At 41.4% G+C, this 144,179-nt stretch overlaps 1 protein-coding gene across 1 annotated transcript; it reads left to right on the top strand.

The window, feature by feature from the left end:
• The first annotated feature begins 47,301 nt into the window (after positions 1-47,301).
• On the top strand, positions 47,302-116,820 carry LOC124595186 (protein takeout). Its single transcript, XM_047133803.1, has 6 exons — positions 47,302-47,504; positions 65,083-65,175; positions 69,558-69,705; positions 89,667-89,800; positions 107,737-107,886; positions 116,016-116,820. The coding sequence occupies exons 1-6, from the start codon at positions 47,396-47,398 to the stop codon at positions 116,165-116,167; spliced, it is 786 nt and encodes a 261-aa protein (XP_046989759.1). The 5' UTR covers positions 47,302-47,395; the 3' UTR covers positions 116,168-116,820.
• The last annotated feature ends 27,359 nt before the right edge of the window (positions 116,821-144,179 follow it).

Genomic DNA, 144,179 nt, shown 5'->3' with positions numbered 1-144,179 from the left:
TTTTCGGCGGCGACCGGAAAATTTTTTTATGACATCCATATACTCGTATATGATAAAAACAGATGTACTTCTGTATGTATGTTCTACATCTCCTCCTAAACCACTGGATCGATTTCAACCAAACTTAGTAGACATATCACCTATTGTTCGGAAATAATCGCTGTAGGCTAAATAACACCTATAAAAGGGGTGGGAATGAAAAAGGCGTGTAGCTCATGACGCGCGAATACCCCGACTTTATTCATCCAGTACTTCAGAAAGAGAGTACCTGGTTACTTGCAACGACATTACACATAATTTCAAATTTTACGGAACTTTTTCTCGCTGCTAAACCCACAAAATAATGGAAGAAAAAAGTTTTTTGCTTACTAGATTTTTGCTGTTCATGCAGTAAAACTCCCTTTCCAGGCATCATATTTTGATTTATTACTTCTTTACTACTTACTGTATTCGCTTAACATTTTGCAGACAGTATTCATACATATCATAGAATATACCAGTAAAATTATGTCGTTGTACGACTCACACTTCTGGAGACATGGCGTCATAAATGTTGAGTTGGGAGAAAACGAAACTACTGGACAAAATACGCTGCAAGCGAAATATGTCTACAAATATATGCGAAATACACTCATTCTCATAAATTAAGGATAACGGTGATATATGGTGGAACAACGCTCTGGTGGTCGGTTTGTGGGTTTAAATCACCTCGGGATACGACCACGCGGTGCGTTAGACCTGAAGTCGTCGCACGGTGACGCTGGCAGCAGTCCACATACGCAGAGGTGTATTGGTGGATGTCAGAGTATGGTGCAGCGAGTAAGTTTGCAGACGTTTTCAGACGTGCTAATAGTGATTGTGTGTTGAAAATGCCTCAAAGAACACATATTGATGACGTTATGAGGGGTAGAATACTAGGGCGACAGGAGGCTGGTCAAGCACAGCAGGTCGTAGCACGGGACCTACGTGTGCCACAAAGTGCGATCTCAAGTTTATGGCAACGATTCCAGCAGACAGGAAACGTGACCAGGCGATACAGTACGGTACGTCCACAGTGTAGAACAGCACAAGAAGACCGATATCTAACCATCAGTGCCCACAGACGGCCACGGAGTGCTGCAGGTAGCCTTGCTCGGCATCTTACCGCAGGCACTGAAACAATTCTCTCCAGACGCACAGTATACAGACGACTGAACAGACATGATTTATTCGCCCAGACATCTGCAAGTTGCATTCCACTGACCCCTGGTCACAGGAGAGCCCGTAAAGCCTGGTGTCAAGAACACAGTACATGGTCATTGGAACATTGGTCCCAGGTTATGTTCAGGGACGAGTCCAGGTCAGTCTGAACAGTGATTCTCGCTGGGTTTTCATCTGGCGTGAACCAGGAACAAGATACCAGCCCCTTAATGTCCTTGAAAGGGATCTGTATGGAGGTCATGGTTTGATGGTTTGAGGTGGGATTATGACTGGTGCACGTACACCCCCACATGTCGTTGACAGAGGAACTGTAACGGGGCAGGTGTATCGAGACGTCGTTTTGAACCAGTATTTCCGCCTTTTCAGGGGTGCAGTGGGTCTCACCTTCCTCCTAATGGATGGGAATGCACGGCTCCACCGAGCTGCCATCGTGGAGGAATACCTTGAAACGGAAGATATCAGGCGAGTGGAGTGGCCTGCCTGTTCTCTCCAGACCTAAACCCTATCGAGCATGTCTGGGATGCTCTCGGTCGACGTATCGCTGCACGTCTTCAAACTCCTAGGACACTTCAGGAGCTCCGACAGGCACTGGTGCAAGAATGGGAGACTATACCCCAGCAGCTGCTCGACCACCTGATCCAGAGTATGCCAACCCATTGTGGGGCCTGTGTACGTGTGCATGGTATTCATATCCCATATTGATGTTGGGGTACATGTGTAGGAAACAGTGTAGTTTTGTAGCACATGTGTTTCGGGATGGTTTTCTCCACTTGTCACCAATACCGTGGACTTTCAGATCTGTTTCGTGTGTATTCCCTATTTGCCAATGCTATTAGCGCCAGTTTTGTGTAGTGTTTGTCCTTAGGATAATTTAAGTTAAGTAGTGTGTACGCTTAGGGACTGATGACCTTAGCAGTTAAGTCCCATAAGATTTCACACACATTTGAACATTTTTTTGCATACTTTAGCAAAGCCGTGAGTAAAAAGCACCTCCTCAACCTCTGAATCGATTTCAACTCATCGTGATACAAATGGTACTTACCATCTGGAAAGACTGTAGAGGTTAGAAACACCAACCTGCTATTAGACGGGGGGGGGGGGGGGGGGGGGGGGGGGGGGGAGTGATAATTTGGAGGCTGAAAATGGCTCTGAGCACTATGGGACTTAACATCTGTGGTCATCAGTCCCCTAGAAGTTAGAACTACTTAAACCTAACTAACCTAAGGACATCACACACATCCATGCCCGAGGTAGGATTCGAACCTGCGACCGTAGCAGTCGCACGGTTCCGCACTGAGCGCCTAGAACCGCGAGACCACCGCGGACGGCAATTAGGAGGTTGAAAAAGAGGTTAGGAGGTGATGGACAGAGAGGGTTAAGGAGGATATAGACAGGGTGAGAGGAGGTGAGTAGAGAGAAGGAGAAGCGGAGATGGACAGAGGAAGGGAAGAAGACAAGATGGACGGAGAAAAGTAGGAAGGGAGGATGGACAGGGAGCGTGAGAAGGAGGAGGTGGATCGAGATAGGGGCGATGAAGAATTTGACAGACATGGCCAGGAGGAGATTCACTTAGAAGGTGTGAGGTGTAGATTTACCTACAGGAAGCAAGGAGATGTAGTTAGAGGGGAAGGGCAGATGGACAGAGAGGGGCGGAAGAGCAGACGGACAGATACAGTGGGAAAGAGCAGATTTACAGAAAGAGGGGCAGGAAGAGATGGACTAACAGAAGATTGGAATAAATACATACACGGGAAATGCTGGGCACTCAGCTGGTGGTTACATAAAATTAGGGCTCTCGGCTATCACTACTAGTGGATGGTGGTTAGACCTATGGGACACTATGTATCCAAAGCTGCGCTGTCGTTAGTTTTTCTCGATCTATTTCGCCACAGAAGAATAGAGCACAAAATGCTTTTACCTCATCAACTGACAAGCTACATCTCTGAAGTTGTGCTGGCACTAAGCTCTAGTCGGTTCATTCTGTCACTATTTTCTGGAAGTACAGAATTCAAAACAACAGACAAGTTACATTCTGGAATCTATGCTGCCATTCCTTGATTAATGTTGTGAGTGGGCTGTAAGGAATAATGGAGTGTTGCTTTCTAAGACATGAATGAAACTTTAATTCTGAAGTGAACTGATCGGTGTACTTTTGACAGGTCAAAGCTGAACTGAGAACTATTGCGACTTTACCTTTCACGGGCAGAGCCATACTCAAATTACTCATTCACTTATGTCTAAAAGGCTGACTTTCCCAGAAATGTAAGTGTAGAAAATCACGCAAGATTTTTATGTGGAGTTTGTAAAAGATTAAATAAGGGATCTGGGGTATCGGAGCCTTGACTCGATTACGAGATGCGCTCAGAAGACACATTTGGTGACAGTGGTCCTTTTTCAGTCAGTGAACCTTGAAAATTAGAATCGATTCAACGTACAGGCTAGCATTCATACTCAGGGACAAGGTAGTTGCAGATGGGGAACTGGTTTCGTTGGCCAAAGAGAGAGGAAAAGGCTGTCGTAGCCTTGTCAAGGAAACATCCAGGCTTTCATCTTATGTTGTATAGAGAATTCTGAAAATCCGTATGAGTATGACTGCAGAATTGTGAACTCTGCTGCTACCGGGTACACCTCTAGCTAATGTTAAACAACACGAAACACACGGTTTTTTTTTCATATGAATCATGGTACCTTCTATTTCGGAATGCTGGTCTAGTTTGCAGATGACATGAAGTGAAGGATGAAACTGATACTTTGTAGTTATAGGATATATCTCTTCCTATACAAGTCATTTCTTGCCGCTCTACGTGGAAGATGTTACCCGTGCCACTTCCTACATCTTGAATTTCTTATAACGGTAAGAATAATGTCCCTGATTTTAGTTCTGTTAGTCTGTTAATAACCCAGGGTAATTCACTTAACGATTCAATATGAACCCAACAAACCTCTTCTTCGAATACTACAAACGCGCAACCATTTATTGAGAATAATTTAAATTTATCTTAGTCTGCAAAGCTACGTGTGTACAAAGATGTGTGGAGTTGCCGAAAAGATACAACAAGGCGTCCCGCCGGTGTTCTTCCTTAATCACAGTGAGCTGGTGTCATAGAATGGTTGAAGCGGTACTGGAAGTGCGCTTCATTTAAATTCTTGCAAGCAGTTTTGTATGATAATAAAATGGTAGCATAATGCCAAGCTAGAAAGCAGTACTCATTACAGCGTGGGCAGTAGAATGAGAAAATGTCTGCAAACAGTGTTTCATTTTATCTCTTTTGCCGCACTGCCTTCATTCCGTCCTCCCCTTCCTGGTAAGTGTAGAAAATCGAAAATGTGTTTGCAGACATCTGGAACATGACAAACCAAAGATGTGCATGGGGTGGTGGTCTACAAAGTTAGGGCAGAAAGAAAGGTTGAGCAAAGAAGGCTAGCAGAGGCGCCGGGCAGTATCGACAGTCTAGAGGGATGTAGGGGGTTAGCCAATAAGGGCTACTCTCTCTCAGTTTTGGTCGCTCGGATGGCCTTGTACGTCACTTTGTCGACGGGAGCTGGTGTGTGCAGTCGTTGTTGTTTTGGTAACACAACACTATAGCAAAATGAGCTATGTCATCGTCGATCAGGGTAGAAACGTTATTATTAAAGTGAAAATTGACACGGAAATATTAAAAGATGGTGCAACTTTCATAATTGTGATCGTTTATCTTGTTAGGACTTAATGTGCTGCAGGCTCTCAGTATGACGTCTTTGTGTATGGGTGAAATTAAGCTGAATGTTCAATGGGTAAAACCGGGAGTAAAGTGTTTCATTCTGATGCATGGTTATATAAGGTTTTTATCAAAATTAACAATAGTTTCTTTGTGTAGTAGTTTACATGTTTTGGGAGCGAACAACGGCTTTTTATGCTTGTGATTTATGATGTGGAATTTCTAATTTAGTTATCGGCTTCAGACGTGTATTAAGCGTGTGGAAACTTTATGAACGTAGCGATTCAGGGTAAATTTTCATATTTTTGCAGTTTTCTTTGTACTGTGGTGTTGCTCAACACATCGCAGGGCGTAGTTGAAATGAGTATGGAACTTCAGTATTATCTGAGATAAAGTTGAATTAACCGCACTATTAGTGTATAGCTGAAATTTTATTTCGATTTAAAGGCAGTTCTCATTGTGGAGCGAGGACTTGTACATTTCTAACCAAGTACGGTAGACACGGCTCACTGCTCATTAAAATTCTTGTTGATTATTGTGTAATGTGTATCAGCAAATGGATGCGTAATGAAAGTGAAGTTTTTAGATACATTTTCTTTGTGATAGGTTTTGACATCACGTGGGTAGACATATGTGTTCCGACTGACGTAGCGGGGAGAATAAAAGCTTAGGTCTTGCCAGAATAAGTCGGAATAGAAATCATATTTAGCCCAAAGTGATAAACTTTGATTCATTCTGATTTTCCTTCATAAATTATGGTTTGGTTTAGTGTTTGCATTTGTAGTCACATAGATTTAGGTTATTCAAAGTGTGTGGTAGCTTATTTCACCGCTACCGAATGGTTATAAGCGTTATGAGAGAAATACAAATGCTGAGTGTATTCGATTATTTTTAGACTTAAATTGGGATTTACTTATGAGTTACAAATGTGATGGTTTGTGTTACATGATGGATTTAAATAATTAACATAAATTAACTTCGATAATTTTTTTTAAGAAATTGTAAAGCTGTATACTATGACACGCTACAGTGCAAGCATCTGGTAGTCTCATTTGTTTGGTCTCTCACTTGTAGTGTTTAAGCGATAGTGCATAATGAAAAGTGTGCTCTTCATGAAAGCGCTTGACGAAAGACGACAGAAATTCTATTATTTTGTTGCCATTCTTATCAACTGCATCCCAACAGCGTGGGACAAGTAAATTTAATTTTGTAGTTTAAGAAATCAATAATAGTTCCTACTGGCAATTAACAAGCTGTTTTATGTTGGATATTTGTGCAAAAATTTAATCAAAACGACCTTCGCGAGTGTGAGAAAAATACGTTTTGTCAATAAAAGTGTGAAATCTTTGGATTCACAATAACAGTTTTTACAACTGAGAAACCTCCAACCTCCCACGTCCAACAGCAAAAGTAAGGTAAGAGTAATAGAATAGTTAAAAATTACTAAAAAAGAAGGAAAATGATCTCAGACAGGAATGAGATCACGGAAGGAAATTTAGTTAAATATCCGGCATAACGCAAAACTCCCCCCCCCCCCCCATCCCCTCACCCCTTTGGTCTGATTGTCGTGGTGTGCAAGTGTCATAGGGAGCGGTATCTGTTGAGCAACTGTTTGTTTTGTGTGTACAGAAGTTAATACAATGAGTCTGAGTTAACTCATAGGGCCATATGAAGTTACTTTACATTGCCATAGGACCACTATTGTAATTTACCAAGACAACATATCATATAAATGTCTCTGATGCCCATAGAATAAACATTAATTAAAAGAATAGCGAGTAACCGGTGGCAGACCGGCTTTAGGAACAACAGAATACAGAAAGAAAGCTTTAATGCCGACTACAATAAGCGGGTGGTGAGTTTGCATAGTTAGCAAACCTCGGCTCCCTATGTCGAATGTTACGCTGAATCATCATTACTAGGTAGTGGTAACTTACTACCTACTTGCACACGAAGTAGGGTTGTCCGGGAGTAACAGCCTGCCAAACATTCCTACATTAAAACTTCACGTTATTGTAGATTGTCGCAATTCGAATGAGAAGAACCGAGCCCTACAACGAGCAGAGTCCTAAAGGTAACACATTACAGATCTAGTTATTTACACATAATCTTGCATTCAAATGGGAATTAGAAAGGAGCACGAGACACAATCTCCGGTTGTAAGGATATTGAAACAATTTCGAACAGCAGACTTTCCGTAAGAGATCAGTATATTTCACCATTAAGGCGTCGGCCACTTAGATTTCTCATTACAATATCGTGCTACAGTACTGAACGTAAAAGAACTGGTACGTCACTCAACATCCTGACAGATTACAACTGTTTTCCGAACGGAGACATGAAGTTCCAACATTTGCCTCTGCGAGGAACGGTCTTACGAACTGATATATCCGTGTACTAGCTAAATCAAAGAATTAATGTACTCTTCGTTAGCCCTGATCTTGAGACGACAAAAGTCATGGGATAGCGATATGCGTGTATATATATATGATGATGATGATGATGATGATGTTTCGATTGTGGGGCGCTGAACCGCGCGGTTATCAGCGCCCGTACAAATTCCCAACCTTTTCTCAGACCAATCTTGCCACTTGCATGAATGATGATGAAATGATGAGGACAACAGAAACACCCAGTCATCTCGATGGAGGGAAAAATCCCCGACGCCGCCGGGAATCGAACCCGGGACCCCGTGTTCGGGAAACGAGAACGCAACCCCGAGACCACGAGCTGCGGACTCATGTATATATATATGGGGGTAATATCGCGTACACAAGATATAGAAAGGTTGTGCATTGGCACAGCTCTCATTTGTACTCAGATGATCCATGTAAAAGGCATGACAGGAATTAATAGAGTTTCAACGCGGAATGGTAGCTGCAGTTAGAGGCATGGAACATACCATTTCAGAAACCGTTTGGGAATCCAATATTCAGATATCCTCAGCGTCAACAGAGTGCCGAGAATACTAAATTTTAGGACAACGCAGTGACCGACGGCATTCACTTAACTCTCGGAGCAGCGGCGTCTACGTAGAGTTGTTAGTGGCAACAGATAAGCAACAGTACGTGAAACAACCACATAAATCAATGTGGGACGTTGTGGGGCGGCGGATGTATTTGTAAAAACAATTAATCTAATTTAATTAATTGCATTGCTGTATATATGCTTGCGTGTTGAATCAGTTTCTAGCTTTTAGAATGTTGTTATTGCTGTCTTTTGCCGTTCTCAACACTGGCTCTCTATTTACTCCGTGACCCCCAGAAAGTGATTTAATAAAACTTGGAGCCAGTAAATAGATATCCTAGTGCCCACTTTACCTGAGAATGTTCTTATAGCTGCAGCTTATAGCTCTGAGGAATTAGGAGATTGTCCGGGATTTCTAATCAAAAACGGTTTTCCAAAATAGTTGAGTATATTCTGAAATTCACTAATAAAAACCACAAGTATCCCTACAACCTAACTAACAGAACAGTTCAGAGTCTAATGCGCTGATGCAACTATAAATGTCCGAATCAAATGTTAAAAAGAATGCTCGCCAAAATTTGATGAAAATATTTCATCAAACGCCACGCTAAATATTTGGTAGAATGACTGTCCTGCGACGGCACGTGAAAATACGACAATACGCAAACTGAAGCTAGTTAATGAATATCATTCCAGAATTAACACTTCACATGAAATGTTCTCATGGTTCCGCGTATCTCTAGTAACTTAATACGGCACCCGAGGCTGTTTGTAGCAGATACACTGATGCGACGCGACTACCGACACAGATGGCGTGTCATTCAGCGTCTGGAGAGAACTGGGGCCTTCCTTCATCGCGCAGTGTTCTTATATATAAAGCCGCGGTGCGGACGGCTGAGGGAACGCCTGATTAAATCCGCTCTCCCGACTAGCCGCTGGGCTAGTAACGCACCACTTCAAGTTACATAATAATTTATAGCTTCTTTGGCTGATGGCCGAAGAAGCTCTTAATTTAAACGTGCATTCAGCACGCAGGTAAGTATTGATAATAAAATTTTGACGTGGCTAAGTTAAATACTTTGGGCGAGAGAATTAATCTAATTACACAGCGCGCAGCAGATGAGCTCTGAACTGTCCCTTTTGAGATCCGCTATCGCTATAATTTTATAGGTATTAAAAAGAAACTTTACACATCTTCATAATCATAGCGGACCTCCAACCTATTTAAATCTAAACATCCTAGCCTTATTTATTAACCTACTTAATCTATCTTGCTTCCTTCAGTTTTGAGATGAAAATCAGAAAATCATTAATTTCCACTAAAGTCTTAATTTGTGAAATCCAAAGTACTGTTTTTATTAAATCATAATGAAAGATGAATCTAAATATAAATTTTGAAGTCTCTAGCTCTTTTCTGTTGCGCCAGTGATTTTTTCAGAAAAACGTCCAAATCTCGGAAACGGCTAAAGTTATCGAACTGATATTTAACATACATTAATTTAGTATTACTTCTGACATGCAACAAAAGTTTTAAGTCATTTTCTTGATTTTTAAGGTATTGCGCAACATTTATGACGTCAGAGCTAGTTACAGCAGACTGGCTGGCACACAATGGAAACTGATGTGAATTTACTACAGCGTGATTAGGCTGCTTCCCTACATCACCCTCTACTTAAATTTTTTGTTTATGAATGTTAATGAATGAAAAAAAAATTTAATTACAAAAAGGGAAGCAAGAGTACAGTTTAACTCCCTATGAAAAATCAAAATTGAAATATAAACCTGTAGAAACATTAAAGAAAACTGATTACCTACATTAATTATTTAAATTGTGGGCATTTTCACTGCCTTTCAAACAATGTCATTACTCAAAATTTTAAGCAAAGTCAATGAAATATTTTGGCATACATATTGCCTTAGACAAACAAACACATACAAATTGGAAAATTATAAAATCTTAGATCCATTAAATACATTTTTACATACACAAATTCAAAGAAAATAACATGATACATAAACAGATGATTATCTCTTAGCAGTCTTTTCTAAACCTGAAAGAAAAGTTCACAAATAATTTTTACACATGTGGTGGTAGCCGCTTTGGGTGGCGTCCTACACTTCCATTCACAAGGGTAGAGAAGGGGAAGTTGCTATGGTGTGCGTCCTTCACATTATCTCTAAATTACATGGGGGAAAGGGGAGGGGTCACTGTGAGTTGTGTCCAAGTCGCTCCACGCTTTCGCGCAGCTACCAGGCTGCCATTATCTGGTTTGTCCTGTAGAACAAACAAAAAGAGTGCCTCAGACTCTGTTCACTTAATATCTAAGGGTGGGTCACAATGAAATGGGGATATATACATTTTATCCTTCAATATTTTGCTGGAACAAAGTTAACAGAACCTTTCTCAATTTTACTCTTACTGTTACTTAACTGTCATAAAATCGGTCAACAATTGGCTCAAAACGCCGTTAGTCACGTACTGGAGAAAATTTATGCTCCTAAGGCATACAATCATAAATCATATTTAATCTGAATTTCTTATTTCTGGGCCGGAACACTGAACCAATGCTCGGTACATTCCTGATACATTTGTATTTTAAGCACTTAACTGACTCATCTTTGATTACCTTATTCTTAGAGATAGTATGAGTATGATTAGTGGTTGTTTTCTCAGCTTCTTTGCACATGTGAGTAACTTTTGGTAACAGTACAATTGTGAGTGTTCAAAACACACTACGTTTAGTTGACTACAAAATCCACTTATTGGTCCTCTGCTGTTGCCAGTTCCACATCTGCAATTAGGTACTTACTTACTTTGAAGTGTATTTATGCGGAGCTAAAATAATGTTTTACGTCTGTCATTATGTACTTACTTACTTTGCTAGTGTATGAACTTAGGTAATACTCACTCCATTTAAATTTAAAGCATAGGAAAGCACATTTATTTCATATTCATAGTGTATTGCAGCTGATTAGTTTGCTTACGTGGCAATCCATTTCCACTCGATCGGATGCTGAAACCTCAGGTAGTCTCTCTCGGACCTACCAATAAACTGCATCAAGTAATTATGGACGAGCGTAATGCTAAATTCCTTAAACCTATAGGACACCATGAGCTGCTCTGTCTCATCTAACATAAGGGTACCTATGGTCGCATTCACGCCTCCAACTCATAACCTCAGTACGTGTAGGTGTATCCTGTCACACACTACACTAAAATAATGGCCAGCTCCAACCTTATAAATACTTCAGGGACGTGTCCTTCACGTCTCAACCACAAACACTGCTCAATTCTATTACACTGCCTTTCCTTGCTATACCAGGTGAGTTTAATCTCACAACTTATCTGCATATTTTTCATAACACTAAGCAATCTCTTTCTTACTATTTATTAGTTAGCTCTAATGCATACACTAGGTTTCACTACCACTTCAGATCTTGCTTGTACATGAATTCATATATCGTTTTAAATTACTGTTGGTGGACCATTTCCAATACAACAACACTTTGTACTTACTATATTACCAGGGTACTATACATAATTGTTACTCAAATACATTTTATATCTTCATTACGTCATACTTCTCTACTGTTTGTCACTATTAGGTTTGTCACATTAGGTATTTTTCTTCACTAATCGGTAGATAGAATGGTTACATAACTCAAGGCTTGATAGTTATAACGGAAAATTTTCATGTCTGGAAAGAAGAGGTCGAAATTTTTGTGGATAGGAAAGATGAAGAATGAGCGAGACCTGAAAGGGAAAGAAGATCTCACACAGCTGGGACTGCACAGCTGCCACACTGTGTAGAGGATACAGAACAACCTCCTCCCTACAGCATTCATTAGCTTAATGCTGTAAAGAAGAGTTAGAAAATTTTAGGTGGATAGGAAAGATGAAGAGTGAGTGAGACCTGAAAAGGAAAGAAGATCTCACACAGCTGGGACTGCACAGCTGCCACACTGTGTAGAGGTTACAGAACAACCTCCTCCCTACAGCATTCATTGGTTTATTATTGGTTTGATAACCATACCGGAAAATTTAATGTATGAAAGAAGAGGTCGAAATTTTTTGTGGATAGGAAAGATGAAGAATGAGTGAGACCTGAAATGGAAAGATCTCACACAGCTGGGACTGCACAGCTGCCACACTGTGTAGAGGTTACAGAATAACCTCCTCCCTACAGCATTCATTGGTTTATTATTGGTTTGATAACCATACCGGAAAATTTAATGTATGAAAGAAGAGGTCGAAATTTTTTGTGGATAGGAAAGATGAAGAATGAGTGAGACCTGAAATGGAAAGAAGATCTCACACAGCTGGGACTGCACAGCTGCCACACTGTGTAGAGGTTACAGAACAACCTCCTCCCTACAGCATTCATTCATAACCTTTGACCACGCCACGTCGATCTGAAAATACTTTATGATGCCTTTTTAGAACCTGCCTCAGTTCTTCCTTTTGATTGTCTGAAATCTTATCGATTTCCTGCAATTTACCTTCTATTTTGTCTAAAATAATTGCTTCTTCTTCTTCTTCTGTGTTCAGCTTACTGTTACTAAGATTAACACCTTCGTCCCAATACCTCCTATTTTTCAGAACTCGTATAGGCAGCTCCCAAGTTTCATTATCAGTTACTACATGTTTATCACTAAAAGGGATTGTAATTACTCCGGTTATTGGCAAGACCATTTTTAACTGGCTTCCATCAAAGTGAACAACACTCTGATATTTTGACAAGAAATCTATGCCAATTAAAACCTCAATACTGAGATTGTTTACAATTAAACATGGATGATCAATTAAATTACCATTAATGTTAAAGGGCAGCAAAGCTTCTTGCTTTACCGTTTTTGACACCTTGCCAGTAGCACCAATTATTCTTAGTCCTGATACCCTCATTACTGTAAGCTTGTCCTTACCAGGTAATGCGTCAAAGAAGGACTGAGATATTGCACTCACCTCACTTCCACTGTCTAAGAGACAACGTACATTGATACCCAACATATTCACTATTATTATAGGGTGGCTTATTCTAGGTTGTACAGGTGGTTCCTCAAATTCATCTAATAGTTCCTTTTGGATTTGTCTCCAACTAAAGTGATCAACATCTGTCTTCGTTACATTTAGGTCACAGTGTGTAGGGGTTTCCTGAATTACATTTTCAGCTGCCTTTTCCAGTCGGTCTATTAATTTTAAATCGAAACACCGCACGACTTCATTACATTTAGTTTGCTGAACATGACCCAAATTACTGTAGTCTGAGCGATTCTGCGCCTCCAGACCGGGCATAACATTAGTTACAGCTAAACCACTTTTACCATTATCGTCGGTTTCCTTCTCAAGTGACAACTGGTCACAGCTACTGGGTTCATCGACCCCCAACAGGCTACCCTCTACATTCTCACTTATCTGCTGTCCTAAATCTATTAGTACATTATCAACATCCTGCACAGGCACTTTAGATAAGAGCACATCATCCTCATCGTAAATATAAGCATGAATTTCTTCTGCTTCTTCACCTGACAAGTCAGTATTTTGTAGCTCGTCCCTATCGTTACACAGCTGCGCCTTCTCTTTCTCTTCCCACTTAGAAAGCGTCTCTAACACGGTATCTATCAAATACTGTGAGTGATCTAATATTTCTGTTGTATCCTTAGATGCTACCGACACTTCATCCACTTGTTCAGTTTGAGTATTCTGATCTGTCTTACCAATTCCCTTAACTACTGGCTTAGGAAAAGTAACCGCCTGGTGAGCGCCAGTGTCCTCATAGACGGGAACTAGTTTTCCTGCCTCGGCCTACTACTGTTTCCTATATTTTCATTATAGTTGACTGGCACAGCATTACTTTCCGTACTGTTGTTTACATGCATATTTCTGTTTGGAACAAAGTTATTATCCCTTGGACGCCATTGTTGGTTCTGATAATTATTTCCCCAATTCCTACCTCTCTTAGGATGGCGAACACCTACTGTTCTGATGTTTACATTGTCATTTTGCTCGTTCCTAAAGTTACTATTATTATTATTGGCATTACGGTTATTACGTGCTTGCTCCTCATTGGCAGCAACACGTTCTACACGTTCCAAATACTCAATGAAACGATCCAGATTGTCTCTAGGGGCTGATATAATTCTAGTTTGCCAATACCATGGCAGTTTGGCTTCAAGACCTAGTATAATCATTTCTGGTTTTAGCTTTTCCGCCAAATGTGACAAACGTGAAATCCATGACCTAGCAAACTCTTTAATTGATTCCTTGCCTGCATTGAAGCGTTTCCCACTCCAAAATTCTCTCAACACTTCATTTTGCTTATTGCTAGACCAATACTCATTAATAAAAGCTGTTTTAAATTCCGCTAATGTTTTACACTTTAACATAACATCAGCTGACCAACGCATGGCGTCACCTGCTAAATGGCTTCTAATAAACGAGATTTTCTCTCGTTCAGACCAATTTGGTGGAATCACATCTTCAAAATCGTTCCAGAAATCTAGCGGGTGGATATTTTTATCTGGATCAAACCGCAAGAACTGCCGACACCCGATAAAAGCGGCATTTGCAGCAGCTACAACTTGTTGTATACTACCATTACCAGAAGTTACTGAAGCTACTTTACTCTCAATGTTAGCAATGTTAGTGCTGATATTTTCTACTTTCATTTCAACATTATCTACTCTTTGTACAATATGAGTAGTGCCAGTTTTGATGGCTTCTACTTCTGCTTGACATATGTTGACTTTAATATTAACATCTTTAAATCTATCTGAGCACAATTCAGATTCCGCCTCGATCTTTTCTGTTAACTTGTGCTCCAGCTTCGCATCTTCCATTTGGAAGTCTTTGCGAACCTCAGCAACTTCGGATTTAACTGTTTTATACATTTCAGAAAACTGTTGAGCAACCTTTTTCTTAATATCTTCATGATTGTAATCAATTTTATAATTCAAACTGTCTAGATCCTCTTTCAACTTATTGCAACCAGCCTTAAAGGTATCGTCCATTACCTCCAATCGTTTATTAAAATTTGTTTGGCTGGCCACAATTTCAGACTTTAATTCAGCATTCATTCTAGCATTACTGGCTGACATTTCAGCATTACTGCTTTTGACCTCAGTTATTTCAGACTTTAATTCAGCATTGCTGGCAGCTATTGTTTGTAATATAACATTTAAATCAACAGCCCCAGCATCTTTGGGTTGCTCACGAGCTGGCTTTTTATCACACTCAGGTGACAAAAAACTAGCTCCAATACCAGAATCATCAAAACTAAATGAAACTTCTGATTGATTAGTCATATCTAACTTCTCCTTCTTAAACTCTACCATCTCTGATGACTGTTTCATTTTTAATTCATCAGAGAAACTATCATCCACTAAATTTACAATTTATAATTTCTGCTTTACTACAGGGGTTTCTATTATTGAATCATTGCCCCTTCGCACACTACTGTCAGGAGACAATACTTCATATTTCACTTTAACGTTACCACTTTCATGCATATTTACACTCGAACCGTTGTCTGGATTTACAGTTCCCTCAACAGACATAGGTTCTGATATAAGTTTAACTTCAGTTTCTTTTGGCGGTTCCATCGCCGACAGTCTTTTAGTGCAGGTTAGTAAAATTTTTAATAGCTTTTCACTTAACTTAGTTCCTTCTGCACGACGTATGGCGTTGCCGGCTCGGCGTACCAGGATTCCTGATGCGACGTGGCACGTTGAACTGCAGACGGCTCTCCGACGGCTGTTGTGTGTTTGCGTGGCCCGCAATTGCAGGCGCTGCGCCGGCTGTTCCAGCGGACGACTGCGGTGCGGCGAGACTGGCTTCTCGCGATGCCGGCAGCACCACTAGACTCAGTGCCAGCTCCGTCAATCCAGATGTGTTGTTAATCCAATTGCGTCGTCCACATTCACACGTAACACATTCACTGTTCTATACACAGTTGCGTGTCGCATTTCACTCGCGAATCCGATTAGTTAAAATCACTTTCACTTAATTGATTTCCCGCCCGATGCACCATATGTGGGGCGGCGGATGTATTTGTAAAAACAATTAATCTAATTTAATTAATTGCATTGCTGTATATATGCTTGCGTGTTGAATCAGTTTCTAGCTTTTAGAATGTTGTTATTGCTGTCTTTTGCCGTTCTCAACACTGACTCTCTATTTACTCCATGACCCCCAGAAAGTGATTTAATAAAACTTGGAGCCAGTAAATAGATATCCTAGTGCCCACTTTACCTGAGAATGTTCTTATAGCTGCAGCTTATAGCTCTGAGGAATTAGGAGATTGTCCGGGATTTCTAATCAAAAACGGTTTTCCAAAATAGTTGAGTATATTCTGAAATTCACTAATAAAAACCACAAGTATCCCTACAACCTAACTAACAGAACAGTTCAGAGTCTAATGCGCTGATGCAACTATAAATGTCCGAATCAAATGTTAAAAAGAATGCTCGCCAAAATTTGATGAAAATATTTCATCAAACGCCACGCTAAATATTTGGTAGAATGACTGTCCCGCGACGGCACGTAAAAATACGACAATACGCAAACTGAAGCTAGTTAATGAAAATCATTCCAGAATTAACACTTCACATGAAATGTTCTCATGGTTCCGCGTATCTCTAGTAACTTAATACGGCACCCGAGGCTGTTTGTAGCAGATACACTGATGCGACGCGACTACCGACACAGATGGCGTGTCATTCAGCGTCTGGAGAGAACTGGGGCCTTCCTTCATCGCGCAGTGTTCTTATATATAAAGCCGCGGTGCGGACGGCTGAGGGAACGCCTAATTAAATCCGCTCTCCCGACTAGCCGCTGGGCTAGTAACGCACCACTTCAAGTTACATAATAATTTATAGCTTCTTTGGCTGATGGCCGAAGAAGCTCTTAATTTAAACGTGCATTCAGCACGCAGGTAAGTATTGATAATAAAATTTTGACGTGGCTAAGTTAAATACTTTGGGCGAGAGAATTAATCTAATTACACAGCACGCAGCAGATGAGCTCTGAACTGTCCCTTTTGAGATCCGCTATCGCTATAATTTTATAGGTATTAAAAAGAAACTTTACACATCTTCATAATCATAGCGGACCTCCAACCTATTTAAATCTAAACATCCTAGCCTTATTTATTAACCTACTTAATCTATCTTGCTTCCTTCAGTTTTGAGATGAAAATCAGAAAATCATTAATTTCCACTAAAGTCTTAATTTGTGAAATCCAAAGTACTGTTTTTATTAAATCATAATGAAAGATGAATCTAAATATAAATTTTGAAGTCTCTAGCTCTTTTCTGTTGCGCCAGTGATTTTTTCAGAAAAACGTCCAAATCTCGGAAACGGCTAAAGTTATCGAACTGACATTTAACATACATTAATTTAGTATTACTTCTGACATGCAACAAAAGTTTTAAGTCATTTGCTTGATTTTTAAGGTATTGCGCAACATTTATGACGTCAGAGCTAGTTACAGCAGACTGGCTGGCACACAATGGAAACTGATGTGAATTTACTACAGCGTGATTAGGCTGCTTCCCTACAACGTATAACGAACGGTTCTGGGAAATCTGGTATTAATGGGCTTTGGCAGCAGACGAGCGAATCGAGTACCTTTGTTAAGCGCGACATCGACTTCAGCGCCTCCCCTGCGCTCGTGACCATATCTGCTGGATCTTAGACGACTGGAATAATATGGCTTGCTCAAATGAGTCCCGACTTCAATTGGTAGGAGGTTGTGGCAGGATTCAACTATGGTACAGACCCTACGAAGCCATTGATCCAGATGATTAACAAAGGACTGTGCAAGTTGGTGGCGGCTCCATAGCGGTGTGGACTGTGTCTACATGGACTGACCGAATCACTGGCTGTAAATGGTTATGTTCGGCTACTTGAAAACCGTTTGCAGCCATTGATGGACCTAATGTTCCCAGACAACGATGGCATTTTTATGGATGACAATGTGCCATGTCACTGGGCCACAGTTGTTCGCGATTGGTTTGAAGAACATTCTGGACAATTCGAGCGAATGATCTGACCAACCAGATCACCTAACATGAATCCCATCGAACATTCACGGGACATAATCGAGAGGTCAGTTCGTGCAAAAAATTTTGCAAATTTAGCTTGGAGTGCTTACAGTAAAATCTAATGCCAAGGTATACAAAAGGTATGCAAAAATTAAAGTAAAAAGCAACAGCTAATGCTATAAAGAAACGTGGAATTATATGGATAAAAACAGAAACCAGGAAAGGCTACAAGAACCAGGACGTAGTAAATGAAGAGTTATACTTACTGCACTTAAAGATGACTGAAGCATTATCTCCTGTACAGTTTGACAGTCTATGTACATATTTTGATATTAGAGTGGACAACAAGAAAAAAAAATGGTCCAAATGGCTCTGAGCACTATGGGACTCAACTGCTGTGGTCATCAGTCCCGTAGAACTTAGAACTACTTAAACCTAACCAACCTAAGGACATCACACACATCCATGCCCGAGGCAGGATTCGAACCTGCGACCGTAGCGGTCGCGGTTCCAGACTGTAGCGCCTAGATCCGCACGGCCGGACAACAAGAGCAAAAATGTAATTGAAAAGCTGAATTCTTTGACAACCTTGTTAATCTTACCGATATTTCTCTTACAGTTGAAGAGATATCTCTTCCATTACCCCCAGGGGGCTCACAGTTCTTATGTAAGGGCTTGGCTACCACAGAGCTCCAGCCTCTGCAGCATTATTTTCCTTCTGTAATTATACTTCCACTATCCCTTTCACATCTGTCTCTCCATCGGATGGTTCTCTTGGTGCAGACCCTGTTCGGACCTGGTTTATGATTGGGATTCGAATTTCCACTTATGGTGTTCTTAAAATGAACCCATTGTTGGGTTTGACCTGCCACCAATTTTCAAAATTCTCGAGAAGTATGGACCGTGCAGGGAAGGTCGCCCAATGTGGTATATGCTCCACCTTTGTACCTGTCCATCTTTGCACTCTTTGCTTTAATAAGGTAATATACCAAAAACCCAGCATAGTAGCCATCCCATTGGAGGGACGGGGCTCATAACATAAAGCGCCAATCACAAGGGCGCATGAAGGCAGCACTGTGGCCATTATGAGTGCCAACTCTCATATAAATAAAACCGAAAAATTTTGCTCTGTAAATGGGATTAACGAAGTGACTAGAGATCCTAGGAAAAACTTTGAGGACAAAGTTAAAGATACAGTTATGCCATATAACTCCATCTTTGCGTCCCTAGATGTGGTGAATATGTATACTAACGTGCCTGTACGCGAGACATCAGAGCTATAAAGAACATCTTTATAATACAATAAACTAGCTATAGGAAAAATGGTAGACTTAATGGAGCTTTTATTACTAATATTCTCCTATAACTATTATAACGTTTTCAACTTCCGCTGTAAGATATACCACTATCGTGGAGGGGTAGCCATGGGAAATTCTCTTGCCGGCATTATGGCTGATATTTTCCTTAATTATCTAGAAAACCAATTTTTCACTAACAACCCTTCAGTAGCCAGCGAAGTTCTCTACTATTATGCTATGTGGATGATTTTGTTAGTTAAGCAATTTAATGGCATAACGAAAAGAATGAGAGCTATTCACCGAGAAACCATCAACTATCTCGGCATTACGATATCAAGACTTGCGGTTAACACCGTTTTGGAGTGTATTAAAAACCAACTCGAGTAGATGTTACTGACCCTGGAAGAAAAAAATAGCTATTTTCGATCCACTGTTAACTTATTAAAACTGTCACTAAGGAAGCATGAGAGGAATAAAGAAGTCGCTATTATAAAGCAAGTGATAGTCAGCAACAGTTATCCAGTCCCAACAGTAACTAAGTTAAAGACAACAACGACATAAAGTCAACGGCAGCACGCCGGCAGGTCCAAAAGATTATGCAAGTAAAACATGCATGGAGTTTAAAATTAAGTTTCAGAGAACACGCTTCAATTCCCAGTGTTAAAACAGTGTTTGGTAAGCATCTTCTAAAATCTATGCATGCTGTTGGATATATATATATATATATATATATATATATATATATATATATATATATATATATATATATATATATATCGAAGTGCTGCACAATGAATCTAAAGGATACCTCCTGACAATTTTGGAAGAAACTGAGATTTTTACACACCTTTTGCGAGAGCCTGGCAACACATCAAATTAGGAGAATGACTTTATGAACAATGCATTTCTAAGAAAGTCTGAAAGTTTCTTCCCGTCTAAAATGTAGCACAAAAACGTCTTCAGCCGTCAAAATTTCCAGCCGTCTACCTCAGTGCAGCGCCCACACACCGTCCTAACAGCAGGCCGGCGTGCATACTGTCTCCCGCACATAGGGTACTGCAAAACTGCGCGCCATGCATTACCAAGCGATAGAAAATGCAGTTAACCGTAACTATCACGCGCTGTTCTCTGTACCCTTAGTTGGCGCCCGTAGTTCCTCATTTATAATATATTCTTTTATACTTTTACGGTTTTATACTTTCAATGTTTTTAAAACTTCGTAATATTTAATGACACTTCATGCAGTTCTAGGTCCCAAACATAACCCCACTTCATTAATTTTACGATCTTTGTGTTTTTCCTCTGTATACCTCTATTGTTCTAGGTATATACTTCAAATATTTTAAAGAAATTTTTATATACATTCTTTTCTATATATTTTCAGATTAAAACCTTAGGTTTTTATACTTTCAAAGAGTCGCACTTTGAATATCTTAAGATAGCTAGTTCAGTTTCTAGTATTTATAGTCTACTATTTTATCTCCTTTCAAAGCTTTTCGCATCTATTGTGATATTTTAACAAGTTGCCTTCTTTGCGCGCTCTAAGACCTCTCTCCCCATTTTTGTTGTTTTCTGTTTTTGCAAAATAATATAGTTCTGCGCTGTTACTTTTTAACGAGAATTTTACATAATTTCACGTTCTATAATTTCTGCACGATCCCTCCTGTTAAACTCACTAGCTCCTTCCTTTTTCCTTTCCCCTTCCGTAGTCAACTTCCCCTCCTCCTTCACCTCCACATTCTCCAAACTATAGCTATTAAAAACATGGACCGCATCTGCAATACACAATACTCTGATGTATGGTACCTAGTAGCTTTTCCAATTAATGTAAAATATTATTTTAGATCTGAGGATCATCCTCAGTGAACAGAATACATAATCAAATTACAAATGTACAACTCAGAGGGAACAATAGACAATTGATTATCTAAAAGTTGGAGTAACTTTACAGTTTTAGGCCACAGGTAGGTCATTAGAGTAATTCAATATCCACAAGCATTTTTAAATATTTGTCCAAATATACTTTCGATGACAGATTGTATAGCCATGGGTTGTTACCGTAAATTTAAATAAATTACGCCAGTATTTCTTTGTTCACTTTAAAAAGCTTAAATGTATCAATCGCTTGAACTTAGCAGATGTCTGCTGTACTCATACAGAAGCCAAACGGGAACAGTTCGAACAACAGAATCACAAACTTTCAAACCGGTAATACGCGCCCTCACTCACTCAGATGTATTGTTAATACTGAGAATATGTTATTCGGCCTCAGTACTGATCAGTATTTCTTGTACTGACAATACGACAGCACACAGTCGCAGACGAGCATTGTATTTACGTACTGGCAATAAAACTGAACGAGTGAAGGGCCATCAACTCGCTGTTTCTCTCTCCCACGAATTTCTTTCGCGGGCCGGCTTGAAACCAAGCGCGGGCGGGATCCGGCCAGCGGGCTGCCCAATCTATAAGATAGCACTTTTAAAATTACGCACTTGGTAACACTTCAGTCATGAGGCCGGAAAGTAATGTCATCTGAAAGAGTTCGAAGTTTTTGCATTTTTATTCTTTATTTGGATCCTTATGTGTACAACGTGCAATTATTTGTGACACTTCATTTTTGCAATTGAGAAAGTAATGAAAATTAGATTGAAATATAAACAATACACTTAAGTTTGCAGACGGCGTGACGTAGAGAACAGATATAGCAGTTATGTACAGCAAAACCATGACGCAGACAAGAGATCAAACCGAGTTATTAGTCTTATACAGAAGCGATTTCAGTTACGCAGATGTTTCACTCTAATCCAATATTTCATATCTGAAAACACTCACACAGTTACAAAATTAGCTGCAATTATGTTCGAGGTCGAATTTAAAGTAGACTGTGTTTTAATAAAATTTTCTCGGACTTCCAGCCGCGTCAGCTGGTTAAAATCCCACGAGCTTTCGACCGAGCTCTCCTCAGTCATTGTCAAGTAGGAAGAATGACTGCTGTGTCACCGTGGCCGCGTCTTTATATAGCCGCACTGCTGGCTGTGACATCATTAGTGCTCTCTTCCTCGCCACATATGGTAATGTTTTCACCCCGCGTCCGTCGCGCCCGATTTAACCACGAGATGGCTGCGCTGAGCTCCAAACCGCCGCCCTTGTTGATAGTGTTTTCAGAGGTTTTTATTTCAGTAGCTCCTTTTATGACGCTATCCCAAAATCCCTTCGTCCTCATAACGACAGATGTTTCGTCGAATAGAATTCGGTGTCTTTTCAAAAATGGTTCAAATGGCTCTGAACACTATGGGACTTAACATCTGTGGTCATCAGCCCCCTAGAACTTAGAACTACTTAAACCTTACTAACCTAAGGACATCACACACATCCATGCCCGAGGCAGGACTCGAACCTGCGACCGTAGCGGTCGCGCGGTTCCAGACTGAAGCGCCTAGAACCGCACGGCCACAACGGCCGGCGTCCATTTTCTAAGGCGTGTTCTGCCACGGCTGATTTTTCTGGATAGCGTAGGCGCAAGCACCTTTCGTGTTCCGTCCGGAATTGCTCCATAGCGCGTACTGTTTGGCCGACGTAGTAACAGCCACACTGACATGGTATCTTGTACACTCCACGCGTTCTAAGCCCTAGATTGTCCTTCACAGGCCTCATCAGCTGTCCAATTTTTACTGTGGGCCTGAACACCGATGAAACGTTATATCTCTTCAGGAGCCGACTAATCCTTCCCGACACTGTACCACAGAAAGGCATAAACACAAGTTTCTTGCTTTCTTCTTCGGTGGTGTTTTGTTCTCTGTTGGTGTGTTTCTTGCGTGTCAGACCAGGTATAGCCTGTGACACTTCTCCGTGGCTGTACCCGTTTTCCCGGAAGACTTTTCGGAGGTGGCTCAGCTCTAGTGGCAGTCTTTCAGTATCTGAGACGACTTTAGCACGATGGGCGAGGGTATTCAGAACGCCACTTTTTTGTGCCGGATGGTGGTGGCTGAGAGCGTGCAGATACCGATACGTGTGTGTGTCGGTTTCCTGTAGACACTGTGGCTGAGGTGCCTATTGGTTTTCCGTCGAACGAGGACGTCAAGGAAGGGCAATGCACCATCTGTCTCAACTTCCATCGTAAACCTGATATGGCCTTGAATGCTGTTCAGGTCTTCTAAGAATTCTCCCAGACTGTATTTTCTTAATCACTTCACTGAACGGACTTCAGTCGAACAAGATAGTCTAAATTAATATTTTTGCCAGTTGTAATCATTTATAGACACTAACGTGACTTTAAGAGCAAATCACGTCTTTGGAAAAAGATTTAATTGTTACATCGATTTCTGGAAACTCACTCTTAGCATCAGAAGTTAACTTTCTGAGTAGGATGCTAAAAATAAGTCACTACACACTTGACGTGGTGGACAGCGACGTTTGCTTTCTTTTTGCAATGATTTTCTAACACATTTTACTAAGGACAGTCGAGAGAGAGAGAGCGGAGACTCATAACGCCTTCGCATTTTCACTTTTACAATCAATAGTCTTAGTGCCGGACAGCGGTACACAGTGGCGTCGTGAGTGTCCTCAGCATGGACTAATTGCTTCAAACCCGTACCATCGCAATAATACTGCGTCAAGGTGAGGTTAAACGACAATGAATACTGTCACTTCATCTATCTCTGCACCAATGTAACAAATTACAAAATAGTCCGTCATATGAGAACGCTACGTCAGAGTAAGTTGCATACGATGTCACACAAGGGCCCACGCGCTTCATTCATTTTTGTCATAGACAATGAGATAAACACTACACAAAACAGTAGATGGGCTCGTCAAAATTATTCCTTCGGTACACTCATATGTAAACTTGTTATCAGCTTTACCACATTATAAATAATGCCAAATGTTCGTGACTGAGGGAAACCTTCAGACTGATCTAATTTACAACGTTTCGGTAGCTGTTTGTCGTAAGAACTAGTTTTCTTTTTAAGGAAATCAGAAGAAACAATGAAGCTCTTAACATATGATTAGAGACGTGCAGTTACTCTGCCGGCATATATATGTAGGTCTCGTATACGGAAGAAGCATGCAGATGCCTTGTGTTCTTCCATAGCTTAAATGCTGCTTCGCATTCACAGTGAGTCCGCACTTATCGCTTGCGCTACCATACACGCTGACGTAGCGTGGCACCACAGCCGAAAACGTGGTGTGAGGGTCACAGTTCAATAAGAGAGGGCGGTTCTCGTATTGTGGCCTTAGAAACTGATTACAAGGGTCATCAGCAGGGCTCATACGGTCGAGACAACACGATCAGCACCTAAATCCTTCCATTTCAAGGGCGTCAACGAATAAGGAGTGTGCTGGATGTACTTCGTTCTTGCTTTCCTAATCTTAGTGTTCCCTCTTGGTTCTTGTACATATTGCATATCACTCGTCTTTCGCTATAGCTCACTCCTATTTTTCTCAGAATTCCGAAAATCTTGCTCAATTTTGCATCTTTACAGGTCGAAATATCCTTCACTGTTGCTTCCATTGTCAAGTGCAACTTAACGTCATATAACAGCTTCTCAGTTTTCTTTTTCGTTCTCCTGTGTATCGCTCTTGTCTGCAGCTTGGATGCATGAGCTGTTAAGCTGATATTGCAACAGTTCTCGCACTAACCTGCCATTGCTACCTTCGAAATTGTGTGGACAATATTTTCCGAAAGTCTGACGGTACATCACCAGTCTCTTTGATCCTATACTTGAATAGGCATTTGGTTGCCACTTGCCCCAATGATCTTAGAAATCCGATGGAATGTTATCTATCCCTCCTGCCTTATTTGAGTCTTCCAGAGCTCTTTTAAATTCTAATAGTGGATTTCATATCTCTTCAATATTGACTCAAATTTCCTCATTTATCACGTTATCAGGCAATTCCTGAACCTAATAGTGGCTCTGAATGTTCTCTTTCCGCCTATCCGCTATCTCTAACAGTGGGTTTGCCATTGTATTCTTAACTTTGCCGTCCTTGCTTCTAATCTTACCGAAGGTTGATTTCGTCTGAATCAGTCCTATCTTTTTCGATTTGTTCACATTCTTTCTGGAGCCGTTTCGCCTTGGCTTTCCTGAACTTCCTATTTATTTCAATCCAGAATGATTTATACTGCTTTACTCCAGGTTTTTCCCTAAACATTTTTTAAAATCTTCAAATGTGTGTGAATTCCTAAGGGACCAAACTGCTGAAGTCATCGCTCCCTAGACTTACGCACTACTTAAAGTAAGCTAACTTATGCTAAGAACAGCGCACACATCCATGCCCGAGGGAGGACTCGAACCTCCGGCGGGAGAGGCTTCGCAGTCCGTGACATGCCGCCTCTAACCGCACGGCCACTCCACGAGGCCATTTTTGTACTTCCTGCTTTCGCCGATCAGTTGAAGTATTACAATTACATTGGTAGTGGTAACCTACTTGCGCTTCTAGGGTCACTCCATTTCATGTTGTGAAAGTCTTCACATTACTCCTGCAAACCCTAAAACAGTTACACACACACACACACACACACACACACACATCAGGATACATATCGCTGTCCCAACTTCTAATGAACACAATTCTAGTTCCCTGGTTTTAACCAAGGTCATTGGGGACTAAAAGCCTGTAAAATGGCTAAATTTTGGAACTTCACATCACCCCACATCGTCGAAATTTGTCTGAGGAAAAGCAGTAACATCAGGCAATGTACTCAGCAGAACAAGATTTTAAAATAAACACTTGGTACTTTAGCATTCCATTCTTCACCTACTGTCTGAAAATATTTTTTTAAAAACTTTATCGGCGGCCGAAGTGGCCGTGCGGTTATTGGCGCTGCAGTCTGGAACCGCAAGACCGCTACGGTCGCAGGTTCGAATCCTGCCTCGGGCATGGATGTTTGTGATGTCCTTAGGTTAGTTACGTTTAACTAGTTCTAAGTTCTAGGGGACTAATGACCTCAGCAGTTGAGTCCGATAGTGCTCAGAGCCATTTGAACCATTTTTTAAAAACTTTATCACACATTTCACAGTAAATATCTTTATTTTTCTTAAACCTAAACGCATCCCTCATTTTGCGGCACAGTGTAATGGAGAATAAAGTGCATGCTGTAGGGGTAAATCGAGGAACTCGCTTCTTGGAAGACATTGTACGGGATGGACGCTTCCTTCAACAACATCCCAGTTGTTAAGAGCACATGGCGATGTTTAGTTAGCAGGCTTTAAGAGATACACTCCCCCTTCTTTTCAGGATCAAGTCGCTTTATTCATGAGAGTCATATTCACACTGATGTGAATATGATATGACGCAGATGGTATGCTTCGAATTTGTGTCATTTCAGGATTGAGTGCGTTTAATCTTGTGTAGTTCTAAGAACCGTTAATATCGAACTCATAAAAACAGCATGCAAATGTTTGCCGTAGCACAAGCCGGAACGACACCTGCAAGCAGCTGAACAGCACCGAACTCACCGAGTAGCGACTTTACTGACGAGCTTAGGACGGGAGTTGATGAAGAAAAAAAGCGATGATGGATGGTCAAACCTTGCCTACACATTGAGAAGGCCCAACTTCTAAGCACACAGGAATGGTGGCGCTGCCTGTAACACTGCACTGTCAACCACAGTGTACTGCCACGTGGCACGTAAGCCAACCGGTTAGCCAGTCTTGTAAAAGAGCACAGCACACTTGTTACTTTAGGGTTCTGTGGATGGTGTATACCAGGAGAAACAGATGTCGACAGGGAAGAGATAGGGGATCCAGTAATAGGATCAGAATAAAAGCGCTTTGGACGACTATAGGTCAAATAAGGTAGTAGGGATAGATAACACCAAACCGGAATTTCTAAAATTGTTGCGCAAAGTAGCTACAAAACGACTATTCACATGTGTGTTGAATCAATGAGACTGTCGACGCACCATTAGACTTTCGGAGCAACGTCATCGGCACAATTCCGAAGATTGCAAGACTCAATAAGTGCAGCAATTGTCGCACAATCAGATTAAGAGCTCAAGCATACGTGTTGCTGACTAGAACAATATACAGAAGAATGCAAAAGAAAGCTGAAGATCTGTCAGATGACGATCAGGCTTTAGAAGAGGTAAAGGCACGAGAGAGGCAGTACTGATAATGGAACGAAGACTGAAGAAGAATCATAAGATTTGTTGACCTGGAAGAAGCGTTCGAGAATGTAGTCATACGGGCCGCCATTTTGTCCATTTAAAAAAAGGAAAAAAATAAGCACGGCGTCGAATGTACTTCATTGTGTGGAGGATGTAGTTCACGCTAGAGGTGATGTGTGATGTTTTAGAGTGATTTTTGTACCATGACCTGGGCACACTTATTCAGTTTACATTTAACACAAGTCAAAATATTTATTGTAAGATTCTCGGTAATACATTTTCATGATATGTTTTCTATGTAGACTCATCTTCCATGACAACAATTACGTTGACAGGGCTGAACACATAAGTTCCTGGTTTGATGAAACGTCAAGCCCCTATCGCACATTGAGTGGCCCGCTAAATCACACGTTTTGATTATGTTAGGAAACGCACGAAATTAGTCAACTTTCTCGAGATCTGTTAGCTCCATAGGCTCTAGACACCAGTGAGTGACTCCATCTGGATAATGCTTACCTGAAAAAAGTTAACGTTAAGGGCGTTCTTGCACGGGAGTAGCTTGATGTAGCCATTGCGATTAGGCTATGATCTGCAGAGTGTCGTCCGGTGGTCGTGGTCGTGGTCCTGGTCCTGGCAGGCTCTTTGCCCCCATCATCTGTGACGGTATCTACTTCTCACTGTGACAGCTTTTTAATTTGCATCACGACGCCGAATGCCTCTTGCTCCAGTCTTCCCACCAAGGAAAAACACTTACTGTAGCAGTATCGGAAATCGAGCCCAAGCCGTACACATGGCAGGCAGACACACTGACCGCTTTGCCACGGAGGTGGACAAAGTTCAAATGGCTCAAATGGCTCTGATCACTATGGGACTTAACATCTGAGGTCATCAGTCCCCTAGAACTTAGAACTACTTAAATCTAACTAACCTAAGGACATCACACACAGCCATGCCCGAGGCAGGATTCGAACTTGCGACCGTAGCGGTCGCGCGGTTCCAGACTGAGGCGCCTAGAACCGCTCGGCCACACGGGCCGGCGGTGGACCAAGTGAACAGATTTTTTTCCTCCTGAATCAAATTAAACAAGCACCTTCATATCAGGTCCTTAACATGGAAAATATAAACACTGCTGACCAAAACATTGAGGTCACTCCTTACAGCGAGGCTAAAGGCAGTCTGGCTGCGCTTTGGGCCAGTGATACGCTAATGACGTTACGCGGGGTGCCCCAGAAACGTTCCGAGCAACTTCCTAGGGTTGTAGAGGGTGTCTTTAGGAACAAATCGAGGATAGGAACCCATGTCTGGAAACTTCATCCAACGACTCTACAGAGCGTCGAAGTTATAGGCGCTGGCGAATGTTACGAGGCCACCCCTTCGGCAGCGAACGTGGACAGTGGAAGGATCGTCTCGCGATGTTGTCACTCAGTAATCGCGGGCTTCCATGTGCGGTTTACATTGATGAGCCAAAACATTGTGACCACCTGCTTAACACCTTGTTTGTCCGTCTTTGCAACGAAATACATCACACATTCCGTGTATCAAGGGTCCGACAATTAATTAGTCGGTTTGTGGAGGTAGGTGACATTCGATGCCTCGATGCCGACACACAGGTCATGTAATTCACGTAAACAACGGGCCACTGAGTTGCATACGCGGTGATGATGCCCGATAGCAACAAAAATGGATTCCATAGGATTTACATCAGGCGAATACGGTCGCCGAGACATCATAAAGCTCCTCACACCACTGTAGCACGGTTCTGGCTCAGAGACACATATAATTACACTGCTGAAACATGATATCGCTGTCGAGGAAGACATCAAGCATAAAGGTAAGCAGGTAGTTCACAGCTGTCAGTGTGTCTTCGATTACTACGACAGGTCCTAAGCAAGCGCAGGAGAATATCTCCCGCAGCATAATATTGCTCCCACGAGCCTGCGGCCGTGGCACGTGCACGTTTCGAGCCGCTGTTCACCTCGATAATGTCATTTGTGGAGACGACCATCGACCTAGCGCAGCGACAGTGTGATTCACCAGAGGAGGCGACACGTTTCCATTGATAGACGGTCGAATACCGATGGTCCCGTGCCCACAGCGGTCGCAATGGACGGCGTCGTTGGGTCAGTATGTGAACGCGAATGGTTGGTCTGCTGCGGCGCTCCATGTTCAATAATGTACGAACAGTGTGTTATGAAACAATTGTGCGTGCACCAGCATTGCGTGCTTTTTCGGCAGATGTGCCACGGAATACCATATACTGTACTTTACAAAGCAGATAATCCTCCGAGCTCCACGTTCTGTGATTAGTCGTGGACATCTAACGATTTAGCGCCTAGTCGTAGTTTCACTGTCTTTCTACCACTTTCCGTAGATGCTCACGACAGTATCACGTCAACATTCGACCAGCTTCACCATTTTTGAGATACTCATTCACGGGTTCCGAGTAATAATAATCTACACTTTTTTGAATTGGCTAATCTCAATGAATTTCCCTACTTGTAATTCATATCTTCGCTAGGCTGACCCCCGTCCGCTTACATAGTTTTGTTGCCGTGTCACGAGACCACAACGCCACCATGCGATGTCCAACGTCGCGGTGGGCAGCGGTCATAATGTTTTGGCTTATCGATGTATTTTTCTCCCGTATAACGAAAAATGTTGAAGACTTGAGAGGAACCAAGGGAAAAATAAACTGTGGATGGGAACCTGTACCTGAAATCATCATCCACCAAGGCAACAGAGCATCACATTCATAGGAATCAAGGCCTTTCTGCACAGCAGCTATCTCCATCTTCTACACTGTCAATCGTGGCAATCAATCGCGATCTCTGCGTGACAAACAACATCGTGTCCCGTCTTCATTCACAAATTGTGATTTTCAGCACCTATACATTTCAAACGCAGAGCATTTGTCTGTAGGTGCTTGATCAGTCTACACCGTTTTTCTAATTTAGGTTACCAATGGTCTTCTTAAAAGTACATAGATACATTACAGGGTATCACATTGTGACTATAATTTTTACAAATCTGAACCCGACCGAGAAATTATTTGCTGTTTCCAGTAGTGGTTACGTATTTTTAAACACGGTATAAGTAAACAGGTATCAGGTGTGGTCTTATCTTATTGAATTGTTGCAACAACTAAATATTTGATTCTTCAGCAAAATGATAAACTTCTGAAATTGCTTATAATGCTGTGGCTGTTAAACTTTGTTCATTTAACATATTTTCAGAAAAATTTCTGATTATCCAATAGATCAAGTTTCCTACCATTGTATTCAGTGTGGAGTAGCGTTACCTTGTTGTGGATGCCAGTTAGCGTGTGTCTATTAAGATACATATGGTTACTTACAGAGGATCTACCAAAACGGTTGAGCCCGACAGCATCAATGCGGTCTTTTTAACGTGTATGGAATGTTCTTCCTGTTTGCTCATGTAGAACGCAGGGCAACTGTTACATTGTAATTTTCATATTCCACTTTGTTCTGTTATTGGGCTGTTTATGTTAACTGTGTGAGGCTATACGTATTCAACTTTGTTGCTTGTGGAAAAAGATATTTTTATAGTGGAATTTCTGAATGAGCAATTTTTTCGTAATGCTGCGGCTGAGTGACGAATGTTAGAGAATATTTGTGTTGTATCAGTTACTTTTGTTTTAGTGCTTCTGTTACTGATGATGACTTGTATTTTGTTGGATATTTTGTCAATTGATGTTACTGAGTACCCATTATTCACTGCACTTGGTTCGATTGTATCTAATTCTTGTATTAGTCCTTTGAGTTTTAAAGGTAATGTCTTTACCCTGCTCAGTGTTGGCTAAAATGCAACATACTTGTGTCTGTTTGGATGGTGTGACGATCTCTGTATTGTGTACTGTGATATCATTGTATATATATGATGATCGGTTATCTGAACTGATATTGAGTAAAGGTGATTTCTACTCATTTCTGTTCCTTAAAGATGCTTCCTTCATATAGTTAGAACTGTGGGGCACCACGTATACAACACAAAAAGAAAAATTTTTCTTGTGCGAACTCTTTCAACAAAATAACCACATAATTGTTTTGTTACGCTAGACCTGTGGTGACAAATACTTTAGAAAAAAAGTTTACGTGATCGAAGAACATTTAATGCCGAAAGGCATACAACAATTTGCTTGCCACAAGTTAGCCATGAAATCTGGAAAAACAACCAGAAATACCACATCACTCCTCATGATAATGCCAGCTGTCACATGGCACAACAAACAATTGATTTCTGACGGAGAAGATGGAATTAAAGTCTCCTTGTCCATAGTCACCAGTTTTATTGTGCAATGAGTTGTTTTTGTTCCCATCTAACACAAAATATTTGGGGACAGTGAGTTTCGTAACTCAAGATGTTGTTTTTGAAGCAGCAGTATCAGAGTGTAATAATTGTTTAGGATTGGTTCAAACGCATGTAGGGAATGTATGAATTTTATTGGCAAGTACTTTGAGAAACAATAAAACGATTTCATTTTTTAAGCTTTGAAACGCACCCTCGTACTTATTTCTAATATGACTTTTAGCAATTAAAACATCTTAAGCCCTTCCCCCGTGGGAGGTTCGAGTCTTCTGTCGGGAATGGGTGTGTGTGTCGTCCTTAGCGTAAGTTGGTTTAAGTGAGATTAAATAGTGTGTAAGCTTAGGGACCGATGACCTCAGCAGTTTGGTCCCGTGAGTTCTTACCACAAATTTCCAAATTTCCATCTTAAGCCCCTGCAGGAGCCTGGCGACGTCTTTATTTTACAGTTTCTTTGATATTTCAGCTACCAGAGAAATATCGAATCAACTGGGGTCGGTCGTTTAAAATTTCCATCAGTATGGCAGTTTTCCCATTGCTTCTGTCAGCAGCAGACAACTCGTACACCCTGATGTTCCATTCCCGCGCAGTTCTTCCAATAACGGATAGTGCGTGGTCATAGCAGACGTTAGTTGACCTTCTGAAGTGTGTAAGAAAAATGAGTAGAGTTTAGTATGTCAGTATCGTCATTAACTAGAAAATAGAGTGCAGGACCAGGACTCGAAGTAGGAAAGTCGGAAGCTCTGCTGCTCTGTGAAGTTTGAAGTGTAGGTGAGACGTACTGGTGGAGAGGGGGACGGAGGGGGGGGGGGGGGAGGCGAGTGAGTGCGGAGAGAGTACATTGCAGAAGAAAGCAAATTGTACTGTGTTCATGTCCCGGACCGGCCAACAGTTTTAATCTGTCAGGAAGTTTCGAATCAGTGGACACACTACAGCAGAGTGAAAATTCATTCTCGAATCTGAAAATACGCACGTGGCAAAGTGATGTACACTACTGCCCATTAAAATTGGTACACCAAGAAAAAATGCAGATGATAAACGGGTATTCATTGGACAAATATATTATATTAGAACTGACATGTGATTACATTTTCACACAATTTGGGTGCATAAATCCTGAGAAATCAGTACCCAGAACAACCACCTCTGGCCGTAACAACGGCCTTGATACGCCTGGGCATTGAGTCAAACAGAGATTCGATGGCGTGTACGGTACAGCTGCCCATGTAGCTTCCACACGATACCACAGTTCATCAAGAGTAGGGACTGGCGTACTTTGACGAGCCAGATGCTCGGCACCATTGACCAGACGTTTTCAATTGGTAGAGATGTGGAGAATGTGCTGGCCAGGGCAGCAGTCGAACATTTTCTGTATCCAGAAAGGTCCGTACAGGACCTGCAACATGCGGTCGTGCATTCTCTTGCTGAAATGTAGGGTTTCGCAAGAATCGAATGAAGGGTAGAGTAATGGGTCCTAACACATCTGAAATGTAGCGCCCACTGTTCAAAGTGCCGTCAATGCGAACAAGGGGTGACCGAGACTTGCAACCAATGGCACCCCATACCATGACGCCGGGTGATACGCCAGTATGGCGATGACGAATACACGCTTCCAATGTGTGTTCATCGCGATGTCGCTAAACACGGATGTGACCATCATGATGCTGTAAACAGGACCTGTATTCATCCGAAAAAATGACGTTTTGTCATTCGTGCACCCAGGTTCGTCGCTGAGTACACCATCGCAGGCGCTCCTTTCTGTGATGCAGCGTCAAAGGTAACCGCAGCCATGGTCTCCGAGCTGATAGTCCATGCTGCTCCAAACGTCGTCGAACTGTTCGTGCAGATGGTTGTAGTCTTGTAAACGTCCCCACCTGTTGACTCAGCGATCGAGACGTGGCTGCACGATCCGTTACAGCCATGCGGATAAGATGCCTGTCATCTCAACTGCTAGTGATACGAGGCCGTTGGGATCCAGCACAGCGCTCCGTATTACCCTCCTGAAACCACCGATTCCATATTCTGTTAACAGTCATTGGATCTCGACCAACGCGAGCCGCAATGTCGCGATACGATAAACCGCAATCGCGATAGCCTACAATCCGACCTTTATCAAAGTCGGAAACGTGATGGTACACATTTCTCCTTCTTACACGAGGCATCGCAACAATGTTTCACCAGGCAACGCCGGTCAACTGCTGTTTGTGTATGAGAAATCGGTTGGAAACTTTCCTCATGTCAGCACGTTGTAGGTGTCACCATCGGGGCCAACCTTGTGTGAATGCATTTACATATCTAGCGAAGGAGGTTTGGGACGCAATATCCTAACTAAGCAGAAGTAGTTGCAGAAGGAAGCACAATATTGTATTGGATAAAGAATGAGAAGGAAACAAGTCGCAACCTTCACAAACGAAGCGCTTTGTTATAATTTTTCGATGTTTGGCTTCGCATATGTGAGTCTTTTATTTTTGTTTTTGGTAGGTTTGTAAGTATTCATTATTCGGCTAATTCATATTTTAGTAGCTGCTGTTAGGCATATTACTTTAATGATGCGAGTGCTGAACACGGTATGAAGCTTTTATTTTTGTGGATACTAATCAGCGCCGTCGCGGCAGGGGAATAATTAATTCGTTCACATGTGAAGCTAAGGCCTTGACAATTAAAGTAATTCTGGATTAAATGTATTGTAGGATAGACCTATCGAAGCGTTCAGAACACAGAAAGTTAACTTGTTAACTTTGTGTAGGTATTGTGCCAAGGGTGACACGATGTTTGTTTTGGTAGAGAGACTGGCACGATTCTGGTTACTGAGTCGCTTAGCAAAGAGGGAATTTACGTTGCGGCTGTGGCTCAGGAATTCGCTTTGGGCGGTGCGGAGATGTATCGAATGCGGCTGGGAGCGCCGAATGGTGTCAGCAGTTGAGGCAGCCCACTGTCCTACGGGTCGGTAGACAAAAAAATGGTTCAAATGGCTCTGAGCAGTATGGGACCTAACAGCTGAGGTCATCAGTCCCCTAGAACTTACAACGACTTAAAGCTAACTAACCTAAGGACATCACACACATCCATGCCCGACGCAGTATTCGAACCTGCGGCCGTAGCGGTCGGGCGGTTCCAGACTGAAGCGCCTAGAACCGCTCGGCCACCCAGGCCGGCGTCGGGAGACACATTTGGCATTTGGGAACTTGTGGCTCGCTGCGTTTATGTTCTCAGGTCTGGCTGTTTATTCTGGCATGTGGGACAGAGAAGGGATCCGCCATTAAAAGTTAAAGAGCCTCCATATTAGTCTCTTCATGATGTTTCAATTAAATTTCACATGTCCTTTAGCACCTTATACTTTCCGTACATTCATTATACAAGCCTGGAGAAAGAATCGGCAGCTGAGTATGCTCCAGTCAGTCACAGCCGCGCGGAGTGCCCACTAGTTTGAGGCGTTTTGTCACGGAGTGCGCGGCTACTCCCGCCGGAGGTTCGAGTCCTCCCTCTGGCAAGGGCGTGCGTGTTGTTAGTTTAAGTAGTGTGTGTGAAATCTTATGGGACTTAACTGCTAAGGTCATCAGTCCCTAAGCTTACACACTACTTAACCTAAATTATCCTAAGGACAAACACACACACACCCATACCCGAGGGAGGACTCGAGCCTCCGCCGGGACCAGCCGCACAGTCCACGACTGCAGCGCCACAGACCGTTCGGCTAATCCCGCGCAGCAGTTTCAGTAGTGTGTAAGTCTAAGGACCGATACCCTGAGCAGTTTGGTCCCTCAGGAACTCATACACATCTGAACATTTTCAGTCACAACCGTAAACATTCGCTGAATTCATATTTATTCAATGTCCACTTTATATCCATGTACTGATTACTTATGTATCTGTGCTTCCTGTACCTTCGCCACAACTACAGTATATTTATATCGTACCGTTATCCTTACTTCCCATTCCTACCATCTTAGAAAGACAGAGTGAGTTAATGCGTACGTATGTGGAGTTTTCATAATGTCTGGTGGCGGGTAATCTTCTTGTCTGCTACTGTGGCAGCTTAGCAAACTTTGACGTAAACTTAGTGGCAAAGAGGCTTCGTTCACGTCTGGTCGAAGTGCTATTGTACTTACGTCGACAAGGTGCGGTAAGAGTGTTCTCTCCAGTTACCAGTGTGTGGACCCTGATTTGCTCACGATGATTGTCACTCGGTCCTGGGAATTTAGTGAGTGAGGTTACTACTAGGAACTGATCTGTAGTAGCTGAATATGGTAGCCGTATTTGTGGAAGTTTGACTATAGCTGTAGTCTTAACCGATTTCTCTCGCAGCCTCAGGCATTAATAGCCATACCGAGTATTTTATCCGGTTTAGCTTTTGTAATAGTTTAGGTTCACGTATAGTGGATTTGTTCGTATGGTTTGAGGATCATGCCCGATTACAGTTAGGTTTCGTGTTTATCAGTGTGAATGTGTGTGTGTATGCATTTCTTGTATTGCTTTGTTCTTCCGTACGTTAATTCTCACCTGTGTTCGGCACTTCCTATGGTATACTGTTTGTGCCTTTGTTCATTGGATTGCAAGTGTTCGGTAAAGGCCTCGAGAGCCTACAGCTCTCGGTGTCAGCTTTAGCTTGCAGCGGTCCTTTCGCAAATTAACCGACGTTCCGGTATTTTGTATTTTCCTTGGTGTGGCTTTCTGTGGCTCGGGCCACGTGGCTCTGTTCTATTCAGTGTTAGATTCATCCGCGTTCCTGTAACTAACCGTATCTCTATTGTCGACACGACACGAATTGACTTCTAAAATTGTGAAGTTCTGTGAAATTTAGTTTACTGTCATTAAGCTGCATTTTTAAAAATGTTCTACCGAGCGTGGTGTTTATACAGTTGTTAGTGTCGTTAAAATCTTAGGAGAGGGACGTACTTTTCTTGGGAACTTTCTTTTTACGGTTGTTCATCCCGTTAATCTTGTCTCTGTTTATTTGAGCTCATCTTTAAAGATGTTTGTTACGATGTTCTATCGAGCGATCTGAAGTGATTTATTATTTTACCAAGTTGTGATTTAAGAAATGTGCATAATTTGTTACTGGTAATTCAACTCACTCAACCGACCCCATTGTTTCATGCTACTGCCTACTACCAGTTTTCCGTGATTTCCCTAAATCGCTCCAGGCAAATGAGGGGATGGTTTCCCCATCCTTCCCTAATCCGATGGGACCGATAACCTCGCTGTTTGGTCCCCTCCTCAAATCAACCAACCAGCCTAGTACCGCCATAGCACTGCCATCACTACAGTGTAGCGTAGTGGCAGTAAGCTTGCAGACTGAAGCTACCGACCACGAGAATGCCGGTGGCGACCCTACAATTTAAGTGATTTAGGGAAGAAACAGAAGTCCGTAATGTAGATGGTCGGACAGGATTCGAATCTCTAACGCTCTGGAATAAAAGTCCACTGGCTTAAGCACTCCGCCAGCTCACTTGTCACAGCCGTCGAGCTTTTGCGGTGCCTCCCACTGTTATCAACAGCATAGGAGCATAAATATAGCGCCATAAAAGAAAATAATTTTAAACAACATCATATTTTTCCTAAGCTACAGGTATTTGGGAGTCGTTGAAAATGTTAACAGTAGAAATCATCACGAGTTCTCATTACAGTATTATATGATCAAAGCTTCGTGCCGATTTCTACAACGTCTTACAAAACCCAGAGTGCTCAATGTGACGGGCATAGTTTCTTCGTCCTTGGCATTATTAGTTTATTTGTAGGCAGCTTCTTTTCTGGGATTTACTAATGTCTTACACGATTTTATACCTTATATAGAACAAAAATACCGTGTCTATACGCACAAGAGCAGCTTAAACAAGCAATGTAAACCCTCTCACCATTTCCTTACTTACTGAAATAAAAAGATACCTTTTCTCTGTTCTTATGAAAAAAAAACACTGCCCTCTCTTCGAAACAATACACAAAAAGTAAATCAAAATCTGAGATGCTTTTTCAAGTCGAAATCATGTTTTTATAAGGTTTAAAGTTCAAATTATAGATTAGCGTCGTCACTAAACATCGTCTCGTATTACCACCTGCAGTTTACGGATGGAGGATCTCTGGTGACTTCTTAAGGGTAAAAAAGACGAATGTTTCATGGTGTGAATCAACAGTAGCAAGGACAACACTAATCCAAGTGGCCGCAGCAAGATTCGAATCTTGCTGAAAATTAATAATTTATGATACACAATAAGCGCGGCACGTTCATTAGATCAAGTTTCCTGTAGGAACGACGAGGCCATACAGAACATTCGAAACGCCGAAGACCCCTTGAAACGTAAGTTTTCATTAGCAAATAGTAACCGGCATAGCTGAAAACTAGCTTTCGCGATTTTATGAGAAAAGCGATAAGAGACATTTCAAGACTCTCAATGTCAGTAATAGGGTAGTCGATGATACGGTTCGTTTTCTTTTTTGAAAACGTTAGTCTTTTTCGTCAATTGAAAGAAAAAGAGACTAAACACCAATTGCATATACGGTGAAACAAGAGTAAACTCCCTATCCTGGAGGTTTATGTAATCCATCGCCTCCATTCAGTACACCCTCCTTGTCAAGCTGAGTTAGCACTCCATGTCTAATAACCTCTCTTGCTAATTCAGTAAGGCATACGACACAAACCGCGGATCAGCCGTGCCGCCGCCTCGGCGCCTGCGACCTACTGCGCGAGTTATGCAGCGGCTGACAGCCGCCGCCGCTGGCCCTGTAACCCAGTTCTGCGTGCCTACGCACCAGCTTTCCCACTTGCCATTGCCTATTGTTGAAGCGTTTGAAACTGCGCCGTCGGTTCTAGCAGAGATGTCGCACCCCGCCAAGAAAAGTGATACAAGTCGAAAAATACGGGTGAGGTGCGCCAATGTGCACGAAAAATGTAACGGGAAGTTGTTTATTTACTTAACCTGCTGTGATTACGGCATCCAACCCTCTCTTACGACTGATCATGGTTTCGCACATGCTCGTACAGTACCTTTTTTACATCATAGTTACCTAAGAAATAACAATTTTAATATGACAAAGAGAATAAAAAAAGTGTCTTCAATGACAATATGAATAAATAACACTGACGGTGAACTGATAGTTAATACTGGCAGTAATTCTATTACTGCTGCTGCTGCCACTAACGACGATAATAACGACGATGATAGTAATAATGATAATGACAACAATAAAAAATAATAATAATAATAGTGGCAAATATAAAAAGCATTTATAGCTTACAAAATAGACCGCTTATTATGATTTCTCCGTCTTAAACTTAACTCAGTTAATGAAAGAGAATTTTACACCAGGCGCATTTCACTTCGATTTAAAAAGCATTTTCGTCATTCTGCAAGTATGGACACATATGTTCGTATATTTTTGGTTGTTTGAGATTAAAAACAGTATTTTGTTTGTAATGTTGATTTTCAGTTTACTTACTGTGTTTCTGCCTGTTGTTCACATATTCCATAAACCACTGCTTCTTCCATCTTTGTTAGCTGAGGTTGACGTTGAAAGTAACGTCGTTACACATATACGCTTGGCAGTTTTTGTCATTTTGCACCCTCTTTTAAGCTGCATTGGTGATATTTACAATTCAAATCACTTTTCGAATAGCACTGAAAGTTACGTGTTCTCTGTCAGCACAGTACTACAGTGTTGATTTTTGATCATTTGTTTTACGTGTAGGTTGTGAACGTTGCCAATTCGTGAAACTATTTTTTTTATTTTTTTAAATGGCTTCAAATGGCTCTGAGCACTATGGGACTTAACATCTGAGGTCATCAGTCCCCTAGAACCTAGAACTACTTAAATCTAACTAACCTAAGGACGTCACACACACCCATGCCCGAGGCAGGATTCGAACCTGCGACCATAGCGGTCGCGCGGTTCCAGACTGATGCGCCTAGAACCACTCGGCCACACCGGCCGGCCTTAATATATAATTTGTGTGTGTGTGTGTGTGTATTTTTGTCAGCTATCGCAAAAAAAAACTCTCTCTCTCTCTCTCTCTCTCTCTCTCTCTCTCTCTCTCTCTCTCTCGCTCTCCCCTACCCACATCCTCATCCCCACCTACATACATAAAGTCACACACACACACACACATACATACACACACACAGAGCTTAAAATAACCGAAAACACACAGCCATATGTATCCAGACCTGCAGAATGGCCACAGAAGATGCTTCGTAAATCAGAGCGAAATGCGTCTGGTGTAAAATTCTCTTTAACTTGTTGCAGTTAGCTTAAGCCGAGGAACCATAATAATTGATTTTAACACCTGCTGTGGTAGATGGTCATGAAAACAAAAATAATAGTACAAAATAGGCGTTTTCAGATACAGCGAGTGCTGGAGAAAGGAAATTTAAAGAGACTGCATCCGCAAAGAATAGTAGGAAATGAGGAATATCTGGTTCCAAAGAATGATGCAAATGGGCAACGAGAGTGGACAGGGACAATGGTAATCATTATAGTTGTCTTTGTAGATATTAACTCTCTTCGGAAGCTGGATATGTTATTCAGTTCTCTAATATAGTGCGGCTTCCTGGTACTGAGAAGGTCTCGGAGAAAATGGCTGAACGATGGAGTAGGACAGATGTTCAGAGAAGAACATTAAAATGAAGGATAGACATGGGGGCGGTGTACGTTGATAATACAGTAGAGAAGACAAACGATATGGAAATCTGTGCGCTTGTCTGCACACAGCCAGGGAAGCTGTGCATATGATGTTCAAATATGATCAAAGTATCGTACGCCACAGAGACAACGAAAACAGGGTTCATAACCAGTTCCAGGAGTCGTGACCTTTCCTGCGACGAACCTTGCGGATAACGCCATTGTAGTTAATAACTGGAAGTATTTGTGCAATTTTGGAGACGATAGACAAAGTACCGTTTCTATCTGCTCCTCTCTCCCTCAGCCCCCCCACCCCCCACCACCTCTCTCTCTCTCTCTCTCTCTCTCTCTCTCCCTCTCTAATCAATACTTCGGTTTTAGGGAACATACCCTCGTATTTGACGAGTTCATTGGACGATAATCTGTAATAATTTTTGAGTGAAGTAGTGACTACTGAGAAACTGATTGATCGACATGCGACAGAAAACTGTCCTTGGGTACGAGCTTTTTACATAGGGTGTTCAATAAGTAATACAACACATTTTTTCTGATATCAGGTTGGTTTTATTCAGTACCACTGTACTGATCGGCGCTAGAGCCAATGTCGTGCTGCATCCGTAACCTCCCCATCATCCACATACTGCTTCCGGCCAAGTGCATCTTTCATTGGACTAAAGAGATCGAAGTCGTAAAGTATGAGATCCACGCTGCAGGGTGTATGAGAAAGAACAGTATAATGAAGTTTAGTGAGCTCCTCTCGGGTGCGCATGCTTGCGTGAGGCTTTGAGTTGTTATGGAGAAGACGTGCGTTTGAATTTTTGTGGCGAAGAGTACGCTAAAGCCTCTTCTTCAATTTCCTGAAGGTAGTACAATACACTTCAAAGTTGACCGTTGCACCATCAGGGAGGATGTCGAACAGAATAACTCCTTCAGTCTACCAGAACACTACTGCCATGATTTTGCTGGCTGAGCGTGCGGCTTCGAACTTTTTCTGCTGAGGACAGGTGAATTGTTGTTTTATTTCCGTTTATATGTGATGGACTCACGCTTCATCGCCTGTGACGATGTTCGACAAAATTGTCACGATCAGTCTCGTAACGTGCAACAAATTCCTCTCAGATGGTCCTTCGTTGCTCTCTACGCTCTTCTGTTAGGCGTCGAGGAATCCAGCGGGTACAGACTTTTGAGTACCCCTGCTGGGGGGTGACTTTGTCAGCACTACGAACAGAGACGTCCAGTCGAGTAGTGACGTGTTTGCTTGTAATCCGTCAATCGCCTCGAATGAGAGTATCCGCACATTCCAACATTACAGGAATCTCACCGTTGTGCGGCAGGCCGACACGCGGAAGAGCGGACAGATTTGGCCTGACCTTCTTGTGATGATCACAGACGCCTCGCCCAACGACTCACTGTACTTTTCTTCACTGCCAGGTCTCCGTAGGCGTTCTGCCTATGAGTATCTGCGGCGCTCCGATTCCCCGCCGAAAGAAACTCAGTGACAGCTGTCTGCTTGGAACGAATCTCTGTTACAGACGCCATTTTGAAGACTACGTATAGCGCCGCCACGCATGGGAACTTCATGAAACAACAGGGGCTGAAGCGGGAATATTCCACGATTTCCCACAACAAATTCCGCATTTTTCACCCGGAACTGGGAGAGAAAATATTTTGTGTTGCATTACTGATTCCGTCTGATTCTGATCACGTCCTGAGTAAATGAAAGAAGTCTAAGTGCGTTAATATAATGACACATATGTCAAGCTGGCACCTTAAACTCGGTGGCTCCCTTGGCGTTATTAGAGAGGAGTGGGGTATAAGCTGACATTGATTTGAAATTCCCTTCATTTCATTGCTACCATCACCCACAACACCACGTAACAAAGCGCAATCACACAGTTACACATCTCTCACAATATCCATAGATCGGAGAAAGGCAGTAGAAAAAAAGTTCCATTCACTACAATGTTATTCTTTTTATACTGCACCGTCACCAACCTAAGTACTGAGTACAAGGATGCAGTCATTACAATCTCTAAAGAAGACATTATCATCAACAATAGATTTCCGTTATCATGACACAAACTGTTCAAATTAATTCATATTGACACATGGTCTTATGACGTCTCTACAATATGGGAATTAATAGGAACTCAAAAGCGTCCACAAACACCTGACTCGTAATTACTGTAATAATAAAGATGCAAAAAAATATCACCCTCATCAGGCATTCACTATCCATTGCTCGATAAACGTTTCCTCTAAACTTTTCCACATATCTTTAGTTGCACATATTTATCTGGCTCCCATATGTTTTCTAATGTCATCCCTAAGGTCGATGTCACACTTTTTTCTTACATCTTGAAACTCAGCAAGGAGGTTCTTTGGGCAATTTACCATTCATTTGCCTGGTTACATACCCCCTCCGCATGCACTTCATTTTCATTACGGCCATGATTACGACTTCCATCCCAGGCTTTCCCTCATTTATTTCTTTTTTTCCAGTTCTTACCTAATAATTCCAAACTTGCAACCTTCCTTTCTTTGTTAAACAATTCTCTATTTTTTTTCTTAATTCCCGCATTAAAAGTCTATGCCTCAATGTACAAGTCAAAGCTAGTAGCACACTCTGATTTCAACATTACTTTTCAAAATCATAGGTAGCTTTTTCCTGCAAACGCCCTTGTTTCACCAAAGCCATTCTCTTTATCTCTTTTGCCTATTTATTCAATCGTCTTCAGCTCCCTTACTACAAAAAAACTCATAAATTAGCTCGAAAAATACATCCTTAAGTAGTTCTATTTTTCCATTTGCTTCTAGAAATTTATTTTAGTTTGTAATGCTTGTTCTTCCCTATTGACTTTCATCTGTACTAGAGAAAAACTAGAGAAAAGAAGTATAATTTTTTAGCAATATGCAGGATGATCACGTATGTTCCATTAACACGTATTTTAAGATGTGTATCATCTCGTAGTTCCTGAATTTCAAAGTTCGTACAACAAGCCCTTTTCAAATTTATTTCCCATCGAAGGTTACAATTGTTTCGCATCTCCTTCAGCATACCCATGAAGGACATAATATTTGAATTCCCCGTAGAGCAAACTAATTCGATTTTGAATGCTACTGCAATACTTCTATTAAAATTTTTCCATTAACAACATAATTTTCATCATACAATTATGACCATCATTCATCAAAGAAAAGAATCCTTGCGGCTCCATGGACGAGCAACACGGCGAATTGGTAGTCAGGGAAAACCTGTGTTGTGGCATACTTTCTTCTGGACGTTAATTCTTGCGATTTTCATCTCTTGGAAATCGTGAAAGTGGAGGGTCATGCAACGAGAGGTCCTGTTGGACAGTTGTTTCACCGACGAATTGGCCAGAAAAATCTCCCATCTATACTGTAGGCTTTAGAAGGGTACTGAGAACGCAACAGCACTTGCAACAAGTCTACAGTGCATCCTTTTAGCCTCGTTACGTTACACTGCATAGAATTTCGCAATGCTGTCTGCCAATCTTACACCCTTTTTAATACGAGAACTTCGTTCTTGGTTCTCTTGGCTCTTGAACATATGGTGTATTACCCGTCTCTCCCTACAGCTTACCTCTATATATATATATATATATATCCATTTTCTGTATGTTGTTCTTGCCAGCAACTTGGACGTATGAGCCGTTAAGTTGATTGTACAATAATTCTCGCAATTTTCGGCTCTTGCAATCTTCGGAATTGTGAGGATGACGTTTTTCTGAAAGTCAGATGGTACATCGCCAGACTCATACATTCTTCACGCCAACGTGAATAGTCGTTTTGTTCCCACTTCCCCAATGATTTTAGAAATTCTGGGGAATGTTTACTATCCCATCTGTCTTATTTGATGTTAAGTCTTTGTGAGAGCTCTTTTAAATTCTGATTTCAACACTCCCGTTTCTTCTCCTGTCACTTCATTAGGTAAGCCCTCGCCCTAAGGGTGGCCCTCCTTGTACTCTTTCCACCTATACGTTCTCTGCATTTAACAGTGGAATTCCTATTGCACTTTTAATGATACCATCCCTGTTCTTAGTTCCAGCGAAGGCTGTTTTCACTTTCGTATATGCTGAGTCAGTCATTTTGTTTTCCATTTCTTCACATTTTTCATGGAGCCATTTCGCTTAAGCTTACCTTCACCCTCTATTTAATTCATTCCTAGGTGACTTGTATTTTCGTATTTGTACTTCCTTCCCTCATCGATCAACTGAAGTATTTCTTCCGTTACCCGTGGTCTTTTTTGCTGTAACCTTTTTTGTACCGCTGGTTTTCTTTCCAACTTCAGTGACTGCCTCTTTTAGAGGTGCCCATTGCTCCTCAACTGAACTGCATACTAAGCGTCAAAGATCTCGTCATTCCTTAGTACTTCCGTATCCTATTTCTTTGGGCATTGAGTCTTCTCTCTTGTCTCTTAAATTTCAGCCTGAATTCTTCATCAATAGTAAATAGTTATCTGCGTGTATATCCCGTATCTGATTTCGGAATCTCTGTCTGACCATAATGTAATCTAACTGAAATATTCCCGAATCTACCGACCTTCTCCAGATATACCTCCTCCTCTTGTGATTCTTGAACAAAGTACTCGCTGTTACTAGCTGAAATTTATTGCAGAATTCCATTAGTTTTTGCTCTCTCATCCCTAGTACCAATCCCATATTCTCCGGCAACCGCTTCTCCTACTCCTTCCTGTACAACCGCGTTCCAATCCCCCATGACTAATAGAGTTTCATCCCCTTTACGTATTGAATTACCCGTTCAGTATCCTCATATACTTTCTTGATCTCTTCATCTTCTGCTTGCCACGTCGGCGTGTATACCTGAAATATCATTATCACCGTTGATTTGCTGTTGGTTCTGATGAGAATAATCTTATCACTGAACTGCTCACAGTAACATACTCTCCGCCCCGGCTTCCTATTTATTCTATTCCCGTTATACCATTTTTCTGCCGCTGTTGATATTACTCTGTACTCAACTGTGATCTTATCGTCTTTCCATTTTTATATCTACATTGAGCCTTAGCATTTCCCGTCTCAGATTTTGTAGCTTCCCTAATCCGTTCAAACTTCCGACATCCCACACCCCAACTTGTAGAACGTTATCATTTCGTTGGTTATTCAATCTTTCTCTCATGGTTACCTCCCTGTTGGAAGCCCCGTCCCGGAGATCCGGATGGGGGAGTTGTACGGAATCTTCTGCCAATGGAGACGTCATCACGACACTTCTCAGTTACGGCCATATTTCCTGTGGAAACACGTTACGTGTCTTTGATGCAGTTGTTTCCATTGGCTTGAACATCCAAGATCACTGCTGAGCAGTTTCCCACCCCAAGGGCAAGAGAGTACCCTTAATTCTGTCCGCGCCTCCGCCTCTTTGACAAGGCCATTGGCTGAATGAGGGGTGACTTCTTATGCCGGAAGTCTTCGTCTGCCACTGCTGCTGATTTTTATTCAGAATTTAAGCAAAGGCGGGGTTTGAACCGGAGACCGAATCAATCAAAGACACTGTCCCCCTTTCTTTGTCTAATTTTGTTCGCTATTATTGTTCGTTGCATTTGTTCGAGGCGGACGTCCCATGACACTCGTTGAAGTTTAGTGTTGATCCATTCATTCAGTAACCCTCTGACCGAACACGCAGAGCGCGCATCCCCTAGATCACCGGTGCACCATCCTCGGTATACGGTTTGTATAATACAGAGCCAACTGGTTGCAACAAGATTCAACTTGACCTGATTTCGACACCGGCTACGGGTGTCTTTATCAGAAATAACCGAAAACAAATACACGTATTAACAGCTGAAAACAGGTTTACTAGCAAATGCTCTCATTATATAAGATAACTTCCTAAGTCATATTAAAATCATATTTAAAACGATATAAAAATTACAGGTATCGGAACTGACGTAAGAATGGTACTTGTCAGTAAAAACCGTAGCTACGTAAAGTAGCACACTGTACCCCGCTAAGGGCTGTACGAGGAAACAGGCAGAGGCGTACATTATGCTACGTCACGTAGCTGCAATTTTTACTGACAAGTACCATTGTTACGTCAGCTCCAATATCTATAATTTTTATATGGTTTCAAATATGATTTTGGAAAGTTATTTTATATGACAAGAGCATTTTTCTCGTAAACCTGTTTTCAGTTGTCACTACATGTAATTGTTTTTGGTTTTTTCTGGTGAAGACACCCGTACTCGATGCCGAAGCCACGCCAAGTTAAATCTCGTAGCAAGCTGTTGGCTGTATTATACAAATGATACTTTTGTACGGTTGCTGTCGCACAGCCACGTTTAAAATTGTGGTATCCTCGGTTTTCTTTTTCATCCTACGGGAATATTAAAGACTTAACGTGTTTGCACAGGAAGAAGTGCAAGGTGCTTAAGATATCCCTTACAGCTTACTCAGGCCAAGCTCCGGCCAAATTTCAAAACAATACTGGTACTTCTTTAATCAGCCAAATGGCTTTCAGTTGGTCGCCACATTGCTACTGGAAGGGTTCCCGATACTTCGACAAAATACATGGCGTAGGATTAGAAATTAGCCACAGTTCTCACTGTGATAGTCTGTATTAAATCCAGCGTATACCAGAAACTTAATCGCATTGTCGCATTATGTAACACGGTCGCTACCGGCGTACGACGGAATGGACGTCTTATGCTAAGCAGAAGATCGCCCTGCCTGCGTGCAAAGAGAGTCACAGACTGGACACGTGTTGTCTAGCTGTACTGCCAGCCAATGAAGCCATTCGCGGCGCAGAGCACATAGCGAGCATCCTGTAATGGTCCACTGCGCGAGCACGTGGTCGCCGTGACGACAATGCGTAACCGGCATTCTCCGGACCAACCCTACGCCGGCGCCGCAGCGACGGGGGTAGCGCACGGGCACCCTGCCCTTCCACAGAGGGCCTGGGCCAATCAGCGGGCCGAGCGCTGCTGCTCATCCAATGGGAAGCGGCCCAGGGCGAGACGCGCGAGTGTGGACGCGGCGGCGCCCCCGTTCGCCTTTTTAAGGCTGCGGCAGGAAGAGCGGTGACCGGTTCCGTGGCCGTGGCCGTCAGAGAGGCCAGCAGTCCGTCGCTGGAGGCAGAAGCAGAAGCAGGTCACCACGGACGCCGACATGGACGCCGCCAGCAGCAGCCGCCGACAGCCGCGGGCCGCCGCATTCCTGCTGCTCACCGCCTGCTTCTTTGGCTCCTCTTGGGCGGCGCAGCGCCAATACAGAATTCGTGAGTACCGCCTAACAATCTGCACTCTGGGACTTAGTAGCCGTTGAGAATAACCGTTCCTAATCTTGCACACAAGTGCGTAACTCATGTCTATACTGTTCCGTGTGGTGAGCTGTAGAAGTTGATTGAAATTTTTCCGTGCTGAGATATTGAGCGATTTGTTTCACTCGGTAAAAACTTTTTAAAGCCAAGCTCGCATAAATATTTCTTCATTTACAACTACCAGTTTCGGCAGACTTTACTGTCACTTCAGGTCCTCAAAAATTTTGATTATAAAATGTGTTCATTTTGAGCTGGGACCTCAGGCCACTAAAATGACAACTTGGCATGAGTCGAACTCAGATTGAGCACATTTTATAACAAAAATTTTTGAAGACCCGAAGAGTACAGAAAATTCGGTCGAAACCACTTGTTGTAAATAAATACATATTTATGCGAGCTTGGCTGTGTCAAGCTTTTACCTGTAGGAGTTGGCTTATTGCTGTCATCCATTTAATGCTGTCTGCCGGAGTCCATTAGTAAAACTATTACAAGAGTCGACCCTTCAATTGGCATGGAAAATGAGTAATCTACCATCACGCCCCATCTTCTTCTTCACGTTATTACTACGACGTGGTGTGTAATAAGATACCTGGTGACGAATCATGTAGGAAGGGAAGGTCGCTTACGGGACGTTGCTATCGCGTCGCAAGAGTAGTGTAGTTTATCAAGGATGAAACGGAATCGAACTTAATCTTCTGTTGAAGAAAGTTGGCTGAAATGGCTCTGAGAACTATGGAACTTAACATCTATGGTCATCAGTCCCCTAACTAACCTAAGGACATCACACAACACCCAGTCATCACGAGGCAGATAAAGTTGAAGAAAGTGTCTGAGCTTTTGCCAAAAGTAGTAATGTGTGAAAATTAAGAAAATTAAATCAGTGTTCTAGATCGTGTGTTTGGGCGTTTCTACGTCTTATGTGCGTACAGTGGCTCCCAAATGAGCCACGTGATCTTATATCTCATTAAACGTCGTCCTGTTCCAGGTAATGTCCAAAATTACATGTGTGGAGTAATCATCTGAAAACAATCTAAGAGTGCTGATCAGATTATCACGTATATCGTTTATGTAGATCAGGAACAGCAGAGGGTCTGTAACACTTGCAGGCCGTTGTGGCCGAGTGGTTGTAAACGCTTCAATCTGGAACCGCGCGACCGCTACGGTCGCAGGTTTGAATCCTGCCTCGGGCATGGATGTGTGTGATGTCCTTAGGTTAGTTAGGTTTAATTAGTTCTAAGTTCTAGGGGACTGATGACCTCAGATGTTAAGTCCCATAGTGCTCAGCGTCATTTTTTGTGAGGTAATATGTAAACAGCCTTGCTGTTTTTACGCGTACTGATGATCAGAAATACATAATTTGTATCGTCTATTAAAGTAGAGCCCGATATTTAGTTGGAAATAGACGTGATGTGCAGAAGTGGTGGAAACTTCTAGGAATTTTCTACATTTGGAACAGAAGAAAGCGTTTGACTCAATGTATACAATAGAGGAATTATTGATGGATCTTTTCAGAAATCTTGTTCCTTGCTTTATACCCAGTCTGTTGTGATATCTGCAGGAAAGACTAGTACATCATAACAGTTAATTTGGACTGTGCTTATATCTCAGATTCATTTTCATTTCCTTCTCTTGGCTAAAAGTTTATTGTATTTTAAAGACAATCACTGTCGTAAGAATTACAACAAATGTGTCAATGTAATGAAAATATCTACTGTCCTCCTCTCTCATCTGTTTTATTTCTGACACTAACGGTAAGAATGTGTGGATAAATATTTGTTTTCATGAAGGTGAGACTATCACTGAAGGACTCACCATACCTAGTTGAGCAAACAGTAACATCTTTGTAACATAACATAGCTAAAATTGCGAATACTTCGTTGTTCATGATGCTGAATGAACGTCACTTGCCGTAAACTGAAAAATCTGATAAGTCTTTGCTGTATTTCTTATGTGAAACATCATCAGATGTACAGAGGGATAGAACACCAATAAAAGTTTGAGAGTAATAGTCGCGATGTCTGTTTTTTCATCACAGTTTAATAATTATCATATTACCTTTCTGTGACGTTTTCAGATTTCCCCTGGAGCAATTTATTGCGGTATCTCACAATACATACGACCGAGTCCACGTATTCTCCCCAGGGACAGTGATCAATCGTCATGTCCGTAAGGATCAGTCTGACAGGTCTGGGATGTGCGCCTGACGTGGGGTGACAGTTTCACTTGCTACTCTTTAGTGTGCTAAGAAGGGTCAGGATTGGCTGACAAGTCGCGGAAGAGTTAAAAGAGTGTCCTTATGAGTTGAGATTGCGATGGCCTTTTGATTTTATGTCACTAGAGTGCAGTTTGGAGAATAGTGACACTGAGCAACCTGCTCCACTCAGTAGTTCTGTTCGACGGAGTAACGGTGCAGGCGGGGACCACGAATGCAGCGGCATGCACCGGTCGTAGCGGACACGTCACCGTGAGCGTGCAAGAATCTGTCTGCCGGCCTTTTCTTATGAGCTGAAGCAGTGTTCCTTCCTACTGATTACTGCTTCAGTACTGTTATTCCGAAATATAGCACGAAAAAGTACTATATACAAATCGTATTCAGCATCTCATGAGGATTCAACTGATGAGGGTGTTAGCGGGGGCATAATAAACAAAACTGATCCCTTTTCCCCGAGGTCTAAGACGAAATTCACTAGTTCATGTAGTTTTCTTTTTCTGATTCTCGTCTCCAAGGAGTAGAACATGTTGGCGGCCTTTTATAGAGCCAATTACCAGGTCTGCAGGTAGTGGGGAAGATAGCTTCCCAATTGGAAATAAGTGGTAGGGACTACTAATTCCAGCATATTACTTACAACCAATAGAAAACTTCCATAAAAATTGGTCGCAACCTCGGATTGCAATTAGTTGAGATATGTTTTGGGGTAAATGTTGTCCGGGGAAAATGTTGTCCATCGTTCAAGACCAAATAAGTGTGTGTGTTTGTGTTTCGCCGTGTAATCTCAATCAAGCTTTAACAACAAATATAGTCAGTTTCTTTTACGGTGATAATTATTATATAATGTAGAAGTTGTAAACAACGGGTAATTACAAACGACGTATTGCAGTAAGTGGGATCTTAAGTAGGTCGCTCTACTCCAAGGTGGCGAATGAGATGTTTTCTGATGGTCGGGCACTATTGTGCACTTTTGTACTCAGGTGAACTAAACTAATTATTCTTAGACAGACTGGACTGCATAAATAGATACCATCTGCAGTTATAGCTTGCATTGACTAAGATGTGTTACATACCTACATTCCTAGCATTTGTAAATGTGTCACCTCCAGTTGCCTGATATTTCTCATAGCTGTCATTTTTTCTAAAGGGGACATTTGAATTATCTTTTCAACATCTCTTGTTGAGGATACGGTAGGCATTTAAGCTTCTTGAGGTGCATATCTGCATCTACATACATAATCAGCAAGCGACAGTACTATGCGTGGTGGATTGTACCTTGCACCACTGCTAGTTTCCTGTTCCACTCGCATATACAGAGAGTAAAAAACGACTATCTATATGCTTCGAAATGAACACTAATTTCTCTTATCTTAGTAGTTCTTACGCGAAATATACTTTGGTGGCAGTAGAATCGTTCTGCAGTCAGCTTCAAAAATAAAGTCACTTTCCCTCCAATGATTCACATTTGAGTTCCCTAAGACTTCCTATAATACTTGCGTGTTGTTGAAACCTACCGGTAACAAATCAAGCAGCCCTCTTCTAAACCGCTTCAATGTCTTCCTACAATATGCCCCAGTGGGGATCCCAAACTCAGGAACAGAACTCAAGAATGGGTCGTACTGGTGTCCTACATGCAGTCTCCTTTACAGATGAACCACACTTACCTAAAATTCTACCAATAAACTGAATTCAACCATTCGCCTTACCTTCTACATTTCCTACATGCTCTACCCATTTCATATTGTTTTGCAATGCTACGCGTAGATATGTAATCGACGTGTGTAAGGCAGCACACTACTAATACTGTGTTCGAACACTAAGGGTCTGTTTTACCTACACGTCTGCTTTAACGTACATTTTTCTACAATTAGATCTAGCTGCCATTTATGACACCAACTAGAAATTTTGTATGATTCGTCTTGTACTGTTCTACAGTCACTCAACTACGAGACCCTTCCATACACTATAGCATCATCAGCAAACAGCTATAGATTTCTGCTCGCCTTGTCCACAAGATCATTTATGTATACAGAAAATAACAGGGGTCCTATCATAGTTCCCTGGAACACTCTTCACGATATCCTTGTCTCTAGCGAACATTCGCCGTCTAGGAAAACGCACTAGGTTCTGTTACTTAAAAAGTCGTCGAGCCTCTCACATGAGTGGGAACCTATTGCGTATGCTCGTACTTTCGTTAAATCTGCAATGAGGCAGCGTGTCCACTACTTTTCGGAAGCCCATGATTCGTGAACACAAGCTTATCCGTCCCAGAGAAATTTTCCCAAGAATACTACTGGTTAACACATCATGTACAGCTCAGTATAGAAACCCAGGACACCCAGCGCCATTTAACAATTCTAGGAACGTAAGAAATCCTTGTATAACAGAAGAGATACTGAATTTAATTAATGAAAGGAGAAAATATAAAAATGCAGTAAATGAAGCAAGCGACAATGAATACAAACGTCTCAAAAATGTGATCGACTGTAAGTGCAACATTGCTAAGCATGGATGGCTAGAGGAAATGTAAGGATATAGAGGCATGTATCATTAGGGGCAAGATAGATATCACCTAAAGTAAAATTAAAGAGATCTTTGTATAAAAGAGAACCGCCTGTAAGAAAATCAAGAGCGCAAGTGAAAAACCACTAATAAGCAAAAAAGGGAAAGCTGAAAAGTGGAAAGAGTATATAGAGTATTTATGCAAGGGAGATGTGCTTGAGGGCAGTATTCCAGAAATGGGACACAGATGAAGATGAACTGGGAGATACGATATTGCGTGAAGGACTTGACAGAGCACTGAAAGACTTCAGTCGAGCCGGCCGGGGTGGTCGAGCGGTTCTAGGCGCTACAGTCTGGAAGGGCGCGACCGCTACGGTCGCAGGTTCGAATCCTGCCTTGCGCATGGATGTATGTGATGTCCTTAGGTTGGTTAGGTTTAAGTAGTTCTAAGTTCTAAGGGACTGATGACCTCCAAAGTTAAATCCCATAGTGCTCAGAACCATTTTGAGTCTAAGTCGAAAAAAGACCCCAGGAGTAGGCAACTGCTGAGAGCCTTGGAGAAACCAGCTATGACAAAACTATGCCATCTGGCGTGTAAGACGTATGAGACAGGCGAAGTACCCTCAGACGTCAAGAAGAATATAATAATTCCAATCCCAAAGAAAGCAGGTGTTAACAGGTGTGAAAATTACCGAACTATCAGCTTTCTAAGTCACGAGTGCAAAATACTAACACGAATTCTTTACAGATGAATGAAAAAACTGGTAGAAGCCGATCTCGGGGAAATCCAAACACGCGAGGCAAGCAGCAAATGACCTGGAAGAGCAGTTGAACGGAATACACAGTGAACAAAACCAAAACGAGGATAATGGAATGTAATCGAATTAAACCGGGTGACGCTGAAAGAATTATATAGGAAATGAGACACTTCAAGTAGTAGATGAGTTTTGCTATTTGGGGAACAAAATAACTGATGATGGTCGAAAGAGAGGATATAAAATGTAGACTGGCTATGGCAAGGGAAGCGTTTTTGAAGAAGAGAAATTTGTTAACATCGAGTATAGACTTAAGTGTCAGGAAGTCTTTTCTGGAAGTATTTGTATGGAGTGTAGCCATGTGTGGAAGTGAAACATGGACGATAACTAGTTTAGACTGGATGAGAACAAAGCTTTCGAAATATGGTGCTACAGAAGAATGCTGAAGATTAGATGGGTATATCACTTAACTAATGAGTGGTACTAAATAGAATTGGGGAGAAGAGGAATTTGTGGCACGAGTAGAAGAAGGGATCGGTTGGTAGGACATGTTCTCAGGCATCAAGGGATCACCAATTTAGTATTGGAGAGCAGCGTTGAGGGTAAAAATGGTAGAGGGAGATCAAGAGATGAATACCCTAATCAGATTCAGAAGGACGTAGGTTGCAGTAGTTACTCGGAGATGAAGAGGCTTTCACTGGATAGAGTAGCGTGGAGAGCTGCATCAAACCAGTCTCTGGACTAGAGACCATAACAACAACAAGAACGTATCAAAGAAAAGTGAAAGGATTATCTTCCTGGAGCCATGCCTAAGAGAGGAACTTAATTACGCAGAGTCTCCTGCTGGCTATGCACTTGTTGGGAACCATACTGCGGAGTGGACGGGCTGCCGCAGCTGTCGTCGTGCTCGCGGCAGCGCGTCGTCCTGTTCGTTGACCCGCGCGGCTGCGCGGCTCTGGAAGCGGGTCACGGCCAGTGAGGGGCACCGCTAGCGCCCACGTGCGGCCAGCCGCTTCCGGCCTCCGCCTGCCTGCTGCTAATGTCTCACTTCCCAGCGACCGACGGCCTGGTGGCCTTGCTGTAAGGCGCATGTCTGGGAACCGAGACGTCGAGGGATCAAACCCCGGCTCAACCACAGCAAATTTCTCTCTACCTTCAATCGAGCCTTCACCTCTCAACCATCTGAGAAGACGTCACCGACGAGATGTCTTTCTGATTCCATTGCAGGACCCCTTTCCCTGGTGGGAATAATGGGGCCGCCGAGTTGGTGCCCAGATGAAAAACTTGCTACCGGCTAATGAAAAATGGTTCAAATGGCTCTGAGCACTATGGACTTAACATATGAGGTCATCAGTCCCCTAGAACCTAGAACTACTTAAACCTAACTAAACTAAGGACATCACACATATCCATGTCCGAGGCAGGATTCGAACCTGCGACCGTAGCGGTCACGCGGCGCCAAACTGAAGCGTCTAGAGCCGCTCGGCCACTCCGGCCTGCTCCGGCTAATGAGCCATACACAGTTGCTACGGTGATTAACTCGTAAGGTAGTTTCTAATTTCCTACATCCGGACTGAATATTATCGTTATGAAGACCAGGTTCCAATTCCCGCTTCAAGCGGGTCGTTACCATGTGTGTCCAACATACATGAAAGAATGGTTCAGCTGAGCATATATTTGATCAGGATGTATTAAAACAGGTAGGAAGGAAGAAAAACTGTTTAACGCCCAGTCGATGACGAGGGAGCAAATTCGACTGTGTCCTTTACGAGGTAACCACGCAAGGATTTGAAGGTAGTGGTGTAATACATTTACATACCTTTGTGTAAAACACAAAAATCTGTCCAGAAATTGAAAAACTTTTTAACTCTGTTTCGTCTTTCCCCAGCCTTTATTTAGGCCACCAGCAAACCGTACTAGCTTACTGCATAACTAAACACAGATTTATGATACTTACTGAATTTTAAAAATTGTACTTGTCTCGTGTTACACAAACACCTTTCATTTTTTTAATACAATGACGACAAATACTCTAGTAACTGAAGAAACACGAAGTATTAGTTCATTACAAGTTACTGAACACGATAAAAAGTCTGAGAGTAAAAAAAAATCGACAAAATAACAAAAGGGACTAGTGTCGAAGGTTAATAAGTTCATTGGGTTTCTACTTCTGATGAACTGTATGTAGTACCTTTAACAGATTAGTCATCGACCACCATCTTATAAGATTCGATATGCAGGTCTGAGACATATTTCTTGGCAAACTTCATGATGGCTTCATATTTCTCATATTTAACTGCCAGAGGAACTTCACGCAGTTTTTTCTCAGGAAAAACCAACATATTTGAACGACGAAATCCTGACAGATAATAGAAGAAGAATTAGAGGATCTTTTGAATGGAGTGAACAGTCTAATGAGTATATAATATGAACTCAGAGTAGATCGAAGGAAGACCAAAGTAATGAGAAGTGGCAGAAATGAGAACAGCGAGAAACTTAAAATTAGAATTATGGACAACGAGGTTGGTTGGCTAGCTGGTTGATTTGGGGGGGAAAACAGCAGGACCATCGGTCCCATCCGATTAGGGATGGATGGGAAAGGAAGTCGGCTGTGCCCTTTCAATTGAACAATCCCGGCATTTGCTTGAAGCGATGTAGGGAAGTCACGGAAAACCTAAATCAGGTTGGCCGGGTGTTATTTTGAACACTCTTCCTCCCGAATGAGAGTCAAGTGTGCTAACTACCGGCCCACTTCGCTCGGTAGATGAAATTATAGAGTCGGCTACCTAGGAAGCTAAATATCCATGATGGACCGAGCAAGGAGGATATAAAAAGCAGACTATCACTGGAAAAAGAGGGCATTCCTGGATAAGTGAAGTTTACTAATATCAAACACAGGACTTGAGGAAGAAACTTCAAGGAATGTTCGTTTGGATAACAGATTTGTATGCTATTGATATGTGGACTATGGAACAAGTGGAACAGAAGAGAATCGAAGTATTTGAGACGTGGTACTACAGAGGAATGTTGAAAATTAGATGTAATGATAAGGTAAGCAATGAGGAGTTTCTCGGCAGAATGTATCGAAAATACTGACAGGGACGGGATGATAGAAAACTGTAGAGGAAAACAAAGATCGCAATACATCCAGTCTATATTTTATATCCTCTCTAATACGACCATCATCAGTATTTTGCTCCCCAAACAGCAAAACTTATCTACTACTTTAAGTGTCTCATTTCCTAATCTAATTCCCTCAGCATCACCTGATTTAATTCGACTACATTCCATTAGCCTCGTTTTGCTTTTTCTGATGTTCATCTTATATCCTTTTTTCAGGACACTGTCCATTCCGTTCAACTGCTCTTCCAGGTCCTCTGCTGTCTCCGACAGAATTACAATGTCATCGACAAACCTCAAAGATTTTATTTCTTCTCCATGGATTTTAATTCCTACTCCAAATTTTTCTTTTGTTTCCTTTACTGCTTACTCAATTTACAGACTGAGTAACATCTGGGATGGGCTACAACCCTGTCTCACTCCCTTCCCAACCAATGCTTCCCTTTCATGCCCCTCGACTCTTATAACTGCCATCTGGTTTTTGTACAAATTGTAAATAGCCTTTGCTCTCCGTATTTGATCCCTGTCACCTCCAGAATTTGAAAGGGAGTACTCCAATCAACATTTTCAAAAGTCTTCTCTAAGTCTATAAAAATGCTAGAAGCGTAGGCTTGTCTTTCCTTAATATATCTTCTAAGATAAGTCGTAGGGTCAGTATTGCCTCACGTGTTCCAACGTTTCTACGGAATCCAAACTGAAACCTCCCCGAGGTCGGCTTGTACCAGTTTCTGCATTCGTGTGTAAAGAATTCGAGTTAGTATTTTGCAGCCCTGACTTATTAAATTGATAGTTCGGTAATTTTCGCATCTGTGAACACCTGCTTTCTTTGGGATTGGAATGATTGTATTCTTCTTGAAGTCTGAGGGTATTTCGCCTGTCTCATACATCTTGTTCACCAGATGGTAGAGTTTTGTCAGGACTGGCTTTCCCAAGGCCGTCAGTAGTTCTAATGGAATGTTGTCTACTCCTGGGGCCTTGCTTCGACTCAGGTCTTTCAGTGCTCTGTCAAACTCTTCACGCAGTATCATATCTCACATTTCATCTTCTTCTACATCCTCTTCCATTTCCATAATATTGTCCTCAAGTACATCGCCCTTGTATAGACTCTCTAGATACTCCTTCCACCTTTCCGCTTTCCCTTCTCTGCTTATAACTGGTTCTCCATCTGAGCTCTTGGTATTCATCCAGGTGTTTCTCTTTTCTCCAAAGGCCTCTTAAATATTCCTGTAGGCAGTATCTATCTTACCCCTAGTGATATATGCCTCAACATCCGCCGGCCGCGGTGGTCTAGCGGTTCTCGGCGCTCAGTCCGGAACCGCGCGACTGCTGCGGTCGCAGGTTCGAATTCTGCCTCGGGCATGGATGTGTGTGATGTCCTTAGGTTAGTTAGGTTTAAGTAGTTCTAAGTTCTAGGGGACTGATGACCACAGCTGTTAAGTCCCATAGTGCTCAGAGCCATTTGAACCATTTTTGAGCCTCAACATCCTTACTTTTGTCGTCTAGCCATCCATGTTTAGACATTTTGCACCTCCTGTCGATCTCATTTTTGAGGCGTTTGTACTCCTTTTTGCCTACTTCATTTATTGCATTTTTATATTTTCTCCTTTCACCAATTAAGTTCAATATCTCTCTAGTTACCCAAGGATTTCTACTAGCCCTCGTCTTTCCACCTACTTGATCCTCTGCTGCCTTTACAATTTCATCTTTCAAAGATACCCATTCTTCTTCTACTGAATTTCTTTCCCCCGTTCTTGTCAACCGTTCCCTAACGCTCTCTCGGAAACTCTCTACAACCACTGGTTCTTTCAGTTTATCCAGATCCCATCTACTTACATTCCCACCTTTTCGCAGTTTCTTCAGTTTTAATCTACTGTTCATGACCAATAGAGTGTGGTCACAGTCCTCATCTGCCCGTGGTAATGTCTTACCAGTTAAAACCTGGTTCCTAAATCTCTGTCTTACGATTATATAATCTGACACCTTCCAGTGTCTCTAGGTCTCTTAAACGCATATAAACTTGTTTCATGATTTTTAAATCAAGTTTTAGCCATGATTAAGTTATGCTCTGTGCAAAATTCTACCAGACGGCTTCTACTTTCATTCCTCAGCCCCATTCCATATTCGCCTATAACTTTTCGTTCTCTTCCTTTTCCTATTATCGAATTCGAGTCACCCATGGCTATTTAATTTTCGTATCCCTTCACTATCTGAATAATTTCTTTTATCTCATCATACATTTCATCAATCTCTTCGTCATCTGCATCTAATTGGTTTATAAACTCATACCACTGTGGTGCGCATGGTCTTCGTGTCTCTCTTAGCTACAATACAGCATACACTATTCTGTTCGTAGTACCTTACCTGCGCTCCTATTCTTTTATTCATTATTAAACCTACTCCTGCATTGCCCCTATTTTATTTCGTATTTATAACCCTATATTCACCTGACCAGAAGCAGGCCGAAGTGGCCGTGCGGTTAAAGGCGCTGCAGTCTGGAACCGCAAGGCCGCTACGGTCGCAGGTTCGAATCCTGCCTCGGGCATGGATGTTTGTGATGTCCTTAGGTTAGTTAGGTTTAACTAGTTCTAAGTTCTAGGGGACTAATGACCTCAGCAGTTGAGTCCCACAGTGCTCAGAGCCATTTGAACCAGCCACCTGACCAGAAGTCTTGTTCCTCCTGCAACCGAACTTCACTAATTCCCACTATACCTCACTTTAACGTATCCATTTCGATTTTTAAATTTTCTTACCTACCTACCCGATTAAGGGATCTGACATTCCACCCTCCAGTCCGTAGAACCAGTTTTGTTTCTCCTGATAACGACATCTTCCTGAGGTGGGACCCGCTTGGAGATTCAAATGGGGGACTATTTTACCTCCGGAATATTTTACTCAAGATGGCATCATCATCATTTAACCATACAGTAAAGCTGCATGCCCTCGGGAAAAATTACGGCTGTAGCTTCCGCTTGCTTTCAGCCGCTCGCATTACCAGCACAGCAAGGCCGTTATGGTTAATGCTACGAGTCCAGACCAGTCAATCATGCAGACTGTTGCCCCTGCAACTACTGAAAAGGCTGCTGCCCATCTTCAGGAACCACACATTTGTCCGGCCTCTCAAGAGATACCGCTCCGCTGTGGTTGCACCTATGTTACGGGTATCTGTATCGGTGAGGCACGCAAGCCTCACCACCAGCGGCTGGTCAACTGCCCAAAGACCTTACAAGTAGAAGTCGGCGGAGCCTTGTACGTCAAAGGAATGTTCAAATGTGTGTGAATTTCTAAGGGACCAAACTGCTAAGGTCATCGGTCCCTAGTCTTACACACTATTAAACTAACTTAAACTAACTTATTCTAAGGACAACACACACACACTACATAAATATTACACGGTAGAAAAGAAGATTTCGAGCATCCCCTACTTTATGAAATTTGCCAAAATGTAGATATTATGCAGTTATATTTTACGTCATTCCGACGAGTATAGTATTTTTAATTTCTAAGGTACTTTAGTTGTTTTATAATGAATGTGTCTTAAGTAGGGCTAAGTCTTTCCCTACTTTATATTGTAACAGTGGATATGACAGTGTTCTTGTTCTACATGTTAACAAGTGTACCAGTCTTCAGCTTGGAAACGTACATCTTCACTATACCCACACTACCAATAATGCTGTTTTGCCCATGTTTCTTGTTATATACACAAATTTTCAACTCTTGGTAAGAGATTACTTAGTAGTAGCCTTTGTTAATTTATGAGTTACTAGCAAATTTTATCACAAGTACATCCAGTGTCTTAACGAGGTGCTTAATGCGTATTTATTGTGAGTGTCTTATCGGAGGAAATTTATGTGATATGATGTCTGGTTTGTAGGGTGCTCAACTGTGGTGTCATCAGCGCCCGCACAAAGTCCCAATTTTAACACAGTCCAGTTTTTTACACAGTCCAGTCTAGCCACTGACATGAATGATGATGAGGAGAAGGAGGAGGAGGACACCACAAACACCCAGTCCCTGGGCGGAGAATGTCCCCAAACAGGTCTGGAATTGTACCCAGGACCCTGTGAACCAGAGGCAGCAACCCTAGCCGCTAGACCACGAACTGCGGACGGAAGAAATTTACGGTTTGCGGATACCAGAGGTTGAGAATCCAGCATTAATTGTTTATATGTTGTGCGTAAGCATGGTGAACAGTTAAATGTTTCAGGCGGTAGCTCAGTGCGACATGTCAAATTTAGGTGAGTAGTTATCTTGGCACGTTCACAGACTGCAACACGTGTATCAAATTAGTGAGGACGGCTGGTGTTAAGGTACGCAGAATCGAAAATACACTGAAGCGCCGAAGAAACAGATATAAGCATGCGTATTCAAATACAGAGATATGTAAACATGCAAAATACGGCGCTGCGGTTGGCAACGCCTATATAAGACTTCAAGTGTCTGGCGCTGTAGTTAGATCGGTTACTGCTGCTACAATGGCAGGTTATCAAGATCTAAGGTAGTTTGAGCGTGGTATTCTAGTCGGCGCACGAGCGATGGAACACAGCATCTCCGAGGTAGCGATGAAGTGGGGATTTTCCAGTAGCTCCATTTCACGAATATGTCGTGAATATCAGGAATCCGGTTAAACATCAAATTTCCGACATAACTGCAGCCGGAAAGCGGATTTCAAAGCTGGGCCATCAACAAGTGTCAGCGTGCGAACCACTCAACGAAACATAATCGATATGGGCTTTCGGAGCCGAAGGCCCACTCGTGTACCCTTGATGACTGCACGACACAAAGCTTTACGCCTCGCCTGGGCTCGTCAGCACCGACATTGGACTGTTGGTGACTGGAAACGTGTTGTCTGGTTGGATGAGTTTCGTTTCAAGTGGTATCGAGCGGATGGACGTGTATGGATCTGTAAATTACCTCATGAATCCATTGTCGGTGCATGTCAGCAGAGGACTGCTCAAACTGGTGGAGGCTCTGTAATGGTGTAGGGAGTGTGCAGTTGAAGTGATATGGGACCCCTGATACGTCTAGATACGATTCTGACAGGTGACACGTACGTAAGCATCCTGTCTGATCACATGCATCCATTCATGTCCATTGTCATTTCCGACAGACTTGGGCAATTTCAGCAGGACAGTGCGACACTCCACACGTCCAGATTGTTACAGAATGACTCTTCTGAGTTTTAACACCTCCTCTGGCCACCAAACTCCCCAGATATGAACGTTCTCCAGCATATCTAGGTTGCCTTGCAACGTGCTGTTGAGAAGACACCTTCATCCCCTCGTGCTCTTACGGATTTATGGACAGCCCTGCAGTGTTTATGGTGACAATTCCCTCCAGCATTACTTCAGACATAAGTCGAGTCCATCGCACGTAGTATTATGGCACTTCTGAGTGCTCGTGGGGGCCCTACGCAATGTTAAGCAGGTGTACCAGTTACTTTGACTTTTCGGTGTATTAACGTAAGATAAGGAGAGATACAGACAACATCACACGAGGCATGAACTCCATTTGTAGACCTGCTTATGCACACGCATGAAATAACATTTAAATAAGCTAGCTCTGGAGGAACTCGTTGCGACCACTGAATACGCCAGAAATTTCCATCAACCTGGGACAAAATACACAGCACAAGGAACTAGGTCAGGGCTGGTGCAAAATGTGCCATTTACGCTGAGCCTAGTTATAACCATCGTCTGTGTCTTCACAAAATATGATCTGAGTCCACATGCGTAGCATAATAAATTTTCTTGATGACTGGAAAATTTATTTTCGCTAATGGTAACGTTTTGATTCTCGCACTTATTAAATTTTGTGACAAACATAAATAAAGAATGTACAGATCTTGCTTCATTTTGAAACACCCAGATAACACACGAGTTCATTGGTGGTCCTCCTGTCGCTATCCTTTGGACCCGTAACGGTTCCATACGCTTACAGCTAGAAGTCTTCGGCGGTTCGTTTTTGATTGATTATTTCCATGTTCCAAATGCACCACAACCTTCATATAGTACTGTGCTTGATGACTGTATCTACCCTATACTATCTCAGAAAGAACACTGATAACACCCTATCGATTCATCTAATGACATAACATGAGCTAATCAAGCAATATTTTGTAACAACTTTTCAGGGAACAGTCAATTTTTCGCAACTGTGGACAGCCGGTTTACGTGACTGGAAAGCAAATTTCATCGTCTATTTCGTTGTGAAAGGATAGTTCATCGGCTGCTCACGTTCTGTTGTTATTATTTCCTTTCAAAATCAGACGAAAACCGGTGAAACGCACAGTACACTACAAGGTATTAGGAGTCAACAACATGTCCATGAATGCTGACGCTGAAAGCAGAAGCTATTACAGCCCAAACGTTAGCTTATGCGCCGCCGACGTTTATGTGTGTCACTGATAACCGAGAAGCGTCGTTGCAGTGTGACAGAGCGGAATGGGGCTTGGTTCAGGCTAAAATTTCAAATCACCTAAGAATTGTCATATTTTGGAAATTCCTCGGTTTCCCTGTTTCACCGCATGTCACAACCAAAAAAAAAAAATGGTTCAAATGGCTCTGAGCACTATGGGACTTAACAGCTATGGTCATCAGTCCCCTAGAACTTAGAACTACTTAAACCTAACTAACCTAAGGACATCACACAACACCCAGTCATCACGAGGCAGAGAAAATCCCTGACCCCGCCGGGAATCGAACCCGCGAACACTGATATCATAACCGATATTCATCCTTTGAAATGGCCAAGACCAGTCTTTTGATCCCATCTCAGTAAATCAGAGCTTGTACTTAGTCTCTAATGACAAGGTCGGCGATGGAATGTTAAGCCCTATGCAGCCTTCCACTGTATTTCCTTAATCCTTTTTTAAGGCTACAGTGGGTACTGGAAAAATCATCAATGGTGCACGAACAATAGGACCAAGTTGTGTAGCATGAATGCAGTTTCATTACCAGAAAATTTTTGAGTTATATTTTGTTGTTTCCCAAGGACAATTATTAATTCCAGTTATGGAAGCCAACTTGTAGTTTAATGTCTGTGGCAATACCCCAACTAGTGTAGTTTAACGATAATCTGTGGGATTACTGATCTCAGTATTCTTGGGGGTTTGACATTTGGAAACCCATTTGATATTCTTATTCCCATTCTCTTAGCCGTGAAGAAATTCCATTCTGAAGGGAAACGTTGAATGTCATCTCTCTCCCGCAGTATCCCGTCCGCCACATACACTACTGGCCATTAAAATTATTGCGCCAAGAAGAAATGCAGATGATAAACGGGTATTCATTGGACAAATATATTATACTAGGACTGACATGTGATTACATTTTCACGCAATTTGGGTGCATAGATCCTGAGAAATCAGTACCCAGAACAACCACCACTGGCCGTAATAACGGCCTTGATACGCCTGGCGTAGAGTCAAGCAGAGCTTGGTTGCAGCTTCAACACGATACCACAGTTCATCAAGAGTAGTGACTGGAGTATTGAGACGAGCCAGTTGCTCGGCCACCATTGACCAGACGTTTTCAATTGGTTATAGATCTGGAGAATGTGGTGACCAGGGCAGCAGTCGAACATTTTCTCTATCCAGAAAGACCCGTACAGGACCTGCAACATGCGGTCGTGCATTATTCTGCTGAAATGTAGGGTATCGCGGGGATCGAATGAAGGGTAGAGCCACGTGTCGTAACACATCTGAAATGTAACGTCCACTGTTCAAAGTGCCGTCATCGCGAACAAGAGGTGACAAAGACGTGTAACCAATGGCACCCCATACCATCACGCCGGGTGATACGCCAGTATGGCGATGACGAATACACGCTTCCAATGTGCGTTCACCGCGATGTCAAGAAACACGGAAGCGACCATCATGATGCTGTTAACAGAACCTGGATTCATCCGAAAATATGACGTTTTGCCATTCGTGCACCCAGGTTCGTCGTTGAGTACACCATCGCAGGCGCTCCTGTCTGTGAATCGGCGTCAAGGTTAACCGCAGCCATGGTCTCAGAGCTGATAGCCCATGCTGCTGCAAACGTCGTCGAACTGTTCGTGCAGATGGTTGTTGTCTTGCAAACGTCCCCATCTGTTGACTCAGGGATCGAGACGTGGCTGCACGATCCGTTACAGACATGCGGATAAGATGCCTGTCATCTCCAATGCTATTGATACGAGGCCGTTGGGATCCAGCACGGCGTTCCATATTACCCTCCTGAATCCACCGATTCCATATTCTGCTAACAGTCATTGGATCTCGACCAACGCGAGCAGCAATGTCACGATATGATAAACCGCAATCGCGATAGGCTACAATCCGACCTTTATCAAAGTCGGAAACGTGATGGTACGCATTTCTCCTCCTTACACGAGGCATCACAACAACGTTTCACCAGGCAACGCCGGTCAACCGCTGTTTGTGTATGAGAAATCGGTTGGAAACTTTCGTCATGTCAGCACGTTGTAGGTGTCGCCACCGGCGCCCACATTGTGTGAATGCTTTGAAAAGCTAATCATTTGCATATCTCAGCATCGCCTTCCTTTCGGTTAAATTTCGCGTCTGTAGCACGCCATCTTCGTGGTGTAGAAATTTTAATAGGCAGTAGTGTACGTGGGGCATCATCGTTGTCTTATAATGAGACAAGACTAATTTTTGCCCCATTTTGCTTTCTCGCCCGCACGAATATTATAAGCAAAGATCTTAGTAAGGATTTCCAATGATATTTTGGCCTTAGTTTCTCATAGTGTCAATTTATAACAATTAGCTTATATGGATTCCTAATTTAAAAGAAATCGTCGGTTTCTGCAATACAGAAATATGATCGCCTTACACCATAATGCTGTACGTTTTGCACTTGACATAGATGATTAATTTGAAAATATTTGTTCAGTTAAAAACCAAAAAGAAATTTTACAACAAGTCTATATATTCTGCATCTTCTCTTTGCAGCTTACTTTCTTGAACAATGCAGCAAGAGCGACCCAGAAGTGAACAAGTGTCTCACCAGGTCTGCCAACTTTCTTGCTGCCAACTTTCGAAAAGGTGAGTCGTATGACACTGAAATATGTGTGCGATTTCTATGGTTCTGTCTATTTCTCAGTCTAGGGAAATGTCACAGCCTTAACAGACGAAACGCTTTGCCTTAATCAGACAGTCACAGAGGCTAGTAAGAAATTAATTGCTACTCATTGTATTCAGTATCTCTTTGTATGTATCCAAATTACAGGAATGACAGCACTTACTGTCTTATAGCTACTGTGTTTTTCTTCTTTAGAATAATCCCCCCGCAAGTACGTACATTATAAATCATGTCTTACAAATATAAGTAGGGCGTACTTGTGAAAACTTTCACGAATCATCTTCCAGTTTGTTGGAATGACGGTAGAAAGAGGTGAAATTATAGATACGTTAAGGTAAACTTCTCTATTAATTTTATGTAGAAGAAACTTCCCTATCCAGTAGCTTCAGGATTTTTTTGGAATTTAAAGAAATAAAAATATCTGATGTCACTGTAGATCTACGAGGGCTATTCGGAAAGTAAGTTACTGTCGGTCGCAAAATCGAAATCACTGTGAAAATCCGCACAGATGTGTTGAGTAGTGTCTCTAGTACTCCCTTCGATCACGTCACGTCGCTCTTTTCAACTATGGGCCCACAGTTAGCATTTAAATGTGCCTAGGAAACATAACTGTCACGCGTTCCCTTCTTCAAGACAATTCTCAGCCGATTTGTTCATGGACAATGAAGCTCCCACAGCTTGTGTTTCATCACCCACAACACAGCCCGTAATTGGCTTCCTCTGAGATTCATCTCTGCTAAGATGAACAGCAGATAATAATACTCTCTGTTTCATTTTGAGAACTTTGTATTGGTAGAGCATCATTACAATAGTAGCTGTTCAACATTTCTATCCTCGGATTTTTACAGGACGTGCATATATTGATAAAGGTCTCTCAGATTCCTGAAATTTCGCTGAAACTTTCGAAAGCTGATGAAATACAGCGCATGATCCATTCCACTGTCTCCAGTTGTTTGGAAACCTAATTCTTCGCGCGACTTGAATGAAAGCAGTCGACTGGTGAAGAATTTAGCTATCTAAATGCTCTCCTTTCGTCAAATGTTGCACCCAGATGGTGTCTACTCCTGTAACCTATTCGGAAATCCTCAAGAAACAGAGGTAACTCACATCGTTGGAAAGGCAGGTATATTCCGTCATTCTGTTTGGAAGGGAAACTTAATAACCAATTAAAAACACACTATGTGATCAAAAGTATCCGTACTCAGCCAATAACATACGTTTTTCGTATTAGGTGCATTGTGCTGCCACCTACTGCCAGATGCTCCATACCAGTGACCTCAGTAGTCATTAGACATCGTGAGAAAGCAGAACTCACGAACTTTGAACGTGGTCAGGTGACTGGGTGTAATTTGTGTCATACGTCTGCACACGAGACTTCCACATTCCTAAACATCCCTGGATCCACTGTTTCCGATGTAATAGTGAAGTGGAAACGTGAAGGGACACGTACAGCACAAAAGCGTACAGGCAGACCTCGTCTGTTGACTGACAGAGACCGCCAACAGTTGAAGAAGGTCGTAATAGGCAGACATCTATCCAGACCATGACACAGGAATTCCAAACTGCATCAGGATCCACTGCAAGTACTATGACTGTTAGGCGGGGGGTGAGAAGACTTTGATCTCATGATCGAGCGGCTGATCATGCCAATAAATGTCAAACGACGCCTCACTTGGTGTAATGAGCGTAAACACGGACGATTCAGCAGTGGAAAAACGTTCTGTGGAGTGACGAATCACGGTGCACAATGTGGCGATCCGATGGCAGGGTGTGGGCATGGCGAATGCTCGTTGAACATCTGCCAGCGTGTGGAGTGCCAACAGTAAAAGTCGGAGGCGGTGGTGTGAGAGTGTGGACGTGTTTTTCACGGAGGGCGCTTGCACCCCTTGTGTTTTGCTTGGCACTATCACGGCACAGGCCTACATTGATGTTTTAAGCACCTTCCCACTGTTGAAGATCAATTCGGAGATGGCGATTGCATCTTTCAACACGATCGAGCAACTGTTCATAATGCACGACCTGTGACGGAGTGGTTACACGACAATAACATCCCTGTAATGAACTGGCCTGCACAGAGTCCTGACCTGAATCCTATAGAACACCTTCGCCAGACCTCACCCACAGCCGGCTGCTGGTGGCCGAGCGGTTCTGGCGCTACAGTCTGGAACCGCGCGACCGCTACGGTCGCAGGTTCGAATCCTGCCTCGGGCATGGATGTGTGTGTTGTCCTTAGGTTAGTTAGGTTTAAGTAGTTCTAAGTTCTAGGGGACTTATGACCTCAGCAGTTGTCCCGTAGTGCTCAGAGCCATTTGAACCATTTGAACCTCACCGACCGACATCGATACCTCTCCTCATGGAAGTACTCCGTGAAGAAAAGGGCTGCCATTCCCCAAGAAACCTTCCAGCACCTGATTGAACGTATGCCTGCGAGAGTGGAATCTGTCATCAAGGCTAAGGTGGGCCATCACCATATTGAATCCCAGCATTACCAATGGAGGGCGCCACGAACTTGTAAGTCAGAATCAGGAGTGTGGATACTTTCTATCACATAGTGTGCTGTGTTGGCAGAAGAGCCAATACCGTGTTACTAGAGGAGGCCAAAATGCACGCGTCTTAGCTCACGCAGGCTAGCGTGAGGAGGGAAGAACTATACTGACGTGAGGTCTGGAACAAGACAAGGAATTAGAATTCAGAAAGCGGACGTAATTAGTTTGATACTTAACTTTAATCCATTAATGATGAACGCCGTTCTTGACGGTACAAGATTCACAATATTATCTGTTCAGATTATAGTAACTGAATATGGCGCCTTGCTAGGTCGCAGCAAATGACGTAGCTGAAGGCTATGCTAAACTGTCGTCTCGGCAAATGAGAGCGTATGTAGACAGTGAACCATTGCTAGCAAAGTCGGCTGTACAACTGGAGCAAGTGCTAGGGAGTCTCTCTAGACTAGACCTGCCGTGTGGCGGCGCTCGGTCTGCAATCACTGACAGTGGCGACACGCGGGTCCGACGTATACTAACGGACCGCGGCCGATTTAAAGGCTACCACCTAGCAAGTGTGGTGCCTGGCGGTGACACCACATAGTGTATGCCCATAGTCCTTGCCCAAACCGTGACACCAAACTGTGACTGCCAAAAGGCTTGTTTGTTTTAGTGAGTGCCGTAATGCAGTAGTTGTAACTAGTGCAATGTCTTATCCTGATGAAGTCAGATTCATTTTGTTCTCCACAGCGCTCGTAGCGTAATCAGATATCAAGACTACCAGAATCTTGTCAGGTCTATTCGAACTTCCGCCAACGCAGGTAGAAACCTATCCGTGCGAATAATAATGACAATAATAATAGCCAAAAAAGTACAGCCTAATTCGCAGCACGACGAAGACTGAGGTGGACCCTGATCGAATCCGCCGTAGAGATTGAAGACCGTTGCTCGGCTGCACCAATCAGCCCAGCGTAGTTTTTAGGCAGTTTTCCAAGACTGTTTGGGAAAATATTTCGTTGATCCCCAATCTCCGTCTCATAACCACGAAGCCCATAACCAAAATGCGATGACACACCACAAAGTTTATACGATTCACAGACAGGTGGCGCACAAGACTTCGTTCCCAGCGGTGAAAGGAAGGGCATCCGGCCACCAACTTAAAATGAAGTAAATTCACCAAACCATGAAAACAGTGGACTCCGTAAGGGCGGGATAAACGCTAGAAAAGGGGGAACCTGTGAGGTTTTCACGTGTAAGTGTACCTGTCTTCCACGTGCTTCTAACTTTATTATATTAAGTTATTCACTTTGACATTACTCCTAAAGTTTCAAAAATTAGTTTCTTTCGTAGACGGCGCAACTATTTTATTATAAAATACACATGCATACAGGTTGTAACAGGCATAAGTGGAGACATTGCTATTGGTACCTGCGGGCGGTGCGCTGAACAACATGACACCAGTATTTACGTCATTTTCAGACTGATAATTGTTAACATTACAACTGGTGTGTTTTTAGGTTGGTTAGTACCTCCAAGTACATGAGCAAGAGCAAGCCATTAATCCTTATTTTCTCCTAGGCGGTAGGTTGAAGTGTGGACACGTGGACGCAAAACGGTTAGTCTGTACTCACAGGAGTTGTCCACGAAGTGGTGCAGAAAACATCAGGGCGTAATGTTTGTGGGAAGACTGCTCGACGCAGGAAAAAACAGCCAAAACACTGATATTTGTACGTATTGATGTATCACATGTAAAAATATTTGCATTTATACCTGTCACACCCTGTATGTATATTCACATCCCTGAAAGTACGCAGTTGCTGTTTGTTGATGTCAGAGACGAAATATTCATGCTCACTGTGAAGGTATTCCTGAGCTGGGAATCACGGAGGTGGAACCGATCGAGATCGACGAGATATCGATAGCTCTGGGAAGCGGGCCCGACGGCTACCGTGCCAGCTTCCGGGACATCGAGGCCTACGGGGTCAGCAACCTAACCGTCATCGGCGTGAGGTGAGTGCGAGGCACGCTGTTATGTTCTCATCGTCTGCAGCCGTGCTGTATGGAATACACTGTTGTACGCCTCAGATGAGAACAACACTAAAAATCAAATATAATTTTAATTCTTATCAGGACTGTTGAATTTCACGAGATTCATAGCCTAGTTTCAAGATTTCGACTCTGTAAACTGTTCACCATTTCCTGAGCTACTGCTGTTAATTTAATTAGATACATAAACAAAATTTAGAAGCTATAGTAGAACTATAGTGTACGGTATTAGGAAAGATTTCAGAAAATAATGTACATTGCCTCAGTGCGCGTAAGATGAGCTGTGTACGTAACACACATGCTAAAATGAAAAATACTTCTGTCAAAAACCAAATTTCATTAGAGAAAAACACTACAAAGCAAATAACATTCAATGGATATGTCATGAGGTCAGGTAGCAATAAAGTTCTGGAGAGAAAATGGTGGCTAGACGAGATTAAAAGCGTCTTGAAAAGAAAGTCCTCACCAACGCATTATGCTATAAGGCACATCGTTCATCGTGTACTCTATGAATTATAAAGGATTCACGTTCCCGTCATCTGTTACTAACTTGACGACAGTGCAGACGATAAGAAATGTTTCCTAAACGGGAAAACAGTTTCGCGTTAATTTAACTGTAGATTGGAAATCACTGTGTTATCAGCAAAATCAACTTTCATTTTTGGTTAAAGATTAAAGGGAAGAAAATTTAGGTAAGGCAGAAGAAGTCTCCTGGTTCATATACCAGTGAAGAGTGTCGGTTATTGAATCGAAATATCAAGCATGATTGTTTCGCAATTGAACTTCCCTGAGGTTTATGCTTAAAAACACACACAGAAACAAACAAACACACACACACACACACACACACACACACATACATACATACACACTCGATACTTAGCGACTAGCACCGAATAGAGACTCCATTTCCGAACATCGCTCTTAAGTCTAGTTTTTTGAGTCGTCAGTCTTGTGACTGGTTTGATGCAGTCCGCAATGTATTTCTGTCCGGCGCTAACCTCTTCATCTCAGAGTAGGACTTGCACCCTGCATTCTCCATTATTTGTTGGATCTATTCCATCTCTATCTCCCTCTACAGTTTTCACCCTCTACAGCTCCCTAAAGAGTCATAAAAGTTATTATCTGATGTCTTTTACTATCTGATGTGTTACACATGTCTTTCCATCCTGTCCCTTCTTCTTGTCAGTGTTTTCCTCATACTTTCTTCACGGATCCTGTAGAGCACCTCCCCATTCCTTACTTCACCAGTTCATTTCATTTACAGCATTCTTCGGTAGTACCAGATGTCAAAATTTTCCGTTCTCTTCTGCTCCGGTTTTCCCACAGCCCCGTGATTCACTACAATATAATGCTGTGTTTCAAACGTACGTTGTGCGCAATTTCTTCCTCAAATTAATGTGTATGTTTGATAATAGTAGAACTTCTTGGCCAGGAATGCCTTCTTTGCCAATGCTTTTTATGTCCTCCTTCTTTCGACCACCATGGGTTATTTTGCTTCCAAAGTAGAAGAATTCCCAAATTTCGTCCATTTCGTGATCACAAATTATGATGTTGAGTTTCTCATTATTCTCGTTTCTGCTACGTTTCGTTACCTTTGTCTTTTCTTGTTTACGATCAATCCTTATTCTATAATCTTTAGACAATTCAGTTCATCCAACATGTCCTGTAGTTCTTCTTCACGATTACAGAGGACTGCAATGTCATCAGCGAATCCTATCATTAACGTCTTTCCACCTTGGATCTTAATCCCACTCTTGAACTTATCTTTTATCCCGTCATTGGTTCTTCGATGTACAGATTGAACATTAGAGGCGAAAAACTGCATCATTGCCTTATACCTCTTTTAATCTGAATATTTCATTCTTGGTCTTCCAATCTTCCGTTTTTGTTCTTGTACATATTGTATATTACGCTTTTCCCTATAGCTTACTGCTATTTTCCTCAGATTTTCGAACATCTTGCACCGTTTTACATTGTCGAACGCTTTCTCCTGCTCGACAATTCCTATGAGCGCGTCTTTTCTTCAACATTCCTTCCATTATCAGGCACAGCGTCAGAAATACCTCACTGGTTCGTAAAGCAAAACTGATGGTCATCTAACAGATCTTCATTTTCCATTCTGCTCTATGTTATTCTTGTCAGCAAGTTACCAGCAAGTTAGCTGCATCAGCTGTTTCGCTGATTGTGCTGTAGTTCTCGTACTTATCAGCTCTTGATGTCTTAGGAGCTATGTAGATGATGTTTCTCCGAAAGTCTGATGGTATGTCAGCAGTCTCATACATTCTACACACCAGCTCTACATACTAACTTGAAAAGTCGTTTGACAGCCGCTTCCCCCACTGATTTTAGAAATTTCGAAGGAATGTTAGTTATCCTTTCTACTTTATTTAATCGTAAGTCTACCAAAGCTCTTCGACATTCTGATTATAATACTGGATCCCCTGCCTCTTCCATATCGATTCCAGTTTGTTCTTTAACCACGTCATCAGACAATTTTTCCCCTCAGAGAGACCTTCGGAGTATTCTTTCCAGCTATCCACTCTCTCATCTGTGGAGTTCCCATTGCACGCTTAGTGTGGCTACTCTTGGTTTGCATTTCACCGAAGGTTATTTTGGCTTTTATGTGTGCTGGCTCCGTCCTTCTGACGAACTTTTCTTTCGAATTTTCACATCTTTCCTTTAGCCATTTCATGTTGACTTCCCTACACTTCGTTTTTATTTACTTCCTAAGTGATTTATATTGCTGTATTCCTGTCGATGAAAGATATTGAGATCTTTCATCGATAAACTGAAGTACTTTTTCTGTAACCCAAAGTTTCTTCGCAGTTAAAGTTCTAATGTCTATGTTTGTCTTTTCAACATCAGTTATTGCTCTTTTTAGGGATTTCCGCTTCTCTTTAACTGAATTGCCAACTGTGGTATACATCGCAGCATTTACATCTTTAACTACCTTCCTAAGTGTTTCAGTATCCCACTTTCTTCGACACTGATTCTTTCGGATGATTTTCTTGAACTACGCTCTACTCATCATCATTACTAAATTGTGACGTTATTTACGCCTTAAAAAGCAATATCTGATTTTAGAATTTCTGACAGTGATGTAATCGAGCTGGAATCTTCCCCTGTCTCCGAGCCTTTTCTACGTACCTCCTCTTGTGATTCTTGACTGCCATCGGAAATTTTTTGCAGAACTCAGTCTAGTAGAGCGGGGAGCACTCTGCCTCATGAGGCGAACTGAGTAGCTACTCGAACGAGCAGTAGCGGCTCCAAGGTCTCGAAATCTGACAACAGTAGGGAGAGCTGTCAGCTAACCCCATGCCCCTCCAAATCGCCTCCAAATGACATTATACCAGAGAATCAAAAGGCGGGCGGCCGGTATTGCGTGATCCTTTTGGCCTAATCGTGGGAGAACTATTTTTTACTACTATACAGAATGGATCTCCTAAGAGCCATGTCTAATATTCCGGAAGGTGATATATTTACGTGAAGCAAAAAGTGTTAGAACAGGCACATCTTTTATAGTGAACGGTTTCTCAAATGAGTGCTATTAAATGTTAATTGTCGTTAGGGAATGTTTTTGTGTTATTTATTTTTATATAATACTTAATGATTCTCATTTGACAGGTTAAAAATTAACAACAGTTCATAATGAATTTCAAACATTTCCAATGAGTTTTCGAAAAATACATCACTGCTTGAATGAACTTTTTAGTGTAAGGAGAACGTGTTCAGTTGTTTGAACATGTTCCTACGTGAAGACATCATTGTGCCTGTGGAATCTAGTAATTCATCTCGTACATCTATCTTTCTTCTGCAGACACCAGTAACCCATCTCCTTTTCTTCAAGGAATCGAACTCCCGCGTCTAGAACAACTTCAGACATCTAATAACATTAAAACGAGATACTGCGTTATAAAAAATTGGTGTTAAGCATGTAAGCGAGAAGAAAATATAGAAAAGGTTTTCAATTATGTTTAAGGTTTGTTGTAAGTCGCTATGTCATAAAATCATATCAACCGCTGGATGAGTATTTGCTCTCCATTTTAAGCAATAGCTAGTATTTCACGCATCACAATGTTTATGACGTCATACCTTCTGAACTACATGTCTTACAATTACATAGTTTTCTACATACGTTCAGTTGTACACCTGGACACAGGTATTTGTTGCGAATAGAATTTGTAGTAAAGAAGTAAAAAATTAAAACGTCGTGCCCGATGCTTAAGTTTCACTGTATGAAGAGCAAAAATATGAGAAGCGATAAACGTTATCCCTTTCATCATTTTGTGGCTGGTGACAACGAGAAAAAATGTTTCTTAAAGGTTTGAAATTATTTGTAAAGAACTGTTGGAATTCACTAGGTGCTCTCATTCCCAAATATTGTCTGGGTAAGTTGTGCACAGCTATTTAACTGTCTCAAGAGAAATACACAGTTTGTAACTGTAATAGTTTTCTTAATGTGTAAAGTATCTCACATAAGATCATACCCACCCGTGGGTAGATGATGACAGCACTTTGAAATCGGTCAGTAACTGTAGAACTACGTGAAGTATTGATGATCACATTTTTGTTTCCTGGAAACTGCCCCTGCAACTGGGACTGTGCATCGGGTTAACCATTCAGTAAAATAAATCTGCCTCCACATATACGAAGATTGTTTTGGTTAGATTATCGACTTCAGTCCACCGAATAGGAAAAGCGCAGTTGACATGACGCCAAACACATACCAGGAAACCACCATGCAGTGATTTGTACCTCACTGTCCATTCGGAACAAAGTATATGTTTAGATCAAATAACAATTTATGTCCCTTCTGGGACCTTCCGTTTAAGGAGCACGCTTGCAGCAGGCGAGAGAACTTCGTAAACGAGGCCTTAGGCGCAGCAAATTAGCTTGACGGTGGAAGGCACATGATTTGATCAACGTCACATGGTCAAATGGCAAAAAAAGTAAAATGTTGATGATTTAAATCTAGATGCGCAAGAAAACTCTATTGGATTGGGCACTCACGACACTGTGGAGTTTTGTTGCATAACATTATGAATGGCCTTCTGCAATGATAGGACTATCGAAGAAGACAGTGATGCACATTCATAGAGTAACTTATGAAACACTCATTCATTTGAAACACACAAATTAATATTATTCCCTGAAGAGATACAGAATATACAACACGTTGTATCAAAAATGGTACCGATGTATAGAATTTTCTTCTCTACAGAACTTACCTGAATTATCGTACAATAATGTAGCCATTGATGTAGTGGCATTACCGTTCTCCCGCAATCCCATGGAATAGGTACATCACATATCGAATGAATCTTTGTAAGACATAGCCGGCCAATGTGGACGAGCGGTTCTAGGCGCTTCAGTCTCGAACCGCGCGACCGCCACGGTCGCGGGTTCGAATCCTGCTTCGGGCATGGGTGTGTGTGATGTCCTTAGGTTAGTTAGGTTTAAGTAGTTCTAAGTTCTAGGGGACTGATGACCTCAGATGTTAGTCCCATAGTGCTCAGAGCCATTTGAACCATTTTTTTTTTTTTTTTTTTTTTTGTAAGACATAGGTTTACGTGTGCACTGGCGTATTTTACTTTATCATTTAAAATACTGATCGGTGTCTAAGATATCCTGGATATTCAAAAATAGTTCAAATGGCTCTAAGCACTATGGGTCTTAACATTGGAGGTCATCAGTCCCCTAGACATAGAACTACTTAAACCTAACTAACATAAGGACATCACACTCGTCCATTCCCGAGACAGGATTCGAACCTGCGACCGTAGCAGCAGCACGGTTCCGGACTGAAGCGCCTAGAACCGCTCGACCATAACGGCCGCCTACCCTGGATATCTAAGAAAGTGTTGCAAGACACTAATTCCGAAAACTGAAAAGATTAAAAGTTATTTTTTCACATATTCACACTAACATTCCCCACACAGGCGAACACTATCCACACACTGGACGAAGAACGACATGAGTGATGTAAGATTTCTTAAGGTGCATCTACTCTGTCATCCTCGTAATAGATGGTGGTCGGCCGTTAGCTGTCTCCTCCGGCTATTAACACGAGAGTAAGCAGAACTGTAACTTTCCGTATTTTGTTACTCGGAAACGAAGAAATACACGGCAATTTTTCCACTAGGCCAAAGTCCCCTTGGTATTCAACGTAAGTTATGGTTCACCACTGATTCATAAACGGCAAACACAGCGGATTTGTCATTGTGTAGAATTATAAACCATTTTCATTTCTCTCTGGCCCATAAGGAAATAGGAATCGTTGTCTGTGCGCATTTCGTATACTATCAGCCAAACCGCCTGAGAATATCAGAAGCTTATAGAGGGTAATGTTTTCATTTTGTTGGTGACCCCGGTCCATTTCATACAACACTGTAACTGTAAAACTGCGTGTAAAGTAAATCATTATGCATCTGCTGTCTTCTTGTCTGAAAACCAGTTCAACATTCAGGCGCAAGTAACTGATAGAACGAATCGCTGAAAATTGAAGAGAAATGGTGAAGTTTTGTTTCATTCAGTTTTCATTGTTTTTCTACCTATTTTTAGAAGAACCCTCTTTCCTGTTTGTTATCCTGTTTGATTAATGTATTTATTTACAGGAAAAAGTAAGTTTAAGAAACACTACACTTTACAGACAAATTCTACCACTCTGATGTTCTAAACTGTATACCAGCCACAGAAAGCAACGTTAGATTTCCGGCAGTTGCATCATATTTCCTGTGGTTAGAAATATCTGGAACGGGACGCTCACATCCTAGAGAGACCATCCAATGAAAAGTTTGACTAACTAAACAAACTGTACTGATCTTCAGTAAGTACTTCCCAATAGTTCTTTGGTCGCTTCAGTACTGTAAATAATTTTTCCATATCTCGGTCAATGTAAATGTTTTCTGTTATTCAAAATTTTCAGCTTTTACTTGATATATCGTTTTATTCGGCTTCACTGGCCTTTTGGATATTTACCAAAAACAAAAGGATTCATTAGGATTTGAATGTGTTATTCACTTGAAACATCTGCAGCATAAAACTGTCTCACATGTAAGTGCATGTTTCATTACCGAGTTCTTTCTACTTCAAGTATCGAAAAACTCCGCTTCCTTGACGTTTGTGTAAATCTTTGAAAGGATTCTTTTTTAATAATTATTTTTGTTTTGACAGTAAATTGAATACTACAGCAGATGGGATATTCTGAATAGCAAAATTCTCACTACCCACGCTTTTATTTTCCGCTGTTGTAATCAGAGTTTTGACTTCCATACAACTGTCAGACATATTCCCGTATCCATGCAGGGCATTATAGTCTTCACAGTTGCGTATAAAATTTCTTCTTCATTTTTTCTGCACATGTAACTGAAGGTCTTATCCATAATCGTATACAAACAAATGAGCATCATACTTGGCAATGTTCTAGAAAGAACTCAACCAATAATTGACAGGAAAGAATTTTACGTTAACAGAACACTTCTTAACCTTAAAACTCTTAGGATAATGGAAAATAGTACGTCACATCATTTCATAACATGTTATGGCGTCTGTCTGCGCATGTGTGACGTAGTCAAAACGTAAATAACGGTGGAAACAATGTTGACTTCGGTATATTTGAATGGTCGTTAATATTTGTTAATATTATTACTTGAAGGCTTTCCATTTTTTTACCAATTTCTAACAGGCATTGATAATGCTTCTAGATGAGTGCCTTCGCGAGCTTACGCGTCAGGGAATGTATTCGGATCAGTTTTCGGTTTGCTGAAAAGTGATGAGGTGATCCCTTAGGAAGTCACAGGACGTCTCCTTTATTTTGAAACACTTCAGCTAACATCTTCAGTAGTAGCAGGGATGCAAAACGTCTTGACGCAATCATCCTGTCACCGCTTGTAGTGGCTATTATACCTGCGATAAGGAAGTACTAACGCTCTCGCGTTGCCACCTATTACGTTAAGAGATGGCAGGCGTTTCCAAATCCCTCACAAGATACCTTGCTTCAATTACAGATTCTCAAAAATTAAGCAGATCATGAGATTATTCTCTTATAAAATCCAAAATAAAAAGAATTTCTCTTGCAAATATTTCTTATCAGTGAGCTTTGACCATAATAAAATTTGCATCGTAAAACCGCCCTTTTCTTAGATACTAACATACTGTTAGGTACTGTGTTACACGATCCAAAATTAGGGATATCATAGCAGGTGACTGCATGTCTGTTCTAAATGTTTTATATCTTCTGACGATTCACAATTAAGTTTGCAAACAGTCTAAATTCCATATGAAACATGTGGCAATTTTTAGCCTTAGTTAGTTCGAACTAATGAATTAGATGTCTCAGACAATGGTGGATTGAAATTCTGTCACTGTAGAATTACTCGTAAACTCTGAGGCAAGCCACTGGACGGGCAGGAAGAAATTTCATGACAACAAAACCGTGAATTATACTCAGTCGTCTCTTGGCCCCCGAAAATTTTTCCGAGGACAGATATCGTGACATCTACTACGTAGTTTCTCACTTGGCAGAGCTACTCTTGTTGTAATAACCACTTTTACTTCTAGGATTCACAAGTATTTTGTGAACCACATAGTAGAAATAGTGTACAGATCTGACAAAAACTCTAAAGTTGAATTTCAGTTAAATTCATATACATTATTATAGCTTACAGAAGGTGACAGAAAAGCCTCCTCCTGCGACAGAGCGTTATAAAATGGTTCAACTTCCATGTAATTGTAAAAATGAAGCAGACGTAAAGGTAATTCGCAACAATATCCACCGATTGCTAAACTGTTCGTTTTACCTCTTTTCGTTCATTTCAATATTAATAACTATTTACCAAATATGCGTGTAATTTATTAAAAAATCTATTTCAGATTCAGGATAAACTACGTCATTAATTGAAATCAGTATTCTACTTCATAGAAATCGTATTTTAAAACTTTTTCCAAAACAGCTGCCTTGGTTATCATTTAATGAAAGTAAATGTTTAATTAATCCGTAAACTATTAGGAGGACTACAACCCATTACTAAATTTCAACAAACACTAAATTTACTTAAAATCATAATCACAGATAATTCGTGTAAGTGTTAAGCAACCAATAGTGAAAAACTTCTTTTGAACTGAGGTACTGAAGTTTACAGCACAGGGACAACACAAATAGAGATTTTTGTTCAACTAAGGCAATAAAATAAAGAAACATTAATATACTGCAGAAAGCAGAGCAACTCCTCAAACCGGGCAGCCTGACACACACACACACACACACACACACACACACACACAAAAGCTTCTACTGCCTTAAAAAAGAGTGTCTAACGACGTCGCCACTAAATCTATTATCTATATTGCTTTCACAGTACAAGAATCATGTTTGATATGACTCAAATGTAAATATTAACCGGGACTGTGACTAACGACTGGGTGTTAAACGACACGGTTTCTATGTTGGTCACAAATTTATTACAACACTGCGTGCTTGAATGGTCACATCATCATCATCATCTGATTCAACATCAAATTACTATATTATTGTAATAAAGAATGAGACAAACAGAAATGTTTTGCTGAACCGAGCACAGGGACAAATGGCTCGTGTGTCACCTTGCGCTAGGAAATTTTACGATGAAGAAGGTGGATACTGCTGTTGCTCCTCTCAGTGCAGGTTGTAACAAGCCATGTGACACCATACACAGTCATAAACAAGTGCTTCCATCAACAGTACATTTGGACTTGCTCCTCACTTAGGTTGCACCCGTAGAACTTCGTTTTCACACTTCACTAATGGCAAAAAGATTACGATCTCCGTAATTTTCCACTGCTTGTTTGGTCTTGCTCGCTGAAGTTGTACTGGACGTAATAAACAGTGACTAAAGCAGAAAATGGTTTGAATGACTAATGGTAATGTGCTTTATAACTGCGGGTTTATGGATCTAATCTTGTAGCTCTCTTGTCGGACTGTGTGTTTTCACATCCGCTAACAGTCCACTCTGGTTGCGAAAGAGATCTCCTTCAACATAACGATACTCGATGCATGGCATTCTCCAAGAACTCTTGAGTAACAGCCCTCTGACGTATTATATCAGTTGTAACACCGGAGGTCCCTTCTCCGGGCATTTTCCACAACAATCTTTCGTACGAAGGAAGCTTCTTTGAGTAATACTACCAACAAGGTTGATAATAGTGTGAACTCGTTCTCTACAGAAGAGTTCGAAAAGCCTATCAAAGTGTGAGGCTCACGCAACAAAACTTTTCATTAAAGCACTCCTTAGTGACATCGCCCTTGTTGAAATCATCAAGCATGTGTCGCTAATTTTAGGAAAAATCTCAAGTCCTTTGGGATCGGAGTTTGGTGGAAAGTAAATATAAGTGAATAGGAATTAAATGAAAAGCGTTTATATAACTTGCCATTGTACATCAATCAAAGCTTAATTTCTTTCCATGCCTGTAAATTGTGATGGGGAGGAGTTTCAAGTACGAAATAAATTTCGAATCAGATTGTTGAAATGACGAAGAGTGCACTCAACATATCATCATCATAAACTAAAGGCTATGCCTTGTCGATTTAGCCACGCCCCTCTCTGCATTGTCTAGGTCAATTAAAAAGTTTAGTGAATTTTGATAACGCAGGCGTTAGTAGTCATTGAGACATCTATCTAGTTTTGAAACTACCGTTAAGAATTGAAATGAAAAGGAAACGACCGGAAGTTGAGTGTCACGTCCGACCTGCACAGATATACATCCGGTGAGCACAAGTGCATATGGAAACAAACATTCTAAGTACTGCAAACTTCACGAAAATAAATAGCGGTAGGACCCGCTTGTCTGAATTATTTCGTGTACTGTTGTGGACAGTTTGAAATTGCTAGACACGTCATCAAACGACACTGACACACGTTCTAAAACATGGGTCTTTCACTCTTGCTATGAATGTTATTCAGTCAATGATGCTTCCAGAGTTCTTAGTTTTCTTTCGAAATGTTATTTTGTTACTTACATGTTTCTATAAACCTTCTGAGTGTACAGTCACCCTATGGCATATTATTTTCACAGTAACTACCATTCATTTGTCCAAAAAATCTTAATCTGTTTCTCAGTCAAATACAGAGTGGATCAAACAGATTCACCTGATTTTGTTACAGTACATCTATTTTATACTAATAATAAAACTGTAAAACCATCGTATATGTCTGTCAGTTTCAACACGCAATGCCTCCAAAACAACTAGACGGAGTTCCTTGGGGTTTTCATAGTAACTTGAGTGTAGCTTGAGGAAGCATGTAGGCTGCATTTTATCAAAATCTGGAAAGGAGAGAAAAAATATACCGTAATTTAAAATATTACCTAAATAGTCTGCTCGCCTTAGGAGTTCGGATGATTTATCACCACAGTGCAGCACACCAAAGAAACAGATGCGCTGTTAGTTTAGTAGTACACCAAATAACCAATAGATGGCGCTGTTAGTTTTTCAACTCTGTGAGAGATGTATTTTTGGAACATTACATCAATAACACAATTAAGCTTCGCAATCTTATTGATGCGAAAACAAACTAACAGGGAATTTACCTGGCTAGGACATACAGGTTTACTTATTTCGGTTTGTTCTTTAAATTTCAACGATATTGCTTTGCTTCTTGCGATAGGCTTTATTTATATTCTTCGCTATGAAAAACGAACTTATTAAGTTTGATGTGACTTCTGAAAATCTCCCGGTGTATTCCTTCTTCTAATAATTTTCGGCTGTGCACCCGGATCCCATCTACAGTCTGCCACGATATTTCGGCCCAGAGACGTCTGACCAACTCCAAGTGAGTACACAACTACTGAAGAGCCCAGCTAAACTCGCGGTATTTATGTCGAATCTCGTGCACGCAAAATGTGTTGGCGTCCATCGACACATGCTTCAGGTGACGACATGACCGGGACAGCAGAGTTCTGTGTGCTGCCCTCGGTGATGGAAGTCAGAGATGATTTATTCATTGAGTATCAATTGACCCCGTCGATCCCGCTGTGACTGGATAATTTTAATTATAAATCCGTTGTCATGACGATACGAACTGTCTAGGAGCATTGTCCAGAACACGTAAGATACACCCGTCTTCGGCAACCGTTAAGATCAGCAGTAGCAGAAATATCTTTCCATGGGACACTCAGTGGAATACAATAGGGAAAAAAATTAGCTTCTGTTTCTGGTTTTTGGTATTCGGTAAGCAAAGAATCTGTGGAAATACGTCTAGCTGATAATCTTATAAATATGACAACTGCTTTCAACTATATAAAAAGTGGAATCTTATAATCCAATTTATCCAGTCACAGAGGACTCGACGGTGTCATTCGATACTCAATGATTAGATCATCTCTCACTTCCAACACTGAGGGCGGCACACACAACTCTGCTGTCCCGGTCATGTCATCACCTGAAGCATGTGTCGATGGACGCCAACACATTTTCCGTGCACGAGATTCGACATAAATACCGTGAGTTTAGCTTGGCTCTTCAGTAGTTATCTACTCACCCGAAGATGGTCGGACGTCTCTGGACTGAAATATCGTGGAAGAATGTCGAATGAATTCGGCTGTACACTCGAAGACTGTTGAAAAATTATAAGGTTTGCTCTGTAACTTGGATGTGTATTCACTACATTTTGATTTCGTTACATCTATGAATAAATATGCCTAAGAAATGTTCGCGTCTTTCTGAATACATCAAATTCTCTAAAAGACCGAGGACAATGTTGCGTCCAATAAAAGTCTTGATTTGAGACTTACTGCAGCTCAGGAAAGCGAGATGTGATGTAACTCTGACGGAGAGCGTCATGTACTATCTCTTTCCTCAGAAACCTTCACTCAAAGAGGCTTAAAGCTATTCCTCTCCAACGTAACATCATAAAGCGGATTCGAAATTATCACGTATTTTTTCATAAATTTGCAATGTGCCCTGCATCAGACGCATGAGAAACATCCAGACGAGAGTCAAACTGTTTCCACACTTTTCGGACCACATCTGCAATTGTTGATTCTGCGTCGTCGCAGTTGCTTCTGGAGCTGCTGGAACGCAGGGGAAGTGTTTCCCAAAATCCCTCCCCCTCCCCAAAAAAAAAGGTATCCATGAGGTTAGGCGGCCTAGGAGGACAAAGGTGCAGTGCAAGATGGGTACGACTCTTAACGCCGAGCTATCGTTAAGGATAGTCCGTTGAAAAATGAAATTTTCCACATGTTCTCGCAGCAGTGGGAAAAGTCAGAGCTTACACACAACCAGTTACGGGATTCCTGTAGCTGAGCGAACGAGTCAGCTAGCTGCAGCATGGAGGGCCATAGTGGAAATTTCCATCTGGAGCCAAGGTCAAATGTGAGCGTCAAAGCGTAATTTAAAATTTGCACCATGTTCTGTCTCTGTTCATGTAGGAAATATAGTCTTACATAATCAGATGAATCCATTCGAAGCACACGATATGCTTCCCATTATTAGTGTATTCTTTGTGTTTAGGTTACTATTGATACAAAAAGAGAAATATTTCCATTTCCACATGAGTTTAATTTTGTTCAAGTAACGTACAACCATTTACTTCATTTACCATTTTTTATTAAAAATAAACATAACATGCATTTTATTTACTTGGAGCTATGTGTTACAAACGCCCGCTGTTTTTTGATAACCAGTTATTAAGCCTTATTCCTTAGATGTTTATAAAGGACGCACACAAAGATTTTTGGGCCCTTAATATTGCTCCTGATATGGCCCTTTACCTATACTGCAGTCGAGTTTTACTCTATTTTCAGCACCCATAAGAATTTAGCTACTTTCAGCACTGCAATATTTTTGTCGTTACTTATTGTTTGCATGTGGGCGTAACATTTAAACCCCAATTCTAGGTTAGTTAAGGTCAATCGGTGGCTGCCGAAATTATTTGATTAATATAAATTACCTGTTATTATTGTGTCATCTTCTGGATGTGAATAGGAACTCCAGTTGCTTGTGTTGCTGTCGCCGATGCACGTCTGGAAGATTATGGAATGTTCTATCCGTCGGGAAAACCTCAAGAATCACTTTCGAATCGGTGACCAATCGGTCTCTGAATTTTTATATTGCAGTAATGCATGACTAAAACTTTTCGAAAAGATCTTCATCTGCTGTATTAACTGGCGAACAGTAAACACGATACATTTTTCTTCATTAACTTGCAGAAGTAATAACGTGAACTGGAAAGTAAAACAAAAAATATCTGGCCAACGCACTTGGCCATGAAATTGGTTTCACCAGTGAGGAACTGAGGAATGTGAAATTGGAATTATTTAAATATCTACGGTCTTCATCAGTTATGGCACCATATTTACACGTTTAATGAAAATTATGCCAAGTTGAGTTAAGAGATCTGGTACTCAAAAATGATTATTTTGCAGGCCTACCAGAGCCGTAGTATAGGAATATAATCTCTGTTGGAAAATATTGAACGAAGCTTAGTAAACGAATAGAATCTCAGAGTAGACGAGTTTTTGCGCTAAAAATCGTTTCCACCTACAGGAAGCGGACTGTACTGCTTACATTGTTCTTCTTCTTGGGTTAAGCGCTCCAGGGACCGCATTCCAAGTTCAGTTCTTAGTTCTTTTGTGATCTTTCTTTCATTGTTTCACTATGTTTCTTTTATCTCTCTTCAGACCACTTTGGCCCAGTTTTCTTTTCCGTCCTGCCTATGAATCTTTCTTCCTGCAAAATCTTTTGCAAATACTACTTCTTCTCTTGTGTAATTCCATTCCAAATCTTTCCTAACGTTTCCTGTCCATGTATTTGATAATTTATTTTCCCTAAAATATTTGAAGGTTTGTATGGTGAGTTTGTTGTCATGCCTTCTGTAAATATGTCCAAAAAAGTAGTAATCTCCGTTTCCTTATTGTTTCTGATAAGATTTCTATGTTCTGGTGATGCTGATATTGAACAAGCGTTTCAGGAGATCGAGCAGCTAAGACCATTAATTTCTTATATAAGAACATAGGCTTCCGCGGCCGGTGTCATAGTAATTAAAATTCTTCTGGGTGTTATGCCGCGTCATTGCTAAAAACTAACAACAATAATAAACTAAAACCGAATTTTCGGACGAATTGCAACGGCCTTCCTCAGGGCACGACTGGTTTTGCATGGGCATAGGTGCTTCTATGCGGGAAACCTCCTAAAAATCACATCCACACTGAAACACTGGTGACGGTCACCAGCGACGGTCATCGACAGAGATACATTCGTTTGAACTGGAGCATTCACACTGGGACACATCACTGCCACACCGAGCCACTGTGACGCAGCAGTGACTCACCCTCGCCACATGTGACGGACAAGGTCACTACGTTTACAGCAGTCACCACCACACATGCATTGGTTTGAACTGGAGTGTTCACACTGGAACACTGATCACAGACACAGCGCTGCCATTTTACTAACTAACACCTGCCGTATCGGATACCAGTGACCCGAGAGTGTTCACCACAGTCACCGGAGACCACCACTAGCGACCGCCACCTGTGTCCCAGTGTGAAACGGGCCTTAACTCGATCCAGAGCCGGTATACTCCCTGTCCCGGAAGCGGTCGCCTGAATACGTGTTTGCATGTTCTAATAAACTTCATCGTGATTTCTTAATTCCCAAAAAAACTGCAATTTTCTGAGCACCTGATGTTACCGGTACAGACCTTCTATTATCACATATCGAGTTTATGATTTAATACTAGACATAGTTGTATTGTTATAATTATTTGTTCTGATACATTTGGTCGATGTTTTCTACGAGTACATTTCCGACCCTCGCCTCGCTTCGCCGTGTCCGGCAGTGTGTCGGCAGTTCACGTGTGGCGCACGTGACGACCACGCGGGCACCGCCGCAGTCAGCTGAGCGGACAAGTGTGCCGCGGCTGCAGACGAGGCGAGGCGAGGTCATGGCAGGGGCCCGCGGCCGCCACGTCACGCTTTCACAGCTCGCTCACCCACCCACCCACCCGTCAGGCCGCGCCGCTCCGTTCCACCTGCTGAATTTCTCCTCGCGTTTGCCCCTTATAGCAGCCCAAGCTCTCCCAACACTTTTCCCAGAAGGACCCTCTTCGCCGGTTTTCAGACACTGGTGGAACCGCACATTGCTCTGAGTTTTCCCTGCACAGAGTAGGTCACTGGTCAGAGAAATTTCTCTCCCTGTAAACACCACGTGCTCTTCCATTGCGGCCGATTAAGACGGTTTCACATCACTACATGGTTAAGCGATTGCTTACGTCATTATACAGGGTGTGGCACGTAAAACCGGCCGGAAAGTCAACACATGAACATAAAATGAAATGTAATGTAATATATTGAACGAGATTACTCAGCACTGAGAGTGTCCTCCAACCATTTCAGCACACATGTGAGCACGCTTGAGATTCAATTACCCGTTTCAGATCTTGTGTTGTGATGCTATTGATGACATCCTGGATCCTATTCTTGAGTTCTTGAACTGTGAGTGGTTCTCTTCCCTTTAGCAATCCCCACAAGTGAAAGTCACAAGTGGACAAGTCCGGTGACCGAGGAGGCCACAAGTCTTTGCTGATTGTCCTCTCTGGCGTAAACATCTCATGCACACGGGACAGTGATGTAACTGATGTATGGCATGTTGCACTGTCCTGCTGAAAGCAACAAACTTGACGTTTCTCTTCTGTCTAATTTGAATAAATCACCAACAAGGTTGTCAAATACACGCCACTGTTCACTATCGTCTCACAGAATATGGGCCCCACAGCGCGTGTGGCGGAAATGGCACACCAAACACAAGCCTTCTCGTCATGCAAGGGTGCCTGGTGTATAGCGTTTCGATTTTCTGTCGACCAGTACCGGTTGTTTTGGGAATTTATGTAGCCAGACAGGTGGAACCACGCCTCGCCCCCATGATGAGGCTTAGTGCGTTCAAGACACCACTGGCAGCATTTCTCAACAGCCATGAACAGAAATGCACATTCTTCAGCAGGTCTGGCTCCTTCAGTTCTTCTACAACACTTATCCGGTACGGTTTTACGTTCTGTCCGCTTGACAGACGTCTGTAATTTCTCTCATTCGCATCAACCTGTTGACTCAGTCTCCTGGTTGACTTACGAGGACTTCTTGTCATTATCTCCTGCACCTTCTTCTTTAATTCAGGTGTGCAGACAGGTGGTAGACTGTTCCTGCGAGTATTTTGAGCCGATCCGCCGTTTTTATAACCAATTCCTGTATAGTCCATTTGCTGGCACAGAACGCCCTTGAAATTTCTCCTGAAACAAATTCTTTGTTTTCACTAAAGATCTAGTGCGAATTAACGCTTCAATGGCAACACGCTCCGGGGACGAATCCGCTACTATCACACTCTCACACTAACCCGGCTTCACACAACGAGGTCTCTCCTCAACTAGTTTCGACAAGTTTCACTGGCTGCGACTGCAGCTGCCTAACACAACAACGAAGTTCCGCGCAGTGTAAGTGCAGCAGAGGAAATGGTTAGTCCTTGCGCGACTGTTGGGCGTCATTTCTCGTTTTCCATTATTATCGACGCGCACTCACTGGAACGTTACCGCTGCGTACAACGGGCCAGTTTTACATGCCACATCCTGTATATCTTTACACTCCAAACCGCGAAGCACAAAGTAGGCATAAACCATAGGATGGAACTCATATTCTGGTAAAAGCGAATGATGAAGTGTGTCGCCTTTTTATATGGAGACTTATGAGGTCTGGTCGAGCTGTCACACATAATATCAGCGCTAATGTGTGTCAAATGCAACGTCCACCCAAATTCTGCTCTCATAGCAGGAATGTTCTCTGTGGGTGGTCCTGTCTAGTCTAAAAATTAGTTGGGAAATGTACATCTATGTATATGAAAAAATATAAACCCTTTCCAAACCGTTTTGTAACATTTAAGATGTGTGTGTGTCTGTGTCTGTGTGTGTGTGTGCGTGCGCGTGTGGATGTGTTGACGGGTGGGGTGGGGGTGAGGGGAGGATGATACGCCAACCCTCTTCCTCTAAATCTGTATCTAACTTTGAGGAAGGCGAGTTTTGCAAAGAGATCAGAGATGATTGGCTACGATTATGCTAACACAGGAATATACTTTTCATACATATACTGTATACTGAACTTGTAGTCTTACATTAGGCTTTCCCAAGTAGCCAAGTAGTCTAACATGTACACACAGCACAGTGGTGCGCTGATTAAAACCCTGCACTGGATGTTGAACAAGCTCAGTTCAGCGTCACATCAGACTACCCTGATGTTCTTTTTTTTAATCACATCTTGGGAGGGAATGCCGGAATGATCTTGAAAAACGCCATGGCTGCTACTCCTCAACTCCATACCCCCAAGCCCCCTTCCACTGCCCCCACACAACAACACATCAATCATCTTTTGACTAAGACAGACATGCTATAATGATAAACTACCACCGTCCTCCATTCCTTGTAGCATCTGGTGGTACAGGCGAGAAAGCATGCTACCATATCATAAATGATAGACGACTGGGAAGCTCCTAAAATCCTTTGTCACTGAATAATTTACTAAAGAGTATACGTCACATAAAGTGGCCTGACTAATGACATGACTGAAAAAGAAACAGGGGTCGACGGGAAATAGATAGGGGGGGGGGGGGGATGGGGTCTAGTATTAAAATTAGAATTTGAAAGAGCTTTGGTAGGCTTAAGATCAAATAAGGCGGAAGGGATAGATAAAAGTCCATCAGAATTTCTAAATTCATTGAGTAAGGTGGCCACAAAGCGACTATTCACGTTAGTGTATAGAAGATATGAGACTGGCGAAATACTTCATTCACACAATCCTGAAGATAATAAGGGGCTACAAGCATGAGAAATGTCGCAAGTCAGTTTAACAGCTCATGCATCCAAGTTGCTGACAACAATAACACATAGAGGAGAATAACACATTTTTTACAGAGCTGTTTTGTTACCAGCATGAATGGATACCAGTCTACCAGTTGAACATTGCCTCTATAGTTAGAAAGCGTTGCACTGAAACATAAAACGTGTTTCGCAGAATGTTGCAAAGATTGAGTTAATACTATGAATTTTGTTACTGTCTTAGTTAAATACTGTGTCGAATCGTGAGAAAGTAGTTTTATTGAGGGTCCCAGTAATAACTGAAGTGCTGTCGTCTGCAACGATAATTTGTACGCCACCATTATCATCCAGCGAGACATATGTAATGGTGTCATTGAGGAACTCATTACGAGATTGAACTGTGCCTTTGGTGTAGCATCGTGATAACTGACGGTGTGCCTCTAGTATTTAAAACTGTATTTCGAGAGCAGAGCGGATGAACGGTAATAAAGAGTTTGTCGAGGCCGCACGCGCAAGGAAAAATTAAATGAAATGATCCTGTGGTATTGATGGCCGGGAGGCCACATCCCAGGAAGTTCGGCAGCCGAGTTGCAAGTCTTACGAGTATTTCAAACGACTTGCGTGTCGGTTATGATGGACTAATGGTGAGGAGAACACAACACCCATTCCACGAGGGGAGAAAACCTCCAGTCCAACAACTGCGCCAGACCCTTGTTGCCTTATATGGACATTGCCGGCCGCAGCGCCGAATTTTGCCTATATCTCTGTATTTGAATATCCATCTCTATACCAGTTTCTTTGGCCCTTCGGTGTAGTTAACACCTTCAGTTACTAGCTGTAGAAGTGCGCGCACTGATTGCAGCCTATGTACGTAGCATTGAAAGGTGAGGGACTGATATACAAAATATATTTTGTGCAGCGGTTATTCATCAAGGGAAGTACTGCCCTCCAGCATAGCTTTTAAAATGTAATGCTACGTTAGGGGTGTGGGCAACACGGTTGAACATTCTAATAAGATAGCACCATTCCCCGCTATAAGCGCGCTCAGATTGCGAGGTGAGGTACTGAGTGGCTGACTGTGTGTTGTGCCGGCAGGTCCGACGTGGACTCGCTGCAGTTCCAGCTGAGCTTCGTGGTGCCGCGCATCTCGGCGCGGGCGCGCTACCGCAGCTCCGGCGTGCTCATCATGGTGCAGGCCTCGGGCGGCGGCGACTACTGGGGAGAGTACGGTAAGGCGCACCTGCCAGCTCTACGTCACGCTAGTGTTCCGTGGCCACACAAACAGTAGTCCCTGCGTGATGGAAACAAGTGAAGCTTGTACGTGTCGTACAGCAGCAATATTCTGAAATGGCTTGACATTATGAAACACAACTGTATTACGGTGTCAATATTAATTATTATGTAACATAAAACATTACCCTCAAGAGTTTCTATCAAGCTAAAAATCGCTTTAATTGAATGCCTGACTTCTTGTGTATACTACTATAATGCTTTTTCGCTTGTTAAACGAACCTCTTAACGAAATATGCCACTTGTCGCTGGAGCTTCAGTTTACGTTTTATTGATCCTTCCTAATTAACACTCGAGACCGACGAGCAATAATCAGGCTCAAACTCCACCATATTAGTTATAAGATATTTAACACTCTCGCATAGGCAGTTGAATACATGTCTAGCTCTGCTCTAGACTTAATTCTATACTACCCTTAAGCCGTTGCAGCCTCTGTCAAGACTGTTTTTGAAAACAGTATTCAGGCTTAGAGCTATGTCATGTAAACAGACACCAGACACTTTCGTAACGACAAAGGGCATAAACGAATCAGGTTTCTAAACATCAAGTTTTTTTTTTTTCAAAGCATCTGTAAAAGATTTTCTGGGAGTCGTGTGTGTGCGTGTGTGTGTGTGTGTGTGTGTGTGTGTGTGTGTGTGTGTTCCACAGCTCCTCCTAGAACACTGGACTGACTACAACCGAACTTGATACACGAATCCCTCACTGTCAGGCAACAATCGCTGTTGAGGTAAGAACGAACTACCGTAGTACAGGAGATATGACGTCATAGAGGCAGAATAACACATATTCAAACACTACACAAAGTGCATATGTGCATATTTACACTTGACAACGAGAAAAATTCTCGATACGCGTCGTTAAGCATGAAAAAATACGTAATTAGTGCTGTATTTCATTAATTAAACAATGAATGATAGCTGCAGGTTTCCAAAATCATTGATTATGGCGTTTGAAATTATAAATTCTCGAAATGCGTCGTTAAGCATGAAAAAATACGTAACTACCGCAATATTTCATTATTTAAATAATGAATCACAGCTGCAGGCCTTCCAGAAACATTGGTTATGACGTTTGAAATTAAGTTAAACGTTTCTACTTCCGAGACAGTTACCAATTCCAGTTAAAGCAGCGGTTTTTATTATATAATAAACCTTTATTAGATAATAATAAAGGCCCTGGCATGTCTTGTGATGCCTGTTAAGTACATGTATCATTCATAAAGTGCGGATATGCATGGGGGATATCCTACACATAACTCTTGCAGCTTAAAACATTATTTCCCACATTTCACACTATTTCTTAAAGTCCCTTCAAAAGTGTAAAAGTGGGCTTCCAAAGTATTAAGAAATGTATTAGTTCCTCCCACAGACTACTGGCTTAATTAACTTGAGGTAAAAGTAAAAATTCTCATACTCAATCTTCCACAGAATCAACCTAAACATGCATTATCAACATGGTTTGTGTGGCAGTGGGGAAGCAGGGAGGGAGGGGAGGGCAGTTCTGCTACTGATCCACAATGTAATTTCCACTACACACCATATGATGGTTAGTGAGGAACAGATCTGAATATAGACGAGTGACTGAGCATTCACGACTAACTAGTTATTCTTTCCAGTACAAAAACAATAAAACAGTTCCTGGTTGAAGTTTCTCAGAACCAAATCTGATAATGTGTTCTTTTTTTTCTGAGTTCAAATAGGCTTGTGATAGTTAAACTCCATCTTCTTTGACACATTAAGTAACTATTGCTATGTTGCAACATTGGACTTCAATCCCAAACAATATACCAAAATTTAATTCGCTCTGAGATTGATAGGTGTGGCGAGTATGCTGAAAAAAGTGACGTTCACAGTCTAAATCCCAAATTATGATGTTCACCTTCTCGTTTCTAGATCTCAAAGTATAAAGACTAAAGTCAAATTTAGCTGATGAAATGAGTTTGTAGACTCCAGATATGCCAAGAAACCTCAAACAGCAAAATTTAACATGAATTGAAATTTCAGTAAATGTTGCCACTTTTGTATATGGGTGTCCAAATTCAGGCTTGTTATGTACATAGGTTTTAAAACAGGAACTCCAGATTTTTTTATGTACATGTCAACGAGCTGTGGCAGATGAAAGGACTGTTCAACACAAGTGAAAGCTGTGGAAAGAAGCAAATTATATACGAAGTAGGATTTAATACTTGTAGCCCCTATTTGTCTGCTGTAGCACCTACTTGTCTCTACTTTTCGATTCTCTGTAGCAAGTTGCAATTATTTTTCTATCTTTCAGTGCAGATTGAAATAATATGTTTGATTTTTCAGGAATATAGCTAAGCTGCGACCAAGGGAACAATGACAAAGGCAGAACTCATGAAGAAAATGACAAGCCAGAAATAAATACTTGCTTGCTCTTATCATTGATAAGTGAGATATATTTTTCCTGTGAAACATTTGTTCGAAACACAGAATGCTCACCCTACCAGCACTGTTGAATAGCTTGAGTATCTGGTTTAAGTTTCGTATCCAAAGAAACAAGAAAACACATTAAAAACTACGAAATTATGAGACTAGAGGTGAAATTTCAGTACTGCTAATACTCTCATCTGAAGATATCCACGCTGTATTAGCTTTCAGGACTGACAGATCGGGAAAGGTTAAGAAGGAAGGACAAGTTACCCAGAGCCCAGGATGAGAGGGCCCACTAACAGTTCTTTTCCCAGGGATGAGAAGATCCTGTTATTTATTTATCCCATTGCAGCCTGTAACCTGTAATTTAAACACAGTATATATTATGCAAATTATTACTATCAACAATATTTTTGTTTGTTATACATTAGCAACTAACAATCTTGGCAACAATTGACCTTGGTAACTGATTATACAAAATGCTTTATTACATCCAACACAATACTATTTCCCATCACCATAATTATTTCCACTATTCCTCAGAGAAGAGAGAGAAATAGAGTGAGAAGATTAAAAATGAATGATATGTTACTCAGCCCCCAAGTGAATCACTCATCCTGGAGTCTAAGTGACCTGCCTTTCATTTTTAACTTTCCATACTCTATCCCTCTCTCATTCCTGAAGAAGCAGGTTTCTTACCGAAAGCTAGGACGCTGTGTGTATTTTTAAATGTGTCTATTGGCAGAGCTGTCATTTTACCTTCTGAAGGTATTTACAAGGCAGTCATTCCGTTTTCTGATTGGAGTTTTCCATTGACAGTTGAGCCAGACATGGACTCAGATAGTGTGTCTGTGCTAGGCAGGGGTCTGAAGGCTATTGTAATAATACCTCTTATTTGTAATTTCCAAAAACCATGTGTAATTCCCTGTTATGCTGTATAAACTGCACTAGCACTATTTCCTTTTCAGTAATTTCACATTTTGGCTGCTCATTCACTTCTTTCAATGAGAAACTCAGACAGGAGAGTACTGCAAATGTTAGAATAAGGAAAGGTTCTCAGAAAAGAATAATTAAAAATAATGTAAGTATATTTCATCAAAATATTGGGAGTTTAAAGAACAAAGTAGATGAGCTTCTGGTTTGTTTAGAAGATTTAGAAGCTGAGAATGAAATAGATATACTATGCCTGTCTGAGCATCACATTGTTACTGATATGGATAGGGTAAAAGTAAGTGGATATAAGCTCTCTGCACATGTAATGAGAGAAAATATGGAGAAAGGAGGAGTTGCCATATATGTCAAAAGTTATCATTATCCAAAAAGTATAGAAACAAAAAAGTTTTGTGTAGAGAAACATATAGAAGCATGTGCCTGTGAGCTTAAATTAAATAAAGGCACATTTATAATTGTAACTGTATATAGGTCCCCATCAGGAAATTTTCATCTATTTCTGAAAAATTTGGACTCCTTGTTGTGCTATCTGTCAGACAGGGGGAAGCAAATTATTATTTGTGGGGACTTCAATGTAGATTCTCTGAAAGAGGGTAATAGGAAAAATGACCTTGAAGTATTACTCGGTTCTTTCAATTTGACACCCGTTATTGATTTTCCTACTCGGGTGGTGAAGGATAACAGCTCACTGATAGATAACTTCTTTATAGCCAAGATAAGTTTAACCAGATAAATGCTCAGCCTGTTGAGAATGGTCTTTCTGATCATGGTGCACAGCTAGTTACAATATATGACATAGCTCCATTCAGCAATACTAAACAGTCCTCCAAAGTAGTACGTTCAGTCAACGATTTAACAACTGCAAATTTCAGGGAAAGCCTACAGCAGATAGACTGGGATGAGGTGTACCGTGAACCTGATGCCAATTTAAAATATAATTTATTTCATGACATTTTTGTAAATGCATTTGAAAACTGCTTCCCCAAGAAAATAGTTAAATATACTCGTAAGAAACCTTGTAACAAACCATGGCTTACTAAGGGTATAAAAATATCTTGTAACCGGAAAAGGGAAATGTATCTGACAGCAAGAAAGAGTAGTGACCCAGAAACTATCAAAAATTATAAAAACTGCTGTGTTATATTAAGAAAAGTTATTAAAAAATCCAGGAGTATGTGTATCATGTCTGAAATCAGCAACTCTGATAATAAAATTAAAACAATTTGGAATATTATTAAAAGAGAAACAGGTCAACCAAGAGCATAGGAAGACAGTATTACCATCAAATTGAATGAAAACTTTACGAACAAAAAGTCAGAAGTTAAAAATATTTTTAATAATCATTTTCTAAATGTTGTGGATATAGTAAGATCCAGGTGTTCTTTAGAAGATGCTAGGCTGTTAATGGAAGAGGCCATACCTATGCAATTTGATACAATTGAAATCTCACCCACTTCTCCCTCTGAAATTAGGAAAATAATAAACTTGCTTGAAAGCAAAAACTCACATGGAATTGATGGCATTTCCAGCAAAACACTAAAAGCTTGTTCTCAACAGATAAGTAAGATTCTCAGCCACCTGTGTAATAGCTCTCTGGAACAGGGCATTTTCCCTGATAGACTGAAATATGCTATTGTAATACCTTTGCATAAAAGGGGGGATAGATCTGATGTCAACAATTACCGTCCAATCTCCCTTCTAACAGCTTTATCCAAAATTTTTGAGAAAGTAATGTATTCAAGAGTAGCTTCACATATCTGTAAAAATGAAGTACTAACAAAATGTCAGTTTGGTTTCCAGAAAGGTTTTTCAACAGAAAATGCCATATATGCTTTCACCAGTCAAATTTTGAATGATCTGAATAACCGAACACCACCCATTGGGATTTTTTGTGATCTCTCAAAGGCTTTTGATTGTGTGAATCATGAAATTCTGCTAGACAAGCTCAAGTATTGTGGCATGAGTGGGACAGTGCACAAATGGTTTAATTCATACCTAACTGGAAGAGTGCAGAAAGTTGAAATAAGTAGTTCTCGTAATATGCAAAGATCAGCACATTCCTCAAACTGGGGAACTATCAAGAATGGGGTTCCACAAGGGTCAGTCTTGGGTCCTTTGTTGTTCTTATTATATATTAATGACTTGCCATTCTATATTCATGAAGAGGCAAAGTTAGTTCTCTTTGCTGATGATACAAGTATAGTAATCACGCCTGACAAACAAGAATTAACTGATGAAATTGTCAATACTGCCTTTCAGAAAATTACTAAGTGGTTCCTTGTAAACGGACTCTCACTGAATTTTGATAAGACACAGTACATACAGTTCCGTACAGTGAATGGTATGACACCATTAATAAATATAGACCTTAATCAGAAGCATATAGCTAAGGTAGAATATTCCAAATTTTTAGGTGTGTCCATTGATGAGAGATTAAATTGGAAGAAACACATTGATGATCTGCTGAAACGTTTGAGTTCAGCTACTTATGCAATAAGGGTCATCGCAAATTTTGGTGATAAACATCTTAGTAAATTAGCTTACTACGCCTATTTTCACTCATTGCTTTCATATGGCATCATATTTTGGGGTAATTCATCACTGAGGAATAAAGTATTTATTGCACAAAAGCGTGTAATCAGAGGAATTTTTAGATATAAATTAAGAAAAAAAAGAAAATAATATTTAAAAAAATAAAAAAAATAAAAAAAATAAAGTTGTTATATTAACTTAAGTATGTTGTTAAATTAACCTAATTATGTCATGTATTGGAAAATTTGACTCGTTCCACATCATTACGAAATATCGTATTCATGATCCATGGAACTAGTATTAATCTAATCTAATCTAATCTTTCCAATCCACGGTGTCTTTTTTGCCTGAGTGACCAGTACTGCTGGCTTCCTTTTTTTTACCATGTGTTATCATGATGGGGCTGAAGCTCGTTAAACTGAAAACATCCACAAATGAAAAGAAATCCTAGATGAGAACGATATCTTATAACAATCAGTGATCCCATCATGATGTACCAAACAACTACAAAGAAGATTATAAAACTCCTCAAAGTTACCAGCACTAATTTTCAATCAAAGTATGTGGCACAAATATTCCAAAACACAAAATTTAAATTGTCTTCTAAAAATGCACAAACCCAACATTAATTAGAGCAATAGTCAGCTTCAGAAATGCATTATATGACCACTTAGCTAGATGTATTCTTACATTATTACACAAACTGTACACTTTCACAAACAACAGAAACATACAAAACTCCAATGAACTAACAGAAAAGACTTAAGCATACCACCAACAACAAACCCTGTACCTTTTATATAACCTACATGGTGGAAAAGAAGTCCCCATACCCTTTAGTATTGAATCCTTATTTATTTGATTTGATTTGTTTTAGTACAAGTACTAAATAACGCATTAAGTGTGCAACATTTCGGTATGTTCCCCACCATGCTGTAAAGACGTTTTCATATACCTCTACGTTATTCTTAACAAACTTTTTAGCATTTCTAGTGTTATTGTGTGAAATGCCTCAACAGCATTCCACAGTTCTTAATTTATGTAAAAGCATGCATACACATGTGCATTAATGACCCCCACAAAGAGATTTAGATGTAGATGTAGATGTAGCTGTAGAGTGATGAGATCAGGAATTCCTGGTGGCCATTTCAAGGAAGCTGGTGTTGCTGATGGACCACAATCCATCCGCTATTCTGGAAAGTTGTCATTTAGGAACTCATACACTTCAAAGACGTACAGTCGAAGCAGATGTTGTGATGTCATCGCTGCTCTATTACTACATGAGGCAGGTTCTTTTCTAACTCAACAATGTAATGAGGAATCACTGTGGCCCAAATAACAATATTTCTAACACATGAGTTTGGTAAATGGCACACTGATCTAGAAACGTAACCTTTGGATGGTTAATTGCATTTGGTAACTGAGTTAACAAAGCACATCATGCTAAAATGCACACATTCTAGTACATATGCAATAACTAGTTTATGAATATCAGTTGAAATTGTGTGACCTTAAAATCTTTTCTCATGTGATTCTTTATTGCTGTCCTTGGTATACAGAGTTCCAAAGCACATTTACATATTGACTTCATAGGAGATCGTTCATTCGAAGTAGGGACTCCATCACCATGTTTCTTCTTCCACCCTGTGGCCTGTTTCTAACACTGTGTGAAGCAAATGCACGTCTTTGTCAATCCATAAATGTTGCCTTCTACAGTGAGGCCTTATTAAATCTTTCCTGGAATCCTCTCATAATCGGTCACTAGGCAATCCTTCCCATGGGCTCACCCGTTAGTCACCTACTTGCCAACATGTTTCTCAACCACAATGAAAACAAAATATTCAATGGAACTATACACTATTGGCCATCAAAATTGCTACACCAAGAAGAAATGCAGATGATAAACGGGTATTCATTGGACAAATATATTATACTAGAACTGACATGTGATTACTTTTTCACGCAATTTGGGTGCATAGATCCTGAGAACTCAGTACCCAGAACAACCACTTCTGGCCGTAATAGCGGCCTTTATACGCCTGGGCAATGAGTGAAACAGAGATTGGATGGCGTGTACAGGTACAGCTGCCCATGCAGCTTCAACACCATACCAAAGTTCATCAAGAGTAGTGACTGGCGTATTGTAACAAGCCAGTTGCTCGGCCACCATTGACCAGACGTTTTCAGTTGATGAGAGATCTGGAGAAGCAGGGCAGCAGTCGAACATTTTCTGTATCCAGAAAGGCACGTACAGTACCTGCAACATGCGGTCTTGCATTATCCTGCTGAAATGTAGGGTTTCGCAGGGATCGAAAGAACGGTAGAACCACGGGTCGTAACACACCTGAAATGTAACGTCCACTGTTCAAAGTGCCGTCAATGCGAACAAGAGGTGACCGAGACGTGTAACCAATGGCACCCCATACCATCACGCCGAGTGATACGCCAGCATGGCGATGACGCATACACGCTTCCAATGTGAGTTCACCGCGATGTCGCGGATTCGACCATCATGATGCTGTAAACAGAATCTGGATGCATCCGAAAAAATGACGTTTTGCCATTCGTGCACCCAGGTTCGTCATTGAGTCCTCCAACGCAGGCGCCCCTGTCTGTGGTGCAGCGTCAAGGGTAACCGCAGCCATGGTCTCCGAGCTGATAGGCCATGCTGCTGCAAACGTCGTCGTACTGTTCGTGCAGATGGTTGTTGTCTTGCAAACGTCCCCATCTGTTGACTCAGGGATCGAGACGTGGCTGCACGATCTGTTACAGCCATGCGGATAAGATGTCTGTTATCTCGACTGCTAGTGATACGAGGCCGTTGGGATCCAGCACGGCGTTCCGTATCACCCTCCTGAGCCCACCGATTCCATATTCTGCTAACAGTCTTTGGATCTCAACCAACGCGAGCAGCGATGTCGGGATACGATAAACCGCAATGGCGATAGGCTACAATCCGACCTTTATCAAAGTCGGAAACGTGATGGTACACATTTCTCCTCCTTACACGAGGCATCACACCAACGTTTCACCAGGCAACGCCGGTCAACTGCTGTTTGTGTATGAGAAATAGATTGGAAACTTTCCTCATGTCAGCGTGTTGTTGGTGTCGCCACCGACGCCAATCTTGTGTGAATGCTCTGAAAAGCTAATCATTTGCATATCACAGCATCTTCTTCCTGTCGGTTAAATTTCGCGTCTGTAGCACTTCATCTTCGTGGTGTAGCAATTTAAAGGCCAGTAGTGTACATCCAAAACAATACAAGCATACACACCAGCACTGCTACCTAAATGAAATTGTTTGTTAGGTAGATGATACAGACACCTGGATAAAACACCAACACAGTGACATATACATAGTCCATCCTGAAATTAAATTCATAATTGAGACAGAAGCAGACATGATGGTAAAATTCCTAGACATCGCCATACACATTATAAACAATAACCATAATTTTGAACTATGCAGTAAATCCACAACTATTCACAACCAGTCCAATCACCCATTGCAACACAGACATTGAAGTTTTATATCTGTACTATACAGGTCACATTAGATATGTTCAGCTACACATAGGAACTAAACAAATGCCTCAGATATCCAGAGAGAAAGGGTAAAGAATACAAACAAAGCACAAATTAAACAACAACATTTAAAAAAAGCAATTTAAAAGGAACAAATCAATGACAACCCACCAGCCAAAACAAGGACCCAAGAGCACCAACACATAAAGACACAGGGAACATAGAGGAACAGAGGCAATATTCAAGGAACATTGCACAGCACATACAAATATAAAGCAACAAAAACATCTCCAAAGTAGGGAATTTACTGAAGATACAAGGACTATAAATATCATTCTGCACAAACAACGAGCACATAAAAATCTCAACACCAACATGACCTGCACAGACAAATGGGAAGAAAAGCTAGAATCTATCAGATAACTTGCAGTTCGTACCAAACTGTCGACTCAGGGCAAACATATCTGCACATTTAGCTGTCATTCACATCTCAGAGCCTTAAAAAGTCACAGTTCACACTCCACTTTTGTAGATCATCTCATAGAGGAAAACCACTGACCAAATCATATTGTAACTGATCCATACATCCTCAGAGAAAGCAATAGTCTCTACCAAACACTTACAACAGAGGAGCACTACCATATACAAAAAGAAGTTTCATTTTATTTCATTTTTTAGTGGTCCTTCTAATGATTTGTAGCACAAGGTATACAACATGTTATAAGATAAGTCTTTGTTATTTGTGATACACATTTTTAAATTATAGAAGAATATTTACATTGATTTAGGCTTGGTATTATCACAGCTGAAAATTCAGCTTTCATACATAATACACTCCTGGAAATTGAAATAAGGACACCGTGAATTCATTGTCCCAGGAAGGGGAAACTTTATTGACACATTCCTGGGGTCAGATACATCACATGATCACACTGACAGAACTACAGGCACATAGACACAGGCAACAGAGCATGCACAATGTCGGCACTAGTACAGTGTATATCCACCTTTCGCAGCAATGTAGGCTGCTATTCTCCCATGGAGACGATCGTAGAGATGCTGTACGTAGTCCTGTGGAATGGCTTGCCATGCCATTTCCACCTGGCGCCTCAGTTGGACCAGCGTTCGTGCTGGACGTGCAGACCGCGTGGGACGACGCTTCATCCAGTCCCAAACATGCTCAATGGGGGACAGATCCGGAGATCTTGCTGGCCAGGGTAGTTGACTTACACCTTCTAGAGCACGTTGGGTGGCACGGGATACATGCGGACGTGCATTGTCCTGTTGGAACAGCAAGTTCCCTTGCCGGTCTAGGAATGGTAGAACGATGGGTTCGATGACGGTTTGGATGTACCGTGCACTATTCAGTGTCCCCTCGACGATCACCAGTGGTGTACGGCCAGTGTAGGAGATCGCTCCCCACACCATGATGCCGGGTGTTGGCCCTGTGTGCCTCGGTCGTATGCAGTCCTGATTGTGGCGCTCACCTGCACGGCTCCAAACACGCATACGACCATCATTGGCACCAAGGCAGAAGCGACTCTCATCGCTGAAGACGACACGTCTCCATTCGTCCCTCCATTCACGCCTGTCGCGACACCACTGGAGGCGGGCTGCACGATGTTGGGGCGTGAGCTGAAGTCGGCCTAACGGTGTGCGGGACCGTAGCCCAGCTTCATGGAGACGGTTGCGAATGGTCCTCGCCGATACCCCAGGAGCAACAGTGTCCCTAATTTGTTGGGAAGTGGCGGTGCGGTCCCCTACGGCACTGCGTAGGATCCTACGGTCTTGGCGTGGATCCGTGCGTCGCTGCGGTCCGGTCCCAGGTCGACGGGCACGTGCACCTTCCGCCGACCACAGGCGACAACATCGATGTACTGTGGAGACCTCACGCCCCACGTGTTGAGCAATTCGGCGGTACGTCCACCCAGCCTCCCGCATGCCCACTATACGCCCTCGCTCAAAGTCCGTCAACTGCACATACGGTTCACTTCCACGCTGTCGCGGCATGCTACCAGTGTTAAAGACTGCGATGGAGCTCCGTATGCCACGGCAAACTGGCTGACACTGACGGCGGCGGTGCACAAATGCTGCGCAGCTAGCGCCATTCGACGGCCAACACCGCGGTTCCTGGTGTGTCCGCTGTGCCGTGCGTGTGATCATTGCTTGTACAGCCCTCTCGCAGTGTCCGGAGCAAGTATGGTGGGTCTGACACACCGGTGTCAATGTGTTCTTTTTTCCAGGAGTGTATTTAACACAAGTAATTCCATCAGCTTTTCTTTTTACATACAACTTTTGATAACATTTCATACATTCTTTTGTTAATATTAGGCAACAAATTTTTATGTTTCAAGATATTCATCTATACTATAACAACACGTTTGCAATAAATATTTATGGACAGTAGTTTTAAATTTTGAAGAGTCTTTTATTGATTTAATGTTACTAGGTAGCTTATTGTATAACCTGTCTCTTGTTAGCAGTCGTCCATTCTGTGGTGTATGCACATTGAACATGTATATCCTGCTTTCTGCTTATGTTGTACAGATGGATACTCTGGGCAGTTGATACAAGATTGTTGCTATTTTCTAAGATTTCCTAACAAATATTATTTCTTCTAAGATATATACACATGGTAGTGGAATAATGTGAAGTTTATTAAATAAGGTCTTTGATGAGATTCTTGAGACAGCATTTTCTATGGCTCTTACAACTCTCTTTTCTGATATAAAACAACTTTTGCTGGCAGGTGGATTGCCCCAGAAGATTATGCCATGCCACAGTAAAGATTCTGCCTGGGCAAAGTATACATTTTTAGTCTCTCTTTCAAAGTGCAACCAGAAAGAATTTTGATAGTACGACAAATGGTATTTAATTTATTTATAATGTATTATGCATGTTGGATCTATCTTAGATCTTCTTGGGTCCATGTTCCAAGAAATTTTGTAGACCTTACATTTTCAAGGATTCTGGTAAACGGCTCTATGTCTGGTGTTGTTGTTGTTGTTGTGGTCTTCAGTCCTGAGACTGGTTTGATGTAGCTCTCCATGCTACTCTATCCTGTGCAAGCTTCTTCATCTCCCAGTACCTACTGCAACCTACATCCTTCTGAATCTGCTTAGTGTATTGATCTCTTGGTCTCCCTCTACGATTTTTACCCTCCACGCTGCCCTCCAATGCTAAATTTGTGATCCCTTGATGCCTCAAAACATGTCCTACCAACCGATCCCTTCTTCTAGTCAAGTTGTGCTACAAACTTCTCTTCTCCCCAATCCTATTCAATACCTCCTCATTAGTTACGTGATCTACCCACCTTATCTTCAGCATTCTTCTGTAGCACCACATTTCGAAAGCTTCTATTCTCTTCTTGTCCAAACTGGTTATCGTCCATGTTTCACTTCCGTACATGTCTACACTCCATACAAATACTTTCAGAAACGCCTTCCTGACACTTAAATCTATACTCGATGTTAACAAATTTCTCTTCTTCAGAAACGATTTCCTTGCCATTGCCAGTCTACATTTTATATTCTCTCTACTTCGACCATCATCAGTTATTTTACTCCCTGTGTCTGGTGTTATGTACATTAATTTTGTATTATATGTAAGTGCATTGTAACTGTTTTTCTGTGTTTATTACTAAATTGTTTCCAGGAAACCAGTCTGTAGTGTGGGTGGTACACTTTTTAATCCCATTCAGTAATTCTTCTCTGGTCCTTCCTTTTATTAACACATCTGTGTCATCTGCCAATTTTTTGCATTTATGGCGTGGACTGGTCGGTTCCAAATCATTTACAAATAGTAGAACCAGAATTTGTCCTAGAATGGAGTCTTGCGGTACATCATACTTAATGCTCTGCTTTTCTGAGCAGTAGGACATATCTTGTTCCTTTCTTGGTTAGCAAGCTCAACTACATGCTCTATATTTTGGAGATATGATGAGTCCCTAATACGTACCAATTCAAGTTTCTTAAGCAAGGAGTTGTGATTGATGACAACGAATACTTTAGAGTGGTCTAGAAATATGGCTGAGATATGCTCTTTGCTATTGCATTTAAGGCCTCATTTAGGAATGCAGCAATATCAGTCTCAGTAGATTTAGATATTCGGAGTCAATGTTGCGTATTTGAGAAGTAATTATTTTTTCTATAAAACTGATTAGTCTTTTATAACAGGTTTTGGTAAAAACAGATAGTAGTGAAACAGGCCTGTAGTTTGATACTTCTACCTTTATGCCTTTCTTGAACAGAGTTTTTACTTTTGCTCTCTTTAGTTTATCTGGAAACACCCCTTCTGGTAGAGTACTGTTACAAGTGTCGACAAGTGGCCTTGCTATGAGGGGAGCACATTTCTTCAAGATGTAGGTTATTATCAGTATCAACAGGGAATTTGGGCTTCAGTTCTTTGATTATAACAAGTATTTCCTTGTCACTGGTAGGGTATAGAAAAATAGATTGATTGTTTATAATACATGTGGATTGATTTCTGTGAGTATTCTGTAAATTTTGATTTATAAGATGTTCAGCTATCTGTGTAAAGTAGGAATTAAATTTCTTTCCAATTATTGTAGTTTCAGTTATCACAACTGATTTCTCCATTAGGCAGTCAATATTATTGAAATCTGTCTGTTTGCTGCAGTTTCCTTCCTTACAATATTCCATATGACTTTCATCTTATTAGCAGAATTTTTTATGAATGTGTCATTTGCCATTATTTCTGCTTGTTTGACAACATTTTTTAAGATCGTTTTATAGGTTTTGTAATAAGTATAAATTCTGGTGACGTGAGCTGTTTGGACAATATGTATATTAATCATTTTTTGTTTGAGAGTACCAAAATCCCATGACTGATCCATTTATTTTTTGTTTTCCTTGTGAATAGTTTCCTCTGCGTTGGAGAGAAACACAGTTCAAAATATGTGGAAAAATTTCTAATAAATTTATTATATTCTCCATCTCTGGGTTTGCGGTTAAAAATCTCTTTCCAGTTTTCTCTGACTAGGTAATAGAGAAAGTGATTGATACTTTCATAACTACAGTTTCTGCTGGTGATTGTTAAGCAGTGTTTAAATTGCAGCTCAGTTTCTGTACTCAGAGGTGCAAGATAGTTCCGAATCAATAGACAACACTACGCTACAAAAATGCCTGCAACACTTAACGAATAATACAAGGACGTTTGCTCAAAGAAAACATAGTATATCAAAGTCTTTATCCATATGAAAACATCTTTCGTCAACTCCACTCCTCCGGTCACGTTCTCTCTCTCTCTCTCTCTCTCTCTCTCTCTCTCTCTCTTACGCGCCATCGCGCGCACACAACAAATAAGTTTCTCCCTAGTAGATGCACCACGAAATATGGCAACAAATGTTTCAACATTAGCACCACGCTGGACAAAAACAAAGTGAGAAACAAGTGACTGGTAACGACAACATTGTGTCTCCCAATGAGCATGGTGATGTAAGTTTACTCCAAGATCTCATCCTGTGTGTCAAAATGTGTGGTAACAGGCGACGGCGATCTATAAAGTCTGTAAAAGTGTATGTAATTGTGATCAAAGCAAGAAACACACAAATGACTCACAAAAAAAAACGGAAAACGTAAGTACAGGACTTATACCACTGCTACTCTCAAAAAGTGTAAACGTTGTAGGTGACGCGCTGTAAAATCATAAAACTGGACGAAACCACTTTCTTAATGAGTTTAATTTCAGGTGATTAATGAAACAAAATATAAAATGTCACGTGTTATAGTTTGTAATTTTAAAAAGATAGCCATGAACTGTGTATAATTTTTCACAGAAATAGAACAAATATACAGATGACACGGAGTAAAACATGTCTGGGTAAATAGAAAAAAAGAAATACATTGTGTTTTGCGGACGTTTGAAAACCCATATTTACGTTATTGCATTTCCTATCGTCTTTTAATTCCTGGTATTTTTTTAAATCTATTGGCGGGTATTTAACTTTGTCTTTAGTAAACCAACAGCGTACCACAATGCTTATTTGTTCTTATTTCTCTTAGTTCTTTTTACTTCTCTTCTGAACTGCGATCGCTTTTTTTACTTGCCCCAAATTTTGTATCATCGCTTTGCAATTTATAGATTTTGTACTTCCTAAAACTTTGTTTACGTTTCCTACTAAACTTTAACGCAGTCGTCTTCGCTAATAATGACCTGAACTCTTGTATACCCTTGCTTTATGCTCCAATATCTACATCCGCAGGACGGAAAGCACACTTCACCACACATTGCGGAGTATAGACGCAGATGTGAATTCTACAATTTTGCCTAACCAAATGTATTCCAGAAGTTGCATCCCTGTGTGTCTCAGGTTATTCCGCATTCTAATTTTTTAAAAGCTATAACTATAACTGCCTTCGCGTGGCAGAAAGCTGTCTTCTTCTTTCATTTACTGTTTCCTGTATTCTCTCACTACCTGCATATCCTACATTGCGCGTGAATGTATTTATTCCAGTCTTCTATTAGTCCATCTACTCCTATCACTCTCTCTGTCCATCTCCTCTTCACTCTCACTCAGTCCAAATGCTCCTTCCACTAATGGTGGCTGCTTAGAGGAGGCAAGGGAGGCCCGGCCTCCTCATTTTTCTGTGGTAGAACTGATAGTAGTAGCGGCAATAATTATTTTTAAAACCAACTTTTATGCACATATGTCAGTGATTGTAAAAGACATTAGCCTGTGTTATTTCTTCTAAACCGCTGCACTAGAGTGCAACTGAAAGCGTAAAAACTTAAACCTAACCGTGGCGTGGAGGCCAGGCACATTTCAGTCCACCAGTTAAAAGTCGGTGCCATGGTAACCATGATGTCACTAGTGCACCGATGCGGCAGTTTCTCACTCATCTTAGTATTTGACGTCACGTCTCCTGGCCTACTGGTCTTACAATGATATAGTTTCGGAGGTATGTTCAGTGGCGTATGTGGACCCTGTCTGCGAAATGTGTTGCGAGTTAGTAGCAATTAAGTAATAAATTAAATGCTCATCCCTGATGCTCCAGTATTTCATGTATCTCGTTTTTTGTGCTGTCATATCTCATGAACTATGCGTCATAGAGTTATATGAGTTTGGTGGTTCATTCCTGAATACCATTTGCAAAATGTTTCAAAAAAATGGTTCAAATGGCTCTGAGCACTATGGGACTCAACTGCTGAGGTCATTAGTCCCCTAGAACTTAGAACTAGTTAAACCTAACTAACCTAAGGACATCACAAACATCCATGCCCGAGGCAGGATTCGAACCTGCGACCGTAGCGGTCTTGCGGTTCCAGACTGCAGCGCCTTTAACCGCACGGCCACTTCGGCCGGCCTGCAAAATGTTTCGCGAGCACAATTAGTAGTAAAGAAGTAATTAAATAAAATGTCATGCTTCAGATGGCCTTTTGCCCTATGAACAGCAAAGATGTAGTAAGCGACTATTTCCCTTTCATTGTTTTGAGAGGGGTGTCAGCGACAAAAGTTTTCCTAAAGGTTTTAAATTATGTGTAAAGTATGTTGCGACTCACGAAGTGCTCTCATTCTCAAGTGTTGGGTGAATAAAGTATGGGTATTCGCACATCGTGGTCTACACTGCTTTCCCATCCACAACCCCATTCCTTTGATAAATAGATAGTTCTTAGCCCCACAACGATTCTTCCCAGACAGTAAGTGATATGTGCACTAAGTTTGATTCATATCGGTCAAGTAGTTTAGGAGGAGATGTGAAACACATACGCATAGATGTATACATACGTACGTCATTTTTATAATATGTGTGGATTAACTAGCCTTAATTTCTCTTCCCTCTCCAGTCTCAATGATAATCTGAGTATTATTCGCTTTAAAGGCGGATTAATATTGAAAATCTTGTACTTCTTCAATTTTTATGATTAATATTTTTCGAGTAATCCTCTTTCTGTATACTGATTGAAAACGAATCACTGAATCTTGAAATGTTAAGAAGCACATATTTTTTCAGTACTTAGTGAGTTAAAAACCGAAAGTGCTTTCGGTATGCAAGACTCTCAATATTCGGAAACCATAACTGATAATTGCAACCAGTGGTCGTTATATTCATATCAGCATATATATATATATATATATATATATATATATATATATATATATATATGTGTGTGTGTGTGTGTGTGTGTGTGTGTGTGTGTTTTATTATATCAAGCTGTGCGGCCGGCTAATTGTGCGTCTTTTATGATCAATCGGTTTCGTTGGTACTGAGCGCAAAATCATTGTTCCTTGAACACAACCGATTTCTTTTGGCAGTAATATCAACTTTTCATGTCTGTAATGATGCTCATAGAGTGAATTTTGTTCCTCCTAAATAACCGCTTCACAATGGATGTAGTATCCCTGATAATAGAAATGCAGTAACCAGTGATCTTTACGAGATGAAATTGCGAACTTTAGACATGTTTATGTTGTCAGTATGATGATAATATCACGAGTGTCGTTTTTTTTATTTCAGAGGGTGTGAAGGCAAAGGTATACTTCCGCGCGCGGCCCCAGGAGGTGCAGGGCCACGAGTACCTCACAGTGGAGGACCTCAAGATGGACTTTGCTGTGCGCAGCATTTCCATGGGCGTTGAGAATCTGCACAACGGAAACACCGTGCTGCGTAAGTTCAATAGTTCGCAAAAACTTTGCCTTAATATATGAGCATTCAAGCGATCCTGTGTGTTCCCAGAAAAAAGTGTGGCCCGAACATTGCAGAATCACTGCAAAGTGATTATCATTTACTGATATATCATATTTGCATGTGATAAATCGCAAGGATATCGATTGAAATTGTACTGCACTAAATTTTTATGTGCTTTCTTGTAGTTCTTCTAAGCCATATGTTCACATCGAAGCAGTCACTTCAACATTCTTGTATTTTATTTTTTAATATTGTTTGAGAGCTTAGTGTATAATTTGATATACAGATAAAGTGCTGAGAGTGGCCACTAGGGTATCAGATTTTGAAATATGAAACCTCAAAAAATAAAGTATTTTTATCCTTCGTTAACTAAGAGAAATCATTGTTAACAATGATTGTAACAATAGAGACGTACGGCACCGAAATACATGCCCTCGAAATTCGAAATGTAAGCTATGGTGTACCGTATACCGTTGATGTTTTTTCTAGAGCCGCAGTCTTCAGAAACTGCTAGCTACAAAGTTAATTTGTATACTTGTAACATAACGCTCAAGATACAGTACTGGGAAAGTTTACGGCTCGGGCCATTTCATATTCCAAGCATACAAATTAAAGCCTTTCGCTTTCTTTTCCTGTCTGTAAGTGAATGTTAACATCAAGAACTGCTGTAGGGTTATTGATAAGATATTCAATAATAGAATCAGTCAAGTGGAACGTTTGGGTATGTAATTTGTAAATATTTCGTGAAAATTGGCTGGACTATGATGAACTGAGTTCCGCTTTCACAAAACTCAGGGAACACTATTTACAGAATCATACTGAACAGGTATTCTTTAGTTGCACTCATTATCACTGGTCAAAATATTTAAAAAATATAGTACTGGTCATCCATGTAAATACGGATTGATTAAGGGATAAATGAAGTTCATCAGAAATGTCTTTTATTGAGAAAAAGTTAGAAATTACAAAGTTTCACAAAATTCACGTATCAACGTTTTCACGTGGTGCTCCTTTAGCTCCACGAATATTTTCACGTTTTTATTTATTTCTTCGCGAAGGGTGAGTAAATTTTAAAACATGGGTGACCTTTTCACACAGAAATTTTTGCTCTACAATTTTAATGTATAATACTTTTCATTTGGAGTAGCGGTTTTTGAGTCACATTTTAATGATTTGGTCTCCTGACACAAGTTACTGTAATGATTAGCAAATGTTGTGTAATACAAGACAGACGGAAGTTAACAATGGTTAGCCGAAACATTGTGACCATCTGCTTAATAACTTGTCAGTTCGTCTTTGTAATGAAATACATCACCTATTCTACGTATCAGACGTCCGAAACTTCGTTAATAGGTTTGCGGAGGTATGAGGCATTAGATGTATACGCAGATAATTCACGTAAATAACGGGCCGCTGATACGCTTACGCAATGATGGCGCCAGAAAGCGACGCCAGTAGGTCTATAGAATTTGCATCAGGCAAATTTGGTCGCCGAGATATCAACCTCAGTTCACTATAATGCTCGTAAACCACTGTAGACATCGTAGATATGGACAATAACCCTGCTGAAAGATGACGTCGCCGCAGGGTAAGACATCGAACGTGAAGGGATGCAGGTAGTTCGCAGCTGTCAGCGTATCTTCGATTACTTCCACAGGTACACAGCGCAGGAGAATGTCTCCCATGGCATAATACTGCTCCCACGAGCCAGCGTTCGTGGTCTGCTGCACATTTGGATGGCGGCGTTTGTGGAGACGAGCAGCGACATAGTGTAGCAAAATGTGATGCAATCGAAATCGACGGTCGAATCCCGATGGTCCCGTGTCCACAGCAATCGTAACTGACTACGTCGTTGGTCTGCTGCGGAGCTCCCTTTTCAACAATATACGATGAACAGTGTGCTCCGAAACACTTTGCGTGCACCGGCATCTTGCGCCAGAGATACCACAGATCACCATCTATCCTACTTTACAGAGCAGGTAAGCCTGAAAATCCCATTTTCTGTGAAAAGTCCTGGACGTCCAACCATTTAGCCCCTAATGTTTGTTTCATTGTCCTTCTTCCTCTTTCCGTAGATGCTCATGACAGTAGCACGTGAACATTCGACCGGCTTCGCCGTTTTCTCGTTCACAGGCTGTTCGTAAAAATAATCTGCCTTTTGTCAAAGTCGCTTATCTCAATGTATTTCTCCATTTGCACCCCATATCTTCGCCAGGTCATCCCCCATCCGTGTCTGCTCCGCTCACACACTTTTGTTACTGCATCACATACCAGCAACGCAGGCGACATTCATCATCGCGGTAGGAGTGATCATAATGTTTTGGCGCATCAGCGTATAGTGAAGTGCCTTTGTTCCGATATGTATGTGTAAGTCATCAGTGTCCAGCTTTCCGTTGAGGGATGATGGTTTTATGAACTGAAACAGATAAATTCGAATAAAGTTGTGTTGGTACAGCGTGTGGTATGCAAAGTATTATTACAAACTGGTAAAAACTACGCATCTTTGAGGACAGATTGTGGCTAAACGGCTGAACAGCTTTTAAGCCTTACGTACGTCATTCTATACGAAATTTCATGCTGCTTCATTCTGGCATTATTGAAATTTTTGTAGGATGTATCGTTTTCGAGTTATAAGCTAAAAACTGACAAGCACAAAAATTCCGTGGTTTTTCGGTCAGACTGGAAACGTTGCAAATCATTTAACCCGAATTTGGAATGCCTAACGTCGATTAAAATTATTGCCAGCCTGTGCACATTTATTGGCAAGCAAGAGTATAATGTGCCTACATTAATCGTAGTACCGGTAAGAAGTCATCCTGTCCAACTTTCTTTTTTTATTCATATACAAGCTATCTCTGAAAGGAATATCATTGAAAAACAAACACCTAGCTTTGCATGTTGTTTACTTTGTTGTTTCAATACTTTCAAAGCATCAATAAGGGTGCAGTCGTTCACTTCTCACTCTCTTGCCGTTTACGATTCCTGCTTTATCTCGCAATTTTTACCTCCTGTACTGTTTCAGAATATTCTGAATCTTCTAACATTTTAATGATGTTTCAACATGAGCGTACTACAACAGCTACTAAACTTGAAGTAAACCAGTGATGTTATGCACAGCTGTCCGACAAACGCTAGGCAAACACCTGGTTTATCTTACAAGATGTTGTGCAATCGTCTGACAATAAATACATACGAGTGTAAAGGTTATTAAATTTAACTTTTAAATTTTATATTCTTAGTTCTAACTATGCAGTTTTAAATAAGAATTAGCTGAGTTTTGTGGAATCTTGAAAAATGAAGATGTCAAGTTTTGTAAAGATTTGCTTTCTTTAGACACATTTTACAACGGCAAAAATCCAGCTTTGTCGTATTTTAGCCATTGTACGAGGCTCGTATTAAAGTACTAGAATCCGCTAAAAACGCATTTTGAAAAAAATGAAGTTTGTTAACTTTTGTTAAAACAGTCCTTGATTAAAATCCTCCACCGCACATTTCTGTCTGTATGTGAAGGCTAATCTCAGAAACTAATGTAGGAATTTTGATACGCTTTTCACTAACAGAGAGACTGATTCCCAAGGACGTTTTGCGATAGGTAGGTTCGTGTATATATTATTTTACTCACGTGGAAATTTCGAAATTGTCCATTAAACAACTCTTCGTCTGATTTCGTTCGCCATCATTCTCAGTGCTTAACTAATGCGTCGTTTCTAGTTACTTCCTTGTCAAAGTAATATTACGAGTAAATAGAACCTATATTCCTTTCATTTGTGACTGTATTCAGTAGAAATGCTGTTCATGCCCCCGTCTGGGTACTACTTACGGGAATGAGTTCCGAGTTTCCACACTATCTTGTCGAAACATAAGTTACTGAGAAGCGTGGCTGTAGTACAATTGTTATAACTATAATTTAAACAGCAATAAGCCACAAGTATGGTCTAAAAAAGTTTATGTAAATCAACTGTTACCGGTTTCTGCATGTAGGGGAAGGCGGGGCAAGATGGGGAAGCTAACTTTAAACCCTTACAAAAGGGACAAAAATAAACAAATTCAAGTAGGTTTGATTATCATTTGTTTACTTAACCATTGAATTACAATAGCATGCAAAGAAACCTGCAATATCTCGATTAGAAGCATAAACTACCAATTCCCCGCCTTGCCCCATATGCGGGGTAAGACGGGGAACTAGCAGGAATTCATCTCTAAAGCTTAAATAAGGAGTGGAATAACGAAATCATGTGACGAGAAGGTTTCGAAACATGGTTCTGCGAAATGTAGAATCAGGCAGTACGTTTTATTTAGGCCTCTTACATTCACGTAGTACACAAGTGTGGACAGCCTCGTCATCATCACTTTCTGTCCCTGCACAAGTGACGTGGGCACCCCGACGCTGAAACACAGATTTCTATGGCACGTTGAACAGTCGAGCAGCCAAGAAAGAACCCATATGACCTTCTATAACAGCATTTAGAGCGCCTTCCATTGACTCCAACGACCAATCTTGCCTAGACATTTGTCGCCGATACTTGAGAACCATCTGAAATAAAACACGTGGAACGTACTATTGAGTCAGATCATTCCTGGTAATCTATATTATATAGTAAATACCAAATTTTCAATAGTCAGCCGTTAAAGCATAGCAAGTATACTGACTAGTGCACGTTTTGTGTATTTTTATTCACCATATAACCTAAGGCATACTTTGTAGTTAATTAGGGAACGTTGGAATAACAAATACCGTTCTATTTACAATTGTATTCAACGTATAATGTAAGTGTTCAAAACCCGCAGCGAGACGACAAGAACGTATTGATGATGTTGACGTAGCTGTCCACAGATGGCAATACTCTAACTGTAGCTTATAGCCCTTCCCCGTCTTACCCCACCTCTTGCACCGCCTTCCCCTACATCCTTCTGACTGGAGGTTTAAGGGACTTCGTCCTTTCAGTTATATAATAAATTGGAACAAAAAATGGTTCAAATGGCTCTGCGCACTATGGGACTTAACATCTGAGGTCATCAGTCCCCTAGAACTTAGAGCTACTTAAACCTAACTGACCTAAGGACATCACACACGTCCATGGAAGAGGTAGGATTCGAACCTGCGACCGTAGCGGTCGCGCGGTTCCAGACTGAAGCGCTTAGAACCGCTCGGCCACCAGCGGCCGGCAAATTGGAACACCTACAGCTGTCCTTACGATCTTTTTTATTACATGGCTACCAGTTTCAGTGCTTCCTTACACCGTCTTCAGGCCTTAACTGACGCTGAGGGGATGTAGGCGATTTGTGTTAAACCCCTCAGCGTCAGTTAAACCTTGAAGATGATTACTGAATCATCGAAACTGGTAGCCACATAATGAATAACATCGTAAGGACGGCTGTAGGTGTTCCAATTTTATTACAGTACTGGTTTCGAATTTACGAGTATTACAAATCCATCTTACTATTTTTTTTTCTGCTGGGGCCTCGTTCTGTAGTCGTTTTCGGTTTCGTCCAGTAAGATAAACAAAAAGTTTTTCATTCATAATTCGGCAAACTTGCGAGGCGCCTTTTTTTCATTTCGACCACTATAGAAACATTAACGAAGTGGTTTTAAAGTTAACGATCCACGAAATTAGACAAATACTTACGTGCCGTATATTTCTGTTTGACGAATACGTACTGTATTTTTGTTAACGCATTTAAAATTAACAGATTTTTGCACTTGTGCTATGGGAGTGCTTTTTATTCCCCGGCAACTGCTTCAACAGTTCGCGTGAAATTCAGCTTGCCGTTTCCCCACGCGATATGCTGCGAGCCTAGGATGAAGGGCAACAGGCAGATTTAGCATTGCTAGATCTCCTGAAAGCGTCTGGCACGCTATAACGATTGTACAAGCATACGAAAAAGGTTCCCATATATGTGAGAGGCTCTAAGATTTGCTAAGTAATAGAATCCAGTACATTGCCATAGGCGGCGAGTGTTTACCAGGGACAAGAATATCCTCAAGAGTGCCCCAGGGAAATGTGATTGGACCACTCTTATTTTGTACACACATAATCAGTCTGACAGACAAGGTGAGCAGCAGTCTGCGGCAGTTTGCTGATGACGCTGTGATGTGCGGGCAGGTGTCGTCGCTGAGTGACTGAAGGAGGATACAAAATGGCTTTCACAAAATTTCTAGTTCATCTATTGAATTTCAGATTGCTGTAAATGAAGAAAAATGTAAGCTAAAGAAGATGAGCAGGGAAAACGATCCATAATGTTGGAATACAATATTAGTAGTCTACTGCTTGAAACAGTTTCGTCGATTAAATATCCAGGCGTAACGTTGCAAAGCGGTGTGGAACGGAACTAACACGTAAGAACGGTAGCATGGAAGGCGATGGTGGACGTCGGTTTATTTGGAGAATTGTACGGAAACGTGGCTCATGTGTAAAGGAGGCCGCGAATAGAACAATAAAGTGACCCATTCTTGAGTATGCGCGAGTGTCTGGTATGCCCACCTCGTCGGTCAAGGGAAAACGTCGAAGCAATACAGGGGCAGGCTGCTAGATTTGTTACCGGTAGGTTCTATCAACACGCGAGTATTTACTCAAATGCTTCTTGCACTACAATGTAAATCTCTGGTGGGCTGCCTGGAGCATCCCCAGATACCTCTTCGGCCTGTAATCTCGTCGACTGGAATGGAATTGTCTTCAGTGATGAATCCCGCTTCGAAATGAGCCCCGATGACCGGTGAAGACATATCAGGAAGTCCCGGACGGCAGCGGGATATCTACCCTAATTTTTGCCCGCCATACGGCCGGACAACCAGGAGTGATGATATGTGGTGCCATTTCTAATCCTAGCAGGACCCGTTCGGTTGTCATCCGCGACAGCCTTCCGCACATCAGTATGTCGACGATATTCTATGGCCCGTTTAGTTGCCCTTCACAGCAAGCCGTCCTGGGGTTACATTTCAGCAAGATAATGACCCCTGCACATAGCCAGTCTCTCTATGTGCTCGTGCTTGCCAAACCCTACCTTGGATAGCAAGATCGACGGATCTCTCCCCAGTTGAGAACGTTTGGAGTTTTATGGGCAGGGCTCTCCAACCAATTCGATATTTCGACGATCTAACGCTCCAATGGAACAGAATTTCCACGATATCCCTCAGGAGGACATCCAACAGGTCAGTCTCTCAACGCTAAACTGAATAACGGCTTGCATAAGGGACAGAGGTGGAATAATACGTCATTAACTTTCGCACTTTGTGAAGCTCTTTCATCCAATTTTTTCCCCTTAGAGTGTATACAAACAATGAAAGGTTCGGTCTGTAGGTGTGCGCAGTCTAAATAGGCCTACTGTGCGACTGTCAAAGCGTCGTCAATTTTAATCGTTTGTTTGCCTGCACATGTGCATGTGCATCACATACGCCAATTTCCGTCTTGCGCTGATGCCTGGATCTTCATCGATACTCATAGAACCGTACCATTCGCATAATTCTTTCGTGTTGCGCTTTTCTCTCTTTCTTTTTTCCCCTTAGAGTGTATACAAACAATGAAAGGTTTGGTCTGTAGGTGTGCACTGTCTAAATAGGCCTACTGTGCGACTGTCAAAGCGTCGTCAAATGCACATGTCCAATGCTGAGTCTGAACTTCGTATCATTTACAGTAAATTATTTTACGGATTTTCTGTGACCTGTCGGTATTCAGACTTTATGGTAGAACATTACAGAAACCTGAGATGGCAATAATAAGTCCTAAACCAACTGTTTCAACAGATAGTCACTACATTTTGTGCGATTCAAGCATTCTTCCAGTATTAAATCAGAGTGTATAACTGAAGCACTAAAGTTATTTCCGTATTAGGAAAGATTCGTGCAAGTATGATGAGGTATGACGATTGTTAGGTATTAAAAAAAATACAGTGTTAAGTCCTGTTCTGTTAGACCATTCGTAATTTGCCTCGTGTTTTCATTAATGGGAGCTATAACTGTAATATCAGATCTTCTGCTATGACGAAACGGCTCAGCTGTACGTCATCTGCAGAAACGTGGCAGTTACGTTGAGAGAGTACAGAATATGTACACAGACAGCAGGTGAAAAATAGCACATGTGACGTCACTGGTACCTTCTCTACTGTTGCAGAGGCGGCACTGAACCTGTTCATCAACTCTAACGCTCAAGAGCTTCTGACGGAGATGAAGCCCGACCTGAAGCGCAAGCTGGTGCTCATCATGCGCGCCTTCCTGGAGAAGCTCTTCTCCAGGATCCCGTACGGAATGTGGCTCACCGACTAGCCGGCACCGCCTCAGCGGCGTCTGCGCTGCACAGACTGGAGGCTGCCCCTCGTCTCATCACACCTCTTCACTTTCACCATCAACTTAATTTATTGCATTACACAGTTTTTTCAGAGCTCTGCTCAGTTAGCAAAGTACTGAGAATTGTTACAGTATGTCGGACATTCATTGTGGCAACAATAGCGAAAGCTTTTTAACCGAAATACATTAACAAAATTTGATAGACGTATGGTGTTACGTAGCAGTACCGTATTCAACTGTGACACCAGCTGACGCACGTAATAGCCTGTGCTTGTACTGATATGCATTATGGGATAGCTTTAGCAGCTGTAAGCCTGCTGAACTTATTACATTATGTGAGGAGAACAAGAGATCTTGTTTCCAATAACAGCTTCTCTTGTCATATTTGTCTCTCTTAGCCAACCTGTTAATGAGAACTTCACAATACTTAATTTTTGCAGAAGATCCTGCCATGAGATGATAAATCTAAAGTTAAGAGACATATGATATTTGTACCAAATGCTTTTGTATACAGTTCCGAGTCTCCCAAAGACAAGGGAAAATACATCGCTATAAATATTTTGCAAATGTAATTAATATTTATACACTCTGTATGATAATATTTAATAAAATAATATTATTGCCTTTTTGTATATCTTCTGTTTTTCTTTGTCATTAACTGATTATATTTTTCTTATTGTCTAACAAGGAACCCTGAGTACGAGATGGCAAGTTCAACTCTGGTATGGCTCATTTGAAAGTGTTGTGTTAACAATTACGATAGGAAAAATATTATTTGCTGATAACTCACCATGTACATCAAAAGGGCGACAGAAAGTAAGTGTCCAGGAGGTGCAGAGATCAGCCTTCTATGGGATGTATGTTTTTCACTTCACAAAATGGACATCCATGAAATGCTCAAAACAAACCATTAACTTGCACCATTAACGCCGAATGAAAAATGGCACGCTGTAGTGTTCACAAAGATTCGCACCATCGAGATGAAAGGAGAAATCCTCAGAGCCACAAGCCGTTCAAGGCATTCAACTAGGTATTCACATTTAAAGAACGTATGCAGAATCATATTGGTGCAAGTGTGTGGTGAGAACTGATGGAATGTGATGGTATGCAACCAAATGCGAAACAGTGTGTGATGGAGCTTATCGTGAAACTGGCTATGCTTTAAGGTGGAGCTGCAGAAATTGCCATAATATGTTTTATATGTAGGAAAGAAACGAATATCCAGAGACTGAATTCGTCCAGTGGTAGTGGATCCAGGTGGTATGAACTGCAATGTTATACACTTTTCAGGAGGAAGAGTTTCCTCTAAAGAAGTATGAGTTTTATACATTGGCCAGGAATCAAACAAAAGCAAGTTATTTTGACTAGTTATTGGACAAAATTAGTGCTCATATGATAGTTGTTGTTCCCTTACATCCATTTTCCCACTCTTATTTGCTGTGACGTAAATATTCCTTACTACCCTCGCAAGGTCAGACAAGGAAGAAAGAATCGTAGGGGACACAGTACCTCCAAATTCTCGCAGCACAATAAATATCCAGGCAGTTTACCATACAGATCAACAGCCGATGTAAGTTGATCTCGATATGACTCCCCTGATACTTCCGTCTTCCAGGGTGCCTTTCATATGCATTTCCCCTTCAAAGTCCGACTGGTAGGAGTTGAAAACAAATTTCCTACTGAACGACGTAATAAATTTATCTCGTTTACAGATATTCGGGCCAATTCCGCAGTTTGCTGTGCTTCGTCAGGTAGACGCTTAGTCTGAAATTTCTTTATCTTACGTCTTCCAATTCTGTAGCGTTGTTTGAAGTTATGCAACCATCCATTGCTTCCCCTGAAATCACTGTAATATATGTCGCCCGCGGTTTCTTGTGCATGGCGTAGTAAGTCACTAACATGCACATCCTGTAAATTGGATCGAGCATCCTTGAAACGCGCGAACACGTTTTTGTGACAAGGGCGTCCTGTACTCCCTTCAATATCTCTAGTTTTCCTTATACGCTATGCAGTCATATTGCTGCGGACTTTTTCGAAATCTGTTCATAATTGTTTCTCACTATGCTGCGAATGATCTTCCAAGTACGTAATTATTTAGTATCCTCTGTTAAGAGGAAAAGCTAATCAATAGAGTTACCCTTTCTACAAGATTTGACCGTGTATTGTGTATAATCAATAAGTAAATCAGACCGTTCAATCCTTCCCTGAGAGCTTACCCAGCGTTTAGAAATAAAAGCAGTACGAATAGTGTTATATTGAAGCTTGGAAAACTCAATTCCAACTTCATTTAGTGGTTTAAAATATGTGCTAATGGTCGCCAGGCAATGAAACAATGAAGTATTGGAAAAGGAGAAGCATGATTATTGCCTACTTTATTGCTACTGTTTCAGTTGCTTCTTCAAATAAGTATTACTTCAGGTAAACTATATTGTTGCAGGCACTGAAATTTCATTTTGACTACTCCACCTTTATACATTACATTTTTAAAAGAGAAAAAGACCAGTAGATAACTTCTAGGAAGATAAAAAACTTTTGGCCAGGGGGGCTTTTAGAAAAGCACTTTCCATAACCAATAAACTTAAATACTAAAATACTTAGATACTAAAGCACACAATTTTTATACTCAACATTTCACTTCAAGAAAACCTCTTTCTTACTGGAATTTACTTTCAAAAGTTATTACTCTCATTATTTACACAAAACCAATTTAAATGGTACCTGTTTATATTAAGTTGGCACTTCATAAGTCCGTAAAACAGGATACTCAGATTAATTAAACACCAGGAAGGAACCCTGTATGGGTGAATGATTAGGATGAAATAACAGAGTGAACCAGTTCACTTAATGTTCAAGAATGATTATTCACTAATCAAACACAGTTTAAATTAATGGTTCACACTGTACAAAAGTAGAAAACAAAAAATCCTATGTGGTAGCTGTAGGCCTGGGTGTGGCGAACAGTTATGGCAGCGACACTACCCACAGCACGGCCTGCAAGTATCTTCCTGTAGGGGCTTAATTTCTCTTCCTGGCGTCGTTCAATTCTACATACAGTAGCCCAACGATTCGCTGCTTTGCCGCAAGTCGTTTGGAGTCTTCATCCGAGACATTTTTGTGTAAATTTGCAGGCAAAGCTTCTCCTGTTCCACAAGGGTGCCGGCTGCCTACGGCCTGTGTGACTTACTTCCCGCGCTTGCTATAGGTTGCTCGCCAATTCGCCCTTGCCACCTTTTCCACTTCGCAGAGCCACTTTCGTTTCAAACAAGAGCACACTGGCTTTTACATAACACCTATCTGTTGCATTGTTCCTAAGCGTGACCATTTCTTACAATTGTCAAATTTACATCAACAGTTTACACATACAACTATTTTTAAAATGTCATCAAGAAATTATTTAACGTAATAAACAATTTACATAGTATTTTACATACATTACTCACACAATGTAAGGAGCTTCAAACTCCAGTATAGCACACTTTACTTTATATATACAGAGAACATAGAAAATTTTAAAGCAGAAAACTATAAAAAAAACAATATAACTGGAGACGGCCTTTCTGGCTCCCTGTTCGACAAGGATGATGAAATATATAGCTTGACACCTGATTCAATAACACTTTCTTCTGTTAAGTACGGGGGTTGTTTTTTAAGTAAGGGCCGTTTTTATTTTTTAAAAAAGATACAAATACTTTTGTAAAAAACTTTTATTTTCTGATTCTACACACTTTTACCTATTTCTCTACATAGTTGCATTGTTTATTTAAGCACTTGTCATACCGTACAACTAAGTTTTTAGTTCCCTCTTCAAAGAATTCGACCGCCTGCTCCGACAGCCAAGAGTTCACGGCCGCTTTCACTTCATCGTCGTCATTGAAGCGCTGCCCGCCAAGATGGTGTTTCAGGTACCGGAAAAGGTGAAAATCGCTAGGAGCAAGGTCGGGGCTATATGGTGCATGGTCCAGAACTTCCCAGCCAAAGAATCAATCAAATCCCGAGTCTTTTGAGAGGTGTGAGGCCTAGCGTTATCGTGCAGGAGCATAACTCCTTTTATCAGCATGCCGCGCCTTTTGTTTTGAATTGCTCTGCGGAGCTTCTTTAGAGTTGCACAGTAGGCATCCGAGTTGATTGTCGTTCTCGTGGCATAAAGTCCACTGGCAAAACACCGCGCGGTCCCAGAACACAGTTGCCATAATCTTGCGCTTTGACAGCGTCTGTTTGGCTTTGACCTTGACGGGTGAGGTTGTGTGTCGCCATTCCATCGATTGTCGCTTGCTTTCGGGAGTGATATGGGATACCCATGTTTCATCTCGAGTGACAATTTGACTCAGTATGTCATCCCCTTCTTCCTCGTAACGAATCAAAAAGTCCAATGAAGTGGCAAATCTCTTCCCTTTGTGGTCCTCTGTGAGGAGTCTGGGCACCCACCGAGAACACAGTTTCTTAAAGTTTAGGTTTTCAGACACAATTTTGTACAAAACCGATCTTGAAACTTGTGGAAATTCCAAAGAAAGAGTGGAAATTGTGAATCTTCTGTCCTCACGAATCTTCGTTTCGACTGCAGCCACCAAATCATCTGTGATCACAGAGGGCCGGCCTGAGCGTTCTTCGTCATGGACGTTTTAACGGCCATTTTTAAACTCTCTAACCCATTGACGCACTTTACCTTCACTCATTGCATTCAAGCCATAAACTTCTGTTAACTGACGATGAATTTCTGCAGCTGATAGGCTTCTCGCGGTCAAAAAACGTATCACTGACCGTATCTCACACGTGGCGGGCGATTCAATAATCGTAAGCATTATAAAGTAGCACAGCGATCCGTACACGTCAGCTACAGAGCTGCAAGTTGCATCAGTGTGAACAGGAAGGATGCCGGCAAGTGGCGCGGTGGCTTGTTGTAGCGTCCACGCGAACTACGGGACTATACGCGCGAACGACCCTTACTTAAAAAAACAACCCTCGTACATATCATCATTGTACTCCCCATGTACCTCATCTGCATAGCCGAGCGTATACGACACCACACATTCCACCGGTCATCTTACAGAAACACTAATATTTTTGTGGTGTCACCGCCAGACACCACACTTGCTAGGTGGTAGCGTTAAATCGGCCGCGGTCCATTAGTACATGTCGGACCCGCGTGTCGCTACTGTCAGGGATCGCAGACCGAGCGCCACCACAAGGCAGGTCTCGAGAGACGGACTAGCACTCGCCCCAGTTGTACGGACGACGTAGCTAGCGACTACACTGACGAAGACTCGCTCCTTTGCCGAGCAGATAGTTAGAATAGCCTTCAGCTAAGTCCATGGCTACGACCTAGCGAGGCGCCATTAGCCTTACATTGCATGTATCTATGGAGTCTCACTTATATCGTCAATAGCGATGTACCAAGGATGGATTAAAGTTAAGTATTCCAGAAGCTACGTACTTTTCTTTATAGCACTCATTACGTATCCTGTTACAGACCTATCTCTTGCCTGCGTGAACTAAACGCGTGCCTTTCGGCTACTTCCGTGGCGTGGCTGTCTTGGTACGCCACAACAGTTGGCGACGACGATTAAAACGATTTTCTTCTTTATCCTTACTTGATTTACTTGTGTCATGGCTTCGCCACACTCCAGATGTGCTGTCCGAATTTTATCGCTTGCAGAATCAGCAGACGCAGGCGTTATTGGATGCCCTTGGACAGCTCGTCCAGGGTCAACGTGCACTACAAAACGATGCGGCAGCCGCCGCTTCACAGCTACCGCAGCCACAACATGCTGTTGCACCCACGTTACGGCAATTTGACCCAGCTAAGGAAACATGGACGGAGTGGTCACGCCAGTTTGGATTTCATCTCGCCGCCTACAGAATTCAAGGTAACGAGCGGCAGCCTCATTTATTGTCGTGTGTAGGGGTGCAAACGTACCGTGTGATAGTGAAATTATTTCCCCGACACGACGCAGCAACTCTGTCCTACGAAGAAATTTTGTCGGCATTGGACGCCTATTTCAAAGAAACAGTCAATGTCGTTGCAAAAAGGTATATGTTCTTTCGACAAAACGTACGGCCGGTCAGACTAATAGGGAGTGGGTTGCAAGATTGCAAGGCCTTACTCGGGATTGTGCTTTTGAGTGTGAATGTGGACTCCCTTATTCAGATACTATGGTACGTGATGCAATAGCACAGAACGTTTCTGATGTTCGCATACGGGAACAGATTTTGAAACTCGTCAATCCCTGCCTTCAACAAGTGATAGACATATTGGATAGACAAGACACGCTTGACTTTGCTCAGGAATCATTTGCAACTTCGCCAGCCGTGTGTAGCATTAACCGGCCCACCGGGCGCACTGCACGGACCGGTAAACTGCCCTCGCGCACGTCCACGCAGCTGCCGCCACGCTCTAAACCAGGTGTGCCACGCCAGCATACAAATGCAGTGAAATCATGCCTGCGGTGTGCAACTAGACATTCGCGAGACAATTGCCCATCACGCCAAGCTATTTGTTTTTACTGTAATAAAAAAGGACATGTTCAAAGTGTTTGCCAGAAAAAGCTCAGATCAGACACTCTTAATCATTCCAGGCCCTTTGCTTCGCGCCAGAATCGAACCAAGGACACTCAGGCTCGTGGACCTTCGCCCATGGACATTCATGTAGTTAATTCCACCCCGTCCAGTGCCACTGTCTCTAACAGTGACTGTGTTCATCCCACACATACTGTGCGTCGACGTCGCCAGAAATCGCGTCAAGTCGCAAGTGCTTCTGTACCAGTGTCAGTTTAAATTGCATGAGACAGTCCTCTGTCTTACGGCTTCTTCACCAAGGACATTGGGGTATAGTGCGAACGAAACAACTTGCTCGTCAGCACTGTACTTGGTTCGGAATCGATGCTGCGATTACGAATATGTGTTCTTCTTGCATGTCGTGTGCCAAACAACAATCCGCACCGCCGCAGAAAGTCTTTGCATGGCGAAAAGCCACTTCCCCTTGGCAACGCTTGCACATCGATTTTGCTGGTCCATTCTGGAATGCTCGATGGTTGGTTCTGGTCGATGCCTTCAGTAATTTTCCTTTTGTTGTCCGGATGTCTTCTACGACGTCAACTGCCACCATCCAAGCGTTGTCTGCTATCTTTTGCATTGAAGGTCTTCCGCAGACTATTGTTTCCGACAATGGCCCACAATTCATGTCCGCAGAATTTCAGTCATTCTGTCAGGCCAATGGTATTCAACATCTGACATCCGCGCCGTTTTCGCCTCAGTCAAACGGTGCCGCTGAACGATTGGTCCGGACTATCAAGTCACAGATGTTGAAGTTGAAAGAGTCGCATTCTTGGGAGGACGCGTTGTTGCTCTTTTTGTCTTCGTATCACTCTCAGCCCCGAGATGGTCGCTCGCCGGCTGAGTTGCTCCACGGTCGTCCTCATCGAACCTGGATGTCTTTGCTGCACCCGCCGCATCAGGTTCCTGTGCAGCGGCAGACTTCTGCTTTTGCTCCAGGCGACGTTGTATTCTATCGCAACTATCGAGGTTCACGGCGTTGGCTCGCAGGGCGCATTCTTTGCTGCCTCGGCCGCGCGATGTATTTGGTTTTGGGGGCCTCTGGTGAGGTGCGTCGGCATCTCAATCAGCTGCGCCTCTGTCGTCGCACGGGTTCTGCCGCTCCCCGTCTGCTTTCAGCGACGGTGCCGTCCGGTCAGCACCCTGGGGACCCATCTACTGGCTCGCCTCATCCCCAGGTGTTACCGACGATGCCTTCCATTTTGCCCCATGGCGACGCGCCGCTGCCGCCTCCGCCACCGCCGCCTGTCCTCCAGCCGGCGCCGCCCGCAGTGGACGCTTCGCTGCAGCCGCCAAGCGCCTCCCTGGGTCACGCGCTGCCAATCGCTTCCCGTGACCAGTTGTCCTCCGCCACGGAACTCTTGCCCGCTCCGGACCACATGACGTCTTCGCGCGTCGGATACCCCGACGCAATGGAGGTCGACCCTTCGGCCCCTCCTGTCTCTTTACGGGCGCATACACCGCATGTTGACGTGCACCCTGGACTAGGTTTTCAGGCGTTTCCTAGATCCTCTCGGACCGAATGGCCGGGTGCGGGTGGCACAGCCTCGCCTGTTGTTAGGCTCCCCACCTCATCGCATACGTCAACATGGGGTCCTCCCCACGGCGGGCGGAAGCCTTATAACACGACCGTTCGCCGATTTGCGGGGGAGGAATGTGGTGTCACCGCCAGACACCACACCTGCTAGGTGGTAGCTTAAATCGGCCGCGGTCCATTAGTACATGTCGGACCCGCGTGTCGCCACTGTCAGGGATCGCAGACCGAGCGCCACCACAAGGCAGGTCTCCAGAGACGGACTAGCACTCGCCCCAGTTGTACGGACGACGTAACTAGCGACTAAACTGACGAAGACTCGCTCCTTTGCCGAGCAGATAGTTAGAATAGCCTTCAGCTAAGTCCATGGCTACGAACTAGCGAGGCGCCATTAACCTTACATTGCATGTATCTATGGAGTCTCACTTATATCGTCAATAGCGATGTACCAAGGATGGATTAAAGTTAAGTATTCCAGAAGCTACGTACTTTTCTTTATAGCATTCATTACGTATCCTGTTACAGACCTATCTCTTGCCTGCGTGAACTAAACGCGTGCCTTTCGGCTACTTCCGTGGCGTGGCTGTCTTGCTACGCCACAACAATTTTAGCTACCGCTTCTTTCTCACTCAGTGACATTCCTTGGTTTCCTTTCCGACGAAATGCTATGTTTGGCAACTGTTGTTGTAGACATCTGTGCTTGCTTTGTCTATCGTTGCCATTGCTCTTCTTTGTATCAACACCACTAGCGCTGTAGCACTGCTGTGAGCTACTCGTCGACTGAGTGGTTCAGCTGCACTCCATAGCCTCACGCTGTGCTCATCTTAGGATCCTTCAGTCCTGCCTCCTGATGCCACTAGCAGCCGACACGTGGCTGCATGGCAGACAGTATGCGGGACGTCCAATGCAGTCAACATCATTGGCTTTTTGCGACCTTGCACTGAAGGGGGTCCTTGTAAGGTGCATCACTGTGACAGTAGTAACATATACATACTAATCAACTCATAGAAACGAAATATGCTGAAGAGACAATGTTTACACGAAGTATAAAGAAGTAGTAGTTTACACCAAAAACACTTACACAAATCGCCAGAACAACCAGACATACACCAAGGATCAGGGAAGTACCATTTAGAATGTTAAGACTGTGCAAAATTTCATTCGTCTATGAGTGAAGAGTATAATGATGGTTTGTTCATCAAGTCAAAGATGGCGTTAACAGGTTGGTTTTCTTCTACTAAATCAGATATGCTGCAACCCCAGGTTGCCGAATGTGAACAGCCACAATCCACAGAGTCGAGTACCACAGGCTACCACAGGTCCGGCCCATTAACGGAGCTTTCGATGGAGATAAAATGAGAATAATCCGGATCAACGGACACAAGCTGGTTTGTTTTCAACCGAACCTCCAGCAGCTGCCACGGCACCAGGTGGCGCCAGCCTTATCACAAGAGATGTAAGCATTGCCTCAAATAATTCTGCCATCGTAGCATCGCTCCATGTGCCGCCTCCGGTATATTTTTGCCAGCCGAATATTTAAGTCCCCACCCTTTCACTCTGCAGGCAGTTCACACTCCGAGCTTATGCCAGCCACATTTAGCAACCCATCAATCGGTGTTCATACAAGCCCGTATCTACGTCACACAATGGGCCCATGCTGGCTACGCCTAGCAGACCGTCAGTCATAGTACACCCAGCTGAGCCAAACGAGGGACTCATCCGAGAAACATCGAGTAGACTATAGCTCACTGCTGCCAAGGCCTCATGGACTTCGGATTACAACATAGCGTGAGTACATCACGGTCACCATCGCTAATGGCGTCAGGGATTTCAGTCTTCTTCCATCCTCAAGAACCCTAAGCTCAGTATCGTCTAGTACTGTCATCAGAAGATCGAAACAAATTGCAAAGCCAGATGGCAGTTATAAGAGTCGAGGGACATGAAAGGGGAGCAGTGGTTGGGAAGGAAGTCAGACAGGGTTGTAGCCTCTCTCCGATGTTATTCAATCAGTATATTGAGCAAGCAGTAAAGGAAACAAAAGAAAAGTTCGGAGTAGGTATTAAAATCCATGGAGAAGAAATAAAAACTTTGAGATTGCCGATGACATTGTAATTCTGTCCGAGACAGCAAAGGACTTGGAAGACCAGTTGAACGGAATGGACTTTGTCTTGAAAGGAGGATATAAGATGAACATCAACAAAAGCAAAACGAGAATAATGGAATGTAGTCGAATTAAGTCGGGTGATGCTGAGGGAATTAAATTAGGAGATGAGACACTTTAAGTAGTAAAGGAGTTTTGCTATTTGGGGAGCAAAATAACTGATGATGGTCGAACTAGAGAGGATATAAAATGTAGACTGGCAATGGCAAGGAAAGCGTTTCTGTAGAAGAGAAATTTGTTAACAGCGAGTATAGATTTAAGTGTTAGGAAGTCGTTTCTGAAAGTATTTGTATAGAGTGTAGCCATGTATGGAAATGAAACATGGACGATAAATAGTTTGGACAAGAAGAGAATAGAAGCTTTTGAAATGTGGTGCTACAGAAGAATGCTGAATATTAGATGGGTAGATTACATAACTAATGAGGAGGTACTGAATAGAATTGGGGAGAAGAGGAACTTGTGGCACAACTTGACAAGAAGAAAGGACTGGTTGGTAGGACATCTTCTGAGACATCAAGGGATCACAAATTAATCATTGGAGGGCAGCGTAGAGGGTAAAAATCGTAGAGGGAGACCAAGAGATGCATACACTAAGCAGATTCAGAAGGATGTAGGTTGCAGTAAGTACTGGGAGATGAAGAAGCTTGCACAGGATAGAGTAGCATGGAGAGCTGCATCAAACCAATCTCAGGACTGAAGAGAACAACAACAACAACAGTGACAATTTTACATTTATGTTTCAGTAACGAGTCGCCCTAGAACTTGTAGAAAGTTGTCTAGGAATTTCCCATTTCGCAGGTCTTTTTGCTCAGTTAAAACTTTGTCTGACTGATCTTTTAGATTTATGCAGATTTCTATTCCTTCCATTACATCCATGACTTATCCTTTCTGTGGCTTATGTAATATTTCAAGTGCTCCATCTATATTAGGTATTTTGTGGTTAGTGTCTTTTAAGTGTGCAGCAAATGTGGATGGGTTATTGTCGCTTATTGTCGTGTGTTCTTTAAATCGTGTACTAAATTGTCTTCCTGTTTTTCCAACATAAAATTTTGGGCATTCTTCACAATTAAAATAGTAGATTGCTGATTGCGGAAACGGCTCGGATTTTCGTGGTATGTGTCTTAACAATCGGTTTAGATTGTTAATGGTTCTATAACTGGTGTATAGTATTGTATCTTTGAAACATAGAGTAATTTTGTCGGAAATAATACCTAGATATGGTCTTACAAGAATTTTTGTTTTTTTCATGTGGTTGGTTTTTGTCTCTAGTTAAAGTTATTTCGTCTGTGGGACTGCCATGTGTTTGGTTGGTTTTCTGTTTAAATAACATGTCTACTATCTCTTTAGGATAACCATTGCTTATAGCTACATTCCGGAGAAGATCTAGTTCTATCCCAATTTTTCTTTTTTCAGTGGTAAGTTGTTTAGTCTATATAACATAGAATGAAAATATGCGAGCTTGTGTGATCTCGGGTGTCATCACTGGCTGTGGATAATTATGTCTGTTGTCGTTGGTTTAGGAAAAATATCGAATACATGTTCAGCCTTTTTCGTTTGAAATTTTTAAATCCAGAAAGTTTATGCTCTTATTTTTTCCTCTTTCCATAGTGAAAGTATTTTTGGATGCAAATTGATGAATTGTGAATGCATGACATTGCACTCATCTCTTGAACCGTCGAATAGGATTAAGTTGTCATGGGCGTATCTACAGTAATAAACAATTTTTTTGGCTGTTTGAGTGAAACTGTTGAAAAAATTTTCTTATAACGTGTTCACGAAAATATCAGCTAAAATACCTGCTAGACACGAGCCCATTGCTACACCATCTTTTTGGAGACAAATTTTGTTTTGAAATAAAAAATAATTGTACGAAGTGATTAATTGAAGAAGTTCTATTATTTCACAAATTTCTCCTTGAGTGATTGTGTTATATTTGAGAAACTCGTTTTTAATGATTTCTATAGTTTCTGTTACTGGAATGTTTGTGTACAAGTAGGATATATCGAGTGATAAGAGTATTCTACTTTCTGGTATTTTTAATTTCTTAATTGTACTAACAATAATGTAACAACCGATTCGTTCAGTTGTTAAAATGGTTAATAGCCCAGCACATGTAACAGAAGAAATAGAAATCTACATACACTTAAAAGGTCAGTCAAAGTTTTAAATGAGCAAAAAGACCTGCGAAATGGGAAATTCGTAGACAGCTTTCTACCATTTCTATGAAGCATAAATGTAAAATTATCGCTACACTCATTAATAAATATGACTGTAATGCGAAACATCAAGCAACCAACAGCAGTTTTTACTAGATTCTCGTGGTTCTCAATACTATGTCATTAGAATACTGTGATAAATGTGATATATATAAGATCTTTGGACCAACTATTCAAAACTGACGTGCTCCTACAATCACAGAACAAATATTTACAAGTTATTTTAAAGAAATTATATACAATCATATTTACACCATTGATGAACGATAATTGAATATAACTGAGAACAAAAGCATATGCAGGTTAAGTAGCAAAATTCTGTAAAATAATTATAATCTTCGTAGTGTTAAGTATGTTGTGTATAAGAGCTTTGCAAAAACTGCTCGTAAGTAACGTGCTTCTAAAATACTGTGAACACCTCGAACTAATTTATGAGCATGATATGATGTCTTAGGACGTATATGACAGAATCTGTTACCGAAAAATCATCCATAAAGTAAGTTATAATGCGCCTAGTATATCTAGAGATATGACTTATTCCTACATCAAAATCACAAGTGTCCCTAATGTATCCAATGTATGAAACATCTGTTTTAGATAATTGAAAATTGCCTAAGGCCGAAATTGTATAATCGTACAGGAAATATAGAAAATGTCAGATCAAGGGTTCAAGAAATCATTCAAAAATACGGTAATACTGATACTAAGTTATCAATAATTGCACTGTTATCAAATACTACCATTGACACATATCACGATGAGATGTATGTTACACGTTAGTAAACGAATGTATGAACATCATCTTCCTCACATAGTCCACCCACCACACATACATTGAACTTTGTACGATGCATCTATGAGAGAGAAACTGAGACGCACGTGTCTCTTGTACTTAAATATCTTATAAATTGCCTTGTCTGAGTTGTAGGCACTTTCGGCTGTTGCGCTGAAATTACTTCGTCATTCACATCGCAACAGATAAACGAACTAATTGACAGCAAAACACAACAGTAATTAAAACTTTGAACATAGCTGCTAAGGTTCAGTGTCCGTTTCAGAATTATATTAGAACAAATAAGCCCTCGGTCACAAATATTAAGTCAAAATTGACCAGGTTTCGACGCTACTATGAACGTCGTCTTCAGAATTAGACTAACTGTTCTAAAACATATTTATTTATTTATTTAGCGTATGGCAAGTACAAATCACGTTTATAGAGAAATAATCTGCTACAATAACTTTATAACTTTGGCACTAAAAACAAGACATAAAGAATTAAATACAGCTATGTCATGAACAACATATATATAATTACAAATTAACATTTAGGTTTATAATATATTGAACTGCACTTCCAGTCGCATCCAGGAAGTCCGTTGTTTGACCTGAGTAGGCTCTCAGAGGGCACTCTGCATTGATGTGCCGGATCGTCTGCTTCTCAGCGCCGCAGTCGCACTTTGGGGATGGTGCTCTTCCCCATTTGTGTAGAGAGTCCGCAAATCGACCGTGGCCCGTCCTGATCCTGTTGAGGATGGTCCAGGTTATACGTGGTAAGCCAAAGCCTGGAGGTCTGTTCGACGGTTTCAGTAAGGTGTTTACCTGTGGTGGTGCTGATTCTTCCCATTCCACTTTCCAGCGTTCTTCAAGACAGAAACCATTTTCTTCCAGATCTTTGGCCCTTATAAGAGGTGGATGTCCAGAGCGCAATCTATCTCTGTCAATGCCATTGCTCAAAGTGTGAATCGGAAGTTGCGGGTTGTCTTGTATTTTTTTAAATTCTCTGAGAAGCGCATGTTCTCTTCGCAAGTGAGGAGCCTCAGTACAGGTAGCCAGTGAATGGGGGTTGATTTTATTGTACCTGAAATAATCCTCATAGTTTGGCTCAGTACTGTGTCCACCATCTTGGTGTGAGCGCTCTTTAGCCAAACAGGGGAACAGTGCTCTGCCGCAGAGTAGACAAGTCCCAAAGCAGAGCATCGCAAGGTAGAGGCGGAGGAGTCCCAGCTGGTACCACATAGTTTCTGAATGATATTGTTCCTAGTACGGATTTTTGCAGCAGTGTTGATGAGGTGTTGTTTGTAGCTCAGGGTTCTATCTAATGTCACTCCCAGGTATTTTGGATTTTTATTATAAGGCAGAATATTGTTATCAAAATATATCTTAAGGCGCCTGTTAGCCAATTTATTATTCAGGTGGAAACACATAGCCTCAGTTTTAGTTGGACGAGGTTGTAGTCTCCATTCACGAAAGTACGTTCCCAGCAGGGGCAAGTCACTTGTCAGGACAGTCTCAGTATGCTCCATATCTCGATGTTGTGTAGCTGTGGCCCAGTCATCTACATATCCAAACTTTTCAGATTTAGTATTAGGCATATCGGCTATATACATGCTGAAAACTAGCGGTGCCAGGACTGATCCTTGGGGCAAGCCATTATTGAGCTTCATTGTTTTGCTCCTATAATTTCCAAGTGTCATCTGGAATGGTCTGTTGCAGAGCATCTCGTTGCTAAGGTTAGCCATTTTCAAACATGGCACGATGCGGAGTAGTTTGTAAATGAGGCTTTGCCTCCATACAGTATCATAAGCCGCTGTCAGGTCTATAAATACCACAGATATTTTTTCTTGTCTTTGGAAGCCTGTCTCGATGTAGGAAGTTAGTGAGAGGACTTGATCTGTGCAGCTCCTGTTTGGCCGTAAGCCTGCTTGTTCCACAGGGATACACTTTAGGATATCTGGACTTATTCTGTTACATATAAGTCTCTCCAATAGTTAGTAGATCATGCTAAGAAGGTCAATTGGGCGGTAGCTGTTTGGTTGGTCATTCGGTTTACCTGGTTTCAGTATCGCTATGATTTTTGCTTTCTTAAGGGTATTTGGTATTCTTCCAGTTTCCATCATGCTGGAGAAGAACTGTGCAAGCCATAATTTTGCAAATTTACCGCAGTGAATCAGAAACTCTGGATGAATTCCATCAAAACCTGAGGCTTTCCGTGGCTTGATGTCTCTCAGAGCCAGTGTTATCTCTTCGATTGAGAAGGGCTGCGAGTGTAGTGAATTGTTTCCTACTAAAGATTTCCACTTTTTAAGTTCCTTTTTAACTTTTATGGTATGAGCTCGATCGCCTGGAGCTCTAGAGGTTTTACTAATGTGCGCCGCAACTGTGTTTGGAGAAATAGAGCTGGTTGGTCGTTGGTTCCTGCTACTGCCGCCAAGCTTCCGAAGTAGCGACCACGCCATTCTGCTTGATTTTGTGAAGTCCATTTCCTCAACAGTCTCTATCCATTTAGTGCGCCTGGCAGCGTCCACACTGTGCAATAAGTCATCTGCAATCTCCCTACCCCCATGCTCTAGGAACTGTTTATAGAGGCGCTCACTCTCTTCGTTCCACCCCGGCGCGTATTCTTTTCTAAATCCCCGGGGAATGCTGTTCTTAGCTGAGCTGATGACTGCTCCCACAAGTCTTTTGTAACTTTTATAAGTTGGAGGTATCCATCCAAGGCGTTTATCAAGTTTTTCTGAGAAAGTAGCCCAGTCCGCTTTCCCAAAGTTCCATCTGGGCCGAGGATACGAGGAAATTAGGGGGATAGTAAGGCCTATTTCTATGAGCACCGGACGATGCTGGTAGTGAGGGAAGTCCCCAAGTATTCTGCGGGAGGCTGGTATAGGTTTGTTATTAGTGTCAGCAGTAACAATGCATAGATCAGGGTGGGTTTCAGTTCCCCATGCAGCTGACTTAAATGTACTTTGATCTTTGGCGTCAAAGATTAGCTGTGTATTGCAATCTTCAGCCCATTTCACCAAGTCTTCACCATTCTGGTCAGATGTGCGGTAATTCCACAGTTCGTGGTGGCTGTTGAAGTCACCAACATATATTGTGGGGTTAGGCAGGGGTTGTAGAACTTATGGAGGCCACGAGTGGCCTGGAGGTTTGTAGATGTTGTTTACTGTTAGTTCACCTACTTTTACAGTAACTTCGTGGATATCACATGTGGTAGATGTAGAAATAATGACTGCATCCTCTATGTCCTTTCTAACGTATGTTGCTGTACCATATTGCCTGTGATGTGTAGCACCTATTAGGTTACAGCCCGTTATTTTACCTCTTGATCTTAGCTGCTCATCGTTTTCTGTATGGGTCTCCTGGATTGCAACTATGTCAATGTTGTACAATGTTAAAATTTTATGCATGTATTGGCATTTGGCTTTACTTATGCCTTCAATATTAAGTTGGCAGACTCGTACGATCGGTCCGAGCTGTCTAATCAAGTTGCCCTCAGAAGGACACTCAGCATTCCGTTTTCTGTGAGTAATCGTGATTTGATTATGACCAGGAGATCGTTTACCGATTGTCTGGTCGCCAGTATGGTGCTAGTTCATTTAGCGTTACCCAGGGTGCACGTATAGTTTTCAACTACGGACGCGAACTAGCTTTACACCCCCTAAAACATATTAAGTATATAATACATTTATAAAATTAAAGTTTGTACTGACTGGAAAAGATGCAGTACTTACAAGTCACATATTAAAAAAGATCTAAGCCGGAAAGGTGGCGTCATGAATAGTTATGAGATGGCGAACCGCTAAGGGCTGCTCGTACTGTGAACAAGGGTTGCAACAAGACTGAGGAGCCCACTTTAGAAAGTGTGGGCAAGTAAACATGGTTTTTGGTACGAGCGCCATCTAGTAGCCGCAGAAACAAATAGGCTACTGTACATTCAAAATGAGACACATGAAATTGTGATGCAGCTGATTAAGGCATAACGTAAGCACAAGTAATAATAGGATGCAGTTACATATTTATATGCTTTAAATAGAGGTACATTTTGTAACGTAAGGAACGTTAGTTATGACATACAAGAAAACAGCAAAGATGTAACAGGAAAACAACATTTCGGTAAACTGCATGAGGAAATCTGTATCAAAGATCAAGCCATTGCAATGGCTTTAAACAGTCGAAAAAGTTTTTATTTCGCAGCTGCAGCTGTTCGTTGAGAATGAGGCCGTCATGACGAGAGAGATGTTTGAAAATCTCCAATGCCTCTAAGACATCTAACCTACGCCCCTTCTTTTCGGTATACAGAATATTGTTATCGCCAATGGCTTTAGGCACGTGTCCAGTAATTAAGAGATGATTCGCAAAGGATGAATTTAGGGGATTGGTGCCGTTCTTTCTCAAAAGATGTTCTTTATGCCTGATGGTGAAAGAACGTCCAGTTTGACCTATGTAATGGGAGGAGCAGGTATCGCAGATGATCTTATAAACGCCAGAACTTTCTGTAGGGGAGACAATGGATTTCAAATTATGAATAAAGTTTCTCTTTAGATAATTATTAGTAGAGAAGGCAACATTGCAGTTGTATTAGTTGCGAAGCAGTACAAACTTTAATTTTATAAATGTATTATATACCTAATATGTTTTAGAACAGTTAGTCTAATTCTGAAGACGACGCTCATAGCAGCGTAGAAACCTGGTCAATTTTGACTTAATATTTGTGACTGAGAGCTTATTTGTTCTAATATAATTCTGACACGGTCACTGAACCTTAGCAGCTGTGTTCAAAGTTTTACGTTTCTTACCTGCCCAGGTATCTAAGGCTGCTTCTAAATATAAAGAATTAAAAAAGGAAATTTTGAATACAAGTATGGCTATCTATTTTAACAAGCGGTGTGAAAAAAGGGGACTTCTCCCTACTTATACAAAAGCCTACATCAATTTTTCTGTATGTAAGAAAAATCCAAAATCCTTTAGACCTATCATTAAGAATATTATTTGTAATAGGATAAAAGAGCTGTGCGCTAAAAAAGATCGTCTTAACGAAGAAGCATACAATTTGTACTTAAATATCACAAACACTTATCGTGTTAGTTATAATTTTAATATTGACGACATGTGGACGCAAATTAACGAACATCTAGAGATTTGTAAAATAGGTATAATGCAGAAACACGAGAAGAAGCTCAGCAATCTTAATAATCTAAAGAGAAACTTCATTCACAATTTGAAATCCATTGGCCCCCCTACAGAAAGTTCTGGCGTTTATAAGATCATCTGCGATACCTGCTCCTCCCATTACATAGGTCAAACTGGACGTTCTTTCACCATCAGGCATAAAGAACATCTTTTGAGAAAGAACGGCACCAATCCCCTAAATTCATCCTTTGCGAATCATCTCTTAATTACTGGACACGTGTCTAAAGCCATAGGCGATAACAATATTCTGTATACCGAAAAGAAGGGGCGTAGGTTAGATGTCTTAGAGGCATTGGAGATTTTCAAACATCTCTCTCGTCATGACGGCCTCATTCTCAACGAACAGCTGCAGCTGCGAAATAAAAACTTTTTCGACTGTATAAAGCCATTGCTTGATCTTTGATTCAGATTTCCTCATGCAATTTACCGAAATGTTGTTTTCCTGTCACATCTTTGCTGTTTTCTTGTATGTCATAACTAACGTTTCTTACGTTACAAAATGTACCTCTATTTAAAGCATATAAATATGTAACTGCATCCTATTATTACTTGTGCTTATGTTATGCCTGAATCAGCTGCATCACAATGTCATGTGTCTAATTTTGAATGTACAGTAGCCTAGTTGTTTATGCGGCTACTAGATGGCGCTCGTAGAACACCATGTTTACTTGCCCACACTTTCTAAAGTGGGCACCTCAGTCTTGTTGCAACCCTTGTTCACAGTACGAGCAGCCCTTAGCGGTTCGCCATCTCATAACTATTCATGACGTCACCTTTCCGGCTTAGATCTTTTTTAATATGTGACTTGTAAGTACTGCATCTTTTCCAGTCAGTACAAACTTTAATTTTATAAATGTATTACGTACCTAATATGTTTTAGAACAGTCAGGTTAATTCTGAAGGCGAAGCTCATAGTAGCGTCGAAACCTGGGCAATTTTGACTTAATATTTGTGACCGAGGGCTTATTTGTTCTAATATAACAACAGTAATTGTGTAATGCCTACTACACTTCTGTATGGCCTACACTGTGTTATTATTATGATTATTATGATTATTATTATTATTATCAACATCATCAGTATCAGTGGCAAGACACAAAATATTGCAAGTATTAGTCGGCTGGTTGGTTTAAAGGGGAGGGGGGTAGGGGAGACCAAACTGAAATGTCATCGGTCCCTGCCAGTATTAGTCCTCCAACTTTTGTCAATATAGAAATAGGGAGTCTTCCAATCAACTGATGCGCAGGGAACATGTACAGTCCAGACATTTCAGCCTGGTTGATTTTGAATAGGACTGTAGGATGCAGATGGAGCAAGTGCAGAGAAGTCGTGCAAAGGAGGCATGTTATGTAAAAAGAGTTTACGTAAGTATGAATAGTAGGCTTTCTTTTCTCTCACTCGCGATGCACTGAGGATTGCTTTATTATTCTGCATGGAATGTCAAAAGGTATGTTACAAGGCGTGTTGGTTGGTAGACGTGTCCCATGAGAGAGTATTTTATTAATAAGCGTATCTTCGAAAACGGTTCTACCGCTTGCTAGCGTCTCTGAAATGTGGAGGAGGAAATATGCAGTTTGGACCACACATATTAGGCAAGGAATAAAGGAGACAGTGGACATTATAGGCAGTAAACACCAATTTAATTAACTTTATGGAAGGTGCTCAGTGTAAGCGCCGCCAGATTCGGTACATTTCGCGTATTGTCTTATGATGTCTTCCTGGACCCATGATCCCCACGCTCACCAGACGTGACACTACCGGATTTTCATCTCTGGGGATACATGTAAACCATGGTGTACGAGGTAGCCATGGAGGCGTTATAAGATATTGAGCAAATATACAAGTGTGACCTGAAGTGACTTGTGATACGCCGGGGAGTTCGGCAAGACATCATCAGGCTATACGTAAAATGTGTCGAAGTTGGTTGTGGTCTTACTAGGCATCTTCTGTAGGTAAATTAATATGTCGTTTACTGACAGTAATGTACAGTGTCTCCTTTACTCCTTGGCAGGTTTGTGTGATCCAAACTACCTACACCCTCTTCCACGGTTCAGAGACACTAGCATGGGAACGAAGCGTTTTCGAATATAACTTTACTAGCACAATCTGCTCAAATTGAACCCATCTGTCACCCACCATGCTTTGTAACGCACTCTAATCAACCAAAACATTATAACCAACGCTCAACACGACTTTTGTCAAAGTCGCTTACCTCAATAGATTTACCCATTTGACCAAGACAATTTGACACTTAGCTGTCATTCAGTCAAGATGGTATACTCAGTGACGAAACAAAGCAGTAGGCTCTGTCAAAAATATCGACTCGTATTCAATGTGTCTAATAGTGTATTTTAATACCAGAGTATGCAATCTTAAGCAATGTGTAACACTTAACACACTTGATAGTGGCACTTTGAAGCCGAAATCATGATTGTGTAAGTATAAATGTAACACTGCAAATAAGCAACAGTCTAATGGCGGTACTGACTTTAAAAAAATATATTATGACTATGACCCCACATTATGAAAAAATTATTAAAGATAAATAGCCTCTAGGACGACAGGTACGTGGATACATAGGAGAGTTTTCAGAACTTGACCGATGGAAACAAAAGAACATTGAATAAATTTCACTCTGCGTAGGACGGGTAAAGAAAAAACTTGTAGAAAATACACATCGATAAATAAAATTTAATGCAACAGCGAAATAAATTTATATGCAGGAAAGATTCCTGCGAAATATTTTTTCCTGAAGTAGGTTGATCATATGCATTTACAAAATGTGATGACTGTTCACCTATGACCGTAATATAGGATGGTGTATAAAACGAGAGATCGAAGAAAGTGTCTGAAGCTATAAAACTTTCCTCTTACCCTATCCTGTTTGTTGGACAGTGCTGTTACCATCTCGGTATTCAGACAGACCTTCAACTATAAAAAGGATCTTATACACAAGTATAACTATGTCACAGTTTATACAAGCATTTGTGAGGTGTCTAGGGCCTATGTCGGGTCACGCTTCTTCTGGGTGTTTGGAGGGCACAAGCGTCGTTACAACATTTTGCTCGTGATCGAAGATATGATAAGGTGACTTGTTGAATCATAACTGAAGACACGAACTAAGTGAGGCAGCATAGTGTACGTTAATTTCGTCCAGGATTATCTGATATCCTTATTACGTTACATACTCCGCTTCAAAAGACTGAGACCCTCCAATAACGAAATATCACCCATTCATAATTTAGATATGCGTAGGGTCTGTAGTCACCCAAGTTAGTGTTTCTTTTATTGACCCAATTTAAAAAAATGTGTCATAGAGATGACTATCTAGAAGATCTAGCCGACTCATCAATTCGCGTCATGTCAAAAGAAGCTGCAGAGAGAGAACCAAAATTTCTGTAGAGTCGCCCTTCTTGGCCTCCATATGACGCCCCTGCAATTCGTTCCGCAATACCAGGATGCTGTTTGGGCTGCCTACACACAGGCGCTCATAGCGTCGCTAGCCTTCTGTAAATCAAATGCGTTTCACAATTTCCAGCCTCAAGATGGGTCTATTTGGAACAAAAGACTTTTCCAATTTCTTCAGTTCACTATCTTATTGCCTACTGTATTCTCTTCAGTCACTTGTTCTATGTTCCTGCTCTCGGGTTATAATCTCCTACCTTCAGAACATGCAGAACCTTTAATATCTTTTGTGCATCTATTGCCTTTTATTGACTCTACTGTTTCCGTTTTCTTCCTGACTCTCATGTTTCTTTTTCTTGTGACTCCCTTGATGCTTGCCAGGAATTTATTTTCAATAGTATTTTTCGCCGGTGTCTTCCAAGAATTATCGACTAGTACGTGACGGACCGCATCAATGCAGTCAGAAGACTGACTTCCTCCCCATCCTTCCCCCCTGCCCCGGGAATAGTCAGCATTTATTTGGAACAGCGTGTACAAGGTAGAAATCAATATCCCAGAAATTTGGTAGCTCTATGGGGCCTAATAATAATAATCAGTCAATTGCAATGTTATAACTGAAGAAACGTGTGTACTATTTTCCTCGCTGATTTAGGCCATTAGCAAGACTATGTTTATTACACGGTAATTATTTTTAACGATTCCTGGAGTTGAATAATTTTGCGACTACTGTTATTATATAAAACTTAACACAGTCTTCGATGATTCTCGCATTGGCACTATTCCATTTGACCTCATTTCTGGTCTTCCAGTAATTACTAAGACTTCACTGTTTTTTGCACTGAACTCTGTTCCGTAGTCTTTCACTTGTTTTTCCAAGTGTCAAACACGTATTGATCATTCCTTTCCTCCACCTCCTCCCCCCCCCCCCCCCCCCACACACACACACACTATCAAGTCAGTTACAAACAGCGCTTTCATCATATTCCCTTCTACCACTCCTTTCATAACGCGATACATCACACCAGTGATTAAATGCAGTGGTAAACTAATATCTCCTTTAGTCCAGTTTTTTGTACCGCCTAACATGCTCTCTCCTCTCTAACCTGTATACAGCTTGGGCGTCCCTGGTACATTTCTCTTAGCCTCCATATGTTATGATTACTTCAATTTTCTGTACAGAGGAAAGCTATAATCACAGCTTTCTGTATCTTAATATAATACTTGGACATGCCATAAGGCGAAAATTAGGAACATTGTGCATCTTCCTCTTCTGAAGGCATATTGCTTTTCTTGCAGCACCCTTTCTACGCTATCTCCACTTTTTTTTAAGATCTCCTCGAATATCTCTGGACAACAGCACTGTGATTTCCCTATAATTTTTACGATCTAAACCTATTTTCCTCCTTGAAAATAGGTATGTTAGCACCTCTCTTAAGAACGTTTAGTGTGTTTCTATTCCTCCATACATTCTTCATCACTCGTTACAGCCATGGCTTTCCTATCTCTCCTGATCTATTCTCTGTCCAAATACTCATTTTATCCTAGCCTGTCGCCATCCCGCCTTTCATTTTTTCAACTTCCGTTCCATATATGCTCACTTCAGGCCTACATATCTGCTTCTTTCAGTTCCATATAGATCTCGCCCCACCAATTCCCTTGAAATATTTGCATCATAGTTATTTTATTTCTCCCAGTTTCTCCATTCCTTGCTTGCTTCGTTTATCATACTTGGAATCTCTCTTAGATTTAGCCTCTTTCTTTTTATTGTCCCATACACCTCTCCCTTTTATCAGTCACAACATTTTTCATCATGCTCCTCCTTTCCTCCATTGTTTTCCTCTCTTCTGCATCCTATTTCAGGATCATGTGTTGTTCGCTTGTTTCTGATATCTTTCAAGACCATCCTTTGAAAGCCTTGTTTTCCTCCACCATTGCTTCCGCTATATCAGTGTTCCACCAAGGTGTTACTTGCCATATCTCTCGTATTTCTTGTTTTTCTACATACTCTTTCCTCTTATTCTTCCACTTCCCTTTTCGACAGTTACCACCGATCCTTCTCTCATTTTGTCTCAGCCTTTGGCATCTTGGTTACCACTATTTTCCAGTACCTGTATTTATCTCTGCCTAATATTTCTTCAATTCTTATACCTTTAAGTTCTACTCCTGTGTTTCCAAATAATTCCTCTCCTTTGTTCATCCTAGGTCCATTGTTCTATTACCAGAAATGTATCACATTTCTCACTGTCTCTGATGACATTGTCTTGTATCTTAACCGTCCTCTTTATTATGCTGTCAAGGAACATGCATAAAACCATGAACCTTGTTCCTTAGCAAGCATTGTTCCTTGTGATTTTAAGGACCTGTCTCGTCTTAAGCCAAAAGTAGGCGAAGTTGTAGAGGACGAGACTGCGCTTTGGACAACCGAAACAGCAGAATATTGTCAAACGTATAAACAACTCGAGGGTACTGTTTTGCTCAAAATGCCTACCAGAGAGACTGTGCAAGGACCCATATAATATGAAACACGGGAGACTAAGTGAATACTTTGAGAGATCTTTAACTCGTTTCCTAGGTGACTCCTCTCCCGACAGGGATGTGTTACATGTGCTTAAAGGACACTACCGACTGATTTCAGAGAAAAACTGGTACAAGTCCCTGAACAGAATCTGTAATATTTTCTATCCGTTCTAAATTCGATTGATTGGATAGATGAGCACATCAGAAGCGATGAAATTAATAATCACAGTTCTCGAAATGGCATGACACGAGCCAGGCAATGACACCGTGCCAGCAGTACAATAACAATCATCAGCAATAAGCTGATGATCATCCTGCTGTTGCAGCTGTAATGAGAGATTTGATCTTGGCTATCAAAATGACAGAACATGGAATAATCGTAACAGTGTTAACTAGTAGTATTCCCATCAGTAGAATCAGCCAGAGTCTAATGTAAATCGTGATCATGGGATCACAGAGGAGGCACAACCTTTGACTATCAGTTTATCAAATTAGATGTCTCATTAAGCTCCCTGGTGATGATCATGGGTTATGGTAGGACAGTTTGGATCCAGCAAGTAACCTGCTGAGATATAATGATGACACTGACATGTACGATGAATGAACAAATCATATATGTTTGGAGAGATTAGAAGATACCTTTTAGAATAACTGACAAGCAAAATCATCAAAGGTCTGCATTCTCACAGGGGTATAAGAAAATATTTTCACCAGCATATATCAATAATTGATGGAGGTGGAATAAATCGACCGCAATTTTTTGCAGGGTACACTGAAGTGAAACAGGGTTTGCTGAAGTAAAACAAAACAAAAGCAAAAAGCTAGTGCTCAACTTTCATGGAATAAGTGAAATCGTATCTTATATCTGAGGATATGCTAGTGACTAGCTGCCCTACATCAATAAAAATACATTAACTTTTTATACCTGGGATTCACAGTCATGTAGAACTTTATAAAAGACGTCATATTTACGCCAGTGAGTGTAATACTTTCTTTATTTCACTATTGCAATTTCGGCCTTAGGCCATTATCAAGTGCAGAATTTTGTGGCATTAAGCCATGTCAACTTAAAATGAGCTGACACATAATGACAACGACATATAAATGTGTCAGCTCATTTTAAGTTTACATGGCTTAAAGCCACAAAAATCTGCACGTTATAATGGCCTAAGGCCGAAATTGCAATAGTGAAACAAAGAAAGTGTTACAGTCACTGGCGTAAACATGATGTCTTTTATAATAAAAATGCACTTTTTATGTCGAGTAAAGAAATGTAATACGATATCTGTAGTGTTAGGTTAAGTTTATTTAAGGGGATCAGAGTCGTTTGACATGGTCTTAATAAGTAATTAAGTACAGTCCTATGGGAACTTGAAGAGACGTATAAACCGACCTTCTATAAGACATGGTAGCTTAGTGATGGATAAGTAAACGAGTTTACAAGTTTTTGTGAGGTATGTAACTAATAAGGCAGATACTGTCTCATATGAAAATAAATATTTGTCTACCTTAACTGAAAACCAAGTAATAGCATCCACAGAAATATAGTTAGGTAAATAGAACTATAATGATTACTCAGATAATTGGAAGCATAACTACTAACTACTGAAACAAGTAGTTACCACAGCTAGTAGCTGAGGATGTAGAATCATAAAGTGTGGACTATTTATAGCCGTGATGTCATAAGTGTTCCTTTAGTACGATGTGAAGCAAAGTAATCTTTCCATCTCTTGATCCAGACTTCGTAAACTGCACCTGGTGGAAGTAATCTGACTCCTGAGCTACAGCCTCATGAATCATATGATATTTCCTTTTAATACAGGAGTGATCTCCTCATACACGAATGTGCCAAATATGAAGGTACTTATGATGACTATTACCTAATATTTTCTCTTTTAACTTAAACTGGTAATACCATAACTAACTGTGATGGCACTATAAGAGTGTTAGTAAAAGAAGTAATATACTAAAACATGGCAACGAATTATATTTGTAGTCAATGAGAATAAGTTATACTCTATTCTATAGAGTGGAACGACCAAGTAGAAACAAAAACCAGGAAAGGAAATATATTAATGAAAATGCCAAAAACTTTATAAAGATTTGGAAAAATACGAGTATTAACTTCACTAAATGATTTACTCTACATATAAGGTTGTAAATAGCAGGTAGTAGGGATTTTTAATTCATTAGTGTTAGCATATTTCAGCATTATGTTTAATGTACAGAGAGCATTCGTATTTTTAATGTACAGAGAGCATTCCAGTAGCTGGTATTACTTGCAAATACACGATAAGTGAAATCTTGATGTAAATGATACAAAAGGCTGAGAAAGCGTACAGAAGACGGTAAAGTGCATGACATTTTATTTTCTCTTATAATTCGTTATCATATGAAATAAGAAAGAAAGGAAAAGACAGAATATTGTGAGTTCTGAATGTGTGCTGGTTGTAGCCAGCTAAAATGATGTCAATTAATATTTTCTAGTTACGTTCAATAGATAAATACTCAGAGAAGGTATACTGCTGATTTACAAGCGTGGGTCTCAAATAAATAGATTGGCCACGGTTATTTCGCGATAAAATCTTCCATGTGTCTCCTTTGGTTGAGACTAGCGTCTGCACGCATTGGTGCTTCTAACATAGCATTTCACGTAACTGAAAGCTGTTGAATTAAACGTCAGGGAATGAATACGTGGCACGGTCTGGCAATATATCACTAACGTGGATAGCAAATATGTTGCCATGTGTTCCCATCTTCGTATCACTGAACACGAAATATTACTTCCCAAACAATCATACATTCTCACCGGACAAGCAAAAGAAAATCTAAATAGATAAATAACTGTAAGATGATGTAAAAATACTAGGTAAATTTTTGATTAGCTAGTAATTAAAACACCCTGTCAATGAGACCATACTTTATATAAAATACTCTACTAATAAGGCAAGGAAAAAAATAAACTTGATACGATTCAACTAACTAGCTCTGTATTACGCATTCAAAACTGATAGCGAAAGTGAATGAACGTGAAACAGTGACAGAAAGTGATACGACCTAACCGTGTAACCTTCTAAAAAAGCTATTTCACAATGAAAATCTCGTTTACTTACCAGTGCTGGAATGTTGATTACCACAGTTTCCCGATATCAGAGATATGTTCTACGACTTTCATACACTCCGATTTTTTTTTATAACAAGTGCTAGTTTCTCAAGACTATCTTGTACCCTCTCTATTCTGTCGTAGCCGTACTACTGAAACGATGTAATAAAAAGTTTGTGTCTTACAATGTCAATTTCTGTTAGTTCAGTTACATTAATTTGAAGATTTACTTTCTTCATTTGTATTATTAAATCTACTTCTCGTCCTCAGAAAATAGGTTTTAATGTTTTCCAGCAAATCTTAACACGAAGATGCAATGAATCGGCCACAATTGTGGAAGCCGTTAGTGCTCACAGCACGCTGCAAAAAAAACGAACCTATCTTCATTCAGCTGCGTGATAACGAAGTTCGATGCCGACTTATAAGCATTATTTTATTGCAAACATAATTCTGATACACAAAAGCGATTATTCGTCTTCCCACGATCAAGTATCACTGTGTTGAAGACAGGTATACAACGCAGGCTTCGTCAAATT

This window comes from Schistocerca americana, chromosome 2, assembly GCF_021461395.2.
Source record: "Schistocerca americana isolate TAMUIC-IGC-003095 chromosome 2, iqSchAmer2.1, whole genome shotgun sequence".
NCBI classification, from domain to species: domain Eukaryota; kingdom Metazoa; phylum Arthropoda; class Insecta; order Orthoptera; family Acrididae; genus Schistocerca; species Schistocerca americana.
Note: the sequence above shows the minus strand (reverse complement) of the source record. Positions and strands in the feature narration are given on the sequence as shown.

Coding starts and splice junctions, on each gene's coding strand:
- LOC124595186 (XM_047133803.1), top strand. CDS start 47,396: ATGGACGCCGCCAGCAGCAGCCGCCGACAGCCGCGGGCCGCCGCATTC. Junction 47,505..65,082: donor GCAGCGCCAATACAGAATTC/GTGAGTACCGCC, acceptor TTCTCTTTGCAG/CTTACTTTCTTGAACAATGC. Junction 107,887..116,015: donor CAACGGAAACACCGTGCTGC/GTAAGTTCAATA, acceptor CTACTGTTGCAG/AGGCGGCACTGAACCTGTTC.